The sequence below is a fragment of the Phlebotomus argentipes genome, unplaced genomic scaffold (assembly GCF_947086385.1).
Source record: "Phlebotomus argentipes unplaced genomic scaffold, Phlebotomus argentipes genome assembly scaffold_4, whole genome shotgun sequence".
Classification (NCBI taxonomy): Eukaryota; Metazoa; Arthropoda; class Insecta; order Diptera; family Psychodidae; genus Phlebotomus; species Phlebotomus argentipes.
Genome location: NW_026776174.1, coordinates 10,661,310 through 10,783,205, shown reverse-complemented (window position 1 = coordinate 10,783,205; position 121,896 = coordinate 10,661,310). Strand labels below are relative to the sequence as shown.

At 42.3% G+C, this 121,896-nt stretch overlaps 17 protein-coding genes across 22 annotated transcripts; 7 read left to right on the top strand and 10 right to left on the bottom strand.

Annotated features, from left to right (window-relative positions):
- Positions 1 to 16,178: 16,178 nt before the first annotated feature.
- Positions 16,179 to 23,096, top strand: LOC132258029 (uncharacterized). Of its 2 annotated transcripts, none has more exons than XM_059755126.1 (11): positions 16,179 to 16,928; positions 16,991 to 17,452; positions 17,512 to 17,618; positions 17,685 to 18,476; positions 18,563 to 19,036; positions 19,107 to 19,280; positions 19,414 to 20,278; positions 20,337 to 20,452; positions 20,513 to 20,764; positions 20,836 to 21,081; positions 21,148 to 23,096. In XM_059755126.1, the coding sequence occupies exons 1-11, from the start codon at positions 16,649 to 16,651 to the stop codon at positions 22,822 to 22,824; spliced, it is 5,445 nt and encodes a 1,814-aa protein (XP_059611109.1). In that variant the 5' UTR covers positions 16,179 to 16,648; the 3' UTR covers positions 22,825 to 23,096. The 2 variants fall into 2 exon arrangements, with proteins under 2 accessions (XP_059611109.1, XP_059611108.1); XM_059755125.1 differs by having other exon boundaries at positions 19,107 to 19,292.
- A 501-nt stretch (positions 23,097 to 23,597) lies between these two features.
- Positions 23,598 to 40,113, bottom strand: LOC132258035 (uncharacterized). Of its 3 annotated transcripts, none has more exons than XM_059755137.1 (8): positions 39,573 to 40,113; positions 38,962 to 39,077; positions 33,382 to 33,645; positions 28,011 to 28,117; positions 26,777 to 27,252; positions 25,267 to 25,412; positions 25,050 to 25,201; positions 23,598 to 24,678 (listed from the first exon to the last, which is right to left on the bottom strand). In XM_059755137.1, the coding sequence occupies exons 2-8, from the start codon at positions 39,016 to 39,018 to the stop codon at positions 24,570 to 24,572; spliced, it is 1,311 nt and encodes a 436-aa protein (XP_059611120.1). In that variant the 5' UTR covers positions 39,019 to 39,077; positions 39,573 to 40,113; the 3' UTR covers positions 23,598 to 24,569. The 3 variants fall into 3 exon arrangements, with proteins under 3 accessions (XP_059611120.1, XP_059611119.1, XP_059611121.1); XM_059755136.1 differs by having other exon boundaries at positions 38,962 to 39,053; XM_059755138.1 differs by having other exon boundaries at positions 33,394 to 33,645; positions 38,962 to 39,053.
- A 568-nt stretch (positions 40,114 to 40,681) lies between these two features.
- On the top strand, positions 40,682 to 47,874 carry LOC132257433 (uncharacterized). Of its 3 annotated transcripts, XR_009468250.1 has the most exons (6): positions 40,682 to 40,828; positions 42,966 to 43,076; positions 43,157 to 43,341; positions 43,405 to 43,481; positions 43,935 to 43,958; positions 47,636 to 47,685. XR_009468250.1 is itself a non-coding variant. In XM_059754323.1 (4 exons), exons 2-4 carry the CDS (start codon positions 45,544 to 45,546, stop codon positions 47,790 to 47,792), a joined length of 1,635 nt encoding a protein of 544 aa, XP_059610306.1. In that variant the 5' UTR covers positions 44,620 to 45,275; positions 45,442 to 45,543; the 3' UTR covers positions 47,793 to 47,874. The 3 variants fall into 3 exon arrangements, 2 of the variants coding, with proteins under 2 accessions (XP_059610306.1, XP_059610305.1); XM_059754323.1 differs by lacking the exons at positions 40,682 to 40,828; positions 42,966 to 43,076; positions 43,157 to 43,341; positions 43,405 to 43,481; positions 43,935 to 43,958 and adding exons at positions 44,620 to 45,275; positions 45,442 to 46,421; positions 46,487 to 47,086 and having other exon boundaries at positions 47,636 to 47,874; XM_059754322.1 differs by lacking the exons at positions 40,682 to 40,828; positions 42,966 to 43,076; positions 43,157 to 43,341; positions 43,405 to 43,481; positions 43,935 to 43,958 and adding exons at positions 45,419 to 46,421; positions 46,487 to 47,086 and having other exon boundaries at positions 47,636 to 47,874.
- Positions 47,875 to 48,085: 211 nt separating this feature from the next.
- Positions 48,086 to 56,713, top strand: LOC132258482 (synapsin). The gene is given in 6 exon segments (XM_059755810.1): positions 48,086 to 48,715; positions 49,016 to 49,120; positions 53,733 to 53,956; positions 54,021 to 54,117; positions 55,120 to 55,287; positions 55,346 to 56,713. Coding segments are annotated over 6 exon segments (2,592 nt in total).
- LOC132257435 (tissue inhibitor of metalloproteinase) lies at positions 49,113 to 52,282 on the bottom strand. The gene is made up of 5 exons (XM_059754324.1): positions 52,009 to 52,282; positions 50,091 to 50,243; positions 49,936 to 50,021; positions 49,654 to 49,875; positions 49,113 to 49,590 (listed from the first exon to the last, which is right to left on the bottom strand). Exons 2-5 carry the CDS (start codon positions 50,218 to 50,220, stop codon positions 49,402 to 49,404), a joined length of 627 nt encoding a protein of 208 aa, XP_059610307.1. The 5' UTR covers positions 50,221 to 50,243; positions 52,009 to 52,282; the 3' UTR covers positions 49,113 to 49,401.
- A 1,647-nt stretch (positions 56,714 to 58,360) lies between the features above and the next one.
- LOC132257436 (uncharacterized) lies at positions 58,361 to 58,978 on the bottom strand. The gene is made up of 3 exons (XM_059754325.1): positions 58,845 to 58,978; positions 58,683 to 58,788; positions 58,361 to 58,469 (listed from the first exon to the last, which is right to left on the bottom strand). Exons 1-3 carry the CDS (start codon positions 58,912 to 58,914, stop codon positions 58,367 to 58,369), a joined length of 279 nt encoding a protein of 92 aa, XP_059610308.1. The 5' UTR covers positions 58,915 to 58,978; the 3' UTR covers positions 58,361 to 58,366.
- An 873-nt stretch (positions 58,979 to 59,851) lies between these two features.
- Positions 59,852 to 62,067, bottom strand: LOC132257647 (zinc finger protein 26-like). The gene has a single exon (XM_059754635.1). The coding sequence runs from the start codon at positions 61,915 to 61,917 to the stop codon at positions 60,223 to 60,225; it is 1,695 nt and encodes a 564-aa protein (XP_059610618.1). The 5' UTR covers positions 61,918 to 62,067; the 3' UTR covers positions 59,852 to 60,222.
- A 440-nt stretch (positions 62,068 to 62,507) lies between these two features.
- Positions 62,508 to 64,117, bottom strand: LOC132258036 (oocyte zinc finger protein XlCOF6-like). Its single transcript, XM_059755139.1, has one exon. The coding sequence runs from the start codon at positions 63,965 to 63,967 to the stop codon at positions 62,810 to 62,812; it is 1,158 nt and encodes a 385-aa protein (XP_059611122.1). The 5' UTR covers positions 63,968 to 64,117; the 3' UTR covers positions 62,508 to 62,809.
- A 54-nt stretch (positions 64,118 to 64,171) lies between these two features.
- On the bottom strand, positions 64,172 to 65,614 carry LOC132258041 (uncharacterized protein CG16817). The gene is made up of 4 exons (XM_059755143.1): positions 65,462 to 65,614; positions 65,014 to 65,100; positions 64,695 to 64,951; positions 64,172 to 64,626 (listed from the first exon to the last, which is right to left on the bottom strand). Exons 1-4 carry the CDS (start codon positions 65,476 to 65,478, stop codon positions 64,484 to 64,486), a joined length of 504 nt encoding a protein of 167 aa, XP_059611126.1. The 5' UTR covers positions 65,479 to 65,614; the 3' UTR covers positions 64,172 to 64,483.
- An 83-nt stretch (positions 65,615 to 65,697) lies between these two features.
- On the top strand, positions 65,698 to 69,367 carry LOC132258180 (uncharacterized). Its single transcript, XM_059755333.1, has 3 exons — positions 65,698 to 65,894; positions 65,965 to 66,848; positions 66,912 to 69,367. The coding sequence occupies exons 1-3, from the start codon at positions 65,823 to 65,825 to the stop codon at positions 69,352 to 69,354; spliced, it is 3,399 nt and encodes a 1,132-aa protein (XP_059611316.1). The 5' UTR covers positions 65,698 to 65,822; the 3' UTR covers positions 69,355 to 69,367.
- Positions 69,368 to 69,452: 85 nt separating this feature from the next.
- Positions 69,453 to 72,456, bottom strand: LOC132258182 (endoplasmin). Its single transcript, XM_059755334.1, has 3 exons — positions 72,287 to 72,456; positions 72,098 to 72,193; positions 69,453 to 72,016 (listed from the first exon to the last, which is right to left on the bottom strand). The coding sequence occupies exons 1-3, from the start codon at positions 72,330 to 72,332 to the stop codon at positions 69,777 to 69,779; spliced, it is 2,382 nt and encodes a 793-aa protein (XP_059611317.1). The 5' UTR covers positions 72,333 to 72,456; the 3' UTR covers positions 69,453 to 69,776.
- A 677-nt stretch (positions 72,457 to 73,133) lies between these two features.
- Positions 73,134 to 74,944, bottom strand: LOC132257534 (twinfilin). The gene is made up of 4 exons (XM_059754488.1): positions 74,654 to 74,944; positions 74,496 to 74,573; positions 74,326 to 74,437; positions 73,134 to 74,249 (listed from the first exon to the last, which is right to left on the bottom strand). Exons 1-4 carry the CDS (start codon positions 74,676 to 74,678, stop codon positions 73,430 to 73,432), a joined length of 1,035 nt encoding a protein of 344 aa, XP_059610471.1. The 5' UTR covers positions 74,679 to 74,944; the 3' UTR covers positions 73,134 to 73,429.
- A 444-nt stretch (positions 74,945 to 75,388) lies between these two features.
- Positions 75,389 to 77,302, top strand: LOC132258184 (obg-like ATPase 1). Its single transcript, XM_059755336.1, has 5 exons — positions 75,389 to 75,529; positions 75,630 to 75,816; positions 75,876 to 76,240; positions 76,302 to 76,379; positions 76,604 to 77,302. Exons 2-5 carry the CDS (start codon positions 75,636 to 75,638, stop codon positions 77,174 to 77,176), a joined length of 1,197 nt encoding a protein of 398 aa, XP_059611319.1. The 5' UTR covers positions 75,389 to 75,529; positions 75,630 to 75,635; the 3' UTR covers positions 77,177 to 77,302.
- A 118-nt stretch (positions 77,303 to 77,420) lies between these two features.
- LOC132258185 (ras-related protein Rab-10) lies at positions 77,421 to 81,616 on the bottom strand. The gene is made up of 5 exons (XM_059755338.1): positions 81,419 to 81,616; positions 80,991 to 81,059; positions 80,791 to 80,921; positions 80,642 to 80,731; positions 77,421 to 78,391 (listed from the first exon to the last, which is right to left on the bottom strand). The coding sequence occupies exons 1-5, from the start codon at positions 81,543 to 81,545 to the stop codon at positions 78,191 to 78,193; spliced, it is 618 nt and encodes a 205-aa protein (XP_059611321.1). The 5' UTR covers positions 81,546 to 81,616; the 3' UTR covers positions 77,421 to 78,190.
- Positions 78,405 to 80,206, top strand: LOC132258183 (zinc finger protein 37 homolog). The gene has a single exon (XM_059755335.1). It carries the CDS (start codon positions 78,824 to 78,826, stop codon positions 80,090 to 80,092), a length of 1,269 nt encoding a protein of 422 aa, XP_059611318.1. The 5' UTR covers positions 78,405 to 78,823; the 3' UTR covers positions 80,093 to 80,206.
- A 784-nt stretch (positions 81,617 to 82,400) lies between the features above and the next one.
- On the top strand, positions 82,401 to 88,444 carry LOC132258290 (DDB1- and CUL4-associated factor 10 homolog). Its single transcript, XM_059755541.1, has 4 exons — positions 82,401 to 82,955; positions 85,901 to 86,014; positions 86,204 to 86,448; positions 87,192 to 88,444. Exons 1-4 carry the CDS (start codon positions 82,777 to 82,779, stop codon positions 88,391 to 88,393), a joined length of 1,740 nt encoding a protein of 579 aa, XP_059611524.1. The 5' UTR covers positions 82,401 to 82,776; the 3' UTR covers positions 88,394 to 88,444.
- Positions 88,445 to 95,890: 7,446 nt separating this feature from the next.
- On the bottom strand, positions 95,891 to 103,727 carry LOC132258481 (uncharacterized). The gene is made up of 9 exons (XM_059755809.1): positions 103,032 to 103,727; positions 100,180 to 102,142; positions 99,871 to 100,120; positions 99,015 to 99,522; positions 98,631 to 98,669; positions 98,444 to 98,557; positions 98,089 to 98,385; positions 96,315 to 98,025; positions 95,891 to 96,255 (listed from the first exon to the last, which is right to left on the bottom strand). Exons 1-9 carry the CDS (start codon positions 103,616 to 103,618, stop codon positions 96,031 to 96,033), a joined length of 5,694 nt encoding a protein of 1,897 aa, XP_059611792.1. The 5' UTR covers positions 103,619 to 103,727; the 3' UTR covers positions 95,891 to 96,030.
- Positions 103,728 to 121,896: the final 18,169 nt, after the last annotated feature.

The window sequence follows — 121,896 nt, the reverse complement described above, 5'->3', positions numbered from 1 at the left end:
CCGAGCATGAAAGGACATCCCTTTGATGATGACCGAGCCTTTCTGCCTCCTTCATGGTCGCTTTGGTGGCTCAAAGGGCAGAACAGAGGCGAATTCACAGTGTCACATTCAGATGAACTTCAGCCTTTGTGGCTTTGATATGCCCAGAAATGTGCACACACTTCCATATGATGCAGATAGTGGCGTACTTGTGCTGTGCGCTGAATGAAATCTCCAGCATCTAATCGCCCGATCGTCTTGTATTTGCCCAGAGTGACTCAAAAAATCCTCCGTCAGCAGCATCAACTCTTCACACATTCAATTGCATGGTATTGTTATTTTAAGTTGAAGGATCCGATTTCAGCGCAGATTTGTCTGTCTTTCTATTCTGCATAAATTACACACACAACACTTGAATGCATGATGAGTCGCGATAGCATCGTAATTTAATTGATACGTACTCGTACTCAATTTGCGTAATGACAAAGTTATGACGACGGAGAATGACATCTTATATGGTTAAGTGAGATATTGTGATAAAAAATTAAATGATATAATTGGATTCCGCATGTATGAATTGCAAACATGCAAGAGTGTGAACAATGTCTGGGAAATTTACACTGTATATTGTCCAGTTTTGTTTGCCTCATCTCTGGGTGGAAAGATAAACAAATTGGCCTCTCGGACGCACTGGAGGTATTATGAAGAAATTAATTCGGAAGGACACAATTTAATCGACTGGCAATTTGTGTCTTGTACACTCAAATTCAGCGCGCGCTGTTTTTCTCGCGACAACTCACGCGCCCAGATGATTATGATCCACACACGGAATATGGCGAACGATAATTGTGAAATCAGGAGCCCTCTAATCCCAAATCCTGTGCACGTTGTGCGAAATTTTGCATCAAGCATAATTTGAATATCCGTGTACATGCCTCGAAATTATCCCACTATGTATTCCGCATCTCCGATGGTGGCACATTGTATTCATGCTCACGTGAGCCTCCCTCTCCCCTCGCCCAACTCCAATACGTCAGGTTTTGGTAGCTCTCGCAGTTAGAGAACTCTCACCACACACTGTGTGTGCGGAGCTTCTTCTCCTGCTGTCCCATCATCCGCCCCGAACAATAGAACTCTGTTATCATATAGAAGATTTAATCATTCCGTATGCAAATTAAAGTGTACACACAGGCACTAATGTATTACACGCATTGAGAATGAAATCGTTACTTGCCTCCATTTACGCACATTCACTCAAATTGCGCACTCCTTCATTATCCTAATCATAATCGAGAAATTTCCACTATCAAATGATAAGCGTGGAGTTTCTCACTTGCTCTCGTCTCGAAACATAATTGAATAATAAGCAATGCTTCAATTGCGATTTGATTTGATTGCAAAGAATCAAAATTTGAATAAAATAAACCCAAAAAATGATAGTTTCTCAAGTTAAAATGCAAAATAATCAAAAATTGAATATTTTGACGCCACTAATTTAATTTCGCATCTCACACCTTATGACTTCCTGGCGTGATCCTGGCCAGGAGAGAAGGAAGTTTGAACGCGAGAATTAAACTTTTCGTGTAGAAAATCCCGGATTTATCATTAGTTGATCAAGTTTGAAATGCATGTAGAATTTCCGACGGTATTTCCCAAAGGCAAATACTTACTCCTACTTTTAGGTGTTCAAATCTAGCTCGTGGAAAATTTCGCGATCTGTTTTCTCTATTTTTTGCTGTTCAACTAAAATTTAAATAAAGATTTTCCTCTCGCAAAGCTCAAGAGTATGAACTTGAAGGAAAATCTTGTGGAAAATCGTGAATCCGAGCTTCTCATAAACTAAACAGTGCGAGAGTGCTTATCAATGTCATTTGAGCATGCAGATGAACGATCTCTAAATTTATACAATTAGCAATTGATCGATTGCGAGGCAGAAATTAATTTCATATTCAATTACAATACAGATTGAATATATCACAAATGCAATAGAATTTAATTGAACGGGCGAATAGTTAGTCATTCCATCCCTGCGTAGCATTGAGAATTTATTCATATTCCATTAATTAAGATTAGAGAATACTATATCTGTGGGTGGCCAGAAAATTACAAATTACTCTCCTATTCGGCTGTACATGACGACAATTGACTATGCAAATTTCATAATTCCTGTCCTGTGTGTGCATTTAATTGTCTGATTATCTGATATGTACAGCATTCAATGATAAATTGGTCCAATTCAGTGGATGAAGGATTCCGCGTGTCACCAGCACGATGTGTTGTCCTGCTCCTTGTTGTGCACATCAGGTACAAGTGATCCATCTTTGCACATCCCCAATGGATGCTTCCACCCGACATGACACCCCTATTCAGATGGATGGTGGATTTCCGGTGGGTGGATACGAAAGAAAATGGGAGATCAAATAAAACTTGCAAGGTACAAACACACACACGCCATTGCTTCCATTCGCTGGAAAGCGTGGGGAAAATAAATTTTCTAAAAACAAATACAAGGAATGTATCTAACATAAATCTTTCCGGATTCCTCCATTCTCTCTATCCCCCTCGAATATCCACCCCCAAAGGATGAGACTCTTGTGGCTGCGCTGGAAGATGTGCGGCGCTGTACATAACTCTGGGTGGTGGAGAGAAATAAGGCTATAAAAAATAAACGAAAATAAAATAAGGGTTTTCTTATCTCTACTGCACTTTCTTTCGAGATTTCTCATTTTATGACGGTATCTATCTCCTCTTTCACGTCTTAATACAAAAGGAAAGCTCCACATCTGAAAGTTTCATTTTATTTTATGGCTCCCTGACAAAATGTTATATGTGTGAATTTTTTCCCGATAAACATAAATACATATTACCCTATGTACACATGGCTAGGGATGCCGCAGTAGTATAACTGAAAAACAAAGAGGGGAATTTAAAGATAGCAATTGATGTTTCCCTATCCTTTTCCGGTATTTCATGCGATACATCTCAAACGGCAAATAGTTGCTTGATTGCTATCTATATTTGTACAAATCTCCTCCGACTGCCTTTTGCTCCTTCTTCCACTCTGTATTTTCTCTCGCTTTTTGACTTTTCACAATTTTTATATTAAAACGCCGAAGCCGTTTTTTTTGGTGCGAATTCAATCCTTGCCCTTCAGACTAAGCGGCGCTTGTTTGGCAATCCTCTAAAAGTCCACAATAATGGGAAAACAGATTAGACTATTATTCCGCCACGTGTCGGGAAGCGTCTGAGCAACAAGAATTGGCGTGAAAAACGGGGCATCACGTCAATGCTGAGCTAAATCTCATACATTAAATCCAATCAGGCGGTTGTGGAAGGAGTTGAAGGAACTATAAATACACCCACCATTTATCCACTCTTGTATTTTTCTCCGATTTCCCACCCCGGATTCGAGAGCATGTTCGCACATATGCAATTCATACATCCTCTGCAAAGGGGTGTATTAATAGATGCGCAGCACAAAGAATCTCCCTTCGTTTGCGGCACTAAATGACAACCGCCACCCTAAAAGCCAACCCCGTGCTAAATGGCAATATGATGATGTGATTTTAAATAAACTGGCTCTCGACAATCGAATTTGGGAGCGTATGCTACTCACTGGCTTGGAAATTATTTAATTATCTATAGAAAACTAAACACATTTCAATTTTAATGGAGCACCGCGTTGGAATGCTTTCGGTTCAATCGTTTCGTGATGTCGCACTGGAAATTCTGTGGGCGAGAAGAGCAACTTGAGGAGCTCCCGTGGGAGGGGGTGGAAATTGTTCGCAAACACTGACTAAAGTTTGCCAGGCTCTTCTGTTGTTATTGTTCATGAGCACAACAGTTTGAAACCCGATAATCACTTCTCAGACTGGAGAATTTCTTTGCTCAAAACTATACACCGCCGAAAAACTGATTATTCGTGCGTAAGCTCGAGAGCATTAGGCGGATTAGAGGGCGAGTAGTTAAGATGGTGTATCGTTCCCATATTAATAACTGCTCCATCATATTATTTACACTTTATGGGATTAGTTGAATGATTCGGTGACTTTGCGCCCTTTCCATGCCCGACCAGACACCCCATGAAAAGCGACCCAGGGAGAGTCAGCTTCTCTCCCACGAGGATATTCGGGACATATGTAAAATAAATCCTTCATGCTTAAGACTGAAAATGACCCACGACGCGTGTCAACTTTACTGCCTTTCCATTCACACTCACATGAGCGATCACAATGTACCAAATCCTGACTTGTCCTTTTCGCAAAATGCGCCATAAATTCCCTGCAAAGTCATCAAATCATTCTGCTCTGCTAAATTTTTTGAAGCTAAATAGCAAATAAGGTTCTTCATATTAATGAGATTGTCTGGAATTCAAGAAGAAATTGAAATTTGCTAAGAAAACTGTTGGTATTTTACAGAATATTGTTAAATAATCTCTTTTGTCATCTCAAACTTTGCCATGATTTAACTCATTTCATGGGTGAAAACTTCCTTGCATTGACTAAGCGCAGCAAATTTATTTTCTGTATTTTTTCTGCTCTATTCCTGGAATTCATCCAGTTGATTTGTTATCATCGTCAATATACTTTCCGCGGTGATTGCCATTTGATATTATCAGTTAATCTATGATTATGTGTATCACCACCTCGAGAGTTTATACGTGAGAAAATATTCTCGTAGATGATGTACAAAATTTCGTGAGAATCTCGGGATCCAGATGAGAAAAATACAACGAAAAAAAAGGTTCGATGCGCGGAAAGATGAGAAAAATCGAGAATCATATCATTGTGAAATTTACCCAAAATCTCTAATATCCATCGCTCTGTGATACAATTTAAACAAACATCACACTTATCTTATAAATATTCAATAATTTACACCAGCTATTTAGCGATAGCATCTCAAAGCGATAATTTATGAATGTTTACACCTTCTAACATTTTTTTTTCGCCTTCTTGGGGTTGTGTCTCCTCTCGCGCGTACATTTTTCACCATCCAAACATGTACGGTGTGTGTGTAGATAAATGTATGCATCTCTGATTTTTACATGTGCGCTATCTCCTTAGCCAATAGGCGCGTCTTCGTGATGCTATGGGAATTTCGCGGTATTCGTGCCTCATCGCACAATTTGTGAATTCCTCCGCAACCCAGAATGTCTGGTGAGTTGCACTGCGATCGTCGTATCTCACCAGCTTCGCGGCCAATCTATTATATTGCTATCAACCCAAATGCTTCTCGTGCCTCTGGGATGAGCGCATAAAAAAGCAGTTGATGCCATTTTAATTGACATGACGAGAGTGACATTTTCAATAGTCACGTGAGGTCAAATCTTTTTTGACACGCGACTCACAGTGACAAAAAAGCATGAATGATGGATTTTCCCGGCTCAAGAGAGAGCGAGAGAGAGCAAATAAGAAGGCTTCGATGGGTTTTTTGAAGTGCGCGCGCGAGCAAATAAGTTTTCATGGCGCGGGAAAAGGAATGGCATAAAATTGTAATAAATTTTCAAAGTGACATAAATTAAGTCAACCAAATAAGAGAGGCGAGATTGGCTAAGGGTTTTTGCGGAAAAGTTTTTGAGAGAGAAAAGTTTGATTGGGAGAAGAGGGATTTCTTGGGGAAAATTCTCCCCGTTTAGCTGGCAGCGCAAGAATTTAAAGTTGCAACTTTGAAATTCTCGGGCTGAACTACAAATTTTCCGCAGAGATATATATGTGTATATAAGCGGGTGATGTATATAGGGGAGCAAGACACCGACCAGAAGGAGGAAACCGCGCGCTTTTCCCTGGCAGCAGCAGAGGGTGTCTCCTGTGTCTGGGCGCTGCTGCCACACAAACGAGTTGGGTTAAACATGTATTTTCCAACGAAAGAGATAAGGGTGATGAATGACTTTGTTCTACTTTGCGCCTCCATCCACCGAAAGCCACAAGTTTAACTTTGCACAAGAATTGGACGGACGTTAGATATAATTCCGAGGAGAAACCAACCCCTAGCGAGGATTTCCAATGAGATTCTGATTGTTCATTCGTTCATGAACGCCTTTATTACATATAGATAGGATGTGCGTTCTGGGTGTCATGTCAAAATGAAATAATGATGCCAACCTCGGGAGCACAGTGAATTTTCTCTCCCTCTCCCAGTCAATGACACACAATTGCCAATTATTCCCAAACTTTTCTGTCTGTCTTTCTCACTTGAAATTTCACAGCACCTCTTTTTTTTGTTTTCCTGTCTGTTTAATTTCACTCTCGACTGAAGTGTGAAAGAGTTTGTGCGGGTGGAGGGACAGAGACAAAGGAAACCACCCCCGGAGAGAGAGAGAGAGAGTTCGCCACCTTCGCTCAATAATATCTATATAGCCGTGGTGACGAGAAACCACAAAGAAAAGGGGTTGAAAGGACGAGAACGAATAGAAGCTCACCACCCAGCGGATATTGTTGAAAGTCTTCATCTCCGGTCCAAGATTAAACTCTTGCATGGCTGCCACCCTTTCTCCACTCTGAACCCTCTGGGTCTGCTATGTGCGCCCATTTGCATACATACATACATAGCATGCAGCCAGAGGGTGTTGAAATTATACCCACAAACTCTCCATCGAACGTATCAATCCAGCAAAATCTATCGCGAAATCGGCGCGGCATCAACTGAAGATTGACTTTTTGGGGAGAAAAATGTCGGCATGTCCGTGAAAATGTGCAATTAATTGGCCACAAAGTCACTCACAAGACGCTCACCCTGTGCAGATGTGTGAAAGAGGAAATTTTTGCCCACTCTTGGCGTTCAACACCTTTCTCAGACTGATTGCGAGGATGTGGCGGTATTTCGTGCTTGCGAAAAAACACACAAAAAAGCTGCACAACTAATTAAGTAGCATTCAATAAAGCCAAGCGAAAGGGAGGATTGGAGGAATTTCCCAGTACACTTGCAGTGTTTGCGCACACAGAAAAAATGTTTGCATTCGATAAGGATATCTTGATGAGATTATTTAAAATAGGGAGAGAGAGAGAGAAAAAATGTATATTATATACAATACTTAACATGTAACAGGGAATAAATTAAAAAAAAACCTCCTATTGAAAATCCCTCTGTGGAGATTAAATCATTTCCAGCCGCATTCAATAATCCACACAATTTCCCTTATTCCCTCAATAAATTTTCACATCACCGGAGCTTAATTTATTTTACATTTTACACTTTACTCCCTAAATATTTCTTCCCCATCCCCCGTGCTGAGTTATAAATAAAAAAATAAAATGTATGAAATCACATGGTATTTTGTGAAAATGGGAAATATTTTAAAAGTCGCACTGTAAATCACGCAGATAGAATCTTGTTCACTTTCTCACTCACACTGTGCTTTGGCGAGAGTTATGAGGCTTGAGGGGGTGGTTCGGTGGTGTATTCTCAAAAGTGTACACAGATATGCACAGTCGCAAGCTCTGGCTGTGCTTAAAAATGTGTGCGGGCTTAAATTTAATTATCACATCCCATTGCGAACAATGTGAGTGTTTTCAGTAGTAAATTTTATGCAAATTTTAGTGCTTACGTGCCTTCATATCGAGAGGACAGAAAGTTGTTGAATTGTTCCAGTGTTAAGGAGAATATCCAATTGAAGAATCGCTTGGATGTGAATCTTTCCATTTCTTTTAAAGACACAAAGATTGTTGAACATTTAGTTAAATTTACCAAAAACTCTGTACAAATTTCTTCGAGTTCTGCGACTAAAAATGTCTTATAAAATACTGCTAAAGTATCACCATTGTTTTTCAGCAGATTTTCTTTTTATTATCCCGAAAGATTACAAGTATTCTGTTATTCCGCCTTGGGTAGAGAAAAGCCAAGACACAGAATGAGTGCGAAAATATACTTTGCGGGAGCTGACAATTAGCAAAAGGAGGGATTTTTTTGGTCTTGAAAGGAAAACTTTTGCCATTACCGGCCATTATCAAATCATAAAATTTTTATTATAGTTACTCTTGAGTGATATAATTCAGAATTTTATGCTTTGTCTTGATTTTATGGCCTTTTCTTTTGCACAGGCACAAAAAAAGGAAGAAAGAGATATGCGAGGAGAAGCGAGAAGGGTTGCTTTAAATTTGATTCTGTACTGGGAATAAAAGGCAAACAATAACACTCATCACGTTATCGAATTGTGAGCATTTGTGACAATATTCTCTCAAAAATAATTTCCATTGTGCGAAAGGATAAATCGTAATTACTAGTATTATTGTTATTGATAAGGCGCATTCAATGACAATAGTTTATGGCAGAGAGAGAGAGTTGGCCATCAGGAGTAATATAGAAAAAGCATATAGTGCAATAAAATTAATGTTGATTATCAGTAATTATTGGAAACATTTTCAAATTATTCGCATGTTTATTGTATGAACATTAAAAAAAGGACATTTTAATAACATAATTATCTCTGAATAGCATAAAATCCATTTGGCAAACAATTGTTATTGCTTATATGGCGCCCATGAAAGAGCGCACACAGAGTTTATCATTTTCAGTGCTTGAATAGTGATTCGCAAAAAAAATCAAATTGGAGTTATTTCGATATTATACATTTCACAATTTTATTATGCACTTCTCCACCCCCTCAGAATGTCTCCACCCTCGCGCTTTGTGTGCAATTTGGAATTAAAACATTGCGCGCCACCCTTTCTCAACCCCCAGAAATTATTGCTTTCAGCCCAAAAAATTGTGCGATAATTGTGGGTGGCGAGAGTGCCAAAGGGGGAAATATTGGAAGCGACTTTCATTGTTGCCATTTGATAACCGCCAATGCATTCATTGCCCGACGATTGGCGGCGCAATTCAATTTAGTCAGCAGCCGAGAACGTGGTAATGACGTGAAATGTACAATTTAATTCAAAACGCAGCTCATCGTTTTATTCTCTCTCTTTTTTCAATAGTCATTGCGCGCATCGAGGAAGTCTCAGTGGATTGTTGGGGGGCAAAAAAAGGAGGTTTATTGGAATTTGTTACCATTATACTCTTGTTAAATGGATGCTTTTCACAACAAATTCACTATGCTTTCATTGCTGCATTTGGGGCTCTAGTGGAAATTGCTAAAAGTAATATTGTGGTATGAAATATTTGCACGTTTTTCATATATGAGGAACACACGAGAACCGCCCTAAATATTATCTCTCCGGCTAATCAAATCTATAACTATGAACAAGACTCTGCTGGCATTTAATATGCGCGAAAAGGTGCCACTCTCTTCCTCACAATATTCGATGGTGAGCACAATATACGCCACTTCTTGAACAACCTCTCATTGCTCTAACTTATGCCCAATTGCACAAGAACTGCGCTCAACAATCGATCGACGTTGTGCCGTACTCAAAATATTTTCTGTATTTTATTGTTGAGATGAAAAACAGCAAAAAATAAAGAGAAAACTGAATTTTTTGAGCAGGAAAATTGAGATTTGCTATAAACGTCCTTAGGATTGAACAGAGAGAAGAATATTTTAATATACAGTAGCAAAAAGTTATTAAGACACGGGTTTTATTTTCTAAAAAATTCGATACTTTTTATAAAGTAAGACTTCCCTTTAGTTTTGAGTTAATTTAGAGAAATATGTATAAAAGAAGGGTGAAAAGTTATAAAAACATTTTGTTTCTCATCTAAAATCTTTTCATTTGACAATAATTAGTAGGATAACTAGAAATAATCTTGAGTTCTGAATGTCTAGAGGTTGTCTAGAAGAAAAATTACCTCATTTGAAGTCTTCGTACAAAAGATTTGGACTTGATTTTTGGGTTTTAGGTTAAATTTCGCGGTTCATTTCTTCTTCCCTTCCGCATAGCCGCGGCCCAAATCTCGTCTACAAGTTATTCTTTAGAAAATATAGACTAAAAACATAAGTGAAAAGTTCGAAGACCTCATAAAAAATCGAATTTTTCACTATAAAAAATCCCATATCTTAATAACTGAGCAAAACTGAATAAAATATGAATATTTTTAAGCAATTCGTGACGCGTGCAAAATGCATTAACAATTAAATTTCAAATTGATGAATTGCAACTCGAGCACTTGGCGATCGGCGCGAGCCTTCGTCCTGGCATGTCTTATTTTCTCTCATTCTTTTATTTATGGCATTGCACTATGTATTCCAGTGTTCTAACATGCATCGAGCACAATGAATGATCACACGGAGGCCACAAACATGGCTTTGCTACACCTGGTTAAATACTTTGCATATTTTTATTCGCCTCCTTCATTTATTGGGTGGTATGAGTAAATCGCCCGTTGGCAACTTCTTCTTCCCAACATTTTATTATATTAAAAAGGCACACACAAATGATTTCGGTGTGTACCTCTCGATTGTGGTCACGTTTGGCCAATATTTAAATTTTTTCTCAGAGCAAAATATTCTCCAATACCGCGAGCATATTATTAATAATAAAGAGCCAAACACACAGCGAAAAATCCCCATTGAATTTATTATGCAGCGAAAAATTCCTCAAATGTTTTTATTTTTCAATCGTTAAGAAAAGATACACCTTCCTCAGCGTTCAGCGCGGTGACCTTTATAATTTGAGGCTCTTTCTCTGGGCTTGCACAATATGCGAGAGTGAGTTCTGTCCGCATATCGCGGGCCATTTATCAACTAGGGGAAGGTATGTGTGCTTTCGGATTTTTCGCGCAATCCGCGCTGATGTTTGATTTGATTAGGAGCGCATCAGCCGTATTAATTTGTCGCAATTTCGATGGCCAGATTGGGAGTGAACAGTGCACTCGAAATCGATCACATCTGACGGACAAACAACTGTGTGATTATGCAGTTAATTACTGCAGATTGAGCGGCGAGATTGCACAAATTAACCACTTGTGCATTTCTTTAAATATTAATCTCTCGTCACATTACCTTAATTCCCCTGTAATTCAGTGTGTGCGATATGGGAATTTCTCCTCTCTGTGCAAATTCAACATATCACCGCCGCCATCACGCGCGAGAGGGTGAGGAATTGAAGATTTCCATTTTAAGATTTCACTCCGCCCGGCACAAAGTGTCGTATAAATATTCCAGAATTGTTTTTACATGAAGCCAAACGCCAGAAGAAAGCCAGGGCGGGGAAAATATAATTTTCCATGCCGTAAAATTGGCGCGACTAGAATCAATGTTGGGGGCGGGCGATGGACCCAGGGAGAGAAAATGAGTTTTCCGAAAATGGCAAGCCCAGAAGCGCGCGGGCACGGAACAATAAAAATGTAGCGGCAGCGGGAAAATAAATCCATTACATCCAGAAATGACACGCATAAAGTACCCATTTCGGCGACCTCTGCCATGTCTTCCAATTACCTGATTAAATCTCCCCCACGCGCAATTTATGCTGTCGTCTCTCCAGCTAATCTGTGCCAATCATATCAGATTTCGCTCCTGCATCGGAAGACAGAGCGTCGGCTGTGGATTTAGAACCACAAATGTGTCGCTCGTTGTGTTTTAATCAGATTCCCAAGACTCTTCCTGCTCATTCTGGCCTCTCTCCGCACACACACACTTTTTCGCCCGGCGCGCAATTGTCCTTTTCGCAGGAGGGAAAGCGCTGCGAAATGGATGAGTAGGATTGAAGGGAGTGAGAATTCGTGACAAGAGCGAACGCAGAAACCATTTGCACCAAGATTTTCACGACAAAGAGTAAAGAACATAGAAAGAAATCCACACTTTTGGGAGGAAAATCAGGCTTTGGACAAGAAATCATATCAAATTGGATAAAATGAAGGATTTTAAGCAAAGTAAAACCTCTGAAACAATATAGAGAAAACTAAATTTTTGGATTCCTGCTAAAAATTCATGTCTAAAATTTAAAAAAAAGAGATTTTAGAAATATTTTAAACATATACAAAATATTAATAAGGCAAATAGGAAATTATTGAACAAAACATCCTTTAAAATGGCTTTAATTTACAAATTTCATGAAACCACTGCACAATTCCCATTTTCTTTAAGGACCCTTTTGATATTTTACCCTCATCAAGTATACTGAAGAGTGCAAAATTCCGTGTTTATCCTTCCAAATCTCAGTTCACGCTATGCGGATGTGCGTCCGCGTTTTTTCCTCTGGCAGCCTCACAAGAAGACTCAAAATTTCACCCCGTTCAATTGCCCTGGCGAGGCTTCTTCTGTTTGCTATTTGTGGGGTGGAGTGACGGTTTTTTAAGCGCTCGCCTGATTGCGGGTGCGTGTGGTCTCGGAAACAATGGCACGTGAGTGACATCCATCTTCAGGAAGCTGCATTTGCCAGTGCATTGACGAAGGCATGCGCGACTTTGGCATCGAAATTTGATCCTCTCACTTGAGCGTGCTTCATCTTATTTTCGCCACTCAATAGCGAAGCCCATTTCACAGTGATTTGCAGCGCCATTCGCAATCATTTGCTGTGTATTCACCGCTGCCGGAACCTTAATCTCCATTTGACGGAAAAATATGGATGGCAAAGCGGGGGGAGAACGTCAGGATATCAGCAATGGTGAGCGGGATACAGCCAGAGAGAGAATGGTTGGGCTTAAAAAACACACACACAGCCACATAAATTTTGGCCACAGTTATAAAAATTCACTATTTATTGCCCGCCGATAACGTGAGAATTTATTAGTTTTAAGCACTTTCAAAAATTAGTTTATATCGTTGCTGCAACTGGAAAGTCATGGCTTAAAGTTTGTCCCCCGCCAGCGAGATTTATGAGCGCTTTCACAAAGAAATCCTGCAAATTTCGCAAAGAGATTAATCTCGCGGGATATTCCTCAACATTTAGATGTGAAGTGCGCAAAAGTTTATTGACGTTTCCAGAACCGAAAAGCATCGCAATATAGAACACATTCCGAAGAGGCGTGTACATATTTTGCAGCATAAACTCCCTTCAATTTTCATACAGTTTCACAAGCATAAAGCATCTTGTTAATCGCCTCAAAAGTTCACCGTGGTCGCTCTTCGATAATTCCAATTTTAGAGTGAACAAGCCACATTACCTTTTGATCACTCTTCTCATCTGCAGAAGCGCATTATCGTGCCGAGAGGAGAGAGAGAGATTCCTTCCTTCAATTTTGCATGGCAGAGTGCTCTTGAGCTATATATTCAATCATTTATTCCCTTTAAGAAAGCCCCCAACTTTTAGCTCTTTTTTCCATGCTCAATGCTGGGTGAATTATAGGGACCTAATCTGCGTGGAGAATCTCTCCGTGGCCCGAAAGCACTCCCCTTCGGATGATGGAGAATAAGCTGAACAACACACAAAATAGAGAAGGTGGTAATTATCACCTGATATGAAGGTGTAACATTTAGAAGACTCACACTCCACTTTTCGGCTTGTTTTACCACTGCAATCTGTGAATTTTCTGCCCCTGTGCGGAGCCTTTTTCCCGCTCTCCAAGCGTCCCGAAACTTTTCAATATTGCATTTGGCAGAGACAGACTTTGAGTGTGGAATCTGTGCGGTTTTGCGTCTCCTTCGCGCTCTCCGCGAGAGCCTCGAATTTTTTGATGATGTACTTAGCGAGTGGCACAAACTGGATACTCGCCACGGAGCACCACAAGGAGGAGTTAACTGGGAATACTTCGATCGATATCAGGGCGAAAAGTATATGTTATAAATTTTAATGATAGCCATTAAAGTGGAGAAAGAGACGATATGGTTCAGAATCATTGCCCAGCTTCAACTCAGCGTGAGTTGATTTGCACAAAAGCCAAGTAGGATGAGCGGGACAGAGAGTGATTTTCTCAATATGAATCCGCGCGCACACATTGCAGCTCCACTGTTGAGAAATGAGCGGAAAATTCACTTGCACCGCCGAGTGGGATAATTGCAATCCAGTAATTGTACTGTAACCAAACATGCTTTATGTCTTGTGCACTTATTAAAGCTAATTCACTGCAGATGCACGAAATTGTGCGCCTGTAAATCACATTAGAAATAATAAAAAATGGGAGAAATGCTCGATATGCAGAAGTGAATTATCGGGAAATGATATTTCGAGAAGGCCAGATATCACTCTAGCGCATTCACATTGTGTCTGATTTACCATGCAAAACACTAATGCGCCGATACAGAAGTTAATGTCAGGCGATGCATTGAAATTTCCAATGTTTCGTGGAGTCAATCAATGTGAACAGTTGAATTCGGCGATAATTCACTTTAATATTTAATGCAAAACACGAAATATTACAGTTTCTAAGGGACTTATGAATTATAATTTGAGGGAATTTGCTTATTTCCTCAAGATAGAAGGCAAAAACAGAGCAAAATTCTGATTTATTGACAATTAGCGAAAGAAAAACTGCTAATCTTTGAGAAACTAATTGAATTTTGTGCTCTCTTAAGACTTTGAAGCCTATTCTAAGGAGTTCTAAGGAGAATTTTCAGCTGCTCCGAATTTTCCAGCGTCTGCTGGCAACGTTACTTTCCGAGAATATCTTATTGACAATTTTTACAGTCTTCCCAATGTTTCACGAAACGGTCTTTTCGCTGGCGAACAGTAGCCCTAAGTCTGAAGGATCGCCTCGTGGGGCACAATCGCCGGAGAATCTCCCCGAGTGGGTGTAATTCAGTGACACAAAGTCGACCACCAGAGGAGGCTGCGCGAGGACCTTCCTGGAATCGCGCAGTGACGCTGCGGATCTCGCGGGGAGGCGATCTGACACGGCTCACGAGTGCCCATCGCGCCTCGCATGCATTTGCCCTGGTCCCGAATCGTGTGTAATGTGTTTTGTCTTGAGATATTTCGATTGATCACGCCCCCAGCCCCAAGTCAATCGTTAGCCAATAATATATTGCTGGGGAACACATTTCGCTCAATTTCATTTTCATACACCGAGAGCAGGAGAGCGAGGCCACTTTGCACCTTCGCCTCTCGCTCGCGCGCGTTTGGTCCTCGTTGAGCCGTGCGCAGCATCATAATGAAAAATAATAATCATAATCACGGCGAATATAGTATTAATACGATAAAAAAGGGGGTTGTTTCGCATGATTCTTTCGCCTTGCTCTTATTAATCCCACCAAACGATGCGGAGATGCAGAGGCGCGCGAGAAAAAAGCGCGCACATTGTCTTGGCCAGTGTGTGAGAAGATTGTGAGAAAATCATAGCATTAACTGGGCGCGATAACCTCCTCGCGATCGCCACAGACTCTCCTCATCCGTCCTGCATTCGCGATGCGTCCAATTCGCGCGCAGAGGCCTTTGATTAAGTGCTTTCGTGTCTGACCACAAATGCACATATTGTCGGTGGAGGTTGTATGTAAATAGTAATGAAAGAGAAATACAGATGAGAAATTGCAACAACTGGCTGTGAAGTCTCACACTCACCTGCCGCCGCCCAATGGTGTGTGGGGGCGGGCGGACTCCTCAAATGCGAGCGCGTCGCTAAACACAATGCCCCGCACATTGCAATATTGTGTGATTTAGTGCTCAAACAAATTTCGCTGATGGCACCGATTGCGATGGATTGAGCCACAGCCTCGCCAGCTTGCAATTCCCGTGATTCTCGGCGCGCCCAGGTCCACGGCGTGCAATAGCTGCGAGATGTTGCGGCGAAAGTCCCCGTCTATTTGCGGAAAACTCCCTCCCTTTCCCTGTTCTTGCCCAATTTACAGCGCACGCCGCAATTAAGCGATCTGGACCACCCAGAGATGCATTCCCGCGCAGCTAATTGAGCGACGATTAGATGATTTGCCGCACTTTTCTCGGGAACTCATTAGACAGGCAATTCAAGGGAGTGTGAGCCTATTTTTAGGTTCCTCCCAATTGATTGGGCGCAACTCTGATTTCAGCGATAACACACAGTGATAGAAGTGAATCTGGCAGTGATATTGATAAAGAACATGATTTACTGGAAGGAATTCAGTGAAGAGTCGTTATTACGAAAAGGAAGTGATAAAAAGGGCGGGGCTTTCGAGTGGGCGGAGTGTTTCTCATCGCAATCATGTAAAGAAATACGCCAGACATTTTCATCTATAAATTAACTTGTGAATTTACACTTTTGCACTGCAATTGTTCCATAAATCAATTAAAATTCTTTCCTAAGCCACAGAGAAGAAAAAACAGACAAAAATTCTTTTTATTTCAATAAAAATTATAATTCAATTTATTAAATAAGCTTATTAGCTTCTCAAACGTAAAATAATTATTTTGTAGTTTCTACTCATTATTTTATTCTTCTTGTCTTACTCGGCGTTTTTTTCTCAGTGTAATTTGTTCTTCCACAGATGGCGCACGCGTCCTCGTGAATCTTTGCTACATCCCGGACACGCTCTCAACTCTCTCTGACTGTCGAAGAGCCATAAAGAAAATCCATAATCAGCTGTCATTTAGCATGCCAGTCAAGGGAAAAATCCCATATTTTTTCGTTTCGCCCTTCGTTCTCAATTTTTTACCATTTTCCGGCAAAATAAGCCAAATATGGGCATTCTGTGCGTGTAGATCGTGTCTCGAGTGCACAATTGAGTGAATTTGGAGTGTTGCAGTCGCGCCTTGAGAGGCGGTTTTTGGGACTTTTCACTTTCAAAATTCCACTTTTCTGGCCACAGAGAGCAGTGAAAATTGGGAAAACCCCCCGTTTGCTGGCCAAGGAAGTCTGGGTTGTGCTGTGAGAGTGGCGGTCGTGCTTCTGGGGGCGCTAAAAATAGATATTGCGTCGCAACCGTGAGCGGAAGTCGCGGACAATGTCGCAGGCTGTCCAGATGATTCCCAGCGGGATGTTCACGCTGAGGGCGCTCATGACGCACTTCGACGCGAAGCTGTCCGCCGCGACGGACTGCAGCGGCTTCCCGCGCCAGATCCTCGCCCTGGTGGATCGCAGCAACGAGATCCTGTTCCGCTTCGCGCGCACGCCCAAGGATGAGCGCGACGTGGTGCTGAAGCTCCTCACGTGGTTCAATGAGAAGGGCAAGGAGGTGCAGGATATCTGCTTCGACGTGACCGGGAAGTGGCTCCTCGTGCTATGTAAGATTGCGGGGCTTTTTGCGCGTCCGAGAGTGACTGGGAAAGTGTGTGTTTCCTTGCAGGCGACGACAATACTCTTCACGTGATCCCGGCGCTGGCCATCGTGAACAACAACCAGATCTCCTCGTCCATCTACAGCAACGAGCAGATTACGTCGTACATCATCCCGTTCGTGGGGCCGCACGAGTGCCCCAATCCCAGGACGTGTCCCAACAACTTCTATCGCCCGCCGTCGCTCGAGCTGGAGTCTTCGCTGCGCCGCATCGGCTCGGACGCTGAGGGCGAGAAGCTGACGCTGGACGAGCTGTACTCCAAGCAGCGCATCGACAAGCTGCTCTCCACCTACTCCGCCTCCAGCACGTACACTGAGGACTCCCCGGAGGGCGATTCGGAGGCGAGGCCGCAGCCGGCGGCGGAAGCCTCCTCGCCCTGTCCGTTCCCCACGGCCGTCGTGTGGTGGCAGACGAGCAAGTGCAAGAACAGGGCCATCATCGGCTACTCGGACGGATCGATATTCATCGTGTGTAAGTCACTCTCTGGAATATTCCGGACGCGCGCCACTCACTGCCTTATCTCTTCACAGCACTCACGCCGAACTGCCCTCTTATCGCCTACACAGCTGTGAGTGGCTGCAGCATCGAGAAACTGCGCATCTGCCACGACTCTTGCGGCGAGACCACGACTCTGCTGGTGAGTTCTGAGGCTCCTCTGGCGCAGCAATGAGACGCATTTCCACCCACTTTCCTCCCTTTGCAGATCCACACGACGAAGAAGTCGCAGTGGAAGCTTCTGCTGGAGCACAAGAAGATCAACTTCACGTATCCCGGCGATCCACCGAGCCCGGAGGCTGATGGGAAGGTGCAGGAGAGCGAAGAGGCTGTGGAATCCGCGCCCGAGGGCAATTCGATTGACAGTGACTGGCAAATTGTGATAACAAAGACTGACGATCTGGCGATTTCTCCACCGGGCGTGCCATCGATCAGTGTCGACGCGGCGGACGAGGGTCAGCTGGAGGAGGCGCCGAAGACCGGAGGCGCTGACATGGCAATTCCGAAGCTCTTCCCGTCCGCCATGGCGAAGTTGACGTCGCTGAAGAATATGGGCGCGAAGAAGATCGGCGCGCTGAAGCAGATCCTGTGCGAGGCGAAGATGCGGAGCGCCGAGGCGGCCGGCAGGCCCAAAGAGGAGGCGCTGTCCTTCGAGATCATCGAGCCGCCGTGCATCTCGCCGGAGATCCTGACCATGGAGACGGGGCCGCTGTACATCGTGCAGGTTGTGGAGAAAGTGCCATACTTGACTGCGCTGCATCACGAGGTGAAGACGCTTTCCGTGCACACGATGGACATCAATCTGCGACCAATTCACATCTACGATGTCCCTGAGCACACGGAGAACATCCTCCTGACCAGGAATTTGGTGTTTGCCGTGCACAAAATGACACCAGAGGCGGCGGAAGATGCGAAAGAGGGAAGCGAGGCGAGCGAGATGATTCATGCTTGTTCTGTTCTCAGTCGAGTGCACTCTGAAACGAATCTCGAGGTGGACTCTGTGAGTATGAATTTTGAGGAGGAAACGGAGAAACTACTTGGTTTTGATAAGGGAAAGTGTTGATAAACGCTTTGGTGTACTTGCAGAGATACAGAGAGAAGTCCCTGGTTGTGCGCTTCCCGTTCACGTCTGAGAAGATCCTCAATATTCATCGCATCGCGACGCTCGAGGGCACAGTTCTGTGCTCTCCGCTGCGCGATCACACGCCGCCGCGGGATGAGCAGCTGAATGGCATCAATGTGATGAACTACGTTAAAGTGCGCAGTCAGTATGACAACAGCAATGAGATGGACGACGCCAAGATGCTGCAGGCGGTCTTCCCGGCCGTGCACTACGAGAAGTGTCTCGTGGTGACGGACAAGAATGTGTACTGGATTGAACTGGCGGACAAGCCGGAGAATATCTTCCTGGCGTTCGCCAGTCAGGCGATGTGGTCGCAGTGCGAATTCTTCTGTGATATGTTCAATATTTCGTACACTCAGTGCATCGAGTTCGTGGGCGATGAGTTGCTGAAGCAGAAGAAGGTCACACAGGCGCTGATCACGTACAACATGGCCAGAGTGAGTTGTGTGTGCTTGTGGGGGATTTGCGGAGTCTGAAGGACTCTAATGCATGACGCTTCCTTCGCAGATTCCGCCGATAAAGACGGCCATGAAGCTGGCCATGTGCGGAGAGAGTTACGCGCTTCTTCACCTGTGCGCCATGGCTCTGAAGTCTGTCCATCTGCTGAAGAGTCAGTATCCGACCGGGCCTCACATGGCGGCGATTCTGAAGGATGCGGAGCTTCGGAATGTTCCACACAAGGTGACCTCTTCGGTACTAAATCCTTGAGATTTCATTTGCAAGCCCTTTTTTCTTTTTCTACCACTCCTCGAATGCACGGCGGTTTAAGTGTTAAGTAGGCTAAAGTGTGACGTTTTTTGTGTCCTTTTTGCAGGCGCCAAAGAGCAGCGGAACCAAAGATCTCAATTCGGGCGTGAGTTGCAGTGATTTCAGCTACCAGAACGACGAGGTGTCGACGGAATTGCAGATGCCAATGACTTCGCAGTTCCATCTATCCAATCTCATGTTCCTCACGCTGTGCGAGAAGACGCTGACGGACAAGAACTTCATGCCACTGTGGAATTTCATTGGCAGCAACACGAAGTTTCACATTCAGCTCTCCAGTGCCATTCTGGCTCAGAGTGGCCTCTACTCTTCTGCCATTCTCCTGGCGAAGACGCGAGGCTCTGTGCTGGAAGTGTACAACAATCTCGTGGCGGCGATTGCCCAGGAATTCGGCACGGACATCAATTATTTGCTGTACAACTTGTCTGACGAGATGTTCATGGAGTGCATCACCTACTTACCCTCAATCTCCATTGACTACTTCGCCTCTGTCAAGCGCTCAGTTCAGCGATTCAGCGTGTATGTGCTGGAGAAGTTGGCCATTCAGCTGAATCCATTCTCGCACGTCTTCCGGCCGATTGTGTCGAATCCCTCGATCAGGGACAGAGACATCGCCTGCGTGATGCCCAACAACATGGACAGCGTCTACGGGGGCTTCTATCGGGGCCTCGTGGAGGCGTACATTGCCGTGCTGATAAGACTGCACGAAGTGAAGGGATCGACGGATCACATCACAAATGCACTCAGCAATTTCTTCATCAATCACGAGGAGACGCAATTTGGCGTGCGCAAGGACGAAACAGTGACACTCTCGGCGGGCTTCGCTCACAATGTCAGTGTGATTGATGGAGCGGCGTACATTTGGGGCTCACCAGCAATTCCCTATGCCATCGACATGGCTTTCAGTACAAACGGTGAGACTGAAATCTTCACTCCAAGAACCATCAACTCACATTTTCCCTCTCTTCGCAGATGTGCACTCTCTGAAGAACTCACCGAGAACCATTTCCTTCCTGTCTGATCTCCAGATTCGCGTTTATTCGGCACAGTGTGGCCGCACGCACACGCTTCTCTACACAAATAATGGGGTAATGATGGCGCAATTGAGGTAATGAAGTGATTCTGCAATGTCTCTCTCTCTTTTGCAGCTGTACGCGATGGGAGCCAATCATTTGGGACAGCTGGGCGTCGGAGCGCACATGAGTCAGGCTCTGCATCCGATGCTCGTGCGCGCCTTCGAGGGGAAGGTCATCACGAAGCTGGTCGCTGGACAGTATCACAACGCCGCTCTGGCCGACGGGCGTCTGTACACGTGGGGATGGGGCGTTTACGGGCAGTTGGGCCACGGCTCGATTGCCGACGAACCGATTCCCAGGGTTGTGGACTTCTTCAACGGGAAGGTGAGTGGACAAAGCGAAAGATTACGTGGGATAAATGTTCTCAATCATCATTTGCTTCCTTATATCCCCAGAAAGTAGAGCAAATATCGCTCGGACACGCTCACACGCTCGTGCTTTGCCGTAGTGAGGATGAATCGGAAAATGTTCTCTACGTGTTCGGATCCAATTACTTCGGGCAATTGGGAGTGGGTCACGATGTGACTGTACCGCGGCGGGCGTGCTCCACGGAGAAGAGCAGCTTCACGAAATCCCTGGTGCCGATTGAGTTGAGATTGGGTGAAAAGATAAGACTGATTCACACAAAGTATTTCTGCAGTGTGAGTATTCATGAGCAATTTGATGATTGACCACAGAGTTTGCAATGTTTGTGCTTCTGTTTGCAGTTCGCAGTCACGGAGGAGGACAGGCTGTACACTTGGGGATCATCGCCGCAGGCGCTGCGGCTGATCAATCAGGCGCGGAAGCGCGCCAAGGCGTCGCAGCGGGCGGAGATGATGAAGACCACCGAGGAGGAGAAGCCGAGCGAGGAGAAGGTGGAGGAGGAGAAGAAGGGAGTGCCGATCAAGAGGCAGAACAGTGCGCCCAACATCTCGTCGATGGTCAGCGAGCCGTCGATTGCGGTGAAGAGAGCGACTTATCCGAGGCAGAAGAATGCGCTGCTCGAGTCGCTGAACATCCAGACGGACCGGCAGGAGCGCAAGGCGGAAGAGGAGGCGGCGAAGGAGGCGGCCAAGGAGGTGGAGGCCGGCCTAGAGGAGTGGACGGAGCATCTGGTGCCGTCCGAAGTGGACGTGAGCCTGGTGAATGGGCGCATTGATCAGATATCCAGCGGTTTGTACCACTTTGCGTTGCGCGTCGGCGGCGTCTTGTACACGTGGGGCAAGAATCTGGAGAAGCAGCTGGGCAACGAGGGCAGTCGCGCGGACGTGCTGATTCCCACGGAAGTGGAGACGGTGCAGAGTGTGGTGAGTGTGGAGTGCGGAGCGGATTACACGCTCGTGCTCACTGTCAATGGCAGGGTGATGGCGTTTGGGAACAACAACCAGGGACAGTGCGGCAAAGACACCGAGCGCAGCGCTATTCAGCCCAAGTGGGTGCGCCTGAAGATCTCCAAGCGGCACATTCGTTTGCCGGACGGCAGTCTGTGTGTGGACACGCCGTTCGAGGTGGCGCTGCCGCGGCCGAAGATCTGCATGGACGAGGCGGACGCGATGGTGCGCCTGAAGAATCTGCCCGCCTTCCATCCCAAGTTCCTCAAGCGCAGTCCGGTGGTGCATCGCTTGATTGCCAACATGAAGTCTGGCGTCACGACGGTGGACTCGAACTTGAATGACTTCTGCACGACGGAGTCGAGTCTGGACGCCGCCTTCGGGCGTGCGTCCGTGTGGAGCGACGGCGGGAATAGTGTGGAGAACTTCATGGGAACCACGCCGACGGAGGCGTCCTCTGAGGAGTTTGTCTATTCGCCGTCGGCGAGTGAGTGCGACTTCGTGCCGGACGCCGCAAACAGTGACTTCATTCACTACTGCTTGTTCATGTTCCACGGAATTTACGATGGCGAGAGCATTGCACAATTGTGCGCGCACAAGCAATTCATTGTGCGCCTGAAGATGCTGAGCTACAAGTATGTGGAGGCCTTCCGCATGTGTCTGGGCGAGTGTGGCGATGCCCAGAAGGCGATACTGCTGTTTGAGCACTTCACCAAAGATGAAAATCTCATTCCCATTCACATGGAGGACATCAAGGTGTTCGTGCAGGAGATCTTCGTGCGCTTCATTGTGGCGAAGTGGGACGTGAAGCAGCTGGAGGAGTACTTCTTGGCCGATCTTGACTTCTACATCATTCAGCTGGCCTACGTTCTCTTCTTCTGCAACAACAACACCGAACTGGAGCGAAGCGCCCTCAGCAAATACAAGTTCTTCTTTGGCAATCTCAAGACCAGCGATTGTGAGAAGGTGGAGAAATCCGAGTTGATCTTTGAGAATGTCTCGTCGGGCTTTAACATAATGGTTTGCCAAAGATTGATTGAACTCTACGATAAGATTGAGCAGAGTCACTAAACTTATCAAATTTTACCATTTTTTGTTCCCTGTACAAATAGCAATGATTTTTATTAGTTGATTTTAAATGAATTAGACGTGATTGACAGTGTTTGGAGGTGACCAGAAATGATTTTATGAAACTGTACTTACTCGTGCAGAGACTTTTGAGTTGTTTTTTATTTAATTCTGTTGCGTTTCTTGCACACTTGAAGTGTCTCAACTTTTTTCCTTGGATTTGATACCTTTGATATAATGGCGTATTTTTCTTCAGCAATATTTGAGGATTAAGAGAGAGAAAGAGAGGAAAATTTTACTATAACGTATATCTTTTGCATATTGGAATGAAGACAAGAACAAGAACTGTTTTTTGATAAGCTATACCAAAATATACTCTACTATGGAATTTAATATACTCCCCAAAAATTGATAAACGAACTAAATGTAATGGAATTATCACATTGATGAGAAAATGAGAGCAAATTTACAATAATTATACTCATTAAAGAGGAAAAAAATTGATACTTATCAATTCATTAGCATGGAAAAAAATATCGGAAAAAAGACATTCAATATCAGAAAAAATCTACAGTGAGTCATTTATAAATCTTTTCAAACATTGAATGCAATAAATACATACCTTTTGGTGTAATTCACTTGGAGTTGATTTCGAAAGTCGCGAGCGCCATTCAATTGTGCGTCAGCACATTTAGTTTTTCTATAATTCTTGTTTCTCCGCCAGTAAAGGATTGTTTTATTTTGCGCAGCATCACAAATAAAATCATAACGCAATATATTACTAGACTTGTTTTATTAGTTCTTACTTTTTTACACTATGGATTTTTCTCTTTGTATTGTCATCTCTTAATTTCAAGTTGCTTTTTACACATCTCTTACTTTTGTCACATGAGTTTGATTTACACAGTTCGGGGGATAAAGAGTGCCTTAGTTTTTTCGATTAGGTGACTTTGTGCTCGAGAAGTGCTTGAGTGAGTGAAGTGATGAAGAGCTTGAAGGTGTGAATGACAGTGGCGTAGTTTGTAACTCACTTCTTGCATTTCTTGGTGTTGGAAATGGGGCAGCGCTGTTTTATGGAATTATCACATATATTTTCACATGAATCGAAGAGAAAAGTCGTGAAAATAGTCATTTCAAAGTGATTTTCCGAGGATTGAATAGTTTCATCGTATAAAGTAAACATCAAAGTGAAGATTTTTTGCACAATTCAATAATTCTACGATGCAGTGCCCCACAGTGGGGCAGTGTTGTGATATTTACAGCCTATTTTCATCTTTTTCTAAGGAAAAAACCATGAGATTTCATGCCTAATATAAGACAATTTCAATTTATTCATCTGATTTTTCAGGAAAAAACCCTAAATTTAACCACCATTTGTGAAACAATAGTGCCCCAATTCCCCCTAAATGAATGCTGCTCTTTTCCAGTGAATTTCCTCGCTACGCCACTGCGTGTGAATCAAAATTTGCAGAGTATCAACTCAAAATCACAAGCAAATTCTGTCGTGCGCTGTTTGCTTGCCGTGAAAAGGTGTGAAAGGGTTAACAAATTACATTAACTCGATTTACACGAATTGCATTTCTTGTCTTTTTCGCTATTTACAAAGTTCCCTTTCAAGGGGGGAAGGTGAAGAAGAGCTTTCGGAAGGGTGAAGAGAAGTGCGCAGTTGGTTCTTACTAATATGGACACTGGGTAGCATGATATTGCGTGGTGAGTGGCTCAAGAGAGATACGAGGATGTGTGGTGACTTATAAGTTACTTGGGGGTCCCCGTGAACGATGACCTGGCGCACCGGAGTGTCGAGATCCGGGACGAGAGTGCACAATAGCATAGTGATCGGAGTCAATTGGTAACGACCTTCAACAAGGATATTAAACTTCTGTTAATGCCTCTTCTACAGGTGTCGCATTCATGCAATTATTTGGTACAAATACAGCAACGCTCAAGGAATAAATTACTACACGCAATTGTTAGGCGGAGGAGACGATTTGAGGTGTGTTGCGGGATTAGTTGATTGGCTTTCTTGCTATATAGAGACTTTACTGGTCAGACCTCAAGACAGCGCGCCACATTCAATCCGAGAGTTGTTAGTGAGCCAGAGAGTGAGAGATGATTTTAGCAGTGTTTCTTGTTAGACTTTCGGATGGATTTCATGCACCAATGAGCCGTGAGAGGGAGAGAAAGAGGAGAGATTCATGTCTTTGTCTTGACTCTAATAGCGATCAGACCTATTCGAGTGGATTGTGGAGCCGCCACTCGTGTAGCCCTTGTTGTGGCCGACGTCTCTGCCGTGGAGTGAGTATCTGGATCCGTACTGGCTCCCGTGCCAGCTCCTGTACGGATCGTACTCCTCGATGATGGACGGCTCCTTCTCGATTATCTGCAAGGACACAGAGAGAGAGGACTTCAGCATCGCGCCCAGGCAATGTCACAGGGGAATCTCACCTCAGTTCGCGCGCAGCTGCAACTCATGGCCGTGCACAGGAAGATGTTCATGAGCAGCATGATGAGGAACAGGACGCCCAGAGCTATCGTGAGCCACAGAAGCCAAGCCGGTCGAACGCCTCCTTCTTCGCAGATTGGCGAAACCACTGCAAGAAGCACACACAAATCCTATAACTTTACGATTGCTCGCAAAACCAGAATACCAGCCGCGCATAAAAAAAATGTAATTAAATTCAGAGTTCGACATTGAATTGGAATTAGCATCATGTGAATTGCAAATGGTTTTCCCGATTCGAATAAATATCGCATCACGTAGAGAGGAAGAGAGTGGCATTTCTGCGCCCTAACTTTCAATTTTAATTGTAAGGACAATATACTCAGCCGAGCATTAAGCTAATCTGAGTGGTGAAGCACTATAAAAACAGCCGTAACATTATGCAAATGGTGCATCATAAATTTTCGTGTCGAAGTGCATTTCAGCCATTTCAGCTCATTTCTTCAAACTGAGACTTTTACACACTCACACAAAAAGTCCACAAGAAAATGAGAAGACAAGAGCGATTGGAAAATCTCAATTAATTCTGCAGCTTAATTGGCTCTGCATTAAGGAAAGAATTCACTGAGTTAGAAACACGTGAAATATTCGCTCCGACAGAGGAGAATTAATCGCGGTGTAAATTGACGGAGAGCAAACAGAACTGGATGCTCAGAACTCTTCTTTCCCGCTTCTCTCCAATCTGCGAGGCTTCTTAACGCATTGTAGGAATCTAAGTGCAAAAATTATCATTACACAGAATGTGTGTGCCTCATAATTTGTCTCAGAGATGAAGCACAATTAAGGTGAATTACCAGAGGAACTACAAAACGCTTCCACTTGCGCTTGTGCTGGCATTTTACAGCCGCGCACTATATTGTGAAGTCGAGCATTTGATAAACGGATTTTGAAAAATACCTTTTCAATGGGAAACGGAAATATCAATGAAAATCAGTCTGGCATAAATCAGTCCGTCAAGTGATAATCAAATTTGTGTTTTTCCAAATACAACAAATCGTTAATTTTCCTGAATTCCTGAAGGTTTGATGGAAGGCATAATTTCTTGCTGATAGCTTGAATTGAATTTTTGACTTGGAAATTGACTGTGATGCTTCAGAAACTCGTCGTCCGGCAAGGGTTATTCACACTGGCAAACATTGGAGAGACCTTAGGAAAGAATTCTCGGTGGATCGTGGTAGTAAAAATTAAAGAATGTGCCTTAAACAACTGAACAATTCGTTTGCGACACGTTTTCAACGAAATCGAATTTTTGTTTAATTCTTTGGTTCTGTTTCAGTGTTACTAAGGATTAAGGACTAGGTCGAATGGCTTCAAACTCGACATGATAATTAATCATTAAAGAGAGAAAATTTGTGGAAAAATTCAGCCCTCTAGCTTTACGTGAAAACTGACGGTACATCAATGTTTTAGAGCCTTAGCTATTTAATTCGGAGTAATTGTATGCAATTAACTCACGTGGCGCGTCTGCAGGATCCAGGACGAAGACCGTCGTGGCGGCCAGCATGACGCCGTCGTCAGTCTGTCCCAGGGCGCGGCCGCTCTTCGTGTACGCGGCGGCGTCTCCCGTGCAGGACGCCTCGGCCGGGCAGGTGGAGCCGGCGCGACAGGCCACGACGTCGCACTGCAGGTGCACCTCTGAGCCCTCCGGGAACTTAAACATGGACTTGAGCACGGCCGTTGCCGAGGAGCCGTCGCCGTTGGTGCGGAAGCGCGTGATGATGTTGTTGTCCAGCGGACAGCCGCGCTCGTCGATCAGCGGAATGCTCGTGTTGCGCTTGCTGAAGGCGAAGCAGTTCCGCACGCGAAGATCTCGCGTGCTGTTGGGCTGCGTGAGCTCAGCCTTGATGGTGTACTCGCGTCCGTACACGGTTTCCCTCACGCGGCGCTCACTGCTGTCCATAAACTTAAGGGCCACGTGGGTGTTGTCGTCCCTAGAGCGCCAAAGAGAGAGAAGTTCACATGCTTAATTGTGTGACTTCACGTTTCGCAATGCAGAAATTATTTTTGGCGAAGATTCAATCGATTGTCGGCAAATTGTACACATTTTCCACGGACAAATTGCTTGCAACACGAACAAATCAGTGTTATTCAATCGAGTTTTTGTGTGTGCACAGATGAATTTCACATCAATACGTGGGTTACGTGAAGGTGAAGAATAATTTGGAGACCTCAAGACGATGGAAAATGTGTGGATAAATGTTCTGATAAATCCCTGGCAAAGATGGGATTTTTCTGCATGGCAACAGTGGATTCTGTCAAGAGTGATATATTATTGTACTGTATGCATTTCTGTCTAGATAAATCACATATTTATCTAGGCGAGTTATTGCCGTGCAGAAAATTTAGTGATAAAGCCGTGAGTGACTGTAGAAGACAAAAAGACGCTTAGTTTGCACATTTGCTGGGAATTTCAATTATCTCCACTTTATCCGGGGAGATAAATGAAAATTGATTTTATGGAGAATCCACACGACAGATAAATAAATCGTGTGAATATCGCCTAATAAGGCAGATCGAACGTGTGCAGATCAATGACCGTTAGCGTCTCGCGCGCGGGATTCAAATTGGGCCTCAGGCCTTTCCTGGACTGACGCAGAGATCTGCCGAACACTTGGACATGGAAGTCATCTCGTGAAATTCTCAAAATGTCACCGTCAAATGGAGAGATTTCTTAGCCGTGGTGTCTTACCTTGCAAATCCAGTTTTGCCACATGTTATAATAAAGAAGCGATCCTCGGCCAATTCCAGCGTTCGATGAAGTCTCACCGCCACTTGGACTGATCTCTCTTCCGTTTTCTGTGAAATCCAGATAGAATGTCTGTTAGTTTTGCTGTTGCTCAATTGATCACCAGCAAGTGATTGTGTTAGATTTTTCCTCAGCTGCACTTTCGCAATCAATTTCAAGATTATTACTAATCTAAACCATACATCGCGTGAGTAGAGTGAGAATTTGGACACAGAGAGCACATTTAGTGTGTTAAATTGTCTTTCTTCTCCTAAGCAGATACACAAAGTCTAAAGTAAATGTTATGGTGCAATTTTGTCAGCGTCTAAAGCAAATATAAATGCTTCTCTCTCTCTCTCGAAGGGGTCGAAACAGTTGCAGCTGACGCAACTCTGCAAATTACTTAGCTGATGGTCGTTTTGACCAGTTTCAGACGGTCACTCAATCGGCGAGGAAATCACTCAACGGAACGATTAGGCCGATCGATTGCGTGCCATTCGAGACGTCCGTCATCCGCGGATGACGCGACTCCGCACACTAGCACAGCTCCTGGGCCGCGGCGTCAATTTATCCACGCCATCAGTCGCTCTTATTCAAATGAGAGTGAAAATCACTTTCCATTTCCTCCCCATCTCCGATGGCTCAATACAGTATCGATTAGGTAATTGCAAGGCGCACGCCGCCAGGCCGTTCAACTTGGGAAGGAAGCTGAAATTTTCACCAGATTGCAGCACAATTAATAAGAATCTTGTGCACATTTCACTCTCTCAATTGCCGCTTCTTATGCGGAAGACGCAACATCAGCTTGATCCAATATCGAGCACACGCAGTGCGAAGAGCGAACATAGAGATTCCTCCTAGTAAAATTCATGGTAATTATGCGATATGTGATAATAACACTGATAGATTCATTAAAAAACACATCAAAGGGGGAGATAATATGCTATAAATCTTTCAAAATGACTATTGTGATTGTTTTCAGCGCGAAAATGAAAAAGAATCCAAAGAATCAGGATGATTAGTCAGTAAAAGAAGCTCCCAGGAAAGGAATATTGCAAGTTTTTAAACTAATTGAATTATCTCTCCCTTGGAAAAGGCAATAAAATTGGTGTCAGAAGTGGGATATTTCACTTTTATTGTTAATATGCGTTCAGAATACCTCATGAAACTCTTAAGTCACTAAAACAGTATAAAAAAACACATAATTTCTGCATTCTTCACAACACTAGTCAACAATTCGCAGACCTTTTGACTGAATGACAAATACATTAAGTCTCTGAAAACACTCTCAATTTCACTTTTTGTCTGCGCACATCCATCTCAGCACTGCCTTGGTGGACATAAGAAGAAAACAGAAACATTGTGTGCAGAACCCACGCGAAATCCATGCGAGTTCTGCAGTCCTCAGGCCGCCCACGATTAATCTCTGGCCACAATCTCTTCCCAGGCACTATTAGTAACTATTTGCCTTTTGGTTCCACATGGCAAATTTATCGACTCGCCATCGAGGGCATCCAATAATAAATTTTGCAGATTAATTCGCGACGCTATAAATTCTCAATCGGCACATAATGAAAGTATATCGAATTGGGGAACAATATTACCGCACTAATGTGCGATCATAAGTTGCCCAGAGGAGCAAAAAGTCTTGCATCATTGAAGTCTTCATTAGGGAAAATTGTTAAATATAATCTATACAAAAAAAAATGTGGTTCAACAAAAAATAATTATTATAATGTTTATTAACTTCACTTTCTCAATCTTCCAGGCATTGCGAATGGTTTCCGTTCGCGATAATATGCGAAAGAGGATAATTTCAGTAAAATTGATTGACTTTCTCATCCTCGCAATTTCAATCGCGATTTCCTCACATCTCTCAAATGTTGCTTGTGGGGCAGGTTTTGCCATTAATCATGGCATTAATTGATATTATTAAGTGACACGGCAATTGCACAGCTGCAAAATTATATTTCGTTCTTGTAATAAATATTCTCACACACACCGGAAAACAGCCAATGTTGCTAGAATAATTGCAAGATCATGCAAAGATACAATTCTGCTGTCCAGCAGGCAAAAAAAAAGAGTTCTTAAATTTTGTAATACTGAATTATTGGCCAGAAGGTCAATGTTCTGTTTGACGGCGGACAAACAATCTTCGGTCTTCACATGGCGAAGAAAGGAATTGAAAGCATCTTTGTTGGAATTTTTTGCCGCAAAATCTTGTAGATCACTTGAGTGCTGAGCATAAGGTTATCATTTATTAGAATACGCGCCTTTTTTCTCCCCCTGACGCGGCCCGAGAATATTTGACTCGTCATTAAGAATTCTTTCTCAGGTGAGCCACAGAACAATGTGATTCACAAATGGTTAGTGAGAAAACAGAGATGAGATTTCCGACGAATTAGCGTTGACGAGGATTCCATCACGTTTCGTGCTTGAGTGGAAGAAATATGTGTCATTCATCAAAATTCTTGGGCTCTTCTTCTTCAAGTTTATGGTGAATTTTGACTTTTACAGCAATAGTGAGCGCTTTCCTCCAGAACTCTGACATGAGTAACATCAATAAGGTGTGGTTGTTTGTCGATTGTCCATGAAAGTCAAACACACATTCGTTGTGGAGCAAACGTATTTTCAATCAACAGACACTCTAGAATGATTAATATTCTGACAGTGAAAAATCACACAATTTGCTCATCTATGATGCTTAATTTCATTACTGACACGCATGCAAATGCTTAACGCTTTGTAAAATATTCAGATCATGAAGGTAAAAGTTTGAGCTTCGTCTGGGATTCATTCTTACCGTTTGCAACTAACGTTCAAGTGAATAACTTTTGTTGCCGCATAGCGTATGATTTTCACCATAATTTTCATGATGAATCTAAAGCAGAGTCAGCGAATGGAAAAGTGCAGCTTGCAAGTTGATAAAATAACTTGCGAACAAACGAGGTGGATTTTTATTAAAATGACGGCTCTATCAATTTAACTGTTCCTAACAACAACATTGCGCCGAAAGGCAGAACGAATCGAATGCAGCGAAATAGAATTATATTTATCAGAATTGTAATTTTCCAATTGAACAGCACGCAGAGAATAAAAAGTTGTCTGTTTATTATGGTGTTGACATGTTCATTGTTGGGTAAATTTTTTTTTAATTAATACTCTCAGTGTTCTGGAATTGTGCCAAAAACGCGAGTAAAAAAGCTGAAGAAAAGCATTCCAAAGGATTATAATGTTATTCTCTCTCTCTCAGTCTGTGAAACAAACTCCCATTGATTCAGTTTCTATGCAAATTTCAATACATATTTCGCTCCATTGCTGTACGAGAAATGGCAATTGTGATCTCGTTGGTGGTGTGCTAAAATGCATACGTGCTTTGTGAAATTGAAGAAGAAACAATGCTAATTTAGCATAGAGAACTCGTGATACCGTGAGGGCATTCTATGCCCGGCAAACACGAGGCAAGAGCCCAGCAAAAGCCATATATTTACTTATTATTATTTCGTAAATCATGTAAATGGAATGGTAATCTGTAGTAATAAGCCGAGAGCGAGTAGTGATTAATGGAAACGACTTGTGAAAAATCATGTTCCCTCTCGGTCGTGGTCAATGCTAAGTTTTTCTTCAAAATTGATATGCAATTCACCCCATCTGTGCGCGCGATCACGATGCCCGAGCGAGAAGACTTCAATTGTCAATGCCAGATCGTCGCGCACACTCAGTGTCGGAGCAAATATTGGCTGATGTACTCATTGTGAGCATATGACTTATAATGTGGGATGTTAATATATGCGAAAGCGGCAATTGACGACCGTCATCCTCCTGAAATATTTCCACCTCTATATTATTCCACTCCACATCCATGGAAAACCTTGGAATACAATAATCATCATTCACACGATCAAATACAGCCGAGACAATGATGATCATGCCCGTGGTTTTCTATCATTTATTAATCTATAGCAATCTCGCGGATCACGTAAAGCCATTGGTAAATTAATCTCCACATGTGAGCCATGCAAGCATTTCCCGGTTCCCATTCGCCAGATATCCTGATCTACCTTTTTCCACTCTCTCTCTCTCTCCTTCTCTCCCTTTTCTCTGGCGACCACTAATTGGCGGAACGTAATAGGCAAGCCGGAGATCATAGTGCGATCATATAAGAAAATTGCCTTTGATCTGCAACGCGAAGACAATGGAGGTGTTCTTGCGAGCCACCACAAGAAGGTGCAAGAGTTCAACACGCACCAAACATGCCAATAATCTCCCTGTTTCTGACCAATGTCTTCCCCAGTAATATCATTATTATTTCGGTGGAAGTGCAGAAGCGGTACATCTTTATTTCCTGCGGTATGCGTGATTAGAGATTGGGTGGACGCGCAGCCGAGACCTATTGAATTGTGTTCCAACTGTGGCGCGCGATTGTTGGAGAATTTCCCGCCAAATGTGATTAATTTTCATTCCCACAATTTTTATTTCACAAATTAGGCGCGCGATGCTATCAACGTCTCTTTAGTGGATACCTTTTCTTCATTCACTCCAGGCCCATTATGTATTTATGCAATCTCCACGGCGCAACTCGGCAATTAACCAAATTTACAGTGTTTACTTTTGATCTCCATCACCAGCCAAATGCCAATGAACATTTCCGCGTGATGAATATGGCAAAGGCGGTGAAAACAAACAACACATTGGCAAGATCTCTAATCTCCGTTCTTTTCTGGAAGCCACTAAGCTTGAAAGAACTTTATGTCACCGAAGACAGCAGTAGAAAAAGCGTAGGTTTGGAGTACCTAGAAATTCTCTAAAATACCTCACTTCTGCGAATACTCCGCCCACTTGTACGCCCCGCCCACTTCTTCACCTGCTCCTGAGGACTTGCTTATTGAAATGTGACGAATATTCAGTCCAGAGGGAATGAAAAATGCTTCATACGCGATTCTAAGTGAAGAATATAAACAAGAAACTGTTGCATTACACATTAGAGTCTAACACTAACCCAGAATGTCTCTGTAGAGCGCGATTTCTATAATAGTGTCAAATGCAGAAACATTTTGCGGTGTGGATTTTCGTAGAATAACCGTTTCATCCGTTATATAATTTCAATTGAAAATTTATGTGACCGACACTTTTTTTTTATTGTTGATGCACCGAGAGAGCGCCAAATATGCTAATTGCGGCATTGTTCTCTACCTACCCTATGAATACCACACAATTGTGAGTTGTGTGCCAATTAATTCACCATGTGGGAGTTACCAGAGATTATAAGTTACAATCTGGCAAAGTGTGTGTGCTGAAAGGTAGTAATTTTAGTAGGTAAGCCTAAGGATCTTACATCCCCACTCACGTTGCTGACCAGGATGCCACAGTAGTCGTTCTGTCCCTGCCGCGCCAGCAGATTCAGGCTCATCGTCGCGACGTTGCTGCCATTGCCGAAGACCATGCAGTGGGAGTTCCGGTAGTCGCGTGCGTGCACGGCGCCCGTGTAGGGACCGCTGAGCTGCACGCGGATGTTCATGGTGCCGGCCTTGCATGTGGCCGTGACGTGAGGCGCGAACTCTGTGCCAGCCTCCTGACAATTCACCGCCAGCAGGAACACCTGTAATGCCAACGAGAAGCTTCGTTATTCACCCCTGTCGGTCATAATTAGCGGGCATGGCAAAATAGGTCAAACTGCATTTGCCATCGAGTGTGACTCTTCATCATACAATGCAATTGTTAATGAATGTATAAAAGCACACATCGTGCTGCGAGTGTCATCCCGCAGTTTCCATCTGCTTATGCAATCTCTCGTATATAATTCAAAATTCATGCATATTTAAACGTATCTGGTCATTCACTCTTACATCCAGTCTTCGCCACCTGAGAATCTACATATTAACACTCTCCGATTATGGAGTTTATTCATCTTCATTTGCGCATAATGCATCTCTGCAATAGGTAAATGTGTCAATATGGTAATGAAATGGTTTTTCCCCAAGAGATAATTAGCTTTGCTCACTTCCAATTCAAAAACGTTTCCAACCACCAAGAGGAAGTGACAAGGGGGAGATAATGTAGCTAGAAGTGGTGTACAGAAATCATTTTTTAACCAGATCTTCATTTTTCATAAATTGAATTTATTTTATACTTTTTAATAGAATTGTACATTTAAACTCCATGAAAATCACAATTATGGAAGTTAATTGGTAAAAAAAGCAAAAAAGTTAAACATAACCTCAATTTTTTAACCTAGTATGTGTGATTCTAAGTTAGAAGGATTCTAAACAAGATTTCTTAAGAACAACTCAATGCAATTGAAAGGTTATCGTCTTAAAGATACCAACAGTGCAATTATTGTCTGAAAAGCTTAATAATAAATGATGTCAGTTAGATTTCAGTTAGTTTCCAGTTAATCTTCAGTGAATAAAATCAACATTGACAGCATGATTTGCAGAATATCATTGATTCGTCGTTTTCACTTAAAAAGTTGTCCATTCAAAGACTTCTGCGAAGTGTTAAGGATTTTTCATGTGAATTGTGGAAGTGTCAGGAAATATTTATAGATTTTAGCCACATTATCTCCCCCTTGCGAAGTGGTATAAATTGCGTGGCATGAAAACTTTCTTCCTCTTTTGCTCAATTTTCACAATTGAGAATCACTTTTTTGTACTTCATAATTGAATTTACATGCTGCATTGTTCCATAAGCACACAATTAATTTCCACGTGTCATCACGACACCTCTGCATGTGTCTGAAGTGATAAAACCCCCATGAATTGGACTATCAATCATTTGCGAAGATCATTGTGATCGTCACGATATCACACATTCAATTTCAGTTTCACATTTCTCTGCTGTCTTTTCTCCTTTCATTTCCACCCAGAGCCCTCTTATGAATCCGCTGAGCTGCAGATATAACAAAGAGGTATGCTTCACCTAGCAGAAATTATATTCATATGTATGTCTTTTCCTTTCTATTGCGCCAAAGTGTACGTATAATTTTCATTTTTTTAGTTGCGAAAAGCACTGCTTAAGGTTGATAGTTACAAACTTTTCATCTTCACTCTACTGGAATAAAGCAAATAATAATAATATAAATTGATATTGTACAATACAATACACTCACAACACACTTAATTTCGTAGACGAAAGTGCAGATGAAAACAAAACTGTTCCTCATTCATTGAAAATACAAGCGTGCGAGTGAAAATATTTTTTTTTAACAGGGAAGAAGAGTAATTACAAATGACTGTGTTTTCCATAAATGTAGGTCCAAAAGTGAATAATTACCACACAGAGTTTCGACTCTTTGGCACCGTTAATAAATAAAATCTCTATTAATTAAAAATGTAAGTGAAATTTCTGTTTGAATGTCGTCTCGGTGAGTGACTTTTTGGCGATTCTAAATACGAATGGCAGATCAAAAGGGTTCCCGAGAGAGATGAAGACTTAATTCTGGGATGAAAATATGTTTGTTTTTTTCCAAAGCCGCATGCTCTGAGTCTCTCAAAGTAGAGGATTACGCTGTGACACATTCATGGATTTCCAGTGAAAAGTGGTGAATGAAAATGTGAAGGGGATAAAGCACAATTATACATCGTGTCCGGCAAATCGGTTTTCGGAATCAGAGCATGAGGCGCACAAGAAGAGATTCACTTGACGCAATAGAACAATGAACCTGCGCGACACTTGAGCACATCACTCTTCTGTGATGCCAGCATTCCTTCCTGAATGACTTCTTGGTTGCGCATCACTTGATACTGAGGCGTCATATACTGAAAATTCCGCTTATTCCATTTCGATTGCTAGCAAAACGTACTTAAGGTGCGATTTTCGAGTGAAGATAAATACTGGAGGACCGGTTTTCGTCAGTGAAAACATCTTGTTCAACTGCCTGGGCACTTTACATTATTTATCATTTAGCCGAGAATAACGAATTTACTGTCGTGAGCCGAGAAGTATTTTATGAATTTGCATTTTTCACAGTCCGCGCCAGTGCGTGATCGAGAGGACGTGTAGCCCAAACAATGACGTTTTAAGTCTTGCTACTCAGCAGCAATAATGGTGAATGCCCAGCCATTTATGGGCGAACGAGAGTGAAATCGACTTCATGTCGCGATCCATGTCAAGAAGTATATGCACAGGCATATGTACAAATATACCTTCGTATAGGATTAACCGTATGGAACAAAATATGCAACTAAGTAATCAGGCATTTACATGAATTTCCATAAAAGAAATGCGCACATGATAAACTCTTTCCATTCCGAAACCCAAAGCGTTTTATGTGCAAATTCTCAGTATGATTTCTCTTGATCACATTCAGTATTTCGTGGGTCGAAGTCAACATAATGTGAACTGTCCTTAAGTCATCTAAGGAGGAAGCTGTGCTTTTCCACTATCATGTCATCTCTTCCGCGGTCATGTGAACTTTTTGAATTTTCTGATACAATTCACCTCAGCGTCTCGAGTGCATAAAATATGATCTCAACAGAGTGCTGAAATGTTTTTCTTTTTTAACACAATAAGCCTTTCAGCAAAGTCAAGGTTGGACAAAAATTTGTGTGGGAGATTCCAAAAATGCTGAGGATCTCTTAATTGTACCGAAAATACCCCAATTTGGAGATTGTCAGTTTATGTATTGTGGGTTAAAATTGAAGGATAAATCATGATATCTACAAAACGGAATGGGAATTTAGAGCAGAATGAGAGCATTTTGATTGTATTTTTTATAATACGTTATTGAAAGCATAGGCACTCAATCGAGACATTCTCAAGACATAAAATCTGTTGATTTTGAAATAATTGAATTTAAAAACATCACAAAATGTATGTACCTTTTTCACTGTTGGGGAAGTGTTCAAAAACTTGCAATATTTCTTTCCTAAGTGTTTCTTTTACAAATAAATTATCAGGATTCGTTGAAATTCTATTGATTTTTGCGTAAGTAACAATCGTAATAAATCTTTTCTAGGTTATGTAACGAATCAAGAACAAATTAAATAAGTAATTAGCATTCTGAAACATCAATTCTCGTGCTAAAGTCAGACAGATCGCTAGACATTGGCAGAATTTAGCGTTTTCATGGAATAAACATTGCTTTTCTGACCTTTTAATGCCAAGAAACACTGCGAATTGTGCTGAGATCGAACATAACCTCAAAATTATTGATTTGGACTTGGGAAATGTTTATTCAGAAAACTTTTTGGGAAATCTTGACTCTGAATCAACAATTTTGATTTGATTGGCGAATGATAAGAGATGATTTTGTCATCTAGAAAGCGTCCAAGCTGAGTTTTTAAAGATTTCTTTGTAACATTTTTAGGTTATGGTCCGAAAAGACGTCTGAAAAGAGTGTCTTTAAGTGGATTCTTACAGAAAAACCGAATGGAAACTTGAAAGATTCATTGTAATTTCAGTATAAGTGTGTAGAAAGCTTAAAAATTTAAAGTATTGTACTAATTAAGGGCACATTATCTTCCCCTTGTAATGTACTCCTGACCTGCGCTTCCTCTACAAATTCTTCTCTCCCAATAGGCCAATAAAATGTACAACATTTCCACGGTTTTATGAAATATGTAAAGAGCTGGCATAGACAATGTGATAAAATATGTGTAAAAGTGTGTCTCACAAAAAGTGTGCTTCTTTCGCGAGGAAAGTAGTTATCAGTGATTGTGCAACAGCGTGCATTCATTGTTACAGATGAAAATAATAATAATATTGTGCTCGAACGGGGCCACTGGGTCGATAGCATACTCTCAATATTCTTCAAACTATCGCGACGCAGGGCGAGATTTGGCAATTGAATGGACAGCAGAAATTCACACACGAAATCATCGCGCGCGCTTCTCACATGTGAACTTCACAATGCAACAACACATAATCTCTGTGGGAGCAATTTGGGCTGGAAAAGTCAAACGCGAAATTGACCTTGAGTTTATTGTCACCCACAATGTTTGGGACGGCTTAATGGGTGGCAAAATGATTGAAAATGAAAACGCAACTGACCGTGAATCGCCTTTTTTGCCACCAAATGACGCCGCACAGCGCGTTCCTCAAGATTGATCCGGAAATTGCTTTCCCAACCGCAAGATCATGCAGAGATTGATGAATGGTAACTGTGCATCTCGAGCAGTTCCTGCGCGAGATGCAGAGTTTCGCGACAATCGCGAGACAGAGTGTCATTCACCGTTAGTCATAGACTAGAATCGACGGTTTCCATGCTGGGGCGCATAAAATTCTCATCTTATGCAATTGTTATGCAACAATGGATCATCGATGAATTTCGGGCCTCTCGATTGGAATCTCTCTCTCTGCCCAGCGCTTGTGATGTAAATTGAAAGTTATGCACAATGGAAGAGTGATTGATTGTGCCGCATTTTACCGACTCCAGAAATATGAACAATTTCACACATGAAGATTCCAATCTTCAATTCATTCGATTCATTTCCCTGGCGCGGCGTGTACGGCGAATCCACACACACGAAAAAAGTGCAATCACTCTCTTCGTCTGCAGAGAGCATAATTAAAAGCAAGAAAATGGTATTAAGAACAAATGCAATAATAGGCATTTCATGTTGATTTCTCTACGGCTATGCTTTTTTTCTCTCTCCCTTCTTTCGCGCTTCAATGCTGGTGTTTCATTGAATTTGAGATGCTGTGAATAAATGCTGCCTATTTTCTATATTAATTACGCAACTCGAAAATTTTTATTCCTTTCCATACGCGCGCCTAGGCGAAGCTTTATTATTTATTGCCAATACAGAGAGCGAGAGAGGAAAATGCTCGCGCCGCACAATCGAACTGTTGATGCGTGGTTGTAGGCAATATTGCACAGATATATTAATCCTATCACAGCAACACGATGCGAATGCTTGCAGCACTGTTATTAATCTATTTTGGCGGAAAAACTGTAGCAATGGCAAATACTTACGGCGGCTGTGAGGAGAAGATAGTGTGTGAATGAGGCACTTGGCGTTGGAACTGCCATGTTTATCGGCTATTCGAGTCTTTCGTTTCGCAGATCTGCAAATCACAGGCAAATTTAAGCTGTAAATCACGCAAAAATGCCATTTGTAGCCTTCTCTTCTCGGAATCCCTTTATTCAATGTGACGGAGATTTCGGAGACTATGGCAGGAAAAAAAGCGCACTTTATCCAACAAGCGTGACAATAAGTAATCTTAATCACTGGATCAGCATGCAGACCTTGTGGAACCCACACACTTCTTGCCGCCACTGTCTTATGATGGTGTTTGACTTGGCGCTTTTTTCCATTGCCCAACTTGGCCAGTGGCTTTGGGACATGAGGTAAGACAACGCAGACTCTGTACATCTGCAGTTGGAGTGAATTTTGACGAGTGTGAATCCAGAAGGTGGGCGACGCGCTTCATTAAGGCACTTGGGCACGTGCATTGACCCTTTGCGCGACCAAGGAATGCTCTTGCATTCTGTGCGACATCGTCGGCTCGCACTGCTTTTCATATATGCAAAATCTCCAACGCACCGTCACAATGAATAAAGTTCACCTCTGTGGCGAAACTTACTCTCAGCAAGAAACTGTGTCCTTAACTTTTCTGCCTTAGCTGGCGGAATTCCAATGATTTGCACACGCGGGAAAACTTGTATCTAAAATCTAAATGTGTTTATGCATAATTCACACCAACGATAGTTGACCAAAATGTGATTGTTGCATAATGTGTTTAACTTGTGTCAAAAATAAATGTTTTCTTTTCAATTCTCTCAGATGGCGGAATTTATATGAATAACTCGAAGAAGAAAAAAAATCGTCTGTAAAGCAGTCGATTATCTCATCGCGGCCTCAAGTCACCAACATATGTGTATATATTTTTCGGAACGAAAATTCACTTTCGCGATGCTGCTCGTCGTGTGACTTTGTTGGTCGTTTTTGCACAAAACCCGATGAAAAATCACAATTGTGGGGTGGAAAAGCTGTCGTGTGGCCAGGAAAAGACCCAAATTGACTCCTTTAATCACTATTTTTGCCACATAAACCCTAATTTTCTCCTGACATTCCCACTCTTGTTCGTTCGATCGCGCACCAAGCGACGTTCCACTCCAAAATCCTCACTCAAACTAAACTCACTGATTCAACAAGAAGTTGAAGTTGATTTTACCTGGAATTTCTCGTGGATCACCTCGCGAGTGCTCGCATTGAGGCTGTGTTGGTGCTTTTTTATTTACACTCAGCCAATTGAATAAATTTCACGCGGAAAGAGTGTGTGTCGATCGTGGTCCAGAGGTTGTGTGTGAGAAAACCGCGCTTTTTCACACACAACGAGCTGTTCTCAGCTCAGACTCGAATCACTCTTTCGTTGAGTCTCTTAAAGAGTGTCATTTTTTTGGTGTTTCTTTGCCAAGCAAACATTGACGATATGTGATTGAATTTTCAATTATTCATCCCCTGTTTCTGTCACTACTGCAAGCTTAACTACTAATTCACGAACTGTTTACATTCTCAATAATACATTGGCATCATTATAGCTAATATAGATCGATAAGGAACTTAATGCCATGCGCTGAGAGTGTGTCTGTGTTATAGGATATTTCAGCAGGAAAGGTGGAAAGTTCTCAAGCAAATTTGTTCACATTGAGGGGAAATGTTATACCAGAATTTTCACACAAGCACTGAATCTGCTCTATTCAACCCCTCAAGTTCGACTTTCACCCGAGCGAGCGGAACATCTTTTCAGTGTTCTTGTGCCCTTTGCAACAGTGAAAAGTAACTCCGCACTTTTCGCTCCCTCTCAGTACAGTGAGACTCTTTTCCCTTTTTTCAGTGGTAAGCAAAAATGGTTGATTTTCCCACCGGAAAAACGCCCCAAATTCCTCCCTGGATTGGCTCTTAATCCGCTGTCGGTGCTCGCGAAAGGACAGATGAGTTGGCAGATGGAGGAAAAATCAATTAATTATGTGGGGATGTGTGAAAATTCCTGACATGGAGGATATCCAATTATATATCCATATAGCGATGTTATGCAACGTGCGTTCCGATTATTTAATTTATTTTCTGTGCGAGTTTCACTCCTAATTCACTTAAAAGTTTGTGCTCAATTGCGGCGACGAGAAGAATTGCTTGAGAAACTGCTAATTTACTCTCCATCGATTTTCTGTTAATCATTAATCAATCCCTAAATATCAGAAACTCTAATCAAACACGCCGTGAATCACACAAAATCACTTAATACAAAGAAAGTCTCGACCAGCGACACCCACATCGCAAGCGTGGAGGGAAAAAACCCAGTGAAAAAATCACTTAACTTAAGTATATCTTCATACATATATGCGTTAAAAGTTGACGAAAAACTTTGTATTAAATGTCGTGGAAAAGGGGGCTCGTGTTAACGAAGAAGAGAGGGCTTTGACCTACCAAAAGAGAGCATCCCGCAGAGAGGGAGAGTAAAATAAAGTATCAAAAGCTCGCCGTGTAGGTAGCAAAAGCTCAGTAATGAAAAGAGAGATGAATCGTGATTGGACTCGCTATGTGACTGCCATTCGTGACTCCTTGGGAATGAAGGCAACCTGGAAAAGTGTGGAAAAGACTTGTGACATAAATATGAGCAGTCATTTAAATAAATTGCTGTGCATTGTAAATTATATTTTGCAATTTTAATTAAAACTCATAAAATAGTCATGTGCAGTCAGCATAGTTCGCATAGGAATAGTCGACGCCAAAGTGTGTCAAAATGTTAAACTTTTCCCACTTCTGGACACTCAATTCTGAAGAGGGAGAAAAAATAAATTAAACTAGACACCGTAGATTCTCATAATTGCTATAATTGAATAAGTTTATAGCGCAGTTTTAGTCAAAATATTAGTGAATTTCATCAATTTAAACTGCTTTTATTGCGATAATGTATTTTTGACTATATATTTTCTATCGCTTTTCCCATAGATTTCCATTTCCGCACATATTCACAACTATATCAAAATCCAATAAATATTCGCATAAACTTGACAGAACAATAAAATTTGGTCATGAATATATGAATTTTTACGTATATAAGTGTGAAAATTGTGGAGCAAAACTTATATTATAGAAATGTGTTGGTTAAATTTTCATGACTTTTAGCATATTTCATATGCGATTATCAGCATTTTTCCTCAGCTCTCGACATCAATAAAGTTTATTTGCTCAGAAGAGACATCTCGAATGTGTTCTTTGCCCATCCAGCACATTTTCCTGCCTCATTATCAAGCCCTGTCATTTCCATACATTTTCTTCTTTTCCTGCAAACATAGTGTTAACATTTTGTCCACCCTTTCTCTTATAATGGGCTCACAGTTGGTCTGAGAAACTCCAACTCGCATTAATCTAATTACAATTAATACACCCCTCTGGGAAAAGCTTCGTTGGCGGCGCACTCGTCATGAAATGCTTGTTGTTTAATGGAAAATCCAAGTGATTTTGAGAATGTGATCCTATTTGGATAAAGCGATTAAAATGTTCCTCTGTGGAGACATAAAGCTCGTTTTCTTTCGCACATATATTTCACACCCACTTTAATAAATCATCATCATCTTTGTATGATATGCAAAAAATTGCTAAAGAAATGGCTTTCATAAATTCTGTATTAAATATTGAAGAACACTCAGCACTCTCTCTCTCTCTTTTGGTATTTTCCTCACCATTTTATGATACACAGTATGTGTTGATTTGCGTGGGATTTTCACCCTTATCTCGGTGAAACTTTTATGAAAATTATGTAAAGTGTGAGCATTGAAGGGATTTCACAGTGCCTGAATGTCTTTTTGGATCCTCGTGTGTGCGGAAAACAATCCTTATTGAATTTGAAGACGGTCAATTGAGCCTTCAGCGTGATTTGTGGAGTGTTTTCTGCCCTATTTCTTCCCAACCCCCTTCCGCTCCGCGCACATCATTTCCCTTCACTGCTGATCTCATTTCAATTTATTTCCAGCATCAACAGCGTTTGGCAACAAGTTGTTAATTTTGCCCACCAAGTTGCAACCCTTCAAAATTCTCCGGTGTGAAACTTGTTGAGAGTCCTTCAATTGAATTCCCCCGAGCGGTAAGCTAAATTTAATGTCACCTCACGCGCGCCCTTCATGTATATAACATGAGAGTAATGGTAATATTTTAATATTGCAGAGAGATCAGATTTTCACACATTTCCCCAGTCTTGTCAAGATCCTTGAACTCTGCGTTCATTAGCTCGAGACATTTGCTGACAGACGTTAATCGGCAAACAACACTGTCATCCCTTAAGTTCCCCTTAATTCAATATTAGTGCTATTGCTGCGGTTGGGTGTGGGCGAATTTGCGCCCCGCCACAGGTAAATTCACATCGCCACACATTTAGCATTCCCGAAGTGTCCTAAAAGCGAGTGTTTTTGCAGGAACAGAAAACCGGCACCCTGAATTTTTCAAGCTTCCGCAATAGCTTCACTTCAAATGTCAACTACCTGAAAAGAAGGTAAATTTCTTAGCAAATTCCAACACATTTTTGATGGTGTTTCCGTTGGAGACGAAAAAGAAAAACCAATCACTGTGAAAATGTCGAGTGTTTTGCATAATATTGTGTCGGTGTCTCACAGATAAACCAACTTTTTGTATAAAATGACTTAAATTTTGATCTCTAATCTCCAGAATTTAGGACAAAAGTTAACACAATGAGAATGAACTTTTCTATTCTCACTGAACGTTTTAAAAAATTATAGGCACAAATTTACATATATTTTTAACAATCCCTGAAATAATTTATTTTATACAAATCTCTTTTATTGAAATAAGAAAAATATAAAGGAATGAAATGCTTCAAAACCTCCTGTGAAAGTTTTCCATATGCTTTATGAGGCTGTAGAATGTTTAAAGAAAATCACAGAATATAATACTTGAATATTTATTTTCATGACTTCCCGGATCACAGTGAAGCTATTAAAACATTGACGAAGTAAATAAATTATTTATCCTATTTATTTTCGATTATCATGCACATTTGAGTTGTTTACTAGAAAAAACCCTCCCAATTCGTGCATGACCTTTTTTATTATTCCTTTTTTCTCTTCATTTTCCTCATTGGTGATAAACTGACAAATTTGTAGGCCGAATTTTCCCGTTCTTTTCAGTAATTTGCATGAGCTTTTAACCAGATGTGAAGTGGCTTTTCAACGCTTTTCCTCATTTGTGTTTGTCAAAATTTGCTCTTAATCGTCTTTTATTACATCATTAGAATTGTGAATTTTCTCCTAGCGAAGTCAAGCTTACAAGATTAGAGATTATTTTCGGGGTTAATCATGCTCAAAATCAAACAATCTTCCCACTGTCAGTGATTTGCTACACAGAACTGTAAGTGCGTTGAGCATTTTGTGTGCCGGGCGAAACTGAAATCTCGGTACTGTTGTCGCCATAGTAACAACGGATCGGCCGGAGCCGATGACGGCACGACTGTGCAGTACGAATGCTAATGCTGTGCAGATGAAATCGACCGAGCGACTTGTAGAAAAAAACCAGTTTAGCAGTATTTGTGCGGCATAAGATAGAAATCAGAGCCGAAAGGGGAGATTTAGGGAAGCATGAACCCTCTTCTCAGTCACGTCGCTCCGATCCAGCGACAAGAAAATGGGCAAGAACGCGGCAAAAAGAGTCAAACTGCCTTCATTGTGGTTTTCTCATTCTCCCCATTTCGGCCCTGCGCGTCTGTTTTATTAGTATACTGTCCAACGGCTGTGTTCTCAGTTTTGCGGATACTGTGAAAGGTGAAACACCTGGAAAACATCTACTGTGAATGAGTGGAATGGTCTGTCGGATAAATAACTTATAAATGGTGTATTAGTGAATTTGCCGAGCCAGAAACTCACGGCAATCAATTCAATATTGATGAAGATACAGTTTTCAGTATATTTGTGCCTAAATACCAGTGCCATTCAGTGTTTATTTGTCACGCCGTGCAACCGACTGAATACATACTTTTCGATATAGAAGCAGTATACAAAGGAATTACTGTACAGCAGTGGCGTAGTGAGATGAAAATCACTTTGTGCAAACAGTGAAAAGTCTATTCTTAGCTCATAATAATGCTGAATTTGTACTTTGTGAATTTTCAACGTTCAAATATTCTCACTAATTTATAATTAAATCAGATTATCGCAACGAGACGATGCAAAAAATGGGCGGAGCTTTCTAGTGGGCGTGTCTACTGAGAAATATTCATATTCCAACGCACTCAATAAGTTTTGTTCATTAGAATGTCTTAAATTCTGCTCAGATTGTAAGGAAATTAATAAAAAATCTCAACCTCAAACTCTAAGCTAAAGTTCTTATCGGGGATGCATAAAGGGCCCGTCAGATGGCCTGGATGCCGTGGAGCAAGACTTCTTGCACCACCCCCATCTTTAATCTTAATCTTAAGCTAAAGTTCTTCGCCAATTGAGCAGACTACGCCACTGCAGAGTGTATTTCATCCAATAACTCCTCAGCAAACGCTGTGTGTTCGTGCAGTTCATGCCGGTAGATGTTGATTGGTGAGAGGGTCAGTAATGTATCGCCCGAGAGTTTCCACGAAGAATAAGCGCACCTTCAAAACCTGGAACAGGGAAAGGATATTCCCAAATGCCCTGGAGGCGGAGAAGGCCGTTCTGGATGAAGGATGCTGGACGTATCGCTTCAAGAATCACACTTACGAGGGCATCAAGAAGTATTATGAGTGCAAATTCAAGAAGTACAAGAGATGTTTGCAGCAAATACACTTGATGTTCCTCACCAACTCGCAGGAAGTGCATCTGTTCAGGACGAATCACAGGCACAATCATCACATGGTTGGTGAGCAGTTGAGGCCGGTTTCCATGATAGTGCCGCCGTTGTTGCGACAAATTGCGCAACACGAGCCACAGGATGCACAGGATATTACTTTTCGGCCAAATCTGGCGATTGTCAAGGCGGAAACGCTCGAGGAGCCCTTCGAGGAATCTAATCAAGATGATTTCCTCATGGATGTGTCGCCGAGTGAGAGCTTCGCCGAGAATGAGTTGGGCTCAAAGAGGCAGAAGCGCAATTGGATAAGGGAAGAGACCTTCGCGTGCCAGCGAGAAGCGTGCGAATTTGTGCGCCAAGAGGGCTGCTGGGGATACAGATTCAGCAACACGACGCTCGATGGCGTGAAGAATTACTTCCGCTGCAATTTGACCAGGACGAAAGGCAAGCAGTGCGCACAGGAAATCTACTTGGCCTTTGAGAAGAATTCACCGCTCGTGCACTTGTACAGGACCAACTGTGACCACACTCACGACAGCATTAACGAGGAATTCAGGAGCTCGAGTGCTCCAGGAACGTCACATGCTCACCACAATGCGGAATTCACGCCCATCAAAGTGGAGATATCGGATTCCTCCTCCGAGGATGCTTCATTTCAAGAGGGGTAATCAAATCACGAGATGCTAATTGGGCTGAATTTGATTTCATCTGTCTTTTGCAATCCCACAGACTCAACATTTTCGACATTGATGCTGTGACTCAGGCTCTCTTTGTGCCTCAAATGGACACTGTGGCCCCGCAAATGCACTCCATGAGATCCAAGAGCATTTGCCAGAAGAGTTGGGCGAAGGAGAGGACTTTCTCGTGTGCTGAGAGCGCAGAGAGAGTGCTGAAAGAGGAGGCGTGCTGGAGTTATCGCTTCAAGAACAACACGTCCGAGGGTGCGAAGAAGTACTTTCGGTGCAATTTGGCCAGAAGGCGCGGCACGCAGTGCGCCCAAGAAGTACATCTTCTCTACGAGGCGAATTCCCCCAGAGTTCATCTGTTCAGGACAACAAGTGAGCACACGCACGACGTGAATGAGGCGCAGGGTATTAATATGGATCCCCTTGTGAGGGATGAGATTTCAATGCTTTACCGGCATAATGTGCGCAAGCCCAAGGATATTTGGCAAATGCTGCAGAAGAAGCCGCGGCAGAAACTTCCATCATTGCGGCAAATATCAAGTTTCGTGATTCGCCTGAAGAAGAAGCACGATATCAGTCACACTTCTGCAAACAGCTTCGAGGACGTTGTCATCAAATCGGAACCTGAGGAGTACATTCAATTGTATGTTCATGCGCGTAAATATAATAGTATATCACGAAGAGTGTGGAATTAATCTCAATTTACTGCCAAAGGAGTTTGATAAATGAATAACAATCATAGTACTTACAGTTCTGTTTAATAAGCCACTGATTGCGCCCATAAAAGGGAGATTCATTCATATTTTATAGTCGCACTAAACAAATATTATACTATCCGCCTAATTTGTCATAAACTTTTTCCATGCTGTTTGTGCTTCTGATAGGCATAAAAAAAACGAAATATTATGTAATATAATACACAATCTTTCCATTTCCCAACACTAAATCACTTTGAAGCAAACATCCAACACGTAAATTCCACAATTAATTTTGGTAAAATAGATCTCAATGTATACTTTCCTTAGATTGGCGTTTCTGAATAGCTATGACACATTTTCTCTCTCTTCACATGTAATTCCAACACAATTTTCACAAAGCACACTCACAAAACCACAGCAAAACTATGCATTCTAGCCGACGAGCGAGCGTTTGAAGCACTCAGTGAAGGCGTTCTCGAAATTTCTCATTGCAGGTTCTCCTCGGGAGACTTATCTTCCGAGTGCGAGGATGGTGGAGAGGTCAAAGAGGCCCCCCCGGGCGCCCGGCCGCCGCCGCTGCAGCAGCAGCCGCTCCCGACCGGTGGGCCACCCAACATCCCGCCACCCCCAGGTGAGAACTCTTGGCACTGAGTAACCGCTCGCGAGGGAAATCGCTCTTGCCATTGTGTGGCAGATGCACACAATTGTTTAATCCTTGGAAGATAAATTGTTTATGTGGAGACATTGAAATTTCGCCTTCGGGAAAGTGATTAAAGTTCTGATGCTTACGAAAAGTTATTGTGTTTTACGGGAGCTTTTTAGTGTAGAATGGATCATCAAAACCATGTTATTAGAAATAAAGTTAAGGCAAGGGAATTCATTACTCGGAAATAATTCATTCAATTTTATATCAAGAAGGCTTGAGACGATTTAGCTTATCGTCAATGCCCCGCCCATTCGCAAGCTCCGCCCACTTATTCCTTCTTTCCGTGTTTTCTCTTGCCATTGCAGCTCCTGGGACGGTCGGCGGCCCGCCGATGTCTGCAGGAGTGACTGCGCCTGAGCTGTCGTTGAGCTTCGGAAAGGGTCCTGCCAGGGGCACCAGCGCCCCGGCGAGTCCTGCCAAGTCTCGCGAGAGCCTGCTGCAGAGAGTGCAGAGTCTCACGGGAGCGGCTCGCGACCAAGGGGCGTCCATCATCAGCTCTGCGGTTTCCAGCGCCACTCGGCCGGCGTTCAACAAGGATCGCTGTCTGACACTGCTGGTGCTGGACGACCAGAACACCGACTGGTCCAAGTACTTCCGCGGCAAGCGCCTGCACGGCGACTATGACATTCGCGTGGAGCAGGCGGAGTTCAGCGAGATCTCGCTCACTGCGAGCGCAGAGAGCGGAACTGTGGTCAGCATGGCGGTGGTGCGCGGCGGAACGAAGGTGGCGCGCTCCTTCAAGCCGGACTTCGTCCTGGTGCGCCAGCCACCGAGGGACGGATCTCGCGACAGCCGATCGACTCTCCTGGGGCTGAAGTATGGCAGCGTGCCGAGCATCAATTCGCTCTCGTCGCTCTACCAATTTCAGGTAAATTGCCGCGCATTCGCCACGCATAATGCCAAGTGTTTTTTCCCTCCTCGCACAGATGCGATTGTCTTTTCACAGCTTCTTCTTAAGTCGATGGTAAATTCTAAAGCAACCGAACAACTTGCCAAGGGCTTTTGAGATTGGCATTTGCTTGGTAGCCTCAGAATTTGCACAATCGCAAGCTTCACACTCTTTATTTTGCTGTATTTTATTCCATGTTATCAATACAAAATGATTTTTACATCAAAACATTCTGTCACTTCTGTATTAATGTTTGCCCGTTGCAAAATGATTTCGCAGGACAAACCGTGGGTGTTTGCGCATCTTCTGCAACTCCAGAAGAGACTCGGCCGAGACATCTTCCCACTGATTGAGCAAACTTTCTTCCCAAATCCACGCGAATTGGTAAGTGTGATTCATAGGATTTCATATATGAAATGTGTTAAAGAATGAGAAATTCATTAACTTGACACTTTGTACTATTACTTGCTATGTTTTTATCTCGATACATTTAGTTGAGAATAAATATTTTACGACATATTGTGTTAAATATCATACATATCAGCGTATAGGTTTCTTTTCCATAAAATATAGAGACAAATAAGTAATTTCGGCAACTAATCATTGATAAATACTCTTTAAATATGTGGTGGTGTATTTTGGTGAAGGGTTGTTGAAATCCTAGTCTAGGGCGCGAGTATACAACTCATGTACGGAGAACTCCTCTTCCAATGGCACTTTGTGGGTTCGCCATCGGGAGTTAGGCTTCCTCTTGTGGGGATGCACACGCCGTAATCTGACTCGCAAGCGGACAAGTAAGACCAGCTGCAGGTCTTTTCCGCTGGTGGGCAATCATTGCTGAAGCACGGCTGGATCTGCAGTGGGAAAGCTCGTTAGAAAGCTCTGAAAGCTAACCTATTCATAGTTGTGTCTCTTACGCGGCAAGAGCAGCCTTTGTGGTAGGAACTCGCGAATCCTCTGCGCTCCACAACAGTCATTTTCTTGTACTCCTTCACGTAACTGCACAGATTGATCTGAGTGCCTCTGCCAGCAATTGCATACGTCAGTCCAGGCTTCAGATCGACGCCGCACATGCTGCTCATGGGCGGCGTCGTGAGAATCCTTCGCATTTTCAGTTTGTTTGGCTCCTTGCCATTCATCTGAAAGCCACAAGAGAGCTCTATAGTGATTTGGCGCGGATTTGGACTCCCGCAACTCACCTTGTAGGTTTTGTAAATGTGCAATTTGTACACGACTGGGCCGTTTGCATGTGGAATGGAGCGCTTCAAGACACGTGCAATAATTGCTGAAATTGCAAACAAATTGATTCATGATACACAGTGTGTCTCGAGCAGAGCTGAAAATCTGTTCATACCGAATTCTGAATTGCAGATTTTCGTCTGTGTGTGCTCAAGTGCACAAGAGCAAGCGTCTGCGGGAGTTGAAATCATTGCCAGGCCGATGAAGGCAATAATGCAAAATATGACCGTCCTCTTGGTGTCCATTATTAGCTTGTGTGTGCTCTTATCTGCGGAGTAACAATTGTGGAATTTTCGTATATCATCTTCTCTCAGAGATGAAGCTTGCGGTGTTTGCGGTTGCACGAAGTATTTCGGGTTGAATTGAAAATGTATAAGGTTGTGGTTTTTTTGGGAAACAATATATGTAAATTATATCAGAAACATGCCGGGAAAACCGTTTCAATGAATCAATAAATTACGAATCACCTCAGAGAAACTTTCATTACCACAAGCGCGACTGCTCCGCTGGAGTTGCAATAGGAAGTGAGAATTGGGAAGATTCTACAGACAGATATTGGAATTTATGACTTGAATAGTCAATATGATCGCACGACCTTTACCAGAAAGGGTCCGGCTGTTGGTCTTTCATTGGATTAAGCATGAATCTTCAGAGCGCAAGTTGAAAATTGACATTGAATTTGGTGTTTTTGAGGCTTCTCAGTATCCAATTGAAATCAATCGAAGCTGATTTCTTTGATGTATTTGATTACATTTTAATCAATTCGACAGAAATTCATGATTCGTCTCAATATCGCAATTCGTTTCTCAGCAAATTTCGCGTTTATCAAAAGGAGATCCAGTTGATTGAGTTATTTTTGTCACTCAACATTTGGTTGATTTTAAACAATTACTATTAACTCATTGAGATTGTGTATTTTCCTCGGTATTTTGAGGATCTTCGCAAAGGCTCAACTCCTAAGAGGTTCTTAAGTATGTAAATTAAGTGAGAATCATTCACAATTTTCCACCACTTTGCCGAAGGAAATTTTTTCAGAGGAAAAATCAGTGCTTATGGACGAAAATAGAACGTTTTTGTGTGTCTTAAATCACGCTTTAGCTTTCCACATATTCTCATGAAGTGAAAAACCATTTGCACGTACAAATAGAACACCCACAAACCCACGATTTTCCACTAAACCACCATTAAAATTGTCGTTTTTTTTGTTCATTGACGGGAAAAATGCAAAGACGAAACTTCTATTAATGGCATTTACCATGCGTAGAATGTTGTTTTAGTGTGTATCCTATCCCAAAAGTGCCATATATTTACCCATGTCATTGATGGCATCTTTAAGAAGGTGCTTGTTTGTTTTTCCTCACAATTTTGTCCAACCCACTTTCACTTTTCTTGATGTGGGCGCGCGCGCGCAACTACTCGATGGTTGAGGCGATTTATGTGGTTTATTTAATTAAATAATTATAATGTCTTTATCAGTGAGATTAGAACTCTCTTGCAATTACAGTAATTGCAGTATATGTGGAGTTCCTTGAGAATTAAATTATACTATACAAGCCAGACACAGTTCATTCATATTTCTTCGTCATGTTGCAAGATGAATGGTTTTCCTTCTTCTACAGGAAAAATTGAAAACACACTCTTCCATAAAACATTGTGTCAATGCAAATGCGAAGCAAGTTCTGCTCATTGTCGACTATTGCGATTAAGAAATAATTGAAGAAATTGCACAAGTTGTGTGTTATAAAATGCTAAAGAAAGTGAATTTCTGGAGAGACTGAAGCCTCATAATGTATATTATTAAGATGAATTACATCTCTTATCTGATAAAAAGGTCATACAAATTTTATTACTTGATGCGCTCTTCTATTGCATATTCCGCACGGTATGAAAAGTGTTATTTTTCACATAAAACTTAATGGCGATATTGAGTGGGTTTAACCGTGTTTTCACAATAAAGTCACTCTTGCAGTGTTATGATATCGGATTTTTTCACATGGATTCAGCGCACCTAATAAGGTGTGAAATATTCTCACCTCAGCAGATTATCCCTGAAGCTGGCTTGGCTCACAGAACAGATAGTTTGAGTCACTGATAATACTGCGTTGGCATTTTTTTCCAGTCACACCGTAAAAGGATTAAGTTCTGCACTCTGTGTTTCTCTTTACGATGCTGCACCAGACACTTTTATGCTGAACCTTCACATAAATGCTCAGTTGAGTTATTGGCAATAATGCACTTGTGCATAAGACACTAGACAATGTGATTGGGTGATGTTAAGCGCTTAACTGGCTGCCGCAAACTAAAACTGATGCTTCCTCACCACACTCTCTTATAAGTATGACGCCGAGAAGGTGGCTTGGGAGGGAAATACGAGGGCTATTCGTGAATATGGTGAGCAAATGTTAATTTATATAGTCGCTCTTCGCTCCTACACTGAACACAGAGATTCATGTGTGGACGCGCACACGCGCCTGTATCAAAGCATTCTCTTTTTCGCACTTTGCGAGATAAAAGTGATCGCAGAGATCCGCGTGAAAATGATCCTCCGGCAATGTGGTGATGAAGTGGTTGCGCGGAATCAATTGAATAGAGAGCGAAAAGTCAATCGATGAGTGATTTTTCGCAACGTTCTTTCGCGCACTGTTTGGAATTCCGACACTTTGTGTGTGAAAGTAAACATGATAAGGTGTGATGGCTTCATTCGGCGCGCAAATGTGCGATATCTGCAATTTGGGTGCAAGCAGGGAGATAAGATTAGTCCGAATAAGCAAAGAATTCATTCACTGAATCTTAATTTATAATATTAAACCTTGATTGTTGTCTGAGCATACAAATGCTCATAAATCAAATATTACTTAGTCAATTCTGATAGTGTTTGGTGTGAATAAAAGAGTATTTTATCATGTGAAAATGTTTAGAAAACATGTAAAGTTAGCTTACAAAACACAGTGTGATATTAAATATTTTATAAATCCATATTATATCATCAAAAATGTGCGTGATTTTGTCCATCTGAAGAATTAGAATTTCTGCGAATTATGATAATAATTCCGTCTGCTTCCGACTAATAAATGTTTCATTCTTTTTTTTTTGGCAAAGCGCTTTTACAATCACATTGGGAAGTGTTGCTTATTATTTATACGCTTACGTATTTAGAGCTCTTCTGAGAATGAAAATTACTCATGATCTAATTTATACAAAAAAGTCATGCAAGTATATTAAGACTGACTGTTTATTGCATGAAGAGGAACACTTCAGAAAACAAACACTGTGTGAGTTTATACATTTCTCACAATAAAACCGCAAGGAACTTTGACCACTTTCGCTTGCTTCTTGACGATTGAATTTAAGTGCAAAAAGTCGAAAAATCTCACCACTTATCCGGGAAAGCGACGAAAACAGATGTGCAATTTCTGTAAGACTCCAGCTTGTCTATGTTTTAGATCAAAATGTAGATCAGTTAGCGGCAAAAACATCTGTCTCTTGCACAGAAGTTATGCGGGCAATTACAAGAGTTATTTCAGCACCTTTTGAAACCATTGACGCGTCGTTTTACGATCTTCTCATTCTGGATTCAGTGCCACGGAGGTCTTCGTCATGACCTTCTGTAGATCACGTATTTTTAACATGAAAGAATCCAAGCATTTATGCTACTTGAAGTGGAGACTTTGCCATTTTGGCACTTCTCCAACTGACTCAGCTCATTTCTCTAGTAATCTCACTTAATTCATCGCGCATTCTTTTTTCCCGCCAACAGTTCAGCTGGCAGAAGTTCCCGTGCGTCCTGAAGGCGGGCCACTGCCACGGAGGCACGGCCACGGCGCGCCTGGAGAACCAGACGGCACTCCAGGACTCGGCGGGTCTGCTGTGCGGCTCAGGGAACTCCTCAGACAACCAGTGCTACTGCACCCTCGAGCCCTACATCGATGCGAAGTTCGACATTCACATCCAGAAGATCGGTGGAAACTACAAGGCGTTCATGTGAGTGTTTTCTGTGGTTTCTCTCGATGAATTTCCTCTGAAATCTCTTGTCCACACATTGAAGGCGCAAGTCGATTTCCGGTCACTGGAAAACTAATCAGGGATCAGCAATGCTTGAGCAAATCGCCATGACGGACAGATACAAAAACTGGATCGATGAGGTAAGCGCAAATGGCAGAAATAGTGTTGCTAAAATGCAATTTGCTTGGCGCCTCTGAGTGTCTTCCAGAAACATCACTTCATCCCACACCCATTTTATATACTCAGGAATGACGCAAGATTTTTTCCATTTATGTACTGGCATTTTAAAAACTCCAACAATTCTCAGTATTAGTAGTGTATTTAGATATTGTTTATGGCGCGACAATCGCAGAAAATTGCGTATTGGTCACAATCTCGCCGCGTTCTATTATTGGATCTCTCAACTGACCATAGCAATGTAGGTGAATGACGCAGCGAACGCACGCTTTGAATTTGTGATGCGACGGCATCTCTTGAGATGACTGATGGGATCCGTCACTGCTTTATTATTCCCTTTCTTCTCCATACCCAGAAAAGAACGTCATAGTTTGAATCAGATTTTTATTGAAGAAATATCTCGCGTCTCTCAAATCAAGCATCCAGCCAGACAGAAACATCCATATTCATGCTTGCGAATAACATGTGTAACATGTTGGAGAGAAATTACAATAATTTCTTAATAACATCCGCAAAATGCAGAAGAATTTCTCAAGGAGTTTCTACAACTGGTCGCGAAAGATTTGCACATTTTTACATCGGATTTAGTTGCATGAAATAATCACACGTGCGAATCCTTGTAGGAAAAGAGCAAGGATAAATTGCAATTTGATGAAAAATAGGGCCATTGAAACTTTTGCTATGGTTTTTGTAATTGAATGAAAATTGTGCAGCCAGTAAATCACAAAACGCCCACGAAATATTCCAAACGTACGAGTTTTCTTCGCAGAATTCAGTGAAAACTCATTTGGGCATATCTTTGAATTAAAAATAATAATATTCATAATATCCGGGAATGCACCATTACTCACGAATGCAAAGTGCGCGCTAATTTCCTCATCATCAAAGTGGTTGAAAGTCATTTGATGTTACAAGTACAGCTCGAGTGTTTTGGCATAATTACACTCTGTTTAATTTATTTTTAGATATCTGAACTTTTTGGAGGCATGGAAGTGTGCGGATTGTCCGTGGGAGTGGCTAAAGACGGGAAGGAGTTCATTTTAAGCGCACAAGACAGCACTTTTCCGCTCATGGGCGACAGTCAGGAGGAGGATCGCAGGCATATTGCAGACTTGGTGGTCGGAAGGATGCAGGTAAAGCCGGTCAAGAGTTGCTGGGCAGTTCAGTTTATTCATTGTGCTCTCTTTGCAGAATGTCTGTCGTCCTCCTGGGCTGTCCAAGACTCAATCCCGGACTTCGATCTCCTCGCGTAGCGGAAGTGCCGGAGGAAGTCCAACGGATGAAACGGGAGGCATTTTGGGAGGACGCTCGGCTCCAACTGGCGCTCCTCCGCCCATTCCAGAGCGCACAACTCCGGGCGTGGGCTCGATTGGACGCCACGGGAGTCTGAGCAGCACCTCGGACATCCCGGATCAGCCGACCGAGAAGGCGCCAACACTCAGTTCGGCCGGTCGGCGAGACTCGCAGACTTCGCAGACTTCCAATGTGTCGGCGACATCGGGAACGGCGCGTTCCCAGCGTCCGCAGTCGCAGTCCTCAGTGGTGGAGGACGCCGAGGATACGATGAAAAACTTGAGAAAGACATTCGCCGGCATCTTCGGTGACATGTAGGATTTGGCGTTTAAGAAGAAACAGCAAAGAGGAAGGGCATCGAGTGACTTTGGCACAGCCGGCGACAGCGCAGTGGTCATCACCACAGCGCCCACGAAGTCCACAGACAATGGCATTGTCTCGGCGCCGGAAACTGCCGCGGCCAGTGCACTGGAGCCGGCAACGAGCAGTGCGGAGCTGTCGCGAACGTCGTCGAATGTTTCTTCTTACAGTACAAATCCTTCTGCCAGCCCTTCCAGGAACATAACAGCAGAACAGCAGGAGGAAGCCAGACGCCCCTCGTTCGAGAGGGTGAATCCATTTGATAAACTCAACACCACAGCTAAGAGCGGCACTTATCAGTATTCAGGACCGGCAGCCAAGGCGGAGCCTCAGAAGGACGACGAGAAGACGCTGGACGACATCATAAAAGATCGCTTCCACAAGCAGCAAGGCGTCCGCGATGAGACTACAGGAAGATATATACCGCCGGCGGCTGAACAGACGGTATCTTCCACGACAGAGACTAGCGCCAGTGATCCTTTCAAGTACAAGACGCCAACGAATCGCAGCGAGTCGTTCAAGAAGAGGGACTCCAATCCATCTTACAGTCGCTCTGAGAGCATGAAGTCCGACGCTGAGCTCATATTTGGGTCACCGAAGCCGGACATTGGCGGAAAGTACTCCAGATCTGGCAGCACAGATGCTGAGATCATATTCGGCGGCGCGCCGCGCAACATGAGCAAGTACAGCTACAGCAGTCGCGAGAGTCAGAGCAGCACAGAATCTGATAACATCTTCACGCGTCGCGATGAGCCGAAGGACTTCACCGCGACCAAGGCGTACGAGGGCATCCAGAATGCCGCATTCCAGGACTTTGACTCGCCCGGAGCGACAACGGTGACCACAACGTCAACAGTGAAGACCAAATGGAGTGGCGCTGTTGATGATGACTACGATCTCAAGTAACTAGAGAAGATAATATATATATATATATATTGCATTTCTTTTGACTGGTTCCCAATATTATAAAACACTATATTTAATGGAGAAAATGATTACAATTTGATGAAAAAGACCCGCATTACTATTGTTAGTTCTTAGCATTGAACCTATCAGCCTCGAGAGTTATCGGGTTTCATAGCATGAAGCAGCGAGCAGCAATGTAGTAGTCATCCTAATTATTGGACCTTAAGCGGCTATGCGGCATTTTGGCGCTCTGCTCCCACTTCTGACACCAGTGTCGAAGTCTAAAATGAGCTGCAAAATCCCACATAGCATCTTAATTATGAAACAAGCAAGAGATATTTTAAAATGTTGGCTAAAATCTACAAAACTGCGCAATCTTGCCTTCAGAACTGTCCACCTTAGAGTTGAATGTGGACGCTTCTCGATGTGAGATAACTAAATCGCTTATTATCCTTCCTGTGGTTAAAGTGTAAAGTGACATACAAGTAAACTGTCTGTATTCGATAAAAAGTATCATTAAACTTCCTTGTAGCGAGTCTCCTTTGATAATTTTGGCTTTCGTGAAAAATGTGAGAAAAACATGTAATAATGAAAAGATTGTGGACTGCTGGAAACAGGTCTCTGAATGATACCACCGAAAGATGTGAATTTGACTCACCTATTTTACAATAGTGTATATTTTCCCCTTTTATTTTGAGAGACTCATCATTTATCTGTGCCCACAATATTTATTTTCCTCCTCTTTCTGTTTATGTTGGAAAAAAATGTGAAGATTGTGGTGAAAAATAGGATTGGGAGTTTTCTGGAAAAATCCATACAGCAATAAAAATCTATCGGAATTTTTTTTTCAGAAAAATCTCAAGCCATTTCGTAGCAATTATTATATCATATGAGACAATATAAAATAAGCCATATATAGAAAAAAATATTAACTGTTTGAACACAAACAAGATATTTGATAAAATTGATAAAGTATTTAAAAACTGTTACAAAGAAAATACTAGAAATATATAATATTGTGAGAAGATATAGAATATTCACAAGTTTGCAAGATAAGTTATAAGTTAATGAAATATCAAAAATTTAATTCCCTTTTTGCCATTGTAACACAAAAGATGAAGAAAATAAGACAACAACGAAGATATAATCATTATTATTTCTCATTTACTTGATGATGTTATGAATAATTTTGCGCACACACTCAAGAATCATAGTTGGAAAGAATTAGTTTTCACTAAATTCACATATAAATATTAGGAAGTATTATTGCACATCATAAAGATAAATAAAAATATACTCAATGTTACCATTCTAAGCTTATTGCAAGTAAATATGTATCACATTATACCAAAAACTAATAATCATACATCTTCAAGGCGTTTCTTAACACACAAAACGACATTGCAACGTGAAAAATAGTTTTGTGACATTCTGCAGAATTAAATGAGAAATGATTTTCGCAGAATTGCATCATAATTACGCATATACTAAATAAAACCTATCGAATTACCTTAACCAATGCATAAAATATACATTTACAAAACTCTAAATTCTGTTTATAAAAATTAACATACCCTAAAAATATGTGTTGTGAAAATTGTTAAAACCTCAAATGGGTTCCAAAGAGATGAGAAATAAAGATTTAAGAAGTCTTCATTGGATGTAACTGCCGTCAAGTTGCGTATTCAATGAGTAGTTCCTGTACATTCCGCTCTTGGACAGTTGCGAAGTGAAGGTCTGCTTCAGAGGGAAGTATCTGCAAGGGAAGTGAATGAGTGGGCGGGGCATATGAGAGGGCGGAGCTTCTGATGTCAACAATTTCCGCGTCTGATTCTGAAGATCTTTAGCAATGTTATGAGCTCTTTTAATCCACTAAAAGCTCTTCAGAAAAAAGAAAATTGTGGAATCATGACAAGTGGCGCCACGGTGACATTTCTCAGAGGCTTACAAATTCTGTTATTCCGCTTACCTTTGAGGATCGTGCGGAGGAGGAACGTGCCATCCGTAATCCGAGTTTGATGTTCGATATTGTGGATGCAATTCTTCTCGCTCAATTCCATATCTCGAGTTCATGTCTGAAGGGAGGAAAACGCATCAACAACGCATTCTTCAAGAAGTCCTGAACACTTACATGGAACTTCAAAGCGCTTCGGAATGTTGAATTGCTGATTCCACGAAGTATCGTGAGATTGATGGTTCATCACACCTGATTTACAAATTAGAGAAATTCACAGAAATCGCGGATGAATAAAACACTTAAGCAGTGTTGTGAGTAGAACAAATTATATTGACCAAACAATTCCTAAAGCAAACAATTTCTTTCACTCTTCATGGAAACTGTAACAAAGTCGCGCGATAACCGTGTTTTTGGCGATGGTGATGATATAATTACCATTGTAAAAATGGGCAAATATTTTCTGTACAAAAATTTCAAGTTAACTGCCTTAATGCACACAGTCTGAATGGGGAGTTTCCCAGAATTATGAACTGCCTTAAGCTCTGGGCCAAATTCAAGCTCTTCTCTGCAATCGATGAAAGAATGCAATGCATGAAAATTCGGAAACTAAGTGAAGGAGTGCGGAAACTATGTTGCGCAAAAAAACTTCCACCAATTTCTCCCCTTAAGTACTCAGTTTACCGACAATTCATTTGTCTCTTAAAAAAAATTTTATTTGCTAATTCGGAGCATTTCGAATTTACATACTGTTATCTTAAATTTGAAACCTGTCTTCGTTATATTTTATTTTTTATTTTGTAACGCATTTTTTTTTTCATTTTCCAAAGTTTAATTCGCTTTTTATAATTAGCTCATTGCTTTCTCTTTTATTGAGTTTCCTTTGTCGTCCGCTGCAATCGCTGACCGATTCTATTCCAATACTTTGGCTTAGCACTTTTTGTTCGAGGGCTGCTAAAATCTGAGCTCAGACATCTTAGCATTTTAAAGCTAAAATACCTGCTTCCTTTTAGCTTCTTTGGGTCCACTAGATCAGTGACATCGTCTCATATGTATGTTTATGTCAAATTTCACACCAAACTTCTTGCCGCATACTGGACAGGGAAACATCTTTTGTTCGTGAGTTCACCGGACATGCACTTTCAAAGCAAGGCTAGTAGCAAATTTCTTATTGCAATGCATACAGAGAAAAGTGTGGGGCTTATGAATGTGAGCAATGTGGATCTTTATATGATTATTTCCTCTAAATTGCCTCTAAATGAAATGCCTTCAAAGACCAGAATAAATCATTTCTTTGAAAAATGTGACATAAAAGACGCTTGAACAGATGTCGCTGTTCGAGATTCCTGAACGCAAATTTACTTTACTCGATTTTCCGATGGAACAAGGCCTCTTCAGTAGTTTTAAGTCAATTTTAAGCATTTCTATCAAAGAATGATCTACGCGGCACTAAAGTGTTCGGCTGGGTATTTTGATCAGTTCAGTGTAGATTTTGGTGTATCAATTTTATTCAAGACTCATAAGGATAACATTTCGTTTTCATTTTTCTTACTACCTAATGACAATCTTTCATATGTCGGTTTAGGTCTGATTTAAGTCCAAACTTCTTATCGCACACTGAACAGGGAATCGTCCGTTCGTGAGTTCGCCGGACGTGCACTTTCAAAGCAAGGCTAGTAGCAAATTTCTTACTGCAATGCGTACAGAGAAAAGTGTGAGGCTTATGATTTTGAGCAATGTGGCTCTTCATATTCCGATTTCTTCTAAATTTGGCGTCGCAGAACTCACATTTGAACGGTTTTTCATCTATGTGAATCCGACGATGACTTCGCATCTTCGAAATATTAAATGTCCCGTATTGACAAGATTTCCAGTCACACTTAAACTTCATTTCAGGATTGTGTGTCTTGAGATGTATTTTCATAGATCCTTTCGTAGAGAAGACTTTTCCGCACTCAGGACAAGGATTATTGTTCTTTTCCTTGTTGTGAGATTGCATATGATAGTAAATACCTGACCTATATCGGTATGTGTTTCCACAAATAGCGCAGTCAAAACGTGTGTTTTTGTGCGTCATCAAGTGCTTCTTCAACAGACTAATGCGCTTAGAGGTGTAAGGACACTCCGCACATCTGTGAATTTTTTCTTTTTCCTCTTCCACTTGCTCAACTGCAACAGAACAAGAACTTTCGAGAATTTGCGCAATGCTGGAATCGTCGATCCCCACATACCGTAAATGTTCTTTCAGTAATATTCGCGTAGAAAATTTCTTACTGCAATGTGTGCAGGGAATAGTGCGGGGCTTGTGAAAGCGTTCAATGTGGCTCTTCATATTACGATTTCCTCTAAATCTGTTGTCGCAGAACTCACATTTGAACGGTTTCTCTCCTGTGTGAGTCCGACGATGCATTTCGAAGCTCGACTTATAAAATGTCCCGTATTTACAAGATTTCCAGTCACACACAAATTTCCACTCAGAATTGTGTGCCTTGAGATGCCTTTTCATATCATACGACGTGGAAAAGACTTTTCCACACTTAGGACAAGGATTCTTGTTCTTTTCTGTGTTGTGTATCTGCATATGATAGCAAATACTTTGCTTAGATGGATACGTTTTTCCACAAATGGCGCATTCAAAACGCGTATTCGTGTGCATGTTCTTGTGTTGCAACAAACTAAATCTGCGTTTACAGGTGTAAGGACACTGCGCGCATCTGTACATCTTTTTCTCTTTCACTTCCACTCGCGCAAGAGCAACAGAACAAGAGCGTTCGAGAATTTTCGCAACGCTTAAATCTTCTATCTCTGTTGCTTTTACTGGCTCGACGATCTCCAGAGGCTCTTTTTCGGCATTCTGGTCCTTAAATCCACTTCTTCTCTCGATATATTCTCCTTGAGGTTCCGTCTTCATCTCTTCCTCGAACTCGATCTGCGTCTCGAGGCATTCTTCCTCGCCCTCCGATGATTCCTTCTTACCCGCGTGAGTGGGCAGATGATTGTTGAGCTCGTGGAGGAAAGAGAACATTTCCTGGCATGTGAAGCACTTGAATAGCTTAAATCCTCCGTGAGTCTGAAGATGAAACTCGAACTCCGCCAAGGAAGTCTCTTCTTTGCCGCAGGTTTTGCATCTGTAGAAATTGTGCACATTTTCCTGGTGGTTTTGCAGTTCCGCCGCCTCTTGGAACTCTTCTCCGCATTCGCGACAACAAACGTCAGCAATTAACTCTTGTTTCACTGTCAATCCATTCATTTTCTGTCACAAGCATTTATAAGAACTCTGTGTACACAAACAAAACTTGTCCCGATGTCACGATGCTCTGACAAGCAACTTGCAAGTAACCGATCGAACTGGCATGACATTGCAACTGGTCGAGAAACGGCGCGCTTTCAAAAAAATTCCTTGCAAATCTTGGGCTGCATTTTCTGTCCCATTTTCATGAAAAATTTCCATATATAATTTACGAAATGGTCAATTTATTTGCTTATTGTTTTATTGAGACAATTTTTACAGATTTTGGTATATCAATTTAATTCAGGACTCATCATGATAACATTTTTTGAACATTGAGCCTCTTTGCGTCGGGCTAAGTTAAATGCTGGATTTATCATTGATGTAGCATTTAACATTATTCGGCTTTATTTTAGGCCATGGCGTTGATACCGGACACAAGCACTTCGGCTCACTTCGGCCGGATTAAACTGAAAGCGAATCGTGTCGCAACCAGACGCGCAGTTGCGAATGACGTTCAGTGAGGATGTGTGTGAGAATTCGACATCGCACACGCTTGCGCAACCGCGCCGTTTGAGCCGACTTTTTAGTCCATGTCGGACTAGACTTGCGATAAATGCTGCATTTATTTTAAATCCGACACGGCATAAAGAGGCTCAATGACAATATTTCATATGTCGTTTTAGGTCGTACTTTAATCCAAACTTCTTGCCGCACACTGAACAGGGAAACATCCTATGTTCGTAAGATGATACAAGGATTACGGTTTTTTTCCTTGGTGTGTGTCTGCATATGAATGCGAATATTTGATTTATATCGGTATGTGTTTCCGCAAATGGCGCACTCAAAACACGTATTGCTGTTTCCGCAAGTGCCGCTTTAACATACTAATACAATCACAGGTATAAGGACACTACGCGTACCTGTGAATTTTTCCCTTTTTCACTTTCACTCGCTCAAGAGCAATATAACAAGAGCGTTCGGGAACTTGCGCAATGCTCAAATCTTCTTTCTCAGCCGCTTTTTTCTGAATCGTCGATTTCCGAGGCATTAAATGTATCTTCAGTAACCTTTGCGTTGAAAATTTCTTATTGCAATGTGTGCAGGGAATAGTGCAGGGCTCGTGAAAGCGTCCAATATGATCCTTCAGAATACGTTTTAAATTGAATTTGGCGTCACAGATCTCACATTTGAACGGTTTCTCTCCTGTGTGAGTTCGACGATGGCATTGCAAGCGCCACTTGATATTTGTTTCGTATTGACAATATTTCCAGTCGCACACAAACTTCCGCTCCGGATTGTGTGTCTTGAGATGCCTCTGCAGACATATTGGGGTTAGAAAGACTTTTCCGCACTCGGGACAAGGATTATGCTTCTTTTCCGTGCTGTGAGATTGCATATGAACCTTAAGACTTGACTTATATCCATATGTTTTCCCACAATTGGCGCATTCAAAAGGACACGTATTGCTGTGCTTCTGCAAGTGCTGCTTCAACTTACTAATACGGTCACAGGTGTAAGAACACTGCGCGCATCTGTGCATTTTTCGCTTTTTCGCTTTTCTGGGCTTATAAGTATCAGAACAAGAGCGTTTGAGAACATGCGCGTTGCTGAAATCTCGTTTCTTAGCCGCTTTTCCTGGCTCGACGATCTCCAGAGGCTCTTTTTCGGCATTCTGGTCCTTAAGTCCACTTCTTCTCTCGATATATTCTCCTTGAGGTTCCGTCTTCATCTCTTCCTCGAACTCGATCTGCGTCTCGAGGCATTCTTCCTCGCCCTCCGATGATTCCTTCTTACCCGCGTGAGTGGGCAGATGATTGTTGAGCTCGTGGAGGAAAGAGAACATTTCCTGGCATGTGAAGCACTTGAATAGCTTAAATCCTCCGTGAGTCTGAAGATGAAACTCGAACTCCGCCAAGGAAGTCTCTTCTTTGCCGCAGGTTTTGCATCTGTAGAAATTGTGCACATTTTCCTGGTGGTTTTGCAGTTCCGCCGCCTCTTGGAACTCTTCTCCGCATTCGCGACAACAAACGTCAGCAATTAACTCTTGTTTCACTGTCAATCCATTCATTTTCTGTCACAAGCATTTATAAGAACTCTGTGTACACAAACAAAACTTGTCCCGATGTCACGATGCTCTGACAAGCAACTTGCAAGTAACCGATCGAACTGGCATGACATTGCAACTGGTCGAGAAACGGCGCGCTTTCAAAAAAATTCCTTGCAAATCTTGGGCTGCATTTTCTGTCCCATTTTCATGAAAAATTTCCATATATAATTTACGAAATGGTCAATTTATTTGGCTATTGTTTTATTGAGACGTTACTTAAACAGTATTTATAGATTTTTATGTCTAAAAAACCATCCTTGTGATATTTTCCAAATCTGTACATCACTTCTTTTGTGCACCGTCTGGAAATATTTTCTCACTGCCCACCGTATTGATTTCCGCCGATGATGTACGCTATTTACCGAATCTTGCCTGTTATTTTTAATGAATTATGAATGATACAACTCGTCTGCCAACTCTCAACACCAAAGAGCGCAGCCTTCGAAACGATACGAGATTGTAAGGAGCAAAATCTGTTCATTCCAGTCCCGGATAACCGTCATCTGAGTCTTCTTCATCATCTAAGTCGCCAAAGGATGGCTTATCCTTGCCGTCGGATTTAAACATTAAATTCGAAAGGTCCCCGTCGAAGTTGCCGCCGCCGAAATCGGGCTCTTCGTCTGCAAAAGGAGCGGTTTTTAGCGGAGATTGCAAGGAATACGTTCTCAAGTTTTCAGTCTTTTCTCACCCATTTCCGAATCCGATCCTTCGTCTTTCCATTTGTTAAAGTCTACTTTCAGCCAGTGCGGCTTCTTCTTCTCGTTTGTCAGCGTCGCCCAGTAAGGTCCGCTCTCGGCTTTGGGAATTGTAAACTCGACACACCTCGTGGCGTCCTTGCGCGTCACCTTGTCGGGAAGGATGTTCTTCAGAAATGTAAAGGTAATTTCGTATAGTTTGTTGTCTGCCGCGCCGGTGCCTTTGAAACTCATTGTATTCTCCGTGAATCTGCAAAGGCAACAAACAATCACAATCTCACTTCTGGGGGTGTTTTTGAGGTGGTTTCTTACTTGTATTCTGTATCCTTGCACTCCACGTTGATGGTGAGATAGACCAGATCATTGCGCTGTGCCCAGATTACGGGTGGAACTGTCGTTCTGCGGGGTGAGAGAAAAAAAACATGCTTTAGTCTTTCTCCCAGACTTTTAACCTCTTGTGGATTACATTGAAGATTCGCGGAACTTAACCCTACTTTTCAACTCCCCCTATTTTTCTCATTTCCCACCTGTAAACCCCGCGAACCGGATATTTCCCACCAAACAAAGCCCGCCGCCGAAGCCCCCTGCTTACTTTTATCGCCCCCGGCCGGCAAATTGAGGGCGCAAAGGAAAAGTTTTGTGTATCGATTGGACCAAAATGGACGCCGGCCACACAAGCCCTTTAATCACATTGCATGCCCAGCGGAAAACACGCGGTGCAGCGCATGTGACGCCCACGAGTGGTGAAAATCGTACTTACGCTGCTCCAGGCGACATTGCGAACAAATCTTTTTACAATTTACACCGTAATTGCTCCTAAAACGTGCCGTTCTCTGGGAATTTACAAGGAACTTCCCTCTGTGTATTTCCAAAATGTGTCAGCAAGAAAATCAACGATTCGTCGAAGAGCGCCTCCTGGCGGAATTGTGGCGTGCAACATTGTCCCAAAATCGTTTTTCCGCGTCAAGTTCAACGAAAGCGACTTTTGACATTTCGTTTTGCGCGACGTTTTTTTGTTGGCGTCTTTTTCCGTTTTTCTTCACAGAATCTTGCTCAAAAATGTTGTATAGTTTGTAGAATAGCGTGAGAAGTTGTTGAAAAAGTGCCTAAGCAGTGCCTTAATGTCTCTGCGTGAGAGAATTTGGGGGAAAATGAGTGAGAGTGAGAAAAATCGAAGATTGAGGTTGGAACAGGTGAGAGCGAAGTAGCTTTATTTTGGTGCTTATTTTGTTACTGAAAGTCTCGGAAATTCTCCGTTCGCAGGTGAGGCAGCAGTCCAAGAAGATGGCTCACAGCATCCGGCAGAGAGTGTCGTCTGAGAAGCAGAAGCAGGAAGAGAAGATTAGAATCGCGAAGGCTGAGGAAATGAACAAGTGGAAGAGGAGGCAATTTGAGCAGAAGGGAAAGCAATTTGCGGGGACTTTGGCGCTCGTTGGCGAGGCTCATGCGGCTGCGGAGAAGGAGAAGCTCCTTCCAGCTGTGCCCAGGGCGAGGAAGAAGCCTCCGGAGAAGGTGAAGAAGGCCAAAATTGCAGCCAAATCGACAGAAACTCAAACTTCACCAAGAGAAGAGCCAGAAGTCATCAGTCTGACGACTTCCACATCTGAGAGTGATTCCAGCACACTTGTCGATGATCTTCAGCTGATCAGCTCTTCAGACAGTCTTGAGAAACTGCTATGTGAGATTTCCAACTCGAAAAATCCACAGTCGAAGCGAGATACTGTTGTTGACTTGAAGAAATCTTCGGATAAAGTGGTCTTTTCTGAAGTTTCCAACTTGATCAAGAGGAAAAACGGAGTGCAACGAGGTTTGGAAGGAAGTTTGCAAGGCAATAGGGAGAGTTTCTTCTCTGGCGTGAATCTGGAGCGTGTGGAAGACAAGATGAAGTTGGGAAAAAGCCCGCCATCGAGAGATTTGAGCAATGTTCTGGGCGAGAATCGTGTGGCGAAGAAAATCGCTGAAAGTCCTCAAACAATTCATCATTACGACCACAGAAATCGCTTTCACAAGAACTATATTCCTCAGGGGAACATCGTGACCAAGGCTGGATCTTCGAGGAACCAAAATGCAATGGAAAATGCGCGGGAAGAAGTGCAGAGAATGAAATACTCAGCAAAGCTGAAAGACGTGGAAAATGAGGAGCGAAGGTGAGAATGCTGATCAATAGATTGAGTTGAGAATTGACTGGATTTGTTGTTTTTTTTTTTCAGGCGCGTGCAGAAGATGCGATCGAATCAAGCGCTGGAGAAGGAACGTCTTCGGCGGAATTACGAGGATTTGCTGGCGAAAGTTGATGAACTTCTGGACAGGGAGGAAAATGCCGAGGGAGAAGATCTTGTTCTGCGTTCTGAAGACACTTCAGAGCCCATAGATGTTGACACAACGAAGAAAACTATTGGAAAGAAGACTGAAAGCAATGATATTGATGTGGATTTGAATCTCATGGATATTCTGGGGAAGATTTTGCACAAACTTGATGAGAATAAGATGCAAATTGTGGAGGAAATTATGAGCAAGACTCGCGAGAATAGAGAATTAACTGTTGTGGGAAGTGTTGAGAGTCACAAGGAAGTTGCTGTGCAATCGGAAATCATGCAGCCGGAAAAGGACACAGAAGAAGTGGAGATTCAAACTGTCGGACAATCTGACAAGGTGGAAATTGTGCCCACAATCACTGAAAATGCGAACAAGAAGCCACAAATTCAGATTGTTATCAATGTCAAGGAGACTCCGAAGGTGGACAATTTGAGCAGAATCCCTGACGATGTCCAGAAAGTGATGAACAACGAGAAGAGGAAGCATTCAGTGACGCAGATGAATTTGTCAGATGCAATTGGGAAGAAGTATCCGAAGACACCGGAGAAGAGAAGTGCAAAAATCCTCATTGACACAATATCTTCAATCACTTCTGATGGCTCGAGTCGATCGACAGTCTATCACAGTCCGCCGAATGCGATTTGCAGTGACTTGTCGCACTTCGTGAGGGGATTTGGCGAGGAGAAAGTCACGGCAAAGGCGCCGCGGCGGAGAAAAGAGGCTGAAAAGGGCAAGAAATCGGCAATGCTGAGGAAGTACATAAAGCAATTGGTTGACATGCCGCGAGCTGATGTGGATCTCTTGAGTGTGAGCTCGGGAACTGAAGTGCCAACGCCTAATTGCTCCGTTGTGAATGTTCCTGCGAATGCTGGGACGCAATCGAAGTGGATTCCGCTCCGGGAAGAGGGCGAGAAGAAGAGCAAGAGCAAGAAAACCACGATTTCCACGGAGATTCATCCGAAGAAGTGCGCTAGAAGAGCCAGAGAACCGGTCGAAGAGGCTGCTAAAGAGGCGGTGAAGCAACCAGAGGCTCTGAGAGAGGAATATGCGGAGCAGACGAAGCGGTACGTGAGGAAAATCAGCGAGCTATCCAAGCTGATAAACAAGGTGCGCAGCGAGAAGAGTCGATTGGTGGCTGAGAAGGTGGGAATCTCGTCCGGGAGTGACAATGGCGTCGACACGTCGACGAAGTACAAGGATTTCCCGAGTGCGCGCGTGAATGTGGAGAGCAGCACGGACATGAGCAGCGTTTCTGAGATGAAGGATGACGAAGGACGCGTGTCTGTGAACAACTTGACTGCTTCCAAAGTCATTGGCGTGAGCAAAGACAGCGGAATCTCGATCTCGCGTCCCGTGACGTCGACTGAGATGCGCGACAGCCCGGAAATCCGATGGACGCCGCTGAGGCGGACCAGAGCGCAGGACGAGCTGTCGACCATTGCTGAGATGGACACTCTGGGCACATCCAGGATCCACGCATCGCCTCAGGTGAATGGGCAGTCGAAGGTGGACGAGGCGTTCGATGAGCTGAAGCACGCGATTGAGAGGATCTCGGCAGATATTGAGGACTACCAGAAGTTCCCGTCGTTTGAGGAGTACGTGAAGCATCTGGGCGGGAGTCTGCAGGATCAGTCGATGGAGCAGAAGCGGAAGCTGCTGGAGTACTTCAAGGAGCTGTCGCAGGACATGGTGCTGAAGAACTTCCCGGGATTCGGGGAGTTTGTGCAGGAGGAAGCGACTGGCGATGCCGAGAGTGCAGATCTCGAGGGTGCGTCGGAGTTCACGCTGCCCGACGTGGTGGCGGAGCTGATCCAGCGCAAGGTGATGGATCAGCCGTTCCGGAATCCGTCGGAGGAGAGGACAAACACTCAAGTGCTGCCCAGCAGCTCGGGCAGCAGCATAAATCTCGAGGCGGATTTCAGGAAGTTGGGACTCGGATGGGCGGCAAATATGCTGGAGAGGACGCACGAGCGTCAGCAATTGTCCAGCAGCGACAGTTCCACGCAACTCAACATCATTCCGAATCTCACGAACGCCACGCACTCAATTGACGAGTCACGCGTGATGGGAAAGCCTCTCAATCTGCGGGATTTCTTCAATCGTGAGCTGGAGAAGAAGGCGAAACAGGACAATTCATACTCTGCCGATGGATCGAGCTTGACAAACACGCTGCTCAAGTCGCTGCTCGATGCGGAAGTTGAGAATCACATTCACAGGACATCAACGCCAGTTGCGCTTGGAGGGAAGAAATCCACTGAGAAGCACTCGAAAAACTCATCAAGCTCAATGATTTCCTCCGAGAGCAAACTCTCGTCCATTGGGAGCTTGAAGGAGTAGAAATTGTACAACGAAGATTAGACTTAATAGATTTAAAAGCTTCATTTCTTATACATTTTGAGGAATATAAGTGATTTTGGTACAAAAAGTCTTGTGACTTATTTAAATCCACATTTATTTCTCTCCTAGCGCTTGTTTTCCTTTTTTCTTTTTTTAAATACAATACATTTATATGAAAAATCTTATTGAACTCGCTGGCAAAGTTTCACACAAATCCTTCGGTGAATGTTTTTCTTTTCTAATACGGGGATTTTTCATAGAAAACTGCGTTGAAACTTAAGTTTCACAATTGTGTAATCGCGGCATTATCGCTTTGTTTTTTTTTCTTTCAAGGAAAATGAAATGCTCTCTGATAAACCTACAAAATAATCAATCAGTCGCTTCTCAACACTTCCGCGAGTGTCGTGGAATTCCCACTAAATCTAGAGCTCGTCATGATCGGCGTCAATTTCTTCTGGCTCTTCACTGGAATCATCGCCATCCTGGCTGTCTTTTGACTCTTCCTCCTCCGCGAACTCCTCCTCCTCGGGCTGCTCGTCGGGATCGATGCCCAGCGTCTGGCGCATCATCCGCTCAATGGTGTCGGCGAAGCCTGAGGTCTCGCGCAGCATGAAGCCGGAGCGCAGCGTGGCCGTGCGGAACATCATCACGGCCATCTCCTTGGCCAGCGGATCCTCGGCGTCGCCCTCGACGCGGCGCAGCAGCTCGCGGATGAGCGGATGGCGCGGATTGACCTCCAGGATCTTCTTCTGGCTGAGGTAGTACGACCGCTGCGGGTCGTCGGCCTTCTGGTGAGCATTGGACATGGCCAGGCGCTCCATGTTGCCCGTCCAGCCGTACATGTTGGCCACGAGCGCGCACGGCGAGTTGCTCAGTCGCTCGGAGATCTGCGCCCTGGCGATGTCGTCCTTCAGCGCCACGTCGTTCAGCCACTTCACGAGCGGCTCGAAGGACTTCTTCAGCTCCTCGAACTTCGTCTTGGACTCCTCAGAGTCCGCGAGCGTGAAGCCCTCGCGAGCGGCATTCTGGAACTTCTTGCCATCGAATTCGGGCAGTGCGGAGATCGAGTACTCGTCCACGGCCTCAGTGAGGTACAGGACTTCGTAGCCGCGCGCCAGCAGACGCTCCACGAAGGGCGACTTCTCCACCTCGGTGCGTCCAGGGCCGGCGATGAAGAAGATGTGCTCCTGCTTCGGCTTCATGCGCGACACGTAGTCGGCCAGGCCGGTGTGCTCCTTGCCCTTGGTGTGCGACGACTGGAACCTGAGCAGCTTGGCCAGGCGCGAGCGATTGCTGGGATCCTCCATGACGCCCAGCTTGATGTTGGTGGAGAACTCCGCCCAGAACTTCTCGTATTCCGCCTTGTCGATCTTCTTGATCATGTCCAGCGCCTTGCGCACCAGCTTCTTCTTGATCACCTTGATCAGCTTGTGCTGCTGCAGCGTCTCGCGAGACACATTGAGCGGCAGATCATCGGAATCCACCACGCCGCGGATGAAGTTCAGATAGCTCGGCATCATGTCGTTGAACTCGTCCGTGATGAACACGCGGCGCACGTAGAGCTTGATGTTGTCCGACTTGGTGCCGTAGCGATTGAAGCTCTCCGACGGCTGCGCCTTGGGGATGAACAGGAGGGACTTGAACGTCACCTCGCCCTCGGCCACGAAGTGGGTGCTCGTGAGTGGATCGCTGGTGTCCTTCGTCAGGCTCTTGTAGAACTCCGTGTACTCATCCTGCGTCACCTCGGCCGGCTTCCTGGTCCAGATGGGCTTGCTGTCGTTCATGATCTCCCAATCCCACACCGTCTTGGACACCTTCTTCGTCTTGGGCTTGTCCTCCTCCGCCTCCTCCTCCACCTGCGCGTCCTCATCCACCTCGTCCTCCTTCTTCTCCGCCTCCTCCTTGGCCTCCTCCTCCAGCGGCACCTCCTCCTCCACCGTCTTGCTGGTCCACATGTAGATGGGGAAGTTGATGAACTGCGAGTACTTCTTGATCAGCTGCTTCACCGTGTCCTCCTCCAGGAAGTCGCGCGCCTCCTCCTTCAGATACAGCGAAATCTGCGAGCCCCGCTTCAGCGTGTCCCCGCGCGGGTCCTCGGCGATCGTGAACTCCGCGGCGTTGCTCTCCCACACGTACTGCTTGTCCGTGTTGTGCTTCGTCGTCACCACCACGCGATCGGCGACGAGGAAGGCGGAGTAGAAGCCCACGCCGAACTGCCCGATCATGTCATTCACGTCCTGGCCCTCCGTCTTCGTCTCCTGCATCTTCGAGAGGAAGTCCGCCGTGCCGGACTTGGCAATTGTGCCCAGATTGTTCACCAAATCATTCCTGGTCATGCCAATTCCCGTGTCGATGATGTGAAGCACTCCGGCCTCCTTATCGGCCTTGATCTTCACCTGCAGATCCGGATTGGTGTCCAGCTCTCCGCGCTCCGTCAGCGACAGCAGCCTGATCTTGTCTAGGGCGTCAGAGGCGTTCGAGATGAGCTCACGCAGGAAGATCTCCTTGTTGCGATACAGAGAGTTGATGATCAGCTTCATCATCCGATTCACCTCAGCCTGGAAGGCGAACTTCTCCGACTTGTCTCGCAACTCTTTCATCTGCGCCACGTTGAGCCCGTCCAGCTTTATCGCCTCCTCCTCGCGCTTCAGTGCCTCAGAATCTGCCGAGATAAGAGAATTGGTGGTCAAGTCGGGGGAATTTTGACACGTTGTCGCTCACGGAGAATGAACTCTCTTCTCACCTGTTCTCGAGCCCTGCTTGCTCGCCCCCAGATTCTCCTCCACCGTGTCCACGTCCGGCGCGTCCTCGGCCTCATCAGCTCGGATCAGGGAAAGTCCTGCAAAACGAGGAAAGTCCAGGATTCAGCCACCAAGCCTCGTGGGCGCACTTCATTTCCCACCGCATTTCGCCACTCTTCCGCACTTCTCACCTGTGATCAGGAGCATTCCCAGCCCAAGTAGCAGAAGGTACTTCATCCTGTTGCCCAACTCCTCACTTTGCGCCCAGGATTTTCACAGAACAGCAGGGAAAACACCAACGAACCGGTCTTTCTTCGCCAAAGCACCCAAATGGAATGACATCAAGTCTACACTCCGAATAAATAGTTTCCATAAAACGTGTGGCTCGATTTGATTGGTCCACAGCAGCACTCGCGCCAGGGCCGAACTCGGCACGAAGCGCGGATTTACGCTCAGCACGCGATTAAGCTCGGCAGCCTGGAGAGAATTGTGAATTGCGTGTTAACCATTCCAGTTGGGACTCTTGGTCGCCTCGAATTCATGCATTTTTCCGACTTTTCCCTATTCTTGCGATATCTTTAGCAACATAAATGGCTTCTCAACACTCAGAAACCGCTTTCTGGCCAGTGTAGCCAAATTTTAATCTCAAGTTTTTCTTCACAGACCAAAAGAAATGAATTAATTTATTTTTAATTCGCGATTAACCCCGAAAGAACTTGTCATCTGGCCTGCGCAGCCTATCAAAATAGGCAAAATACACAGGCGCAAGCAGAGACATCTATCAACCAAAGAAGAATCATTGGAATATGAACAAAATCGCTTGCAAGAAAACTTAATTTGGCGGTTTTTCTACGGCAATTCGTGCCCAGAGCGAGGAAATTGTTATTACAATTACTTTAACATGAAGAGCATGAAAAGTAGTGGCAAAACTCCGTCGATGACAATACCTGTGAACACCGCGAATGAGATTCGAATTGGCGCAAATCAAGGGCGGAAAGTGAATTTGAATCTTATAGCAAAAACCAACTGGAAAAGTCAAAAAGTAAATAAGTGTTTATTTTATTAATTCATCGTCACAAAGTAATTTTCACATTCTCTGTAAAGTAACTACTAAAATAGATGTTCTCATATAATTGTAATTTGTGTGTGTAAACTGTTGCAATTCTTGTTCATCTTCCATTCGCTTGGCAAGTCTCAAAGAAAACAACTAGAGAAGATTGTTATGGAAGCCCAGAAGATGCAAATAAATAGCGCAATTTGCGGACTAAGAGGGAAAACAACCGTCTAATGAATTGTTGTAAAAATACCACAAGAAATTTGATAATTGCCAAAGTCTATTCAGTCGTTTGTGGCCGCGTGACGCGCTTCGCGCCGCGGTTCTTCGGCCCCGGCGGCTTGTCGAAGATCGGCCGGTGGAGGATCTTCTTGGGGTGCAGCTCGTCACGCAGGAACTCCTCTGTCACGTCGTCCGTCGCGTCAACCTCCAGCTTCTTGGCCACTTCCACGCCCTGGCCGGCGATGGTGGCAACGAAGGGCGCCTTGCAGCTGGAGTACATCATGCGGTCCTTCACGGAGCACGCGTAGCCGGGCATGGAGTAGATGAAGACGAAGCTCTCCAGGTAGTCGCCCTCGTGCGTGTGCTTGTAGAGGAAGAGATGGTAGCGCGCCTCGTCCTTGGGGATCATCTGCGCCAGTGCCGCCGCGTCCACGCTGGCCGCCTTCACCAGGTGGATCTCCTCCTGCGCCGTGTCCAGGCGGAACTGCAAGTACGTGTAGGCGCCGCGCTTGGCGTCCCGGATGGCGTCCAACGCCGCCTGCGACACCGGGAAGTTGATGCCGTTGAGCGTCTGCTGGCGCGTCTCGTTGCCGATGTCCGTCTTCACCTCCGTGCGGCGCAGCTCCTGCAGCTCCTCCTCGCGCGTGGTGAGCGGCGCCGGGGCGCTGAACTCGCGCTTGTGCCGCTCGTAGCCGGCGAACGTGGCCTCTTCGGGCGCCGTGGCGTGGAACTCCTCCTTGATGTGCGCCGAGCCGAACTCGCTCTTCAGCGTGGCCTTCGTGGAGGCGTAGACCATCTTGTGGCGGATCGTGGCCGTGTCCGGGCTCCAGCTGAGCAGCAGCCACTCGAAGCCGCCCAGCGACGACTTTGTGTCCAATCTGGCGGAGAAATGCGCGCAGTGAATTGTGAAGTGTGCCGATTGCCTCGATTGTTCCGGAAGCGCATCTCGCTCACCTGTACAGCACGTAGCACGGCGTGTCCGCCTCGATCATCGCCGGGACGCAGCTGTCGTAGTCCCTGATCCAGTCCTTCTTCGCCTCCTTCTGGTCGCTCAGCGTGAGCTCCTCTGCAAAACACACACACAATTAGCATGACGCCGCAACTTATCAGCCGCGATGACTAACCATTCTCTATCGTGATTTTTACAGCCCGCGTCTTGCCATCTCTGCACTTCCCGAAGAACTTCAGCAGCTTCTCATTGGCTGCAGACGATATGAAAACAGAGGATCGTCAGGATAATTCTGCCCATTCTCCCCCTTCGCGCATTTCCCGCGCTTCTCACCCTTTATTCCTGTTTGGTGGGACATTTTCCAGAGCTTCCACTACTCAAAATGCACTACTTTTCACGCTTTTCACAGATTTTCACAACGATTTTGCACTGTGAAGATTTCGCAAGGATTTATTTTTCACACGAAACGTCACTGAACTGAGCAAAATACCCAGATGAATATTTAGTACCGCGTAGCGAATTCTCGACCAGCTGCTAATAAATGTCATGCCAGTCCGATCAGTTGTCGTCCAGTTGTTATCAAAGCGAAAGGACGCGTTGTTGTAAACAAAGTTCTGCGGATAAAGAAGCCACGATAATAAACTATTCATTATTCTGCGGATAAAGGTTAGCAGTTAATGCAGTTAAGTAAGCGTTCTTATTTCACAGGAAATGGCAAGATTGCAAGTGAAGGAAGTGAGTGAGAGTAACGTTTACTGCCACAAATGCAGAGATCAGTTCCAAGAGGCGGCGGAACTGCAAAACTACCAGGAAAATGCGCACAATTTCTACAGATGGAAATCTTGCGGCAAAGAAGAGACTTCCTTGGCGGAGTTCGAGTTTCCTGATTCCTTGTTCAGAGTGCGGCAAGTTGTTTGTTGTTAAGCGAGACGTAAATAAACATATGAAAAATTGTTATTAAGTAAACTCATCGAACGTCTTGAATAAATTTAATCAAATTTGATCAAAGGAGTTTAAACTCCTCAGAAGAGGTTTCGTATTGTTTTTGTTACGGCGTAATTTATTTGCATTGACGCGCTCTTTCCTTGTCACTTCACACGCGGCTCTTTTCCAAAGTATCCGGAGACAAGTTCCTCTGTTTCTGCTGCAAACCCACTTCCAGGATCTTGCCAGGATCGCGAGGAATCCGTGCTGATCATCTGAAATCAAGTGAGCGTCGCCTGAACTTGGGATTTGGCCTGGGCGGGTGTTTGGGCAGGTTATGAGTTGGCTTCCGATCTGTGTGTGTGTCTATTTTTGCAATCCACAGGGCGACATGGCACCGAAGAAGGTTGAAGAGCCGGAGCGAAAGCCTCTGATCGGGCGCGTCGGGACGAATCTGCGAGTGGGAATTGTTGGGGTACCGAACGTGGGCAAGTCCACCTTCTTCAACGTCCTGACCAAGAGTGCGGCTCCGGCCGAGAACTTCCCCTTCTGCACCATCGATCCCAACGAGAGTGAGTGGAATGTTTCCGGGCGTGAGTCCAGTGAATTGACGCGATTCCTCGCTTTGCAGACAGAGTCCCGGTGCCGGACGCGCGCTTCGACTTCCTGTGCGAGTATCACAAGCCGGCCAGCAAGGTGCCGGCGTACTTGAACGTCGTGGACATCGCGGGCCTGGTGAAGGGCGCCGCCGAGGGCCAGGGCCTGGGCAACGCCTTCCTGTCGCACATCAGCGCGTGCGACGCCATCTTCCACCTGGCCAGAGCCTTCGACGATGACGACGTGACGCACGTGGAGGGCGAGGTGAATCCCGTGCGCGATCTGGACATTATTTCCGAGGAGCTGCGCCTGAAGGACGTGGACAAGCTCAACAAGGACTTGGAGAAGCTGGAGAGAGCCGTCGTCCGGGGCAATGACAAGAAGCTGAAGCCGGAATATGTGAGCCCTTCCACTCTCACTGCCAAAGATCTGTTGTGTGACGCAAATCTCTCTTCCGCAGGATTCTCTGCTGAAAGTCAAGGGCATCTTGTGCGACGAGAAGAAACACCTTCGATTCGCCGACTGGACAGCTCACGATGTGAGTAGTTTTCCAGAGATTTCGGGGAAAATCTGGCTAGAATCGAGTCAATTTCAGCCGATTAGCGAAGGTTTTAAGTCTTGATTTGAAGCGGAGAAGACTAAAATCAAGATTTAAAGGGAGAGGAAAAAAAGGACTTGAAAATAGGCAGATTCGGGCTAGTTTTGAGAATACTCATTTCTAGGTTTATTTTTCTCAGTGTAAGTCTCTTGTTTCCGTTGCAGATCGAGGTGCTGAACAAGTATCTCTTCCTCACGTCGAAGCCCGTGGTGTATTTGGTGAATCTGTCGGAGAAGGACTTCATCCGGAAGAAGAACAAGTGGCTGATAAAGATCAAGGAGTGGGTGGACAAGAACGACCCCGGCGCCTCCATCATCCCCTTCTCCGGGCTGTTCGAGACGAAGTGGGCGGAGTTCGAGCTGGACGCCGAGCGCGAGGCGTACGCTGAGGAGCACAAGGTGCGCTCCGTGCTGGACAAGATCATCCTCATGGGCTACAAGGCGCTGCAGCTGGAGTACTTCTTCACGGCCGGCGCGGACGAGGTGAAGGCGTGGACGGTGCAGAAGGGCACGAAGGCGCCGCAGGCGGCCGGCCGGATCCACACGGACTTCGAGAAGGGCTTCATCATGGCCGAGGTGATGCACTACGTGGACTTCAAGGAGGAGGGCAGCGAGGCGGCCACCAAGGCGGCCGGCAAGTATCGGCAGCAGGGCCGCAACTACACCGTGGAGGACGGCGACATCATCTTCTTCAAGTTCAACGCCGGCGCCGGCCTGAAGGACGCCAAGAAGAAGTGACTGCTCGTCATCTGCATCGTCATACTCACCTTCCTCTACGCCAACATGATCCTGTACGCGCAGAGCTTCTCGCACCAGCAGTGAGAATGTGCGGAAAGTGCGGCAATAAATCGTCTTGCATTTTCACATTGTATTTCTCTCTCTTCAACAGCATCTCTTTATTATCAAAATTGTATAGTTTATAAATTATCTCGTTCTTTTCCTTCTTTTTCTTCTTTCTTTTCTATGACAAGAAAATCTGCTCACAAATGACACAGAATTTTCCCCTCTATTCTTGTTATTTAGAAGCAACATGGCACAGAAATCTAATGGAAAAAGAATTGTTAGTTTACTGTAAAAAAAAAACATGTGCCACATTAGAAATGATTTCCTCTCGTTTGTTTTTCTGTCCACTAGGATTATATATATAAATTGTTATCAAATTCAAGCATGTTTCGCCACACTTGCGCTGATCCTGGGATAGGCTGTTAGTGGAAAAGTGTGTGTGTGTGTGAAAATTACACCTAGCAACATTAAAAATATCTGTCTTCTCATACTCAAATATTACTCTTGATTATGAAAGTTTTTTTTTCTTCTTCTCACTATATTCTTGACCTACACAATTTTCTTTCCACGCATTCATGGCTCTTCACATTATGAAATTTACAAAATGACGAGGAATCATGGATTATTTATATTGGGCAAATAAGTATAGGAAAAAACATTGCGCGCCCTTCGCCACAAAGGGAATAAAAACAAACAATACATTTTGTGTAGCTCTAAAATTGAGTTTTGAAATTTGCAACAAGTTAAATAAAAACTCTTATAATATTTCAATGTTTCATAAATGAGAAAATATTCATATATAGTTCTCTATTTCAATGATTTTCCCTCCTTTCTCTCTCTCTCTAAATGGGATTTTCTTTTTCTTTATATTTATACACAGAGAAATTAATGTATTTTGAAAAGAAGGTTGTTTTTTTTTAATACCACATTTTGTGAACTTGAGAAATACGCCCAGAACGCGCAACACTACTATGCACAGCAGCCTTTGCTGGTCGGCGACTTGTCCTGGTCCTTGCGATAGACTATCACGCGCGCCTCGGGATTGTCGGCGGCGTCTTTGCCGGACGTCTTGTCGAGAATCGCCTCGGCCAGCTCGCAGAACGCCCTCTCGATGTTGATGTTTGCTTTGGCGGAGGTCTCCATGAATCTGATCCCGTGCTCCACTGCGATCTGCAGAGAGAGAGAGAGAGAGAAAACCATCAGCAGTTGCAGCCACTCGAGCACGAAGCGAAGAAAGGCATTTGCAATGGAGTGCGAAGCAGAAAGCCGCCGAGAGAGATTTTCTCTCGGGCAGACGTGAAGAAAATCTGACATTTTCACCTGATTTACTCTCAATATTTAACCCTTCACATTTGCTTGTTCCTTATTAAGATGGAAAATTCATTTGGAACTTGATTTTACGCTCAAAGACTGAGATTTCGCTCAATTTAGGCTAATCTCATCGCTCTAGTTTGCAGTCTCAAGTCTGTTTTAAATAAAAGAATTAACCCTATGTTGAGGCAATAAAAAAGAACAATATTAAGAAGACCAATATAAACCATCAATAGCGAAAGGAATATTTAAAACCCAAATACGCGCCATTATTCGACCAGTTGAAAGGTCATGCCAGTTAGTCCTTATGTCAATATGCTCATTTCTCGTCCTGCCATCAAAGCGAAGGGACGCGCTGCTGTCAGTGTTGTTAGTAAAAGGGGTAAAAGGTTTTCTTTGTCTTCCTACAAACACGAAGTAAATGCAAAAAACGTTCTTATATCACAAATAATGGAAGGATTGCAAGTAAAAGAAATGAGTGAGAAGAGTAACGTTTGCTGCCACAAATGCAGAGATCAATTCCAAGAGGCGGCGGAACTACGAAACTACCAGGAAAATGCGCACAATTTCTACAGATGCAAATCTTGCGGTCTAGAAGAGACTTCCGTGACGGAGTTCGAGTTTCATCTTCAGACTCACGGAGGATTTAAGCTGTTCAAGTGCTTCACATGTCAGGAAATGTTCTCTTTCCTTCACGAGCTCAACAATCATCTGGCCAGTCACTTGGCGGAGCAGGAATCGCCGGCGAGGGAGGAAGAATGCCTCGAGACGCAGATCGAGTTAGAGGAAGAGATGAAGACGGAACCCGAGGAAGAATATTTCGAGCATTCTTCGAGAGAAAGTGAAATTGAGGACCAGAATGCCGAAGAAGAGCCTCTGGAGATCGAAGAGCCAGAAAAAGCAGCTAAAAAACAAGATTTGAGCATTGGGAAAAGTGTTTTTTCTGTGAAAAAGCGAAAAATGCACAAATGCACACAGTGTCCTTACTCCTGTGACTGCATTAGTCAGTTGAAGCGTCACTTGCAGACGCACAGCAATGCTCATCCTTTTAAATGCACCCTTTGTGAAAAAACATACGGATATAAATCAAGTTTGCACCATCATATGCAGACACACTGCAAGGAAAAGAACCACAATCCCTGTCCCGAATGCGGGAAAGTCTTCTCAACGCCAAAATATATGAAATTGCACCTTAAGACACACAATCCGGAGAGGATGTTTGCGTGTGACTGGAACTTTTGCAAATACAGGACACACAATAGTTCGCACTTGAAAAGGCATCGTCGGACTCACACAGGAGAGAATCCGTTCAAATGCGAGTTCTGCAATTCCAAATTCAATACTAAAGATGAAATGAAGCGTCATATCAGTTACATTCATGAGCCCCGCACTATTCCTTGCACGCGTTGCAAAAAGAACTTCGCTACTAGCCTTGATCTGAAACAGCACGTCCAGCGGAAGCACAAAAAGAAGACGATTCCCTGCCCAATGTGCGACAAGAAGTTTGGAGTTCAGGGAGATTTAACCAAACATATAAAACACTGTCAAATTACAGTATAAAGCGACAAGAAGAACCATTTCAACAATGTAGAATTAAGTTGTGAAAAGAGAAAATGATGTTTTCCAATAATATCCAAAATAATTTAAATTCGTATTGTAAAAGAGACTAATTTAAGACTGATTACAGGGATAAGCCATACGAATAACGGATTAGACTAAGCATCACATTGTATGTTTTGAAATAAATAAATGTACTTGATTTCATGTGAATTCGCAGATGATTTTTATAGGCTAGTTAAGCTTTAGTTAATTAGTTTGGTTTATTTCACTTCTTCGCTCCACTTTGTCGCGAAAAAAATGCAGATAAGATTTGCTTTTCTTTGTGATTTTGCAATCTTCAACCAAAATTCTAACACAACTTCAAGCGAAAAAGTGAAAAGCTTAATTGTATTGCGTGAAGTGAAGGGTTAAAGAGTTTGAAAATGTATTCAAGTGGCTTTCTCTGGGCATTTCGCATGAGTTTCTGTGCCTATTTGGCGCGATTTCCCCGGGAAAAGCATCTGCGGGGGATTTTGCTCGGCTTCCGGAAAGCCAAAATCATGTACTCACGGCGTGTCCTCGATCCCTGCTCACGACTCTCTTGTCCTCCATGTCGCACTTGTTCCCCAGAATCATCTTCTCCACGTCCTCATTTGCGTGCTGGTCAAGAAGATAGCATTAGAGTCATGAGTCATTCCCTTTTCGCGGCGCATACGAACCTCGTCTATATTCCGCAGCCACTTGACGATGTTCTCGAAGCTCTTCTCATTTGTTATGTCGTACACCAGCATGATGCCCATGGCCCCTCGGTAGTAGGACGTCGTGATTGTGTGGAAGCGCTCCTGGCCGGCTGAAAGAGAGCGGAGAGCGTGCGATTAGCGACTCCCGGACAGCCCGAGTGTGTGTCTTTGTCCCTAACCTGTGTCCCAGATCTGCAGCTTGATCTTCTTGCCGCGCAGCTCCACTGTTTTGATCTTGAAATCGATGCCTGCGGAAGAAGAGAGATCGTGAGTGGCTTGCGGCACGTTTCTTGGCCACTTTCGGTGGTCAAACACAAGAGCCGGAAAAGTGGAGTCGTGAAGCGTCCATTACTGATTGGAACGCCTTTCTCAATGACATCCTTTGTACACAAGCAACGACAATCGCGGTTTTCGCTGCGATTCGCATTACATAATTGCGTCTCCGTCGCAATCTTCCAGCGCACCGGAGCATCACGGACGCTGTGTTCGCGGCGAAGAAAGCCTTCTTCGGGCGGCACAAGAGCCGAAATTTGTTGAAACGCCCTTTCTTTATCACTTTATCACGCAACGTCGCGCGATGCACTCGGATTGCAGCAATTATGCTCACCTATTGTTGATATAAAGGTCGATGTGAAGGCGTCGTCGGAGAAGCGGAAGAGTATGCATGTTTTGCCAACGCCAGAATCGCCGATTAGCAGCAATTTGAACAGCAAATCGTAAGTTTTCTTCGCCATTCTTCTATAATACACCGTCTAAATATGGAATCCAAATCACTACTTTTGACAACCACGAAGACGCCCGACAAATTTTTTGCCTGACACGATGGACTTGTGTCAGAAGTGTCTGAAGTTGAGCGAAAAATGGCAGCGGACAGTCGCCAGACGGTCCCAGTTGCGGTTCCACACATGCTACTTAATGGTTTCAAGAAACGGATACGCATCGGTAGTGGATGTGAAACCCTTGCGGATTTGTATCCTGTTCTGTCTCTGAGGGCAATCGGAGAGCAATAATACCTTATTGCCTTTCACGAATTCCGGGATAAGATGACGCCGGAGAGTGTTAAAGGTGGTCAGATTCAGCATGACCAACATTGCCGTTTGGACAAAAATATATTTTTTAATTGTATTGGATTCCAAACACGAGATAAATACGAAAATGTTTCCAGAAATAACTACGAAACTCTTTCTTGCAATAAAAACTAAAATATTTCTTGATCTAAATACGAAATTCTTTCTTGCACTATAATAGCGAAAGGCTTTCCTGAAATGTCTCGGAGGGCATAATTATCCTTTTTTGTTCGAGGTTTATTGCCCTTTGCGCCCGAGCGTAGGGGCAATAAAAAAAAGGGATGATTACCCTCCGAGATATTTCAGGAAAGCCTATCGTCGGGGAAAAAGTGAAACGCATCTAATGTAAATTCGCCATAAGCGCTCTAGGTCGGAATCGCTTTCTTGAAACCCTTACGTAGCGTGTGGAACCGCAACTGGGACGCCCGACAAATTTTCTGCCTGACACGATGGACAAGTGTGAGAAGTGTCTGAAGTTGAGCGGGAAATAGCAGCGGACAGTCACCAGACGGTGAATGAAAACAATGTTTTTGGTGTATTTTCGCGATTTTCCCAGAAGATTTTCACAGACAGACCACATATTTGCGCCTAAAGGGTAGTTTTCAATCGACACCGATCATTTGGGGAGCAATTTCTCTAGTCTTGTATTTTCGGTAGAAAATACAAGACGTCATCCCCACCTGGTTGACTGCCCAAACAAACTCCGGTGAAGGTTGATGGAGAGCTCCAATTGCCAGTGATCCCCAGTTTTCATCTGCCGTGGCGTGAGGAGCACACGTGAGTGTGGTGCCTGTGATTGCAGAGAATGCGTGTCACGAGTGCCCAGTGATTCCCTATCGCCTGTCGCGTGTGCTTTGCGCCCCCCGAACGGCCACCTTGGGACTTTGACAAGTGAGCGATGGCCGTCTTCTCGTGGCTGGAGGGCCGCAGTCGCGGCTTCCGGTCCCGGATCGGCGACACAGATCGCATCTGCCGGAGTCTCTATTCCACCATCGAGCCAACGGACGTGTGGACAAACCAGAACGTCAACAATCATCTCTGGGGCGGCGTCTACAACTTGGAGTTCTCTCCGGACGGGTGAGTGCGCCTCTCCTGCGGGATGTCCAACACGAGGATGAGGTGTTCGCAGAGAGAGATTGCGTAGGAAGTGCTTCACACTCGACTGGCAGGTTCTAATTAGCCTGGAATAACAGTTTCTTATTAGAAGACGTATCAAAGTACCAATTGGAATTTATCTCAACTGAGATAACTTGCATTTACTCTTGTTTTACTCTTAAGGAATGTTGTCTGGAATCTTAGCTTTGCTCAGCTGGGATTTTAGGGGCCAAATCGAAATTATACTCAATGGAATGCGAACATTACTGACTATATTGACTTTGTAACTGATATTTGAGTGATCTTTTTGGCATGTTCGTGTATATCTTGTGCATAGAAGAATGTAATTGGAAAAGCGAAAAATTCTAGTTGATCGTATGTTCACACGATCGCTTTACTTAATGTTAATCTGCAATTTGTGGGATTTCCACAATACTTGATCCAACCGACCAAAAGCTCGTTTGATCTCTCTCTTTTGGGTAAGAATAAAAAATATGCGAATCATTAATACGCAAAATCAATTGACTCGTGCAAAAATTAATCAGTTGAACGTCATAATCCTTCAATCCTTCAATACTGTTAGGAATGGTCACGATTTCAAGCGGTGTTTGCCATCAATTTTCACCTTCAATTGTATTTATTGAACACTGGCTGACATGATATTGGCAATTGATGTCGTGCTGCACAGTTGGAGTGTCGAATGGGGAAAAGTCCGCGTCTCCCAGCGACTTGAGAGGCTTCTCTTTATGGAAATCAGTCGCGTGTGTGATCTCATTGGGGGCTGAATTGCAGGAAATGATATTGATGTTTATCTCACGAGCAAATGGCTAATGCTATTGTAACTGTGAGAGGCGCTATATTTGCTCTTCTGTGGACTGTCCATTTATTCCCACTTTACGCAATTTCAGCGCAGAGAACCTGCTGATGTCACGTGCTTCTTGTTTTGATTGATATAATGTTGTGTGTGCGCACGTTCGAGGCTGATTCTGTGCGGTGTCTCTAATGTTATTCAACAGCAATTCATATTTGTGGCCGTTCTTGTTTTCAGGCCTCCAGACATTGATCTATAAACTTGATATTAAAAAGTGAAAGCCCAATATTTCGTGGAACTGTCGAATTGTCACATTGAAACCGTCTAAATCATCAGATTGACGAATGTTTTCTATGAATTTTTGAGGAAAATGTCCTTCTGTGAGACTACTAATAGTATTAATATTCATTTCCTCTCTGCAAGTTGTATTAATTCTTATATTAGCACATTTGCATTTCCTGAAACAATTCGCATTTTATTGCAATTTCCTACAAACAGACGAATGCGAAGTAATTAAATTGTCATAAGAGATTGCATTGCAGCTAAATTGCAGATGTTTGTAGAAATTCATGGTGACCAAATGATATGTATCATGGGAATTTTTGTCCATTTATCGGTCAATTGCAGTGATGTTGGAAATGCCGGTGAAACTTGATTTTGCGGTTCAGCAGACACACCTGTAATTGCATTGTTTGGGCGAATAGTCATGATTTGATGGAACAAATTTCTTCGGCAACTTTTCACCGTCTGGCGTTGGAGGTCAAAAATATGTCTGCAGACGGTCGATCTCTTCCTGGTTTCTCCTCAATTATATCCATCTAAAGATCGACCTTGTTTCATCTTCTTTGTGAATATTTATTCTTGCACGTGGTGAAGTCTCAAGTGTGCAAAACGGATTCTATAACCGGTCCATATTGTCCTCATGCTCGTGTTGCCATGCTGAGATCTTGCGGCGAAAACACTTTTACTCTTATTTCATGTGATGTGTTATTGCGATTGAAAATGCAAGTCTTGGTTCTGTTCTCAGCTTGTTTCTGTCTCGTGAGGCCCATTTAATCGCATGCCGCGTCTGTTCTGTGCATCGAGATCAAGGCCAGAATTATGCACACAGATTTTCATCAATGTGCATTTTTCCCATGCATGTGTGTTGTCAACATACTAAACGCACACGAAACGTGAGATTTTTCCAAGTGTTCTTTATGTTAAACGGTCTTTAGAATGTTTGGAATGCTGATGGACTAGATAAATATAATATTGAAATATATTTAGTTTAGAAAAAAAAGTGAATGGAGCGTGTGTCTTAAACTTTGGGTTTTAAATTGAAGAAATCTTTCACTAAGTCTACAAAAAACGCAGAAAACAAACTCTAGAATTGCTTAAATTTTTGCGCTTCACCTCAAAATCTACGCATAATTTGCCTCTTATGTGTAATAAATGTTATTTTCTGTTTATATGGTGTGCTAAAATGTGTTGCCATAAGTATGTAAATAAAACCAGAAATCGCGAAAACGTCAGGTTTTCCACAGAAATCCCAGCAAATTCGGGATAATAATGTGACCGCTTGATAGAATCTCAGTCTTGTTCTCAATGAGTTCTTGTTCTTAAGGCTGCAGGCAATTAGAATAAGAGTACAAATGCCCGAAGCTGCATTGGCGCGAGCCTTCTTAATGGGTGTGTGAAGATTTAAAGCGATTGTCTCTTTGTGGGTCGATCGGACCGGTTTTTTGCCTCTCTATTGCGTAACGTTAGCAATGAAATTGCACGCTCTAAGATCATGCTGCTGGCGCTTTAAATTGATCTGAAGGAACCACCCGAGAGTTTGTATCCGGGAGTTTTCACTGATCTCCTCAGCGTGATCATGGACAGCATCCAGGTGATTTGACTGACGGATCTGGCGGCTTGATTGAGTGAGACTAGCAATGGTGCGCGGTGGACTTTTTGCCACGAGCCTTCATCTTCGGCTATAGTAGCTTTTATGCGCTAAATTGGAGTCAATGCCAAAGTTTTATGACCACACAGCAAACTATGTGATTAACATTCTTCAATATATAATTTTTATATCGTGTCTTGTGACCAACTCGATGGTCTTTCACATGAACTTCACCTTCTCTTGCAGATCCATTCTTGCGGCGGCGTGCGAAAAGAGATCAATTGTTCTCTTTGCAACGAACACCTTTAAGGAGACCAAAATCATTCGACAAGCACACACGGACTGTGTCAATTGTGTAAAGTGAGTGGGAGAATATGTTTTTATCAATAGAGGAAGAATCTCAAGGGAAGATTATCTGATCATCTGTTTTTCACCTGATAAAATTTCATTACATGCTTTGATCTATTCAGTGTTATGGGAATACCGACTTAAGAGATCAATTTACAATGTGTTAATCGTGTTAATGGTCAAAATTTCCATCCTCTGCAGATTTCTGGATGATCGAATGTTTGCATCCTGCTCAGATGACTGCAGTGTTGTTTTGTGGGACGTTCGGAATCTGAAGACACGCGTCCGGACACTGCTAGGACACTCGAACTGGGTGAAGAACATCGAATACTCCAAGAAGGACAATCTTATCGTTACTTCCGGCTTCGATGGAAGTATCTTCACATGGGATATTAATTCCACCACAGAAAGTGGACTGCTCTACAGGAATGTTTTTCATACTACAGGCAAGAATTAAAAAAAAAATTCACGTCAAATAAAAACTTTTCTCGCTTCCGTTTGCAAATCGATTGGGCAGAAATGCAAATTGCACGTGAAAAGCACGAGAGCACAGCGTTTAAAAACTTGCTCATGGTCAAGATAATTCTTGCGAAAGCCTATCACATGATTAATCAGTGATTAATATTGATTAATTGTGATCTTTTGCAGTGTCTTGCGATTAATGAATGCGAATTGAAAGACCCCATGAACTTGAGAGCAAATAGAGGCACGTCACTTTATGGCTGTTCTGCGTTTGCTTTTCTTCGTTGAGATCAGAATTTTGATATTGAAAAGATCACATTTTACTTCCTATATTGATGAGTAGACGATGTTGGCAATATATGTTGAAGAATTTACATAAAACTGTCGTTTGCGTATGGCAATTTAAGTTAAAATAAACCCCGTAATATTTCCACTGACTAGAATCAAGTGAATAAATAATCTTGAAAACCGCAAATGGAAATAAATATATTACGTGTTTTGATAAGTTCACTGAATCCTGTATAAAGATAGAAGTGTTTGTTTATGATTTATAATCGCTCTTGTGCGCTAAGTTGTTTGAAAATTCATACAATAAAGTGAGAATGAAAATTAACTCACGTATAATGAGGCAATTTATGCAAATAAACCAGTATTTAATTAGTAATTATCACTATAAAATAGTGGAGCAAATCGACTAATCGCTTTTCTTTCTATACACTCCGCTTAGGTTTGATGAGATGTCGGCTGACGCCGGACGCTAGCAAACTCGTGATCTGCACGACAGGAGGCTACATGATAATAATCCATGATCTCAACCTGGAGACCCTGGCGGAGGACCTGAAGGGCTTCCGCCCCAACTTGCATAGACTGATGCAGCTGGGCCGCCAGCTGATTCCCTTCGCCTCGCAATTCACCCACTTGTTCCTGCGCTCGCAGAAGGAGAACCGCGTGGAGCTGGTCAGTGACTTTCCCGAGGGCAATGACGCTGAGGTGATCAGCTCGCTGCAAATTCATCCGCACGGCTGGACTGCGCTGAGTCGCAACATCAGCTACGATGAGAGCTCTGAGTTCACGTGCGTGCACGACATTCAAGACTTCGAGGAGGAGAGTGATACGGAGGATGACATCGAGAAGGAGGTGGATTGTACGATAATTGAGCGACGGATGAGAATCCTGATGCCCGATTCGCCGCTGTATGAGCGCAATGCCGCCCGATTGGTGGCGCTGCGTCGGGAGGCGATGAACCGCGAGAATCGAGTGACGAGTGAGGATCTGCATCCGGACATCTGGGAGATTCAGTGGCCGCTGATGAACAGGAATACGCACCATATGAACTCATCGCACAGTCGCCTGGAGCGCTTCCGTAGTGGCATTGTGCCTGAGGAGGCTCGGAGTGCGTCCACACCAGCGGCTGGAAGCAGTAGTTCTGGCACATCGACGATTGCCCAGATGCGCGCTGCCACTGTGGCGGCGGCGATGATCACTGGTCCGCGAACGGAGGCAGAACGCAGCGTGCTCGAGGACATGATTGTGGACTCGGGTGAGGAGTTCGTGATGCCACGCGAGGAGCACACGCTGATGTCGGCGAAGAGGCGACGCGTTCAGCAGAATGCAAAGCGGATGCTTTACTACATCGAAGAGCCAAACATTGGGAAGCGCTTCATCAAGGAGCTCTGCTTCTCCTCCGATGGCAGGATCATCTGCTCACCGTATGGCTATGGCATTCGGTTGCTCTCCTTCAACCGCGAGTGCAGTGAACTGAGCGCATGTGTGGATGGCGTGGACGCCAAGGCGCAAAAGCTGACGGAGTTGAAAGTGATGAAGTGCCACTCTGACATCGTGGTCAGCACGAAGTTCAACCCACGCTTGCCGCTCCTCGTCACGGGGTGCCTCAATGGGAAGATCGTGTGGCTGCAGCCGGTCCTATAGGCCATCCTTGGCCGTACTTACCCCGTCGTGTGTTAATAAAGTCCTATTTGTTCCCAATTCGTCATGTTTCATTTGCATTTCACTTCTCTCGGTGTGTTTCACGAAATTACTTCTTCATTGCAACTCAATCGCAAGCAATTTTCGACTGGGTTCTGTTCTTGACTTTTTATTCGAATTCTTTCGAAGACTTTGTCGGCAAACTTTCAATAGATGTCGCTAGTGAGTCTATTTAAACAATTAAACAACTCTTTTCAAGTTCAATGCCGCATTTGTACAAGTAATTATTTGCTAATCAACTGATTCAAGTATGTTTATGAAGTGAAATATCAAAATTTAAGCGTTGTGGAATTTAATTTAAATCATAAAGTGATTATATAATAAAAATTGTCACAATATTGATCAATTGCTGTTGTTCTTGTAAACACTAAACAAAATATTGTTACGAGTTCTTGCGCTAATTGTGCTTGTAAAGGAAACACAAGACATAATAAATAAATACCTCAAACATGTTTAAAGATAAGGCAGCGAAAATGAGGAAAATAAGGGAGAAGGGGTGGAAAATTAATAGTCTTGCCGCACAAATTGCTTTCCATGCAACTCGCATCTTGATCCAGGCCAGACGAAAAGAAGTAGTTGTAGTTCATGCTCCACATTCTGGCATTCTTAAGATGATAAATTGCTCAGCAGTGGATGAAAATGTGAATGCATATTTTGTTATTTGTGTTTTTCCGTTCAGAGAAGTTGTATAATAAAAAAGAATTGAGAATAGATTTGGAGTTATAAGAAAATGGCCATTGTTGTGGCAATGTTTTGAGTGAATTGGAGAAAAATTTATTCATGAAAATTGCACAGTTGAATTTCATGTCAATTTTCCGCTCTGGAGACTCATGACAGCTATCATGGAATGGCTTTTAATCAATCAAACGATATCACAAACCGACATCTCATTCGCATTGACGATGTCGGTGGTTTAGATATCGCTGGGGTGGCCCTTCGGCGTCTCTCCTCGCCTCATTATAATACCGAATGAGGGCCAATTTCAATCACAAGCATCCACGGAGTGGCAAAATGGGCAAAATGAGTATCGCTTTGTAGATTAAATATAGAATTTCGAGTAAAAATTCGGTGACGAACATTTGAATTCTCCTCTAATGCCTCATAAATATTAAAACAATTTTCAAAAATATACACGGACAAATTCTCGTTGGCGAAATGAGATCTGAACAATAGGGGTGAAACGAAATGGGAGAGTGAGAGAGGGAGATCCATAACTAACACATCAATTCACATACAAACCATTTTATATTCATATCGTTTTGATAGCGCGGCAATTTGATTATTTGGACATGCACGCGATTGCCAAATTCTTTTTTTCACATTACACATGCCCGTTTTTTGCACGCTACTTTGCACCGACTAACCACATTCCCAAAATTCATGGCAATTATTCCGCCATACGCAAAACTGCATCTCCAAATCTGCGCATGGGGAAGAATATATTTGTCCTGTCGTGCCGCAAACCCTCCAAACACTTGCAATTCACAAGGGGGAGATAATGTGCCCCTAATCTGTACACTTCGTGACACTTCCGAACGCCTTTTCCATCGTTTTTCGGCTTCTACAACTGTTTTTCAGACTAATTAATACACTAATCATAATCTAATCTAGGTTTTTCTGTCTTAGTTTGTCCTAGATTTGTCGTCGGAAAATGCTTAGATAACTTGTGACCAAATTGTGAGGTTATGAATTCGGTTTAAGAATCCTTCTTTGAATAATTTTTATCTTTTGAAACCCAGAAAAAGAGTAAGACTAGCGAATATTACATTGTTTCTAGTAGATAAAGACGTTAAATTTACTAATTTTAAACACGAATAGCGGAAATAACTAAGAAAAGAGATTCTTTTAGGCTTAAATAATATATATTTGAGGTTATGATTGATTTTTAAGCTCTGTTTTACTAATTTTATGTTCTATTTTTCAGTACAAATGCTCAAATTTGCCATGAAAAAGAGAAATATTCCCTGTTTAAACACAAATTAGACGATTTTGAGGGTTATTTTGGCACTAGAAACTGTCTCAAATCAAACACATAACCTAGAAAAACAGCAAATCAGATTTTTCTAGACAGAATTTTTAAAAATTATCTTTTCCACCATAATATCTGCCCCTTGGCAATTCATTTCGATGGTGGCGTTTTTTCGTGACGAGTGAGGAAATCATAAATATGATGGTCTCTCGACAATAAATTTAAGTGGCCCTTTATAACGTGAAATAATACAATTTCTGCGAATGTTGCAAAGGGTCCACCTTCGACTGTTCACATGGCTGTTCGTCTTTTTTGGCGGAAATTTCACTGAATTGCATTACAAGTCTTTTTGGCTGGCAGAAACTCATTTTTGAGTACATTGGTTCCATTAATTAAACACTGAACAACACATAAAATTGCTTGGGAATTGAAATTACTTGTGAAATTATGACTTTCAACCTCTGGAAGGGAGAATTTAGGGAATTTTTTTTGCGACATTTCCTAATTGGTTTCACGGTGATTAAAATATAATCTGCATGAAGGCGAAAATTCTCAGAAATATTATTCACAAGTAATCCGACAATATTTACAATTAATTCAGCACAAGTATTGCTTCGAGACACTGGGATGTTTTCACCCTCAGATCATTGCTATGCACAGCGTATAATTTGCTGATATGAAATAAATTTTGATACATAAACTTCTCAGCATAATGAAAAACACTGAGGCAATTTTCTAATGAAAACAGAAAACATTTAATTTGCTGGACGCATAAATAAATTTTCTTCAACACGCGAGAGGGACGTTAAGAATTTTCCCTTCAAAATTTGTAAGTCAGATTGTGATGGGGATCAGTTTAGCATCCTTAAATCACAAGGTGTCTTTATTCATGCACGAACGAGAGGGTGGAAAAGTAGAAAATTGCCCAGAATTATCATAAACTCCGACGGAGGCTTTCTTCACTTTCTACTGCAAGTCTCTGTGGATTGAAGGAGAGAATTTTCTAATATTACAGCCCAGAAATTCCGATGGGATGTTTACGACATCAAGGGGAATGCATTTTCCCGGAGATGTTGTGTGAAGTGTTCACTTTTAACGAGTCAATTGACTCCCAAATACGCTCCTTGTACACCTTCTGCTTTGCAAGTAAATTCCCTGCGCATTTACGCATTTATTAAGGAACGGAAGATCATAAATAATGTCAAACATGTTCTTATTTTGCCCAATTGCAAGAGCGTAAAAAATACCTGTCTCACTAACTTGACTGTGAGAATAAACTAGGAGAATTTTAGAAGTATCACAAGAGAGAGCAATTTAATTTAAAAATTGCATGCACATCATTTCCAGCTCGGAAATTCAGCAGTTGCGACATGGTGTGTATTTAATTGCACGAAATGTGAATTCTTGATGTTACGAAAAATCCCATAAAGTATTTTTAAATGCAATTTTGGCAACATTTAGCAATGTCTTAGAGTGTTTCTTTTTCTTCCACGTCTTCCTTCAGCATTTTCTGTCACTGTGAATTTTTCATCTGGTCTGCTTGAGACTCTATTTCTGGGTAGCAGAAAATTTCACACACATGTCAAGATATTTCCATCAAAGACATTTCTTTCATCCTCCTTCTCTGCACTGGGGTTTGGTTTGGGTTTTCAGCGGTGAAGGGGCAAAAAAAAAGGAAGGATAAGCAAGAGCATCGAGGGCGGATATATAATGCAGAGCGGCAAACATCTACACCACAAATTGAAAGACGAAAATTGAATCATCGAAACAGGAAAGGAATATTCACGGACAAAAATTGCATTTCCTCCTGCTTTTTTGCCCCGAAATAAACAAGCAAATTCTCGCAACTTTCTTTCATTCTGACTGCTTTTTCACGTGGGATGAATTTGCAATATGTTTCCCGGGGAGAAATTTTCACGAGTGCAATAATTTTCTCTCTCTGTTCTATTCAGTTTTATTTGGGTCTGTGCAGAGAGTTTTTAGTTTCGACTGGGCATTCGATGGCGAAAGCACAGATATTGTATCCAAAAAAACACATTACAATTCAAGACTGTGAAATGAGGCAAAATACTGAGGAAATATTCACAATTTTACCACTTTTGCTGCACAACATTTATTCAAATTTCACTTGAAATAAATATATAAATTAGAAGGTGAATCAGAACATCCGTTGACTGAAAAAGGGTTTATCAGTGCTGCGAATGTCTGTTTTCGGCGAGACTGAACTTCGTCAGCATTTAAAATGTTCTGCTGGCAAATAAAAATTTTCATTTAGTTCATGTCTTACTTTCTCCTGTGATGATGAGAGTACACATCACGTCAAAATGCTGCTGTGTGTCTCCTGGCCAGAGTGAGCTGTCGACCACATGCTTTGCATACGAAAATCTTCCCATATAATTTGCTACAATAGCAACTTGTCCGCAAAATATTTGTTATTCTCCACCGCAAAACTACAAATTCTCTCAATGTCTCTCATGAAAGGACTCAAGTTTACCTCCTTTTTCCCATTTTCCTTGACTCATCGTCTGGCCTTAACAGTGTCTTAAAACAACGACGAATCAACTCTTACTGGAATGGAACGACTTTTCTTTGAAGTGCGGCTCGGAAAAATGATTAAAGGATGAATGAAAGTTCACACACTTACTTGAAAGATACATAACAAGGGGTAGATATTGTGGACGGATGTGGTGTACAGCTTTACACAAAGTGGTAGGAATTGGAAGTGTTAAAATGGTTAAAATATTTCGAATATTTGCATTTCAAAAGCTTCTGTTTCAACGAATTGAGACATTTTTCTAAATTATTTTTCTTAGAAAAATGTAATTTGTTGCTTTTCTAGGTTATGTGATTGATTTAAGACAGTTTGCAGTGCCTAAGAAATCGTTAAAATCATCAAATTTGTGTGGAAACAACACATTTCCGAGTTTGAAAAGATTAAAATAAGTCCAAGGAGGATTCTTAAACCGAATTCAAAACTTCTGAATTTTTTTAGAAGCCTTGCAAGTATTTTCCGAAGACAAAACAAGGGAAATGTAGACAGGAAAACCTATATTAGATTATGATTAGGTAGAAATGAGTGTAAAAAACAGTTTAAGGAGCCGAAAAAGTGATGGAAAATGCTTCAAAAGACGTTCAGAAGTGTCAGAAAGTGTACAGCTTAAGGGTTTATTATCTCCCCCTTGATATATGATATAATTCTTGAGTGTATATTTTTTCAGAGAGGAAAGATGAAAAGTTGATGTGGGAATTGAGAAAAGTGTTAATGGCAAAAGGCTTCGTTGAGACAGTTTTCGGCACGAGATGAGCGCACAAAAGCATCTAATAAGGCTTAAGAGGAGTGAAATATTCTCATTTATCTCCTGAGAGTATATAAATTAATTTATTTTCCTCTTGTGCAGCTTTCGTCTGTCCATGAAACTGGATGGAATGTTGTGAAATTCAATGCTCTAATGTTCAATCAGATTTGGAATTTGATTTTATCAAACATAGAGTCAATATAAGACAAATTGGTATGTTTTCTGTCTAGAAGACGTTCAATGTGGAGCGCATGAAGTTGTCTTCGGAGATTAAGGAGAGAGATTTAAAATTCCCCTTTGATAACTGTGACGAAGATCAACATTTGCCATCAAAGTAAGAAAAAGCGCAATAATTCTCTGTGCATTAAGCAATCCAACTTCATAATTCATGCGGCATCTCTGGTGACCGGCAAATTTTGCCCAAGAAAATTTCATAGCTGAAATAAAAGCAAGTATCTCGGAGCTATTTAATATAAAGGGTTTCCCTAGTCTCTATGCCAGACTCCTTCTGCTCCCCAAAGACATCTGTGCCGTCTCAGGTGCACGACGGTCTGAAATTTGTGCAGAATAAGTGGACATCCTCGTGCTTTCGTCCTGAATGCCGCCCAAATTAAATTGAATGGAATAAATATTTTGCAGAGATGAAAAGAAGGTGAAGCTGCGAGACAAATATCAAACTTCAGCCACTTATTAACTGGTGGATTTTTTCCCCTTTTGTCAGCTATACAATTTCATGCTGCTTTTCCAATTTACTGCTACTTCGCCCAAGCTAAAGAGATGAATTGGTGAAAAAGCTTTCCATCAATGGAATGTATTCTTTCCTTCAGCCTCCGTTTTTTTTTCTCCATTGGCCATATATAATTGAAAAGTTCTCATGGGTTGGAGTAGAAATAGTTTGTTGAGCGAGAATTGATTGAATCACTTGTTGTGAATTGAAGGCAATCAAACATCCAATAATGACACGGACAACAATAAATTGTATCGAATGCAAGTTATCGAATCATGAGTCCGTGATTGTCGTCTCAGCGGTCGTCTCGGGACTCCAGCGCGCCCCTAATGCTGATGGATGGACGATGACGAGCATCCTGGCTGTGTCCCAGGAGGCATTAGAATATATAGGAAACACCGTGAGCACTTTTCCCTCCTTTCGACGCTATCGTGTTTCATTTGAGATTGATGAGTGCGCGCGGGCGGGGAGAATTCCCAGCGGATCTCAGGCAGGTTTACCTTCCTTGATTCCGAATTGCGAACGTGAATGAAATTTCATGGCAAGCACAGAAGGAGGATAATTGCAAATTATGACCATTTGATGATGTATCAAATTTGCAGACGCAAAAATGCTCCTCTCTCCTTCATTATGCTTGTGTTAACGAGCATCGTTCTGTTTGGCTTTTATTGTGGCGCACAGAGGAAATTTTACATCTTATATACATTTCCATATTTACGTGCAATGGAGACAGCTGAAACTTTTAATTTGGACAAAAGAGAAGCGATATTAGGGGTTATCTCGTGGAGGAGCTCGCAAAATTTACAGCACTGACACTGTGTGGCTTCAAATGGACGAGAGAAAGAGAGTGAGTTTTGTATGAAGAATACAACAATATTTCGGTGCAGAGGAATAACCCACCAATTTAGCGTTTAGGTACTTGAGCAATTTTATGCCGCCTCTCTCTCTCTTTCGTGTATTTATTCGCTCCATTCTCCCCGACAAAGCACCACTAATGCTGAAAGATTGGCATTTTCAGGGATTGAAGACATCCAGGCTGTAATAAAAATCTTGTGACTTTCAAAAGAAAATCCACTATTTTACGACAGATTCAGTGAAACTCGTCACTCTTGTTGAATTTTGTGTACTTACATCATTGTGTTTTAAGGGATTTTTAGAGAAAATACCAAAATATTCCCAATAAGCAGCAATAAATGGTTGGTGAAAAAGACGTAGGAAAATGAAAATGTCTCTAATGCAGTAATTTCGAACACCAAAAGGCGTTTGTGTGGTCAATAGGAGGGGAAACTGGAGGTGTATATGATCCTTTGACCAATTTACAAAAGAGATTAATCTTCCCTCAGGCCTTCAAGGCAATGCCGAGGAAACTTACAAAAACAAGAGCATCGGAATGAATTAGAAATGAGGAGGCGAGTCTTAGCAAAACACACATTCAACCCTCCTTGAGACGCTTTCCAAGATACTTCCGCCCTTGCGACATGTCTCGAGGCTAAATGCCTGGCTAGTCCAGTGCACATTCGGGCTCCTCAAGTAAATTTATTTAGGATAATTTCAAACAATTGTCTCCAGCGATGAGGAGAAGGAATAACTAATTCAGGACGCGAGTAATGGACAAAAGACACAAGATAAGCAGGAGGTTTAGCGTGTAAATAGAAGCTGATCCGGGATAACTGTCATCCAGCCAGGTGCGAACGTCTCCAGACAGTTTATCATTCCACGCTATGTTCTCATCAATTGCATCTATTGCACTTCCCATGGACTTCTTCAGGTCTGCAGAAATGTTGTCTTTCTGATTATCTGCCATCTGAACAACCTGCAATAATATTCCAGTGAAGTTGGAGGACTTTAGAGTGTGAATATGATTAAATTTACCAAGGATCTGTGCTCATTTGTGATTCCAACACTTCCAATTGTGGTAAAAACTGCATTCAGCTCTGAAGAACGACTCTGGATACTCTCAAAGTTATCTCTCAAAAATGCTAGGACGATTTTAGTTGTGTCACTATCAATGTCTAGCATTGCGGAGAGAATTGAATTGTAGTAGGATTTTTCAAATTCAACACCCGGAAAGCCTTGAATAGTCATCTTCAGAATGTCTTCTATCAACTTGCTGTCTTTAACACAGCCAAATGAGGCGATGATGTCACTTATTTCCTGCTGATTTATCCTGCGACTCGCCTCGGACTGTGTCAGTCTAGTTAGCTTGTTCGTCAGAATGGTGAATGCTGGATAATCGGATTTACAGTCCTCGCCATCCTGTTCTTGGCAACTGTACTGAATGGCTCCGCAGTAAATGGATCTGCGGACATTCGCGGAGATGTCATTGTGCTGATTGTCCACGAGATACTTGTAGGAATCCTCAATGCATGGCGACTTGGACAGTTTGCACGCCATCAGAGTGATGTCAGTTCGCAGCATCTTCTGCAAGTGATCATCCACTGATGATTCCTCAATACCAACATCGTTGTACATCTCATTCAGGGTGTCCAGCAATAGTGTTGAAAACTTATCTGTCTCCAGGATTCTCACGCTGGTCTTCAATCGTGCCAAATTACGAAGGCCAGAAGCCACAGTGTAGTAGTATCGCTCGTTTTTGAAGTAGTTCTTGGTCAGATTCAGCGGGATTTTGTAAGCAAGATGTCCATAGCGAGCCAAATTGAAAGCATCGTCTATCAATTGAGCCCTATTTGAGGGATCGATGGCATTGTGATTGGTTGCAAGGGCGTCAGAGATCAGTTCCCAGTTCCTTTCGTCGTAATTCACTCGATAGTACATTGTGGATTTCACATTGAACACAACCCAGTCGTCATTATTGGCTTGGATTGGAAACTGATAAGAATCGTCTGTGTGCTTGAGAAATGCAACTGCTGAAGTGTCCTTAAAATCAGCGTTCTTCAGCGGTGAGGCATAACTCAGGGGGATGAAGTATTTTGTGTTTGGAACAGCATTGCTGTCCAGAGTTGCCATGAATCTCTTTTGAGTCACATCAGCCTGACCACTTGTGTAGTTTCTGGCTATTGTGACGACAGGGAAGCCAGGATTGGTGATCCACGTGTCGAAAATCTCCTTGATTTGAGGCAGAGATCTGCCAGAAGTGTCCTGATCGACAGCCCATTGCCAGCTCTTGGACAAATCGTCAGGCGTCGCGACATTGAAGCTGAAATCATTGATATACTTTCTCATAGCAGACTGGAAAACCGCGCTACTTATAATGTTTTCCATCGTTCTCATGACCGAAGCTGCTTTCTTGTAAGTGACGAAATCATAGATATTTCTAATCTCCTCAACAGTATTGACTTCGATAAACATGGCACGAACTCCCGACTTGCCAGCATCGTCTTGCATCACGGCCAGCATTGTGTCGAGCGTGAACTTGTCTTCTGTCCGCCACTCGGGAAACATCACACCGCTAATGCTGTCCTCGAAGAGTGAAGCCAGACCTTCCTTGAGCCACACTGCTGACCAGTAGAAATGCGTCACTTCGTTGCCGAACCACTGATGAGCCACTTCGTGAGCAATGGTTTTGGCCACTTGATGCTTCGTCTTCGCGTCAGTTTGATCATTGATCAGGATTCTGCTACTCCTGCAAGCAAACAGACCAGCAAACAATGCTTTCCTTCTCTCAAGCAAGTCAAATTTCACTCACAAATACGTAATGATTCCCCAGTTTTCCATGGCACCCATGAGAAAGTCGTCGATTGCGATGATGTCCATCTTTGGATACTGAAACGTCCGATCGAGATACACTTCCAGTTCCTTAAGTACATCTTGAGTGTACTGTAAGGCGAATTCTGTGTCGTTAATAACAGCTGGTTGGGAGTAAACTGCGAAATTGGTCAAAGGATCCTTGTTCACGACGAAATCGCAAACAATAAAGGTCACAATGTATGTTGATGTCTTGAGCGATTTTCCGAACACCGTCGTTTCCCAGCCATCTTCCGTCCTGGCAAAACAACAGCATGAGAAGAGAGGACAGTTTGGTGTCTTGAAAGCATACTTACATTTCCGTTTTCTCCGGTGGCATATTGGAAATGGCAAAGTATTTAGCGTCATGAGTGATACGAATAGAATATGTCGCTTTGTATTCAGGCTCATCGTAGCAAGGAAATGCCATTCTGTGGTGAGAAAAGATGGGAAAAAATACCTAAAAACATCGCAATCGTCGCTAATGTGATGTAGTTTTGTTACCTTGCGTAATTTGGCGCCATAAATGAAGTTGCAATACTCCTGCAACAAAAAAGCTTTCTGTAGTATTTTTTATTTTTCTCTCTTCCAAGACACGTGCTCGAGTTGATTACTAAAAACTTAATTATTGTCTTTTGGTTAATACAGCATTTTATTGACTACCATGAAGTCATTTTCACTGGCTATATAGTTGAATTTAGAGAGAATGTGTAATTTTTCTTATGAACAAAGCATGTAAAACCGCTAAAACCACTGAAATTCATTTCATATTTCAAGGAAACACTTCTAATGCCACCTTTCTAAATTGTTTGTCACAAATATGTGGCAAATATGTATTGATAATCTCAATAACTTATCATATTATTTCCACATTATTGATTATCTCACCTCTTATTGCCTGTATTATCAAAATAGGTGCTGATATAGAGTCCCTTCCGATCATTTCTAATTGTTCCATTGAATTCCAGACCGAGATAATACGTTCCAAGAGATAATGGTGGAAATCGAAGTCTGAGAATCTCCGTAACGTTGTTGTAGTCAAAAGAGAGCAACTCAATGCTATTGCCATTCCTTTCCGTGAGACTCACGCTCTCATCCACTGTCATGTCCTTGTAGTTGATTGCGATTTCGTCCGTCTCCTGCAGCACATCAATCTCGATTGTCTCCCAACCGCGAAATTCCACCGCGTCCACATCGATCGTCATGCGAAGATCATAGTGATTTGGTCGAGTAGTTTGTGGCAATTTGTACTGCAAATCGTCATCACTTGACAAATCCTTCGATATTATTACAGGACCAGCACGACAGCTAATCAAGAGAGTGGAAATTACTCCAAAAAGGATTGGGAAATACTTTTCCACCATTTTCAACGACAATTCACCGCGACTTTCACTCGCTTATCCGCGTGTCTTCAAATCCGCCAACAGACTAAATGGAGAAGTCAATTGAGATACAGCGCACTTGTCTCTCTAATTGCTAGAAAGATATAGGAGAGTGTGTGGGAAAGAGACTTGGCGGAGTGCCCGACACACTTCGGGTGATGATTTGATTCTGGGTTTGAGTAGTTTTTTTGGGGCAATTTAATTGTTTAATAGCATTCTGTGATCAAAAATATTAATTTAGAGACAAACAGTAATTGTGGATTTCTCCTAAAAACACTCTCAATCACATTTATTAAGTCGTATCAGTCCAATCCTCGTCTAAAATGATAACAATATTGCGATATTAGAATTTTAGTTGATGCCGTCGCGTCTGTTGTCTAGGACTTCATGTAAACACGCCACTATAAATGCCAACACCGTCAGGATAAGCGATGGAATCCTGTAGCGAGGAGCTGCATTGTGCTCCTTAATCCAGTCGTTAATCGAAGGTGAGTATTTCTTGATCCACGCGATGTTCTGTTCAGCTTTCATTACTGCCATCTTAGCTGCAATCTTCACATCTGGATCAAAAGCTGCATTGTCATCAATATTCTTCTTTATGATGAGTTTCAGCTGAAATTAATGAGAACTCCTTAGCAAAGAGAAGGAAAGTCAATTTTCAGTCTTGCTACCAGATTCAACTCCTCGTCAGTCCGGATATGATTGCCGAATGTCTGGAAAACTGTAACCATGGATGCGTAATTCGCCTCCATATTGTTATAGTACGAGGCGATAAAGTACAATCCTTGCATAACAGAGGATTCGCTGGACGTAACGATGAAAGTAAAAATTTCGTTCAAGTCACTCGGAAACAAATTAAAACCTCCGCCCTTCTTCAAAGTCATTTCCAATATGGAATTCCTCTGATAATCTCCGCTAGCACAAGAAAAAGACTGCAGGATGTCCTGAAATTCAAACATATTTTTTCTTCTTGCGCCCTGCGTTTTGGTGAGTTGAACCATTTTGTTGTACAAAATTTCCAGTGGCCACATTTTATCCACATTGCTCCTAAAATATGCACACAAAACGGCTGGTCGAGTGTTCGGATTGAGTTGCTGACGCATGTCTTCCTTAGAAGCATCCTCGAGACATTTTTCAATGTTCATTTCGCAAGCGAATCGTGTAACTTCACTTCTAAGCAGTTTCGTCAAATGCGAATCATCCTTGTTCTCGTGCATTCCCACTCTGTTGTACAATTTGGCGATAATAGGTAGCAAGAACTTCAGGAATTTTCTATTCGTTCCACGCAACTTCAATTCCAGAGACCGAAGATGCTTAATAGCCGCCGCCACGGGAACAAATTCAGTCTCCTGGCGAAGGTAGTTCGCCAGGGACAACACAATGTCGTACGACAAATGTCCATAATATGCCAGCGTGAAGGCGTCGTCAATAAGTTGAGCTCTGTTGGCCGTGTCAATTATCGTTAGATTTTCGCGAAGAGCCAGACTAAGTAAGTGCCAATTTTGGTTGTCATAATTCACACGATAATAGTAAGTGGCTCTCTTGTTCACGATCACCCAATCTAACTCGTCCAGCTCCTCCTCTCCTCCATTTAGCGGCACGACTAAGTCGCTGTCCGGAAACATGATGTGCTGCAGCGTTGTGTCGCTAAAGTCAGGATTCCTCTTCGTGGCATAGTTGATTGGCACGTGATATCTCGTGTCGGGAACACTTTCGCGGTCTTCGCTTGCAATGAAGCGCTCCTGATAGACGGTGAGGTAACTCATGTTGTAGTCTCGCATCACAGTCACGAGAGGGAATCCAGGATTCTGGATCCAATTGGCGAACATCCTTCCAACTTCAATGTGACCTGGAATTTGATTGGTCTCAGCGTTCAGATGATCGTACAAGTTCTGTGGCTTAACCGTCTGATAGCTCATGTTTTTGATGTAGTTCTTGACGGCCCTCGAGAAGATATCGTCCGTGATGGCATTCTGAATCATGCGAATAACGCTGGCGGCCTTCTGGTACGGAAGGTAGTTGTAGACGCCCCAAATGTCCTGCAGAGTCTCAATCAATTCGTCCAGACTCTTCGTATCTGGCGATGCATCGCGATCCATTGAGTATTGAAGGTTGAGAACAATAAATTGATCCATGATTTTCCACTCTGGATACAATTGGTCATTGATCAGGTCGGCATAGAGCGTGGCAAAGCCCTCGTTCAGCCATATCTCAGACCACCACTCTGCAGTCACTTCATTCCCGAACCACTGATGCGCCAGCTCGTGCGTGATGGTCTTCGTCACGTGCTGCTTCGCTTTGTTCGAGACTGTCGCCTCGTCGTAGAGCAGACGATAGCTCAGGTACGTTATGAGACCCCAATTTTCCATGGCGCCCATGAGGAAGTCGTCGAATGCCACCATGTCCATCTTGGCCAATTGGTAAGGAGCTTCGAAGTACTCTTCGAACTTCCTCAGCGATCGCTGTCCGTGCTCGAGAGCGTATTTCGTCATGTGGATTTGCTCAGGCTGAGAATATACCGTGAAATTTCCAGCCATGTTTGCGTTTCCCTTGAAATCCGACACCATAAATGCCAGAAGATAAGTTGACATTCTAGGTGTTGATGGAAAAGTTGTCTCAACTATATTAGGTCCGCTGTAGATAAACAGAAAAAATATAGTTAGTTTCACCATCATTTTAAATATGTGGCAAAATCAAGGGGGATAAAAAGTAGTCAAAATTTGTGTTCAAATCAGTGAAAGTGTTGAAAAACTCACAATATTCCTTTCCAAAGTCCTTTTTTATGGTGAAAACACAGCATTTGTAATTTGTAATTTGTCCACGATCATCTCTTTCTTCCCCTCGCGTTTCGTGTATTTTCCTTCCTACTCTGTCAGCGTCTGACTCTGACATGTCGAGACAGCCACTGTGCGAGTAGGAAGGAAAATACACGATACGCGTGGGGAAGAAAGAGATGATCGTGGACAAATTACAAATTACAAATGCTGTGTTTTCACCATTACTAACAAATTGTTCCAATTCTTAAATTTCTCTTGATTTTTACGCTAAAAATAATCGCAATAATGCTTTTATAGGTTTTGCAAAAAATTAAAGACAGATTAAGTGAATAATTCGCATTTTAGCACATAAATTCTCGTGCTTAAGTCGGAGAAATTACCGTGTTTGGCAGAATTAAGCATTTTCATTCAATTAACATTGCTTTTCTAAAGCTTTGATGACAAGAAACACTGCAAACTGTGCTAAGATCGAATATAACCTTCAAAATAATTATTCGTGCTTGGAAAATGTTTATTTAGAAAACTTTCTGGACGATTCTGATTCAACAATTCATTGGCAAATTATAGCCGATGATAAAAAGCATTTTTAGGTGAATTCTTACAGAAATATCGAATGGAAACTTACGAGATTCATGATAATTTAAGAATTAGTGTTCAAACAGTCTAGAAAAAATGTCAAGTACTGAAATTGCTAGGAAGTGGTGTATTAATTTAAAGCTCATTATCTTCCACTTGTAAAAACTTACAGTACTAGCGGTTTCGAGATTGCCGGCATGTTGGAGAGAGCTTTATACTTGGGCGAATGAACCAGAGTGACTGTGAAGAATGCTTTGTAGCGCGGTTCGTCGTAGCACGGAAAAACCCAGCGAGCATAGATCGGGGCGAGGAAAGTCGTGGCTGCTCTGTGCTTCTTGCCATCTTCCGTCCAATAGTGGGTCATGTAGAGTCCTTTCAAATCCTTGCGATTGATGAAGCCGTCAAAGGCCACGAAGAAATCATAGTTTCCAACCGGCAAATCGTCAAATACAAATTCCACAATCTCCGAATCCGGATTCACAATGATGTCCCTCAAGGTGTAATTGAAGTTGTGCGAATCTATGCCCGCTTGGTGCGTGTGCAGAATGAGATCCTTGTAGTTGAGTGTTATCCTGTCAGTTGGCTCGATCACGTCCAAATTGATGGTCACGCTGCCATTGAAAAATCCCTTGCCCGGGTCGACAAGAATGTACAGGTAATAGTGATTGGGCTTTGAGGTGCGCGGCAAGTGATTTCGGCCATATTCACAAGACACAACACAGATAAAAGATAAAAACATCAAGAGTTGCAACTTCATCGCGATTGGGGGAGATTTTCACCATTAAATCGACTGCTTATCCGAACGAATTCTCTGCGCAAAGTGATCCAGTTGATTACCGAGAACTCACTGAGTGGCTATTTGCGACAACTTCTTCTCATCCAAACTGAGTGTTGCTGATAAAAAGATAACCGTAAAATCCTCTGGGAGACAAATAGACAAGCAATAAAGATAAGCACTTGATAATGAGCCGCTAATCTCGGTCTTGTCCTCTGGATGCGCAGCGGGGAATTTGTGTGCACAGGAATTGTACTTTAGGGACAATTTTCTCATCAATTTCCTCGCCTTTCTCCCGCCAAGGGGGAGATATATTAAGAAGGAGTGTACAAATCAGCAGAAGAACTCAATATTTGCAATATTTCTTATATTTAGGATTGCTTTTATTTTTCCTTCAAAATAATATCATCAAAATATTTTTTTAGGCTATGAAACTAATCAAAGCAAGCTTTAGTGAGTAAATACACTCAAGGAACATTAATTTTCACGTTCAAAGTGAAAACATTCTTATTTATTGGCAGAATTAAGCATTTTTATACAATAAAGATCGCGATTTTTGATTTTGTTTAATAAAACGAGGTTTAAACAGTGCGAAAGGTAAACATAACCACAAAAATAAGAGTCAGTTTTGAATAATGTAATTTTTTTAATTCTTTCACCGAGTTTTGAATCAAAATCTTCTATTTTGAGCCTATAAATAAATAATTAGTATATTTTAAATATTTTGAACAGTTCTTTTAAAGGCTCTTAGTTTTTTTTAGTTAAGTTATGGTTTGAAAAATTTCCAATAATGCGATTATAAATAGTTTTTCGTAAAAATAAGCATTGATGACTTTTAAATTCTTAAACCAAAGTTACTAATTTGGTTTTCAAGCTGATAAAAATAAGTTCTGTTTGCACTATAAACCCTGATTGATAATAATCACAATTTTCCTGTGATTTCTTCTTAGATTCTCCTCCTTGTTTCTCGCAATGCAATCTCGATGACACTGTTTGGCCCCACATTTTATGTTGGTCCATAAAAAGAAACTTCATTATCGAAATGGAAATTTCGTCTCACCTCCAACTTTTATTGAGAGAAATCCATCGGCATCATTGGCGGAATCACATGAATATATCACGTTTTCACTAATATGCAAATGAGTCTTTATGGTTTTTACTCCACTTTTCGTAACATGTTTTATTTACGCTACTGCCTTTTGCCTGGTGTAATTCCCAGATCTCGGCGGCATCATGAGAAAAACAGCAGTAAAAGTGGCTTTAAAAATTTTCCCATTTTGCATTAACTGGGGAAATAAAGGGAAATAATCTCTCTGAGACTGGCCTTTTTGCCTCTGATGGATCTCGAATATGGAGAATTGCGGAAACAATGTGACAAAGAGGAGTGATGCCTATTGTGCGGCGATGATATAAGGGAGGATAATAGTAATCATTTTCTTCCATTCTGTCACAATAAATTTACAAGGGGTACACAATTGTTTCGAGTGTGTCATTCGCACACACTAAATGTGCATAAGATGATCAGTGGGATGGGCTCAAGAGGGAATCCCTTTTCCCCTCTTTCCCAATTGTCCTATAAAAAATTGAAAATGCGCTCCTGCGGCAGTAAAAACAAAAGCGGAAATGCTAAAAACTTTCAATTCTCTTTATGCAGATTATTTTTTTATTGTTCATCCGACGACAATAAAACCATGATGTCCTCATCCATTCATCGCCCTGTGAATTTTCTTCTCGCGCGCCCAATGCGTCCTCCGATCCTGTGCATATCCTTGCTCGTAAAATCACTGAAGCAGAATTTAATACACACCGCACTGATGGAGCACTATGAAAAAATCATTTATGCCTCGTGATAAATATTGCACAACAATGTTGGGAATGATAGAAAAATACACATTTTATTGTTTTCCGCCCTGTGAAAATGGGGAAAAAAAAACGATGAGAAATTCTATCTGCGCTTCCTGGATTGCTTCTATGGAGGGGAATTTGCTGATTTTGAGAAATTCATCACTGTAAAGTCCACTTTCATCACGACATACAATGTCGGAGTGGAAAGTTGATTGAAAGGAGGCATCAAGATTTTCTTCGCACGTTTTCCTCCTCAGATAATCTGCAATCCGGCGACGCAATTCACTTTTTGGACGTTTTGCGTCGATTTTATCTCACAAGGGAGGAAAGTGCGTATTTACGCACCTTCTGCATGCGATGAAATCGGTGAGTCATCGCTCCTTAAGCGAGCATGTTGCCCAGTGTCTTCTTCATACTGTAAAATGTGTGATTTTCCCGAAAGCACTTCTCACGGTGCGATGCATTGAGAGACAACTGACAATTCTCACTTCGTGCACATTAATCACGTATCTCTGGGATCTGTGTGGAACTTAATTATGAAATATGATGAGGATTATGCAGCAATACACATTATATGTAAATGGATTTGTTTTAATATTTAGCATTCATCATAATTATATCTCCATTTTCGTGCTTGGCGACAGTTCGCTCGCAATGTCTCAATTTGAATGCGAACAATAGCGCGACTTGTTAGTCGGGCTGATCAAGTGTGAAAATAATTTTATTAATGAATTTTTCCACCCGAAGCATCGCCTTATTTAGGCACACAGAAGATGAATGAATATTCACCGGGAAGACGCATTCGACATTTTCCCCTCTCTTGCTTGCCATTCGCGCATAAAAACATTTGGTGGCGCGTCCGTAAATCATGTGTTTTGACTTTAAATATAGGCATTTGATAATCATAAATCGCGACGAGGCCGTGCGTTCTCAAAATTATTAAATCGACTGAAAGTACAATTTCTCGCAGTTATTTTATGTATTCAAATCACATGATAAAAGTGAGATTGAAACAAGATTTCTCCCATCGCGGTCGAAATGGGTGAAAAGAGTGTAACTCCTTCGAGCCCTCGGCAGAGGAAGGAACCGCCGGAGGTCGGAAAATAAAAGATGTGTGTCCTTTTTAAAATCACTCAACAATGGGCTAATTTTACGATTGTGTCTTTTATGTGTTTGTACATCATTCGTATATCACGGAGGTTATATCGAGGGGCTGTTGCAAGATTTATTGATCATTATGCTATCCGTTTGGCGTGGTGGCAAAAAAGGCATTTATAGATATGGAGAGGAAAATAACGATGGGCAAGAAAGAGGAAACGTAAAAATGCCACTGTTTGTGCCCATCATATTCATGGGCGTGATAATTCTGCTCATTTCAATGCATCACATTACTTTATTACTGCCCAATAAAACTACTTTCCGCTATAGAAATTTTGATAATGAGATGGTCTGAATTAATTCTCGTGGCTCAAATAAAAAACTATGAAAAAACCACTGCGAAATTTGCCGAATTTAATCTAAAACACCTTCCAATCCTTTATTAAAGTGCTAATATTTCTCTGAATTAATTTTTTACTGAATTTTTAGGTGGTTTTATTGGTGTTTATTGAAATTTTTGATCAAAAATCGGTAGGGTTAATGGAAAAACTAAAAATATAGATTTTCAAAGTTGATTTTTATACAAACTAAACACCAAAAAACGTGAATTTTTTTCCATTCGTGTTTAAGACACAAATCTCAAAAAAATTTGGTAGAACAACAGATAAAGAGCTTTACAAAAATAGTCTTTCGATTCACTAGTCGAAATGAAATGTTCATTGATGTCAAAAGACCAACAGAATTCAATCAAATTCAGTTGGAATAAATCATGATATTTTACAGGGGCGCTCGTGGTTATTCATCAACCCTTTCTGTGGCGGCACATAAGACATAACACTTGGATGGAATTGAATTGAAGCATAATTTCCAATTATCATAACGCTGCGCACTGTGCGATTCATTTCGACAAATTCTCATTGTGTTCGCATCAATTGGGAACAACAATTCCGAAACTAAATGAAAATGTACACATTATTGCTCCACCTCAATAGTATAATGTAATTCTATTGTGTCTACCTTCGTGTAAAGGGATTCTGAGCGCTGAAATGGTTAAATTTCGGTCGGAGAGATCCATTCAATGCCGCCCGATTTTATAAAACACCCGCACTAGATAATTGGGATGAGATTTTGGTAATGATTTTGCTGCAAATATTGATGAAAGCCAGATTGAAAAGCATAATAATGACGGGAATATTTAGCCATTGTGCAAATTAATCCAAGATTGAACATGATCCATTACAATAATGAGCGCCAGTACATTACTGATGGTGATTTTCAATATCGAATTTTGTGTGTTTCGATAAAATGTGCAACTCACACAAAATATCCCATAATGAATTGTACATAATTAAAGCCATTCTGTGGATATGCATTAATCTGTCAGTTTGGAAAGGGTTGCACTCTCAGGCTCGTCGTAAATTTCAAGAACAGCGAGAGCGAATGTAATTTTCTGCACGTGCAATCGCCCGTGAATGATGTCACACCCCGAAATTTATGGTTCACATTTTATTTTCTCCCCGAAAACATCACAAATCTCATGTTAGTTTGCGGAAAAGAAGTGCTGCAAACGTAACACATGACATCCATCACACTCCACTCTCAGCCTCGTCTTCCCCGGCGACCAACCCTCCGGGATATTTATCGCTGCGAGCTTCGAGAGCGGAGGATGACAATGAAATGAATAAGTAATGAATAATTGATTATTATTGATATTAATGCTTTGTTGTTGTCAGGCTCATTGTCATCGAAAAATCTGTGCAATTGACGGCGTAAATGTACGTCTCGTGGTGTTATTCTCTCCCCCATTTGCCCGGCACTCTGCCAACCAAAGGGAAGATAATAAGGCTGAAATCTGTACACCACTTCCACAATTTGTAAGAAAAATCCTTAACACTTCCAGGACATAAACAAGATAGAAATTTCTACTTTTCGTAGCACTTTTTCACTATCTGTTCTTGATTTGAATCATTTTGACTCTAAATTCGGTGTTGTGAAGTGAAAATTTGAGGTTATGTTTGATTTGAATGCTCTTACCTTTAAGAATCGCGATTTATAATGAGTAAAAATCAATAATTCTTCTAAAAAATTATTAAAAAAAAATTTTCAGTGCTAGAAATTCTTTTTAAATCTCTTTTTCCGTCTTCAGTAAGTCACATAACCTAGAAAATATGTGCCAAAATGAAGAACTGGATAAAAATTGATTGACAATTCGTATGAATAATCCTTTCTAGCTCAAAATCGCTGCGGTTTAGTGAAAAAATGAGGTTATATTCAGAAAGAAGAGTTGGATAGAAATTAATATATGCGAGTTAATCTCTTCTGAATAATCTGAGTAATCTTCTGATCTGTACAACACTTCTGACCATATTATCTCTCCCTTGATGCCAGCCTTTTCGCGGATAGATTGGAGGCTGTTCGCAGCATAAATATGTATGTGTAGTGCAATCAATCTCTGTTACCCTTTAACTCGATCTGTGACACAGACATTTAATGCATTTTGCCAAATAAAGCGTGCAAAATTGGTTCATTTGACAAACCGTTTCACACTGACGTTCACGTATTTGCGATGCTGTGACGGGATTTCTTTTATGGAATCACATCAGAAAAAGAGAGATATTTGTGATAGTAATTGAATTGGAAGGAGGGACATGAAAGAGAGAGAGAGAGACTGTTGGTTGCTAAAATTACATCAGCAAACAACTGTTTACTTAACGACAGTCTGTGTGGAAAAAAAGAGTAAATTTGAGAACAGAAGATGCAGTTTGTACGTGATGCAAATAAAAATGCGCACCCATGTGGATGCGGTTTTTATTTGGCAGGAAATTTTCGCAAATTGAATGAGGGAAGAACTCCACAAAATTTTACAGCATGTTTTCTCATCTAAGAACATCATTTCGGTCGCATATGCAAAACTCTTTGACTTCTGACTCACTCAATTCGACACACTTTTTTCCGTCGCTTCTCACTCTTCTTCCTGTGTGTGTTACAACCCAGTGATAATCGCCGAAAAGCCATCCTTTCTGGGCGAATCTGACCTTCTCTGAGAGCTGCAGAGTTGAATTTATCGCCCACGACGTGAAATTAAACTCTCATCATTGTGCGATACAATAAATCTGGCCTTTTGTTCCATTTGTAAATTGCCCAGACAAGTCCCATGGAATTGTGCTGGTAGTTTTGGCCCTTTTCGCATGTTTTGCAACTCTTTTCCTTGCTTTTTAACACACCGCCAAAATTTATTTGTGTTGTCTCCGCCGAAGCAAGCGTGACGCGAAAAGTATTTCTCCAACAACACCCAATATTTCCTGCACTTTGATATATTTCCCGAAATACCACAGAGATTGGATAACGATCTTCTCTTTTATTTAGCATATTAATTTACACATACTATTATGAGAAAATGACCAAACTATGCATAAAACTGCATGGATATTTTAAAAACATGAGTATTCATTCATTATCTGTCTTCGCTTTGCTCCGTCATTTATTCCCCTTTCACCAGGGCTCATTGTGCTGATCCACCCTAATTTTCACAATTTTCATGTCCACTGGGAATGCCTGTTTAATTTAACGACAAAGCTGTGCGTTCTGGCTGGGAAATTGAAATGGTATTCTTCTATTTTGTCCGCAAAAGTTTGCTGGGTGAGAGAATTTCGTGACACGATGACTCTATCAACGTTGTCAATCATGGTGAATTTATGGTCGGAAATGATATCAGATGAAAACTTTTCCCCAAAAGTGAAATACTTAAATAATTTACATTTGTCGGTAGGTGATATTTCTCTATATTTTCCACAGCACAACAAGAAAACGACTCCTCCTTTATCCTGTGCGCCATAAATATTAGGGTTGTGAAATCATTTGCCCGCTGAGCACTTTATTCAGAGTCCGTCTGAAGAAAAAAAAAGCTTCTGGGTTTGGTTAAAAAAAGGAGAGAGGAGAAAGTGAGTTTGGTGGAAAAATGTCTGTGAAAGAAATTCCCGGATGTTTTCCCATTCAAATCATGCAAAGTTTATTTTGCACAGGACACACAACAATAACATGGAAAATGTCTCAACAGTGCACGGTTGAGGCGAATTTATGCACTACTTGTTGATGTAAATTGAAGGATTAGGAGCTGAGGCATCCGCATGACTCCCAATATTGTGGATATGCTTCCTGGGATCATAAATCACCGCATCGTGAAGGAGAAGCCACGAAATGGCATCGCCAATGTATTGGGATCACCGAGAAAATCGACCTTTCACTGCGAATTTTGGGTGGAAATTTAACTTTTCACCACCTAATTTGAGGGAAGGATTTTCTGGGGGAGACATTTGAATTTTTCTCAATTACATTTTCCCAGAGCAATTTGCCTGGATATCTTCCTTGTTCGGCACATTACATCGCATGAGCGCACATTGCACGCAATCTCTTTGATTTCAGACGCACTCTGAAATGTAATATGTAAAAGAGGCATCTCGCCCCACATATGTGACTTCTTTCCTGTTTGCACACATCTGTAGTTTGGGAGTTTTTCTTCCTCGTGAAACTTCTCCTTTGTTAGGAGAGAGATGCTTGACTGGAGTGGGAGAGGGTCTCTTTGAGGGATGAAGGTAACCTCTTATCAGTGTGTCTTCCAATAAAAAAGTTTATATTAGATGAATGGAGAAAGTTATTCTGAGCATGATGCATAAACATTTCCACCCCTTTCTCTCAATTTCATTTCTTTTCAATTTCTCCGGAGGTAGATTTGCGTACGCCAAGAGGAAAACCCCCTTCGCGAGAGGCCAAATGCGGGGAGGACTACTTCAAAAGTGCACGTCTACACAATATTACCGAAATTCAATAGAATATACCTTCAAATTGTGGCCTCGAGGTAGAGTCAAGCGGATAGAAATCCCGAAAATAAATTGCGCAATATTCAATATGTCCTCAATTTCCGTGCGAAAATCAGCCTTTCTTTGGTGGCTGCTCGAGAGGAGGGTTGTTTGGAGAATAATTAAATGAGGAGACTAAAGTGAAACTCGAAGGACGAAACCGCATGAATTTGATCAAAAAGGCTACGAAAAGGGGGTGAAAATATGGTCAGGAATGGTGTACAGATCAGCGGAAGTGTTGAAAAACTCATAATATCCCTTTCCTGAGTACCTCTTTCCCGATTTTATGGATTTCTTTTGAGTATTTTTTCGCTAGAAACATTTAGAATAATGCTTTTCTAGGTTATGTAACGAATCAAGGACAGAGCGGTTTTAAGTGGATTCTTAGAGAATAATTAGATTATAATTTGAGAATAAGTGTGTGCAGTCTAAAAATGTAATGTGCTAGAAGTGTCAGGCAGATTTGGAAGTGATGTACAGACTTAAGGTACATTATTTACCCCTTTGGGTACAAGATTGTGTGTATTGAAACGCAATGACAAGTCAAATTTTCTTTAATTGAATTAACTTTGTAACATATGCAAGTGTTTAAGAACAAGTCGATACGATTGTCAAACTTTGTTGTTCGTGAGCAAAGCGGCGCTGTAACAAGGGATGTAATGAGTATTTCAGAATGATGTGATATTCTAGTATGCGAGGGATCTCCGAAGACTCTTCCACCCTCCGACTCACATATCTCACCATAACTTTGGTAATATCCCAAAGAATGTGTTGTGCAATGTTTCGAGGTTCCGGTATGTCAATCGTTTTTGTGTGAGACATAATCTTGGCGCATAGGAAGAGGAAGAAGCCGAAATGGCAGATATGGCGAAACTCTGCACGACTTCCTCTGCTATCGCAGTGATTGAAATTGAATTTCATATGAGTGAAGGATATTAGCGTCACGGCGAAGACGCGCAATGTTGGGAGGAAAAATGATTATCATGCAGAAAGGGGTTGATGAGTGTGAGACACAAAACAGATTCCTGCAGAGTGCAGAACATGAAGTCTTTCACTCCAAACATGTTCCCTTTCTTCAAACTGACGAAAACCACCCACACTTTTTGCACAGTCCCTAAAAACTTTACTCCAAATTTAATTACAGTTTTGTTTAACCAAATCAGACAGTTAAAAAGTTAAGTTGCCCATAATGTTAATCCTAATTAATACACTCATTCTTTGAGTGAGTGCCTCGAATGGAAATCCACACCATTGAGGTGGAAAAGTTAGCGGGAGAGAGTCAAGACTCATTTGCCTTGAAGAAGCAAAGTTTGCAGTTCACATTGTTATGAGGTGGAAAAAGCTAGTGAGATGCAAACTGCTTTTGCCATCCTGGAGAGCTTATCCGTGGCTGTGTTTTTTTTCTGCAGTCAAAACTTCCCATTTGTTCTGCGCCACCCGCTGAAAAAAATATTCATTTCGGTGGGAGAAGAAGTGCGAAACAAAGAGACGAATAATTAACTTTATCCAAGAGTGAATTTTGCACGATATTTCGTGGCATCATCTCGTATGGCTTAAATTATCCTGAAATTCGTATATTCCAAATTGTGGGTAGTGCTGAGAAGACAATGGTCTTAATGAGATTCTCCAATTTGCATGCAAATAAGACAGTGTGAGGTGATCGTTAAGCACATTAGTGGGATGAGTTTACAAGTTTATTCTTATCGTAAATTGCAACCGCCAATCCGCAGGGCGACGAAAATGAGACGGATGTGGAAAAAAAGGACGACTCAGTCAGCCGAAAGGGTTGCCATCCTGCACAATTAATGTCACACTAGGAGCATTTTAATGGGGGGGGTGGAATTGATGCTCCGTCGCATAATTATGGAAGCCAGCGGGTGGCGGGCAATTTGTTTATGAGACGCGCGATTCGTCGTCTTGAGGATTAGGCCAAGGAGTCATTTAGGATTTTATAGGCTTATGTTTTTGCCTTTTATTGCATTCACTTTTTACTACTTTCACCATCCACTCTCCGCGCTTTATATCGTGAAATAAATTTCACGTCCACTTTTATCTGCCAACATAAAAACTCACTCATCTATTTAACATCATTTGAACTCTCAGATCATCCATCTATGATTTTATTCCCTGGCTAACGCATTTACTAAATAATTTACAGCGCATCGAGTCATATTCTAAAGCACCCCTCGTAACATTTTCCTCCTAATTGAGTGCTTGCTTGCAGTTAAACGCATTAGAATTTCATACTTTGCACGTTTTGATGCAGTGAAATTTTACGAAGACGAGCAAATTTTGATTATTGTCTCAGAAAAAGTCTCTTTCAGAAGAGCAAACTTATAAAGAAAATCAGTTGAATCTCAATTAGAAATCGCAGTAGAGAAACACACCCCATTACGATTCACATCAGTGAGGGATCAATATTTTTTCCTACCCCTCAAAAATGCTTTTTAATCCACTTCCACGCGCCCCAGCACGCATTACATTCAACCACAAAATTGTGATAATTACAAGCACCCCAAGACACTTCCCGCGGATGAGTTCCCTCCCATTAGACACTTTTTTTCCATCGCAGTTTTTTTTCGTATCGAATAAAAATGCGAGTTTAATAGAGAGAAAAAAAATCAAAAATTGGCTGTTTCATCGTTTGAGGTTGATTGAAGACACTTGTGTTGATTACTAATTAGCAGAAGATTAAAATGTCATAACGCGGAGGCGAGAAAAAAATCCCCCCCTGTCGGCTTATCAAAGCCCATATTCATGAAATTTTAATTAAACTCTCTTGTGCTGGGAAAAAAATTGGCGCCAGCCCAGGAAGTTGGGATGGGAATCCGTCACTTGTAATCACATCACTCTGCATGTCGGTGGGTGGTTGCTTTTGAGTCCTCTCGGCTCGACAATGGGAAATTACGTGTCGCATTCACCACAATACGGTGACAACTTCCACTGCAAGAATATCTTGTCATGTTGGTTACAGAGAAAGTTAGGCGAACTCACTCGAATTCAAGGGGGCACAGAAATGTTAATTAACTAATTTCCTCTCTTTTGTTATTATGCAAATTTTAGTTTTGGACCAACAAAAAATTCAAGTGACAACTGGAGAATTGTCAGAACAGAAGCCACTTTTGGCTGATTCATATTATAGTTTAAATTTCAATTACACGGACTTTAAAGTGTTCCAGTAAGAACACAATCCGCTGTCCGTCGTTTATCCATCGATTTCCGTTGTCCTAAAGCTCAATAGATATCCTGAAGGAATTCTTCAGGAAACATCAAGGCAAAATTCATAATTTAATGGACTGTCTGCTGAGAATCCCGCGGGATTCCATCCTGACTGTTTTTACTGGCGTTCATATTAAGAAAAAAAAGTATGTTGAGGATCAAAATTAAATTTTCATCAAGATTTTCATGGAGGAAATTCCGCTGGTCAAATAAATTATCATTATATGATTCTTGGCTGAAGTTCAGCGAGAAAGGAAATTAACAGCAAGGAAAGTAAATGAAAATATCGCAGCAGGACACATACAAGCCACAGTTCATTGCTTTAGCCATAAAGATTATATATTAATATTTTAGAAGACTCATGAGAACTCTCACCATCATGTGAAGACCGATTTTCCTCCCCAAAAATTCATTTCACCCGAAACGCCATGCGTTGAGCAAGACCTTGAGGAAAGACGAGGGAGAAAACCCTTGAAATATTTCCACCTCCTGGTTGGAAAATGTTATGGCACTGGATGGGCATTTGGCTTCCGCATCAGCGAGAGTGGGAAAGCAGGAAAGTAATTACGGAAAAATGGAAAAATTTTTCAATGTAATAACCAGAAAAAATTGCAAGAATTATGATATGGAGTATATGAGAAAGTTGGCAAATTAACTGAGAGCGGCACCCACACTTGTTATTGAATTCTTTTGCTCTGGCAAAATGGAATTTCTCCAGAATTTTCCCAGCGGGAAATTGTGGCAATTATTTACCATCTTGCCCACTTAATGACCTATGGCAATTAATTTTTGGAGTAGAATGGTCAAACAGTTTTAATTATAATTAAATTTGCTCGTTGGTGAAATTAATTCAAATCAAAATTGTTTTTTTTTTTGCTTGCGCTTTTGACCAAATATTTCCCAGCCGAAGAAGGGGATTATATTGGCCAGAAATTGTCTCTAATTTAAGTCTTGAAGTTCAGTTGCTTTAAAGCTTCCATTCTCATAATTCTCTGGTCGAGCTGCACAAAGTTTGGCGTCTTGAAAGTCATCCTGTAATGTAATTAACAATAATGAGATTGGTATTCATCAAATTATTCCTTGGGAATTTCTCCTTTTGATCACTTCTTTGTACCTGATGCAGCGTCTTCAGTGCAGACAAGGAAAATATACCAATTACCAAGAGTGGAAATTTTGGGAGGGCGCAGAAGAAAGTTTTCCTCAAAACATATCCACCCAACTTGATAACTTTTGTGGGAATTTTGAACACCCAACTGAAGCAGACGAGAAACATTTTTGAGTGAAAAACAATATTATAAATTCCTATGGTTTCTCAGAAAATCAATAGGAATTCACATAACAACTGCACAACTTTGCACTGGAAGTTTAGGAAAGTTCCTATAGATAAATAGCAAGGAAGCAATTGAAATTCATATTTACCACTTGAGGAAATTACAAAATATTTAGATTCCAATCTCAGATGGGAAGAAGAATACTACAGTAAATTTTTATGGTTACGATTATTGACATGTCTCGATTTTCGATTCAAAGATTGACTGCTAAGTGGCTTAAGGTGATGGAAAATGCCTCGTAGTGCACATTACCGATGTTTTATTAGTCTTACAGACTCTTCCTTCCCTCTCGAAATTAATTTCATTAACATGTGAATGAAATTTCATGTTATCCTTACCTCATGTTCCTCCTCATCTTACCAGTGAATTTTAGATGCACCGCATCAACCAAGTCTCTGAACGTGATCTCTCGCAGTGATACATGAGAATATGCCATTATACTTCCTGTGCAATAGCGGGAATTTAATTAGATTTGTTTCCAAGGGATTTCGTCTGTCAGATTGCGTTCTAGACTAAAGTGAATTATTCACTTTTCCGCAAATTTCCAAACCTATCTGCCACTCATTGATTGTGATCTCATCCGGACGCATCAATATAATTTCAATCCAAGTTTCAATCTTTCCAATCGACCACTTAAGGAAATTTCTGGAAAGATTCCCACTCAAACTGAGGAATGTTAAACATGTAAAAATTAAACACACGAAATAAATGAGGAAAAACAGTCTTTGGTATTCTTGGGGAAGAGAAATGGTGAAATTTGTCAAAAATAATTAAAACAACAAGTAAATAATGAGTAAATCCGTGATAAACAGAATTAACAGCAAATATATTTGACACTTTGAAGCAACCTTAAGAGGAGAATTGCACAAAAGTGGTGAAATTTTAACACAAGGGTTTCGGCACGTGTGATGAAGTTTTGAACAAAATTGCCATTTAAAGCCCTTCATATGTGATTCAGAACAGCAAAATCTGTTATAAACTCCTTTAACACATATTTAACATTCCTTGTTTGAGTGGGAATTACTCCACTTTTCTGCAACATTATGGTTATTAAATAGCAATGAGTTTCAGATTCATTAATTAATCTTTGCAAGTGTCAGTATGGCTCAAAATTGGCATCGTGCATAAATCTGCAACATTTCAGCATAGCCGGGCTTGAAGCACATATGTACGTACATAATAGTCACTCCATCTCTCCGCGAGTGACATGACATTTGAGCTTATGCATTAAAAATGTAGCCCCCATCGTTGGGGGAGGACTGGAATAGGCTTTCAGTGCTCGCTTCGTTTATTCACACTCTGTCCACATTTTATCATATTCAGCTCCGCAGCGTGCAAGCCTCGGCCATGAATGTATGCAAATGCCGATGGCGCATGGTGTGGGTGCTGTGCTGAACTTGAAACTCCCACCCCTTCTTCACCCCTGCATGCGGCATTCGCAGCAACAAGGGTGCGCGTCTGCTGAATATGAGATACATAGGTGAAAAGACCCGCACGGAATCGGCTCCAGTGGAACGCGAAATGGTGATTGCAATGACCATGCAAACATATGGGGTTCGCGCTGGATCACAATTAATCCGCATTCGGTCTCCGGGGCGGGTTCTGGGCCATATGCAAATACCCCACCGACTCCGACAAAGGCCAATAATCAATGCTGCACCCCAAATTAACATGCCTCGAACAAGCTACTCTACAACACTGCACTTTGTCAATTTAATGCGAAAGCTCGCAATTGGTGTGCTTAGAATCTCTGCACGAGGACAAAATGCAGTTACTATATCCGATGTGCAAAACTACCGATGCCAGAGGTGTATTATCGGCGCTCCTGTTTCACATGATAATGATATTTTGGAAATAATTTACCATCTGTGTGAATATAAATATGGTGGGAACAAGTACGAAAGGTGTGTGTGTGTGTGTTTTAGGACAAAACCGACAAAACTAAACAATAGCAGGTGACGAATCACACTCGAAATACAATTTTAATCACATCTGACAAAACGTCGCATTGACAGACAAATATTTGTGTCCAAAATAATTTTCTAATTTGTTTGTTGCTTGATAAATCGACGGGTAAATCGAAAATTATGATAAGTTAAAATTTATCTGAATTTTATTATTTGAGCTAAATATGCTGAATTTTAATTCAAAAAGTCACTAATCGTTCGATAAAGTGTTAATTATTGCCATATAAAAATTATTTTGTGAATATTTCAATTGATTTTATTGGCATTTATTTGAATTTTTACTGAAATATAGCAAAATTAATAGATAAACTGAAAATATTTGTATCCAAAAGTTTAGCGCATTTTATACTGACAAGTTGTAAAAATTCAATTTTTTTCAAAGTTCTAGAATCAAAAAAATTTAACATAAGCCAAATATTCTTAGAATGTTTCTCAAAGAGGCATTTTCTGCGGATTATTGCAATTTAAGACAGTGTTTTTGTGATTTAAAATCGACTTTTCACAGTTTTCGATTCACCCGGCGAAATGCAATCCCTGAAATATTCCCATTAATGTGTAAATATCTGCCAACAATATGAGAATTGCATTAGTGGAGATTCTAACGGAGTAATTATTTCAAAATTTCACAGATTAATGTCTCTCCACGGGTATTAATTTGGTAATTTGACCACATTATCACGAGCTGACAATGGCATTCTAGTGCAGATTGCAATAATGGCAACTATGCCAATGAGTGAAATCAATTCAATATGCGCTGCTTGAAAGCTCTTCGCGGTGTGGAGAAATATGCATGCAAAAATGATTCGGACATAATGCAAATTTTCGCATTCACCAGCTTTAAAGTAGGGGTTTTGTCGCGTCACACGAAACCCTGCACACTCTTGCATGCAGCCTGGATGATTTGGGTGTGGTCGCTGCTTCAAAATGTCCCTCCGCATACAATACTCTTAATGTTTGCTCTGGCAGCGTGGAAGTCGTATTTTAGGGGAAGATTTTATTGATTACCATAGTCATAAGCCATGTACGTGTGTGCGAAAGGCACAATGTACAGAACATAAGTTTGGTGTGTCGAAGCATGTAGTTTTGAACTTGAATTTATCTGACCTTGGTTGAAAAATTGCATGATTTCATTTATTATTGTTCTTCCGGCTCGTCGATTTTCCCCCGCCGACATGAACCCTCTAAACCGGAAGCTTTTACACAGTATTACTGGGAGTGATGGAAATGCATTTATGATGAGCTAAAATAAAAACCGAAATCAATAATTGAATCATCCCTGCATAATGAAAGGTTTTGTGAGAAGCTAATAGCTTTGCTGATTGCACTAAAAGCTTTCCAGTCAATTTTTCCGTATTATTGATTGACATGTTTTGATTCAATTTAATTTTTTTCCTGTTCAGCGTATTGAATTAAATCCGAGCCCAGAAGGAGCGAGAATTCGTCGTGAAAGTTGTGTTCGAATGGAGCGAAGAAGAAAGCATAGATAAGGGAGAAGAATGTAAGGAATATAAGGCACATTTTGGGAGATAAAGACAATTAACACCCCATTTAAGCAGCCCATTTTGTGGACTCTTTATTAACACCACCATGATATTCAAGATTGAAATTGAGTAGGTGGGTTTCGAGGGAAAGCATTGGGAGTTTCTGCAAACATTATGCTCACTGAAGTGTGGACAAATGAGAATTTTCTTGAGAAAGAACTCAGAGATTGGCTCAGTTCCAATGAGATACTTGCAAATGCTATCGGACTATCGAGAATTTAATAGCATGTGGGATCTTTTAATCAAATTCAACACATCCTATGCTTTATAGGCATAACGATGCGCCAAATATGAGCGAGAAACACGTGAAAGTTCTTCCGAAATATAAGGAAATTTGCATAAACTTCACATTCTGCCTATAGCGTCTATAGATGTTCCAACATTAATTGCGAGGCCCCACATGCTGCACATAAATTGGCACAAAATAATTAATATCACACACAACTAGACGACCAGCGGCACCGAAAATGTGTACGGCAGGCGATTTATGTGTGCGAAAGGGGTGCCATTTGCTCTCCCCTACATTGAGTTTGAATATGTCTTGAAATAAAGTCCGTTGCTGAGTGACAACGGAGGCCTTTTTTCCTTCTCTATGCAGATTGTGTCCGAAATTTAATTGGAATTCTTGCTTCATTGGTCGCCCATGTGGTTTTTCCCGCACCCAAGCGTGGCGAGGGATTGTGAAGTGGAGCTGGGAAAATGGGTGGAATTCCTTCAGAAGTGAAATGATGTCAAAAATATTTTTAATTAAATAATTTTCAACTGTGGACAACAGTTAAAGAATACAAGTGTGAAAGAATGGGAGGTGAAAAATATTAGAATGAAATTTCCAAACACACACAAAAGTATTTTAATTTCATCCCAAATTGCTCCACACGTTCATACGACACTCTGCATGCCATAAGGAAAGCCATTAGAGCACAAAACCTTGCCAACGAGCATTCTTCGAATATTAATGTTCACATTACAGAAGGGTCATATCTTTTCCCAATCCACAGTCTTCAGCATAATGCAATGTTACTGTTTAGTTCTACATCCTCATAATTCTCATCTCCGCCGCGGTGTTATATTGCCCACACAATTTTGCAGATTTGCAATTTTACCCTCTGCTTCACTCGCACGCATAAATTTCTGGGGATGATCTTTAAAAATTCTGGGAAAACACAAAATCCCAAGCGCTGTGCCGCGCTTTTCCACATCCACACATTCACGGATGGCTAATAAGCGCTCTCAAAATCGTAAAGTTTCGATTAACATTAATGACTTTGCAGAAATTCAAACCCATTAAGATGTTTTTGATGCCAAAAAGCAGCCCAATTTCCATATTGATTGAAAGTTCTGGAACATGACTATTTTCCAAGATTACTGTTTGTTCTATAAATACGGGCATATAAACTATATTTTCTCCACGTAGACTTCAATCCCATCTGGCGTGAACCCTTCACAGCCCGGCCAAGATGAACTAATCACATATCAAAGGAATTAATTGTCCCTGAGCGTCTTATATTGTGATGGAAGGATGTTTATATGCTTATTAAATAGTCTAACGGCGTTCGCTGAGATGCTGGTTAACCATAATGGCAATTAATGTGTGTAGTGCTTGTGTTTTATCGTTATTCTGGATTTTATTAGAACACGGCAATTAATTCTCCGCATAGCAGATACGGTGACGAGAACATCCCTATTGTCCATAAGGGGACAAAATAGCCGGAAGCAATTGCTCGCCAATGGAGACTCTTTGTTGCACACACAATATCACGTTTATGTCTTACCAAGCAATAATAATTTCCAAAATTTATTCCACCACAAGCCCTCAAGTCCTTCCCATATCGCATCTATTCTTCTGCATTGGCAAAATGCTGTGATTTGTAATTTTAATATTACTCCTCGTGGGGCCATTGCAATTAGTGCCTTTTCGAGGGGGGAAGAGAGAGTGATGATAAGAGTTCCTGTTTTCCCCCATTTTCACTTTAAACATAAATCCCCGTGTCTCTATCCGGGATTCCAAATGGATTTTCGGAGTCACTCCACCCCAAATGAGCCTCGGCAGAAACTAATTTGCTCTGTGGAGATCAAACAAAAAGGACAGTGTGACTTCCTTTTGAGAATCCCTCCTTGTCTGGTTGTAAGTGAAAATTATGTGGACACCCCTAAAATTGAGCTCGCTTTTTTCACTCAAACGGCAAAGCGTATTGTTTGCCGGGCAGCATATTGGGTCCGATGTTTTTGATGTGTCACATTTGATTTCCGGTCAACATATTTGAACTGGATATTTAGGAAATGCGACGTGTTCTTGAGTTTTGCTCTAAGCACTGAAACCACCCTTGGCTTTCTTCAGACGACAGGAAGACAGAGACAAAAGGAAAATGCCAAAGAAAAATGGTAAAATCGCAAGATGTCTCA

Bases quoted from the DNA above. Each gene is read 5' to 3' on its own strand.
- LOC132258290 (XM_059755541.1), top strand. From the start codon at position 82,777: ATGGCCGTCTTCTCGTGGCTGGAGGGCCGCAGTCGCGGCTTCCGGTCC. The intron at 86,015-86,203 runs GTGAGTGGGAGA...CATCCTCTGCAG, and splicing joins GACTGTGTCAATTGTGTAAA to ATTTCTGGATGATCGAATGT. The intron at 86,449-87,191 runs GCAAGAATTAAA...CACTCCGCTTAG, and splicing joins GAATGTTTTTCATACTACAG to GTTTGATGAGATGTCGGCTG.
- LOC132258035 (XM_059755137.1), bottom strand. From the start codon at position 39,018: ATGGCAGTTCCAACGCCAAGTGCCTCATTCACACACTATCTTCTCCTC. The intron at 25,202-25,266 runs GTGAGATTCCCC...GTGTCCTTGCAG, and splicing joins GCAGCTGCGCGCGAACTGAG to ATAATCGAGAAGGAGCCGTC. The intron at 24,679-25,049 runs GTCTGATCGCTA...TCCTTGTTGAAG, and splicing joins TCCACAATCCACTCGAATAG to GTCGTTACCAATTGACTCCG.
- LOC132258481 (XM_059755809.1), bottom strand. From the start codon at position 103,618: ATGAAGTTGCAACTCTTGATGTTTTTATCTTTTATCTGTGTTGTGTCT. The intron at 100,121-100,179 runs GTAGCAAGACTG...CATTAATTTCAG, and splicing joins CTGACGAGGAGTTGAATCTG to CTGAAACTCATCATAAAGAA. The intron at 96,256-96,314 runs GTAAATTTAATC...ATATTATTGCAG, and splicing joins CAAATGAGCACAGATCCTTG to GTTGTTCAGATGGCAGATAA.
- LOC132258185 (XM_059755338.1), bottom strand. From the start codon at position 81,545: ATGGCGAAGAAAACTTACGATTTGCTGTTCAAATTGCTGCTAATCGGC. The intron at 80,732-80,790 runs GTTCGTATGCGC...CTTCTTGACCAG, and splicing joins GGCTGCGGAATATAGACGAG to CACGCAAATGAGGACGTGGA. The intron at 78,392-80,641 runs GTGAGTACATGA...CTCTCTCTGCAG, and splicing joins GCAGGGATCGAGGACACGCC to ATCGCAGTGGAGCACGGGAT.
- LOC132257435 (XM_059754324.1), bottom strand. From the start codon at position 50,220: ATGGACACCAAGAGGACGGTCATATTTTGCATTATTGCCTTCATCGGC. The intron at 50,022-50,090 runs GTATGAACAGAT...TTGCAATTTCAG, and splicing joins AATCTGCAATTCAGAATTCG to CAATTATTGCACGTGTCTTG. The intron at 49,591-49,653 runs GTAAGAGACACA...TTCCCACTGCAG, and splicing joins ACAAAGGCTGCTCTTGCCGC to ATCCAGCCGTGCTTCAGCAA.
- LOC132258182 (XM_059755334.1), bottom strand. From the start codon at position 72,332: ATGAAGTACCTTCTGCTACTTGGGCTGGGAATGCTCCTGATCACAG. The intron at 72,194-72,286 runs GTGAGAAGTGCG...CTCGTTTTGCAG, and splicing joins GGGAATGCTCCTGATCACAG to GACTTTCCCTGATCCGAGCT. The intron at 72,017-72,097 runs GTGAGAAGAGAG...TTATCTCGGCAG, and splicing joins CAAGCAGGGCTCGAGAACAG to ATTCTGAGGCACTGAAGCGC.
- LOC132258041 (XM_059755143.1), bottom strand. The intron at 64,952-65,013 runs GTAAGAAACCAC...TTGCCTTTGCAG, and splicing joins TGCAAGGATACAGAATACAA to ATTCACGGAGAATACAATGA. The intron at 64,627-64,694 runs GTGAGAAAAGAC...CTCCTTTTGCAG, and splicing joins AGGATCGGATTCGGAAATGG to ACGAAGAGCCCGATTTCGGC.
- LOC132258029 (XM_059755125.1), top strand. From the start codon at position 16,649: ATGTCGCAGGCTGTCCAGATGATTCCCAGCGGGATGTTCACGCTGAGG. The intron at 17,453-17,511 runs GTAAGTCACTCT...ATCTCTTCACAG, and splicing joins CGGATCGATATTCATCGTGT to CACTCACGCCGAACTGCCCT. The intron at 19,037-19,106 runs GTGAGTTGTGTG...CTTCCTTCGCAG, and splicing joins TCACGTACAACATGGCCAGA to ATTCCGCCGATAAAGACGGC.
- LOC132258036 (XM_059755139.1), bottom strand. From the start codon at position 63,967: ATGAATGGATTGACAGTGAAACAAGAGTTAATTGCTGACGTTTGTTGT.
- LOC132258184 (XM_059755336.1), top strand. From the start codon at position 75,636: ATGGCACCGAAGAAGGTTGAAGAGCCGGAGCGAAAGCCTCTGATCGGG. The intron at 75,817-75,875 runs GTGAGTGGAATG...CTCGCTTTGCAG, and splicing joins CACCATCGATCCCAACGAGA to ACAGAGTCCCGGTGCCGGAC. The intron at 76,380-76,603 runs GTGAGTAGTTTT...TTTCCGTTGCAG, and splicing joins CCGACTGGACAGCTCACGAT to ATCGAGGTGCTGAACAAGTA.
- LOC132257534 (XM_059754488.1), bottom strand. From the start codon at position 74,678: ATGTCCCACCAAACAGGAATAAAGG. The intron at 74,574-74,653 runs GTGAGAAGCGCG...TATCGTCTGCAG, and splicing joins CCACCAAACAGGAATAAAGG to CCAATGAGAAGCTGCTGAAG. The intron at 74,250-74,325 runs GTGAGCGAGATG...TTTCTCCGCCAG, and splicing joins CCGTGCTACGTGCTGTACAG to ATTGGACACAAAGTCGTCGC.
- LOC132257436 (XM_059754325.1), bottom strand. From the start codon at position 58,914: ATGAACCATCAATCTCACGATACTTCGTGGAATCAGCAATTCAACATT. The intron at 58,789-58,844 runs GTAAGTGTTCAG...TCCTCCCTTCAG, and splicing joins GAAGCGCTTTGAAGTTCCAT to ACATGAACTCGAGATATGGA. The intron at 58,470-58,682 runs GTAAGCGGAATA...CTTCCCTTGCAG, and splicing joins CCTCCGCACGATCCTCAAAG to ATACTTCCCTCTGAAGCAGA.
- LOC132258180 (XM_059755333.1), top strand. From the start codon at position 65,823: ATGTCTCTGCGTGAGAGAATTTGGGGGAAAATGAGTGAGAGTGAGAAA. The intron at 65,895-65,964 runs GTGAGAGCGAAG...CTCCGTTCGCAG, and splicing joins GAAGATTGAGGTTGGAACAG to GTGAGGCAGCAGTCCAAGAA. The intron at 66,849-66,911 runs GTGAGAATGCTG...TTTTTTTTTCAG, and splicing joins GTGGAAAATGAGGAGCGAAG to GCGCGTGCAGAAGATGCGAT.
- LOC132257433 (XM_059754323.1), top strand. From the start codon at position 45,544: ATGTATCGCCCGAGAGTTTCCACGAAGAATAAGCGCACCTTCAAAACC. The intron at 46,422-46,486 runs GTAATCAAATCA...GCAATCCCACAG, and splicing joins GATGCTTCATTTCAAGAGGG to ACTCAACATTTTCGACATTG. The intron at 47,087-47,635 runs GTATGTTCATGC...TTCTCATTGCAG, and splicing joins CCTGAGGAGTACATTCAATT to GTTCTCCTCGGGAGACTTAT.
- LOC132257647 (XM_059754635.1), bottom strand. From the start codon at position 61,917: ATGAATGGATTGACAGTGAAACAAGAGTTAATTGCTGACGTTTGTTGT.
- LOC132258183 (XM_059755335.1), top strand. From the start codon at position 78,824: ATGCCAGTTAGTCCTTATGTCAATATGCTCATTTCTCGTCCTGCCATC.